Source organism: Carya illinoinensis, chromosome 6 (assembly GCF_018687715.1).
Source record: "Carya illinoinensis cultivar Pawnee chromosome 6, C.illinoinensisPawnee_v1, whole genome shotgun sequence".
NCBI lineage: Eukaryota > Viridiplantae > Streptophyta > Magnoliopsida > Fagales > Juglandaceae > Carya > Carya illinoinensis.
The window spans coordinates 31,765,381-31,887,276 of NC_056757.1; the positions used below are offsets into that span (position 1 = coordinate 31,765,381).

Here is a 121,896-nt window from a genome sequence, read left to right on the forward strand (position 1 = left end):
TGCCCACGACTCTTTAACTTTCACATTCTACTCATGCACGTGGGATGCAATTCAACCCATATATTCTAATATTTTCCATTGATTGGATTGCCAACATTTTTTTTTTTTTTTTGGTTGACATGTAATAAATTGATTCAAATATCTTATGTTGTATATTGATTCTTGTTTGAAACTACTCGAGCAGGTGTGGGGAAGTCCAACTGTTGATTAATCAAGATGAAATTATATGCATAGTATGATCCAATTTACTAGTGACATAAGCTTGGATTAATCCCATGTTGCATGCTTTTATATTTTACTAATTTAGGAAGGTTCTAATTGTTTGTTGCTCGCAAGAGAATCAATGACAATGCATTTTCCAAGTAGCGCATGTATGATAAATATAAATAATTAAATTTATCTATTTCTATCTATTTAAGTCTTTTGAATAAGTTGTAAAGTCACATAATATTAGAGCAAATGTATTGAGTTGAAATCTCGACTTTATATTTTATCTCATATAATTAGATATTTCACGTATCAATCTCATTCATTTAAGTGAAATCTGACTTATACGTGAAATGAATGTTAAAATAAATATAAATAATTACATCTATATCTTTTAATCAATTTAAACTCTTGAAAGAAAAATTAATTGCAATGTTTCAAGATAAAAGAGGCAGGCTCTTGCTTTCATTTGAAGTGGCTTTTGAGAAAAATGTACACATGATGCTCTGATCATCAAGCTAACAAGAAGTATTGTGAGTTTTAGAACCTCTGAACCAGAATGCGCAATTAAAGTGATACCAATTAACCCAAAGTCAAAAGAGCAGTAGGTGGCGGAGAATGACCGGAGAATGACCAAATTATTAATTAGGCCACCCCTAGCTGCTTGTATTTTATTTTCTTGATTATTTAAATACGTGCGTGCGTGCGTGCGTTATGGTGTATATATATATAGTAAACGGATAATAAAAAATTAAAAAATAAAATAAAAAAAGGGAGGATTTGTCACTTTACCTAACAAATGTATTAAATCCATCATAAAAGCGACGTTTCAATCTCTTAGTCTTTGATTGGATGTATTTCTTCATTGTTCAAACCGAAGAGCCGATCGCCCCGGCCTGCAATGAGACTCATCAGCAGCAAAGGTACGTGGTGGGGCCATGCATATACATACATACGCACATATATATATAGGTTTGCAATACTACTCGATCGACATGATCATCGGCATTATTGAGGTCTATCGTGGTCATGTACAGCACGCCAGTAGTTTTTATAGTCGAAGAGAGATATAAATGAATACGTAATCTCGCAACGGTACTGCTGGGTTATTTTTGTTTAACTCATAAAAAAATTAAATAAAAATAATCTTATAAATTAATATAATTTTATGTAATTTATCAAATCTATTTTATAATAAAAATAATTTTATAATTTGATAAATTATATCAATTTATAAAATTAATTTTATGTAATTATTTTATAGGAAGAATATTTTACTATATATTTATAAGTTGACGTGTCACATAAACGTACGATCGACCTAAGATCATAGGTTCTGACTTTTGGCCAATCACAGTCCCAGCAGATGCGTACTATATTTTGGTGGAGGGTCATTTATCAGTACTACAGATTTATAAAGGATGCCACAAATCTAGGCTACGCAAAAAGTTAGTTCATCAGATCAATTTATCCTCTACATTCTTTTAATACATGCAGCAATACTACGTACGTACACTACTACTGGATCCATCTCAATCTTTTAAAATTAAACTCATATATTAATATTAATTTATATTATTTAACATCTAATATGAAATTTCATCTGTTTGTGAATTTGTTTTTTTTGAACGGAACACTTATTTTTCATGTGGTAGGTAAGCTGCACGACATAAATATATATATAGAGTAATATTATATATCACACTATTATTTTATTTATATTATATTATATATAATGTGGGTATTTATCATCATTTAATGATAAAGAACTATGTAATAAATAGTTATTTAATAAAATGCAAATAAAATTATAGTATATATAATATATAGAATTTTCCATATATGAGAAGTGGCCCTTCGATCTTTGAGGCGGTCGGTCTTTGTGACTCTCGTTTAGACATTAATGAACAAGCTTAATTAAGCAGTTAGTTTTAACGATTTAATATTATGGATCAACATTAATTGCCATCTAATGATTTCGTCCTGTCTGATCGGATAGTAACCGGCCAATTAGAAAGAGAGATTTAAAACAATATATACTTTGAAATTTGAATCAAGGAGATCGTAAAGAACAGGCCGGGCTAAATAGCACGGCTCAGTTAAGACCTTCCGTATGTGTTTGTGTCTCTTTAATATTTATCCCGAGAGGAAAATAAGTGACCGTGCGTGCAAAAGTCTTTATTCCGATTCCATGCATGAGACAAAATGAGGCATCTATCTGTTATTCAAGTTTGGACTTTGGACTCGATCAACCCGCTCAATTTCCGGCGTCGACCTTACATCACATTGACCCTTGACCTAATTGGCCACTGACTTGGGACCTACGTTTGAGCTGGCTCGATCTTTGAAAACTGACCAAGCCAATTTTCCAAAGTTTCCCAGCCTCTGAAAAGCTAAAAGAGTCCATTTCTGCATGCAGTTTCACGATGAAGATGATGTATGCCATGATGTATATTTTTATTACTAATCGATCGGTCATGATATCCAATAGCGTCCCAAAATCTGTAGAAAATAATTCAAAAATAACGCAAGGAAAAAGAAGACGAAGATCAAGAAAAGCACAGAGCATGCAACTCAAACCCTTTGTTTTGTTTCTTTAATTTTTTTTTTTTTTCCAAGGCACGTGACTCATGCATCGAGCAATGAAAAAACACGGCAAAGATGCGGATTAAGAAGAATCCGATTTGAAATCAATATTAGCTAGCTAGCCGATGTACGTACATGCATCGATCGCTTTCTTTCAGATGAATATTCATGGTCAAGAATATTATTATCATCATGGAAGATCCGAGGGAGGTGGTATCTTTGAAGTTGTCTGAGGTTCTCAAATTGATCAGGATCATGTCAAGATTCAAACTCACGGGGCAGGTTGACACTTTCGTCATCATTGGGGATCAATATCGAGTCCTTCTAAGTGGCTTAAAAATAAAAATAAAAAAAATATTGAATTCATTATTTTTCAACTGTAATAACTGATATATGATTTGCGTATTCATTCAGGTCTTATAATAAAATGGTCTTAAATTTTTTTCTTGAGCGATATATATAAATATAGATGAAAATACACATGATATGTCCAATTAATAGGGAACATTAATTAGTTCAAGAATTCCAATGGGAGATGTGCGTAAATGAATTTTTTTCTTTTAATACAAAGGGGTAGAGGGTTTCGAACCTAAATTTTTCATTTAAACAACCGAATCTTATGTCATTAGATTCTTGCGTAAATAAAATTGACATGCACTACTATGCATCCTTAATTTGTATGATCGGACTTTTTTTAAGATGCCAGATGATAATTTGAATAAATAGAGGAATTTGACTCATGGTCAGTACTTTTACAAGGAAACTTCGTACGTAACACAGGCGTGCAAGGTAAGATAAGGTAAGGCAAATTAACACATGATATTAAGAATTAGTATTGATTGGGATAGGAACCTTGAAGTCATCATGTTCCGAAAAAGAAGGAAAACAACAAAAAAATGTTGGAATTGTTCTGGGTATGATGTTTCATCGATCTAAGACCACTAGACGAATTTAGACATAATGGAGGCTGTGTACGTGCGACCGTGTTATCTTATTCATGTGGTCTTATGAATTAGGTTAACTTTACATCAAGTTGACCTTTGACTTTTGAACAAGTTGAGGTCCAACTCGAACCCCATTGGCAATTGAAAATTTGAAACTACCTATATTAATTAATTAACAATTCTCGTGTTCTGGCTAAATCTATTCACATTGAAGACATTGTAAGCCTTATTCAATATAAATATTTGTGAAATGAACTCGTTTGGTTATACAAATGATATGAGATAAGTTAAAAGCTGGAAATTGAATAAAATATTATTAGAATAGAAATTTTTAATATTATTTTTATTTTTAAATTTAAAAAAATTGAATTATTTATTTTATTTTGTGAAGGAGTTTAAAAAAATTATAAGGATTAGATAAGATGAATTCTTCTAATTATCTCCATTTTGGACCTCTCTCACAAAATAAAAACTTTTGCTTTTTCGGTTTAAGAAAAACCCTTCATCTTTAACGTAAATCTAAACTCTATTGTATTTACTGTTTACAAAAGTTGGAATTCTATGTTATAAGAATGAAAAATTTTATACACTATGCTACCATCCTAATAAGTAAGATGTGACACATTCATTACCATTAAATGATTATTTATTGAATGTTTTTTTATCATCAAATGGTGATAAATGCGTCATATCATATATAATGAGATCCAAGTGAAATGGTGGTGTGGTGTATAGCATTACTCCAGAGTATATATAAAAAATCAACTTTTTCAAATCTCAAGACAAAAATTATATTCTAATAGTAGTTTGACTTTATAATATTTTTATTCAATTTTTTTCCTCTCTCGCTTTCCAAAATTCTATAAAATCTCATAATTTAAATTATTTTATTACTATTTACAAATCGTTTCATTATTATTCATAGATTTTATTATCATTTAATATTATATTATAAAAAATAATAAATAGATTTTTTCTTCTATTATTGGGTGGTATACTTAGGGATCCGTCGAGTGTTTCCCGATCATTTGAGAACAAGCCCAATTCACCATTACATGTTCCATATTACTGTTTTTCAGCGAACCAACTGAGACCCTATTGGCATTAATGCAGATTGATTTTTTTGTTGATTATTAGATTGCTCACTAATGGGCCTGTTTCGATTATATTTTTCCTGATTGATTTTGATTTTTGTTTTATTGAATGATTAATTAAGAAAATCTACTCGAAGTTGGAAGCCATGTCATTTGGGTATGACTCTTTCAAAATTTTTAGACCTGATTTAGATAGCAAGATATTCTATTTTATTTCATATTCTCATCTCATTCAATTTTATCTCAATATTTAAATATCACAAATGTAACAGCCCGCTAGAAATTCAATTGTGAAATTTCTATTAACTTTAAGAACCTCGTGAAAACCCCATAAGTTTTCGCGAATCCATTAATCATATAGGTTTTTGTCTAATTACATAGTTAGTGTTATTATTTACTATGGTATCATAAGTGTGTTTTTGATTATTGGAGATAGTTAGAAGTGTCAAAATGTATTATGGTTTGTGCCATTAGACTCGGAAGGTTATTTAAAGTCTTATGGCGCAATAACATTTTTTCATATTTTCGGTCAAAACCTCTGTTTAAAACTGTAGATATTATTGGATAAAAAGAAATATCTTGAGGTAATTTTCATGAATATTATTGGGTAAAAATATTTTGAGTTGATTTTTATAGATATTATTAGATAAAATATTATGAGATAATCTTTTATAGATATTTTGGGTAGGAGAAAACTACACTCAACTCTCAACTCCAGCCTCATCTCTTCCATATCTCATCCATAATTATCTCCAGCCACCTCTCCCCACGAAATTATCTAATTACACCTTCCAATAAAAGATTATCAAACACTCTCTCTCGGACAGCTTTTAGGAGGTCTTTTGCACGCCCATTTCGAAGCTGTTGTAAGTGTTTTATCATAAAGTCTCCTTCATATAATTTGTTCCTTTTTGAGTCTAGTTTACATGGATATCTTATTTGCCCCATTTGAAGATCATTTGGTCAGTAAAATATTGTATAAACTATAGAAAGGTCATTCTGGGAGATAAACTGGAGAATATGTTATAGTTTGGAGTTTTTGACCAAGCTAATGGATAGATATTGGTCCGAAATTTTTATGGAGTATTGTTAACATGTATATGTGACTATTGGTTGAGGATTTTTGCATGATTAAAGGTTTTGATGAAAGATTTACTTAGATTTAGAAACTTAGAAACTGGAAGAAGAAAAACAGTTTCTGTTTTGAGAAAGTTTTACTCTTTGGTGGTATAAACCTATTCTAATGACTTTAATAATTTTATTGGAGGATCCTAAGTATCTTATATACATGTTATATTATTATTTTGAAGATATTTGATGTTAGTTTCAAAGATATGAAATTTTATGCAAAGAGATATTCAAACAAGCCAAAGTGTGGATATTCTTGGCTAAATTTATGTTTTGGTTAATTTCTAACCATGTGATCTTGAATTAGAAGCTTATATATGTTTTAGGATATCTTTTTAAACCATGTGATGGTTTGGTTTGAAGATCATATATTTATAAGTCATAGATCAAGATATTTATCAAAACTAGTTGAGGAAAAAGTTTCTGTTTTTGGATTAAGTGTAAAACCAAAAACTCCAAATGTTATTTTGTGATTTTGGTGACTTTGGTTTGATGATTTAAAGCATGGTTAATGTTAGGATGATATTATGAATATGTTAGAAGTAAGATTTGATTTTTTGAAACTCTTGGAGATGTTTTGATTTAATGTCAAAACTTGTGATTCAAGTGCTTGGATCTTTTTACAAAAAAAGTTTGGTGTTGATTATTAGCTTTTTCTAAATGGATGTTTTAAGTATGGTTTTGAACTTAGGATTGGAAGATGTTTGTTGCAAAATTTTGGTTTAAGCATGAGTTTTGAAGTTGGAAGGAATTGCAACAAAAATAAAGGGAAATGGCCTATGGATGTTTCAACCATAGTGTGTTCTTCATAGTTGTGTTTTGTTTTAAATTTTTCTGAGTTGATATTTAAGTTTAGGAACTTTTAGAATTAGTATGCAAAATCCTTAAGTTATGGGTAAAACAGTCATTTTTCCACATGTAGAGAGTAAAATGAAAATTTTACTCTTTAAGTTAGTATTTTTCATATTTCAAATTATTAGTGATTTAGTTCTAACTTTTAGAATTACTAATTACAGTTCCTCGTGATCGCACTTGAAGTTTTATAAGAAACGCGGAGATCGAGGTAAGTTAGCTTTTAACTTACTAGCAGTCTACTGTGTATGTGTGCTAAATAAAGGAACTACAGTGTATGTATGTGTGTTATCATATATGTCATGCCATGCCAAGTTATCACGTAATTGTCTATTATACAGAATTTATTCTGTCATCAATTTTTTATCTGTTACATAATATATTCTGTCATGTATTACTGTACCTTACAAGTACGTCATGCTAAGTATGCCATCTATTACATGTATGTCAAGTCACGTAATATTCACTGTTGCAAGTATGTCATGTTAAATATGTTGTCTATTATATGTTATGCCATGTTACGAAATGTTTCTATCTCAAGTTGGTCATGTATTCTAAGTTATGTTCAAGTCACGTTATGTTACGTCAGGACTTCAGTCCTTTCGTATTCCAATCACATTTCATCTTGAGTACATTATGATGTGTAGAATACATGGGGCCACAACAACTGTGGAGTATGTATTTAACTACAATTGTGATGCGTAAAATACATGGGGCCACAACAACTGTGGAGTATGTATTTTTCATGTTAAGTCAAGTTTGTGTAGAATACATGAGGCCACAACAACTGTGGAGTATGTATTTTTAATGTTAAGTCAAGTTTGTGTAGAATACATGGGGCCACAACAACTGTGGAGTATGTATTTACACGTAAAATACATGGGGCCACAACAACTGTGGAGTATGTATTTTTAATGTTAAGTCAAGTTTGTGTAGAATACATGGGGCCACAACAACTGTGGAGTATGTATTTACACGTAGAATACATGGAGCCACAACAACTGTGGAGTATGTATTTTTAATGTTAAGTCAAGTTTGTGTAGAATACATGGGGCCACAACAACTGTGGAGTATGTATTTACACGTACAATACATGGGGCCACAACAACTGTGGAGTATGTATTTACACGTAGAATACATGGGGCCACAACAACTGTGGAGTATGTATTTTTCATGTTAATTCAAGTTTCAGAGCAAGTTCATGCTAAGTCAAGTTTCAGATCAAATTCATGTCAAGTCAAGTTTAGTTCATGATTCAATTTAAGCTATGTCAATTATGCTATGTTGTACGCTAAGTTATACTTTAATTACTTATGAATTTGATTATGCATTTATGCTTTTACTGTCATACATGCATCATTAGTCTGTATGGAAGTTTTTTGTTAACTTGCTGAGATTTGTAATCAAATCTCACTGTGGTAGTCCCAACTACCATTCCCCCCGAATGGTAGATCTTGTTACAGGACCTGAAGGAAGATCAGGAGCTGACCAACTAGATACAGTCGACTGAACGACGGTGCGTCGTTAAGGTTAATATAGTAGTTAAATTACTACTTGTACGATGGAGTTGCATCTCCAGTACTTTTAGATCATAACTATTTTGGAATAGTTCTGTGATCTTAGTTATTCAATGTATCTTTATATATGAAGTATGTTTTAAGTATTTGGGATATTTTAATTTGGTGTATAGTATTGCTAAAGAAAAAAATTATCCGCTGCGAATATTGCATAATGTTAGATGCATGTTAGGATTATTGCATCTTATATGTCATGAACGGGGGCAGGTAACCTTGTGTTGCATGTCTCGACGCTTCAAATGTCCGTCCAATCCCAAACGGAATTTGGGGGCGTCACAACAAATATAAATACTTTTTAATTTTAAAAGTTTAATTTTTTCATCTAATCATTATTTAATCATTACAACTTTCTCAAACATTTAAACAAAAAATAAAAAATAATTCAACTTTTTTAAATACCAAATAAAAATAATACTAAAAATTACATTATAATAATATTTAAAATTATAATAGTTTAATTCGACTTTTTCTTTCTCATTTTTCAAAACTCCATAAATATTTAAATTCAAATCATTTCACTATTATTTACAAACTACTTTTTTATTATTCATATATTATCTCATCTCACTATTCAAATGAAATCTTACTGTTTGTTGTGTTGTTCAGTAAATATTAAAAAGTACATAAAACTATAAAAAATGTGTGTCCATGTTTTTTTTTTTTTTGTCAGTTCCCTTAAGCTCTTTAAACAATTTATAGCTTATCTTCTGATTAACTGATCATTATCTTGAGATTTCAAAATAAAATTTGACTTAATGATTTGTATTTAGATTAATGAATGAAGGGTTCATCAAGATGGATGGATCGCATTCATCTGCGATTCACCATCAATTTGAATGATTTTTTAGTTCAAAAATTTGATGTTCAATCCATTTTGCGGACAAACTTGCAAACAAACCCCAAGCTAGCATGCTAGCTCAAAAATGAAATGGGGTGTATCAATGGATGGGCGGGAGAGAAAAATATGCGTTACGCAGACGAGAGAGAAGATCGTCTATACAATGCGGTGTGTTTCATGATTCGCCCTATACAATGCAATTCATGATCCCCACATCTCATTTTCTATAATCCTAAGACGATCAAATCCCCATCCCTAACCCTAATTTCTTGTGCAACAACCCCCCTTCTCCTCCTCCATCCCTAACTCTAACCTTAGCATCTCATTCCCCCAATCCATTTCTGAACCCTAAGCTAGACCCCATTTATCCTTCCCATTTGCAAGCCCAGTTTTATTGCACTGATGTTTTCACCACCAGTCTCTCTCTCTCTCTCTCTCTCTCTCTCTCTCTCTCTCTCTCTCTCTCTCTCTCTCTCTCTCTCAATTGTGATTTTCGATAAATATCTATGGATTAAGTTTGCATTCAAATAGACATTTTTATTTTGTTGTTTGTAGCTGGAATGTAAAATTTCTGTAGTTTTGAAAATCTATGGATTAGTTGGTGCTAATCTTGTAGTTTTGAGAATTGCTAAATTTGTAAAAAAAATTTCTTAAAACAAGAATTTGATTTCAAGAAATGGGTTGCTTTTTGGAAAGATTGGGAAAGTTGATATGGCCTGAAAATTTTTTCACAGGATTCCATGGAAGGAGTTTGGTTGTTTTCTAATGTTAGGATTGTCAATATAATGATAGATCAAATTTGCAAAGCTAAAAAATTGGATGAAGCTTGTTCTATATTTGAAGGAATTGATCATAAAGTTTGCATCCCTGATGGAGTCACATTTAGTTCTTTTATTGATGGTTTGGGCAAAGATGGTACAGTGGATGATGCCAACAAGCTATATGAAAAAATGTTAGATTCTACTTAGATTCCAGGTGCTTTTGTATATACCTTTCTTATTAGGAATTTCTTCAAGTGTGGCAGGAAGGAGGATGGTCACAAGATATACAAAGAAATGGTATGACTTGACGTTGCTTAATGCCTATATGGATTGCATTTTTAAAGCTGGTGAGATTCAAGAAGGTAGGGCTTTGGAGGAAAATGACAACAAAGGGCCATCAACCAACTGTAGTTACCTATGGTTCTGTCATCGATGGGCTTGCTAAGATTGACAGGCTTGATGAAGCATACATTCTCTTTGAAGAAGCAAAATTTAAAGGAATAAAGTTAAATGAGGTGATATGTGGTAGTCTTATTAATGGTTTTAGGAAGGTAGAGAGAATTGATTAAGCATACTCTATCACCTAAGAGTTAGTGCATAAAGGTTTGACCCCTAATGTGTACATGTGGAATTGCTTGCTTGATGCACTAGTGAAAGCTGAGGAAATTAATGAAGCCCTTACGTGCTTTCAGTCTAGTTGATGTAGTAGTCTGAGATAATTTGCAACATAAATGGTTATGATTATAGTTTGAAGAAGCATACGATATGAATGTTGAACAAGTACATGAGAAATCGGACGAGTGAATCTTATTGAAAACTTACCTGGAATGTCTTGTACTGTTTTATGTTGTGTAATATATGAAATCTTAGTAAAACTATTGATGCAATACTGTCTGGTCTTGTCATATTAGCTTCTTTAAGAGAGCCTCATACCAGATTAAAGCTGCCAACCTATATGATCAGAATAGACCTGGAAGTTTATTAACTAGAGTTGTTCACCCTATTGTACTAAGTCAACTCTGCTCATCACATGCAGTCAACCATTTCTCAACCTTTTGGAGTAGCTCTTAAATTCTACATTATGTAGACTGAGAATCTAAAACAGAAAGCAAATTTACACCACACACACATAGACACGTATATATTCAAACAAGAAGGAATCTTATAACTTAACCATTGGATGATTGGATCTGGACTTACATATTGAAATCACTGAAGAGGGAGGATACGAGTTTCTCACATGACCATCTTCTCTTCTTCCGGTTTTTTTTTAAACAAGTGCTGACGTGGCATTCTGCCACATAAGATTCGCGTGCAACGTCGTGCGCGAACTTGCCTGTACGCAGAAGAATTATATTTTGTTAAGAGGACAAGATTGATTACATTATGAGAAGTAATCTATCGAGCAGTAATCTATCGAGCGAGGCTATGGGAAAAAAGTACTATAAATTTCACTTAAATCTTACTATAACTCCATGTGGTTGGTGAGTCCGTGACAGATCGTTAATATAATATAATATAATCTGACTTTGATTTTAAACTTTTGATTGGTGAAACAGCCGTGCGTAAAATTTTTGTATATTTTAATACAAAAATATTATATACAATTATTTTTATAAATTTTTTTATACATTTCAGTAATATAATTAATTATATATTAAAAAAATTAATTCACTCAATTATATCAATAAAATATATAAAAAATATGTAAAAATGACTATATATAACATTATTCTATGCAATAAAACTTATAATACGTATAAAATTAGCTTTTATGTTTTTTTTTCTTCCTTCTGTTTGGTGGTTCCTTAGTTTGAAATTGTCAAGGATATGGCAAGTTATTAGTTTATTCCGATAATTTATGGCCAATTCAAACATTCTCGTCTCATCGAAATTCAACTTATAAAATTTATTTACTCGTATTTTCACATGGTTGGAGATGATAAATTCCTCCAATGAAATAAGAAAATACTCATTAGAATATGCCCGATCTCAAAAAATTATGAACATTGTAATTATTAAGTTTATAAATACGCCAAAAGAATAAGTATAAAATTAAGGAAAAGTCTTATTGCAGGCGACTTGCAGATGGAACAGCACACCAATGCTGATGTGGATTAGATGAAACGGAGCATTTCATCTGAAGTGGGAAGAGATGAAATTAGCTTGCCTTATGCATTTTTCCTTCCAATAATGCTACATACCACCGGGGCGTACCCCCGCCGCGTCCCCGTGGCTGCTACGTCAGCCGGAAAAAAAAAAAAAAAAAAAAAAAAAAAAAAAAAAAAAAAAAAAAGAGGCTGAAGAAAGCAGAGAACGCGGGAGGAATATTTTTGAGGTGATTTTGAAGAGAAGCGGGCAAAGGCCAAACCGAAAGCTCCCATTGCCGAACAGGAAGCTCCCATCGCCGACAAGCTGAACCCTTCATTCATCTGTGCAGTCATATGTATTTGTGAATAAGTAAGAGAACGGTGAAGAAAACTGTGCAGGATCTGAAAACCCCAAGCTCGCAGACGTTGCCGAGGAGGTTGAACTGGTTTTTAGCTTGTTGTTTCATCTGCATTTGTGGGTAAGAGAACGGTTTTAATTGGTTTTTAGTTGTTGTTACACATTTTCTGGTTTGTTAATTTGTTCTCCTGTGTTAAACTTTGTTTTTATTTGTTTTTGGGCATTTTCTATTGCTTAGTAGTGGGTTTTTTTGGGTATTTTCAGTAGCTTGGGTTTATTTTTTTGGTACTTGCGTTTGATTCAGGAAGGAGAAAGCTCATTCAGTAAACTGCACTTTAACCGGGGATGTATCTAGCATTATTGTTAGGCTTTTCCTTAGAATTTGTAATGAATTTGAGGGTCACGGAGGTTTGAGGCTCTGTGATTAATTTGTAACGTTTTTGAGGCTCTGTAATGAATTTGACAGTTGTGGCTCATATCAAATGAGAGGTATTTTGGTGAACACCAGTATCTAGACTACTGAATTGGCAAACCAACAATAACCTTTTGTTCTTATCATGAAAACATACATCAAAAGATGAGAAAGGAAAATAATTACCACTTGGATATTTAACAATATGTTCATCAACATCAACACTTGGAAGGTTGAAGCCTGCTCTAGTCAAAAGATTACCTGCATCCCGCACCTAAACAAGAAAACCTGAGAATGTCCAATAGGGCCTGTAATTGACATATATTTCTCATTTTATGTTTCTTACTCTATTATTTTGAAATAGAATTCTCAAAATAAAAATAAAAAATTATCAGCATTTATTTTTAGAGTGGGTTATGATAAATTTTGAGCATTTTTTTTAGAGTGGGTTATGATAAATTGAGCATTTTTTTTAGAGTGTTATGATAAATGTTGAGAATTTTTTTTAGAGTGGGTTATGATAAATTGAGCATTTTTTTTAGAGTGAGTTATGATAAATTTTGAGCATTGGTAAGACTGGTGAGTTAAGACTGGGAGAGCTGGGGTTTGTACTGGTGAGTTAGTACTTAACGCGTATTAATTAGTTAAGAAACTTTTGATTTGGCCCCTAGTAATTATGAAGAATCTAAGCAAGTACAAATCAGCTAAATAGCATTCAAAGTTCATTTGATTAAATGCCTTTAAAAAGCATTCAAAGTTCATATTTATGTTGAATTACTTAATCCTAGTTGTAGTTCTATTATATTTTCCCAGCATGGGAAACGAGAAAGAACAGTCAACTACATGTCCATCATCTAGCTCAAATCCTCCATTGGAGGTATGTATGTTATATAATTGTGCACTTCAATAACATTGGTACTGTTGATATTTCTTGTTTGAAAATATATCAATAACTTTATCTAATAATGTTAGGCCATACCATCAACCACGCAAAACATTCCACCTTACATGGCTGGTTACTTTGGACCAGTGCCTACGTGGTCACCAACTTTTCTACCATATCCGGCTGGTAACCAATATCCAATCAACATACAGGTAGTGATAACTTGTAGCGGATTTTTTCTTAATAAGTTGTCTTTTTTGCAACTATTACAAAAATAAGGTGCCTTAATTGCAGCAGTTTAATTGATGAGCTTTGGTTAATTTGTTGCAGAATTCTGGTTACGGATTTCAAGGAATCATGGAACCTCCGACTCCTATCAGCAATACAAGCTCTGCCACGAGCAAGATATTTGGTTCAGAACCCGATAATAGAGCTGATGGTGTGGAATCTGAAGCGCCTTGTGGATCTCCTATAGTTGAACAGCGTACTGAGGAACAACCAAATCATACGGAATCTAATAGTGGCAGTCCCTTGAAATCTCAAAATGTCGAAGTGGTTGATGATTTATGGGAGTGATCTAAAGTATTAAGATTCCAAGATTTGTACTTTATCATCTAATTCTCAGCTTTGGGTTGCAGCTTTGGTTTCGAGATTATTTATTAATAATATTTCTTTTGCCTCTTAATTTATTGGAGACCAATTTTTGAAACTTTTTATTTCTCACATTCAAGAAGGAAGAATGTGTTCTGGATTATTAACTTTAGGAGATGTAGAATGTGGTGCACAGGTTTTCTGATGTGTTGGTATATTTTATTGTTCACTTTTCCCTCTATCATTTGCACGTAAAAGAGGCAAGAGTGTTGGATATTTTATAGTCAATTTTGAGTAGCACTGGGATGAGCCTATATTCGCGCTGATCTTGATTGGGGTGGGAATGGAGAATTTTGGCTTTATTGGCAGAGGAATGGGGAACGCGAATTGATGAGGAGTGTATTTACGTGCATTTGTTAATTACCTTGTTCATTTACGTGCACTGATTTGGTTCTGCAGCACAAATCAATTCTGACTAACTAACACTAAAATGGGAGTCATTTACGTGCAGCAGTTTTTTAAGGGACAGTGAGGTACACCTGTTGTGGTAAACTTCAAAGAACATCAGAAAATACCTATAATTTCCAATGAAAAATATAAGAAATAATGATCAATATAATGTTGTACAGTTTCCAATATAAATAACCTTTCCCTCCATCAATTTCATTCCAACCAAGCATTTGTACCAAAAAGAACATCTTCTATTCTTAGTGCATAGAAACAAGTACCCAGCAGTCTTAAATTACATTCATCACCTCAGAGTTACATAACTAGGATAATATTCCACCAAAATACAAAACACTAGTTAACAACAATCCCCCATTCACTTATATAACACTAGGTAAAATGCATGTACAAATACAAAACAACAATAAATCCAAAATAGCGTGCACAACCCCCTTCTTTTAGCTTCTTATGCATTAAGCACCAACTCCTTTTGCGTAACCTCGTCGCTTTTATTGGACAGCACTATGCTTACCCTCTCGAGGCGATCCACTATCTTATGTAGTTCAATCTCCCTCTTTTCCAGCATTTGAAGTATGTTCTCTACATCTTTCTCTTTCTTTAACAGTTCATCAATTCTTTCTTGTTGTTGTAGCTCAATCACTTCATTACCATCCAACCACTTGAAGAACTTACAATATGGTAAGCCCTGCTCATTTCATACATATATTAGAAAAGAGGAATTGTACAGTTTATTCATGCTCATTAAGCACCAAAATATTTTAGGCAACTTGTGTTATTGTAGTTACCTGGGTATTATACTTTGCACACCCTAAGAAGGGTCTTCTTGGATTTTTTGTAGTAGTTGACCATTTCAATGTGGCTTCCAACTCGCAGAAGCATAATTCTTTTCCCAAACTACGTTTGGGAAAAGATGATGAAGATATTGATGAAGATGATTTTGACATTCTAAGATGAACCCTCATAAAACAATTGAATAACAGTTGAATAATGATGAAATAATTAATGAAGAACGGGAAGTTTTGATAGATTAATGAAGAGTAGCAAGTTTACAAAGTATTATTGATAATATAATTAGTTTTAAATTTTCAACTTTTTTTAATGAAAGGAAGTTAATGAAAGAGGATTATAGTTCTACATCATAGCGATAAAAAAAGAACCTGCTATGAGCACTAATGTAGACCAATTTTGTATACACATTGTCAAAATTATTGTACATTATTGTACATTTACATAACCAAGAACCTACTTGGTTGTTGAACATAGTTGTTTTTTTTGATAAATTGTTGTACATCTCACCAACAACTGAACAACCATTCAAGTGCACATTTATAATTGAGATTCAATAATCACTAAACAGGAAAACTAAGGATAAACAATCCAATCAACAACCTTGCAGCCTTGAAGTGCAACTAAGGAAAAACCAACAACTGAATTACATTCAAGTGCACATTTACCTAACCTCGAATTGTTAGTAAACGTAATTCGATTCAAGGTAGAGTTATGACACTTTAATATTTGTTAGTAATTGCCTAAAGCCTGAGAATCGAAATGAAGATATAATGATAATAATTTCTCCATAGGTAGAAATGCTTTCGATCTACTAGAATATTAATAGAGACTCTCCGTAAATGGAAGGTGAAACCTCCTACATCCTTAGACTTGATAGCCACTTTGGTATATAAATAGTTTACTTACATTAATAGTTTTATGATTGAAAATGACAGGCTTGAGAGTAGTTTACTTACAATGTTCATTAGTGTATCAAGAGTAGTATTTTATAAATGTAAGTTGATTACGCCCAAAGAATAACGCGGTAGTTGTAGCACAGCTTTGGGGTGTCGATTCCATAGGGAGACAAATTAAAAGAATAGCAAGAGGAACAAAGAAACTAAAGAAAAAAAATATTAAATAAGTAATAGAGAACAAAGATTAATTTTAAATGTAAATTCAAGTGAAGCAAAATGATTAACAGAAAAAGTACTCAAATTTAACAAACAGTAGAGCGTCGGGAATCCCTTGCACAAATCTGGTATTTTAATTATTCTTAATTCATTGGATAACTCAATTAGGAACTCAATTCCCGCAATTCCCAATCGGAAGGTATAGATTTATAAACCAGACTTAAATCAAATGTAACCCTTTAAAAAAAACATTCACCACTTTTAAAAAACGTGAATTACTACCCCTATTGATAGAATCCAATGACGACAATATACTCAGGAAGCGATATTGTAGCAAAAAACTAAATCAATATAGATAAATAATTGATCCAAACATAATCAAAGAACTAATCCATTCAATAGAAAAAGCATGACTGAATCCATAAACACAATAAATTTTATGATTATTCGGAGAAGAAAACATCAACGATGAATTGAGAATGATAAAACAAAAGAGTTTTAGCAATTGAAAATCAAATACATGAATTAAGAATAAATTAGAAATACCATCTAATGTGCAAGTTCATCCCTAACCCTACTTTAGAATTTAGTTACCCATAAATATAATGGACAACAAAAATCTCCAGAGAAAACTGAAGCGAACGGTGGCCATGGAAGTGATTTTCTCCTCTCTTCAGATCTACCTCTTGTACCTCTTCCTCTCCTCCATTTCGTGCTAGTGATATGCTTATATAGGGTAAGAAAGAAACCCTAATGTCCTCTTGATTTCCGCATAAAAAAAGCGCCTAAATTTTAGGACTTATCTTGGCAGCCACGTACAGCCTTCAGGAGTTTGAATTTGGAAATCCTTATTAGAGACAAAGTTATAGCCCTTTAAGATAGCTTTCCAATGCATCAAAAATCATATCAATTCGATATATGAGTAAAAAGATACAGTCAAAAGACTAAAGTATGTCCAGACTGTCTCCTAGCGAATTTCGGACTTGGATTTCTTGTGGTTTCATTTTGTGATTTTTTTCTTTTTCTTTTCTTCCAAATTACTCTCAAACCCCATGAATGTCCTCCTTTGAATTTGGCTTGGCTTGACTTGCTCTTTTATAAACTCTGAAATTAAACATAAAAAAACTGCTTAGGAGTATCCCAACGTAAATAGAAATTCAATTTAAGAATACACATTAATTCCTATGATTTCTATTCACATTTTAGTATTTTAGTCCAATAATAGGGTATATAGAGTGCACTTTCGCACACTCATCATAAGTCAATCGGTTTACCTAATGTTGAAGGCAGTACACCATCGTAAAAGTCACTATGTGGTGCAGCTATGATACTTGATAGCCAAACCGTATCTCTATTAATTGTCTCTATTCTTAGATTATAGAATATTCACTACTCTTAATTCCTTCACTTCTTTATTTTTTTTGGACTAATGTAACGTCATTTTCCCCAAATTTTCTAAGCAGCCTGTAGTACTAAGTATTAAAAGCACTCATCTCAAACAGAACAAATAAACGAGATAATATTCAATAAAATTACTATGAACAAACCATAAAAATACAAACATTAGACTCATCAGCAATCAAACCCAACCGAGCAGAAAATAAATAAATAGAGCTACAATCAACCATTTAAAACTACAGCAGCTTATAAAATCCCAATCCGCCAATAATACCCAAAACTCATCAGCAATCAAACCCAACCGAGCAGAAAATAAATAAATAGAGCTACAACCAACCATTTAAAACTACAGCAGCTTATAAAATCCCAATCCGCCAATAATACCAAAAACTCATCAGCAATCAAACCCAACAGAGCAGAAAATAAATAAATAGAGCTACAACCATCCATTTAAAACTACAGCAGCTTATAAAATCCCAATCCGCCAATAATACCCAAAACTCATCAGCAATCAAACCCAACCGAGCAGAAAATAAATATATAGAAAAACGTTAAAACAAAGCAAAACCATTTGAAAGAAATGCAAAAATTCGTGCCTTATAAGATCTCCAGCCCAGATTCGTGCCTTGAGAGTCGTGGGTTCGTGTCCTGTCACGGCCTCAGGGGTTTGAGTGTCACGGCCTCATCTCTCTGGGAGGACGACGGGGAGAGGGAGGGGGAGTGGGTTTTAGGGTTTGTGTGGGTTAGGGTTCGGTTTGGTTAGGGTTTGTGTGGGTTAGATTGGGACGATGAGAAAGGAGAGATTAGAGGGAGATGAGAGGGTTAGGGTTCGGTTCGGTTAGGGTTTGTGTGGGTTAGATTGGGACGATGAGAAAGGAGAGATTAGAGGGAGATGAGAGGGTTAGGGTTCGGTTCGGTTAGGGTTTGTGTGGGTTAGATTGGGATGATGAGAAAGGAGAGATTAGAGGGAGATGAGAGGGTTAGGGTTCGTGTGAGATGGAGATGAGGGTTAGGGTTCGCATTCGTGGGAGATGAGAGGGACGAGAGAGATGGGTGAGAGGGACGAGAGAGAAGAGAGAGATGAGAGAAAGCAGAGACCACGGGAAGGGAAAGATAGATCTGTGCAGTCAATGTAAACGGCGTCGTTTACATTATGTTGCCACGTAGGCAACGGGGACGCAATGGGGACGCACCCCGGGGACGTTTAGAATTTTCCTTTTCCTTTTTGGTTTTTCCCTCATTTTTCATTTTGAACTTCTCTTAGCTCTCTTCCCTGTATGAACTCCTAATCAAAATCTCTCCCATCAAGTTGCCCCCAAACTCACTCTCGCTGAAGACTGAAGCTCAAAGACTCCGTGATTTTTTCTTCATTTTGATCGCTGTTGTTCATGGACTCTGCAGCGTAGATCTGAGGAGTTTGGGAAACTCTAAATCGAGTTTGGGTATGTGGTATAGTTCTCTTGTTGCTTCTCTATTTTGGGTTCGTGTATTGCAAAGTTTGTCTTGTATTTCTCTGTCATTTGTTCCTCTATTTTCTAGGTTGTATTTGGGTTTAAAGAAATTTTTAGATATTAGGGTTTTAAAATTTGTAGATATTAGGATTTTAAAACTAAGACTCAGTTTTCATATATGCCTCACTGATTTCTTTTCAACCAAACAAGCACTTAATTTGATAACATGAAAAAGAAAGTAATTGGCCGACTGTCGGCGAAAAGGCAGGATCCTATGTTTCCTAAAGGATTTAATTAATGACATGAATCTTCCCACGCAAAGAAAATAGACACTTAAATCTTATCGAAATAATTCAAAATTTTTGCAGGTCAAGAAGATTATAACAGGTTGAGGCCGTTAAGTTACAGAGAAGCTGATGTTTTCATTCTCTGCTTTTCTCTCATAAGTGGGCCTAGCTTTGAGAACATAGCAAAGAAAGTAAGCTTGTTCTTTTTCTTTTTCTCTTTCTCCATTGAATTATTCTTTTGATTCTCTCTCATTGACCTAATGTTCTACCAAATGTATATACTGATCAGATTCTTAAATGTTTTTCTGCCAATTTCTTTTTCTTTGTGCCTCTTATTATGTTGGAGTAGTGGGTTCCGGAGCTGCGACACTATACCCCATTAGTGCCCATTGTTCTTGTGGGGACCAAACTAGGTGATAGATTCTTTGATTTATCGATTTGTTAATTTTGTAAATGCCTGTTGCCATAACTTTTCCCTTGCTTTAATGCTCTAAATAATCGAGTATGCTTGGTGGAAGACAAAAACTAAAGAATCAAGAAAGGTTCTTTTCCTATAGAATTTTCAAGATTTTCTTGTCTGTCACATGGTGCATAAGTTTGGTATACATAGTTTTTCATAGAATAACAATTCATGCCCTTTCTTCCTTGGTTTTTTCATGCTTGTGTCTTATTATTTTCTATTTAATGTGGTTCGATTAATGGCAGATCTAAGAGAGGATGAACAGTTTCAATTGAATTATCCTGGGGCATGTATGATTTCTACAAAACAGGTTGGCTATGCACTTTGTCATTTTTTTAAGCTTTTTCTTTGTTTGTTTATTCTTCTGCTAGCTACACTATTGCATCTCCACATTCAAAACTGTACATGGATCTACTTTTCATCACCAGCAGAAAGCATGGGGGGCACATCGATCATTTTATCAAAGGGTTGTACAACTGCATTGGATTGTATGGTCCTTAGTTTGATGTTTATGTACCCTTGATTTGCTTATGCTGAAACAAACATAGTCAAAAACTAAATGCAGCCAATCAAGAATTTTGTTCCCTTTTTAATAAAAGATTCTATATACCTCCTTCAATGCCAAGGTGAAGAACTAAAAAGGAAAATTGGAGCAATAGCCTACATAGAATGCATCTCAAAGACGCAACAGGTATGAGATTTGAGTTCAAACTTGTTGTAATGACTATTCCCTATTGGGTCACCGTCACATACTCTTTTCTTGATAATTGAATGCCTTTTCAGCTCATAAAAGCATGTTTTTTTTTTTTTAATTGTAAGGCATTCTTCCAAGAACTGTGACATGAAAGTTTACTGATGAAACATGCAGAATCTGAAGGCTATCTTCAATACCTCAATCAAGTTGGTTCTTGATCTTCCAAAGTCCGAAAAGCCAAAGAGAAAGCAGAGGACCTACATTTTTTTGTGATCAATATTCTATTGTTCAGGGTTTTAAGCCAATTAAGGATGATGCTTACTCTCAGTTTTCTCTATTTTGGGTCCGTGTATTGCAAAGTTTGCCTTGGATTTCTCTTTTGTTTGTTCCTCTATTTTCTAGATTGTGTTTGGGTCTAGAGAAATTTGTAGATATTAGGGTTTTAAAAATAAAGATTTTATCTTTATTCAGATTTTAGCTTTGTGGTGAGTTCTATACCCACACCTGCACATGCTACTATTATCTACAACAATGATCAAATCTGGGATGAACATGTCTGAACTTTTTCATGAACTGTCTCTATTGCATATATATTTATCTATATATATTCATTCCAATTTTTTTTTTAAAAAAAAAAATTACTTGTTATTTGGAGTATTGATTGTTAATGCTATGTAATGCAGTCTTGAAAAGGTAGTTTGAAGTTCAGAAAAGGAAGGATGAAGCCTTGAGACATGAGTATTGGCTTCAAAAAAATGAGGATGGGCTGATAAAACCAATGACCACAGGAAGCATTTGATTTTATGGAAACAAATATCTTCTCTAAAAATAGAAGGGGGTCAAGTCTTTAAAAGAGTTTGAAGTTCAGAAAATGGACTGGAGATTGATTACGATAATCGTTTACAACTACTTTGGCAACACTGAGTGGGCTTTCTCAAAAGGCCTTCTGCTATAGTATAGGATTTGTAACCAAGAGTTATGGTGAATAAATGTAAAGGCAATGTATTTTAGAATGCTTGGTTGTAAACATTACTCTCTTGATTGTAAATATTTTGTACTTCAGAATGAATAAGCAGTGGCAATTTTGCATTTTATCTTCATGTGGCAGTTTTGCAAAGTGGTATTTTTATCTTTACCAATTTTGAGGCCTCCACTTATTCTCCTAATAAATTGTACATATGGTGATTCAAACTGACGGATTCAACACATATTAGATTTACAATTGAGATAATAAACAGTTCTTCACCCTGCATACATACAGTTTATACTTTGCTTATCAACTTATACGTTATCAATTTTGCTTACCAAACTTTGCTTATCAGTTTATACATATAGTTTATACTTTGCTTGACAAACTGTGCTTATCAAGATAGATCAATTTAAAATTTTGGAGAATCTTCTTCAAAATTCTCACAATGCCCCATACATGAATGAAAGGAAATCCACCCACTCAATTTCCAAACTAAAACAATAACAAAGTATTGTACTTCTCTAACTTGAGTGTAAACAAATAAAACAACAAAGACAAGACCAACTCCCACAGCAACTATTTGGCTGCAACTATTTCCGTATATCTTTAGTTCTGCAGGTGTCCAGAGTGTTGTTCAATCCCATTTTCCATCTCTATCATTATTTCTACCCAAAAAAAAAAAGAAAAGAGAAACATATATGAGGGATGGATTAAACTTCCATTAAAGGATATTTATCAGAAATGATTAGAAATAACATAGAAAGGAATCAAATACTCCAACTTGAATGGTTTGACCTCAAATCCAACAATCCTTGATAATTTTGTCAATGGATCTTTGTGAAAATTTATAGTAAATGCTAAGTGATTGTAGACAAAATGCTTTTCTTCCTTGCTCTGCAAATAATTAAATTTCAAAAAAGTCAAAATTGCTTATAGAACCACACATTTTGGTTTGATTGTTAAAAAAAAATGGTAATTGCATGAGCACTTACCCCTACATATTGTCCTCTGAGACCCACATGGAAGCCATGCTGATAGACTACTGAATTCTCCTGATCAAGCCTTCTTATAGGTACAACTAGGGGAAGATTATCCAAAATCCTGAAAAATAGAACAAAAACAATCAAAAAAATCATGCGATACAGTTAACAAATTGCTGTCTACATTCGATTATAATTCACATTCAAATCCAATAAACTACTTCCTTACATATTCACTTGATACTCATCATCTATCTTTTCCTTGAACTCCTTTGCAGTTTTTGCATTAAGAGTTTTGACGACATACAATATTGCACCCCTGCAGTTCTCTCATTCGAAACTGAAACAAAACAACAACAATAACCAAAAAAAAAAAAAATTGTTTAGCAGCTTACCAAGCAAACACAAAGAGACTAAACAAGAGGACAAATAAATTTCCCAAAAGACTCATGCCTTTTGTACAGGATCTACCCATGCATCTCATGCCAAGAAACAGGGATAGTTTCATCCAACACAGGGAGATTAGGTACATTAATTGTACATTTATTTTCTACATTTGTTATTTTTGAAAATTCTCATATGATTTTACATCTAACTTTCAAGATCACAAATTCAGACTTTGATCGACTAGATTTAAAATTCATTCGCATGCTGAGTTTTTTTTTTTTTTTTATAGGTGTTATTAGCATGACGCACTAACCAACTAAGCTAATAGGCCACATAAAAGGAAAGGAAAGGCAAGTTGGAATATTTTATCCATCATATTTCTCTATAATTGTTGAAACAAATTTAAATTAAGTTTCTGTATATATCATGAAATTTTAGCATGTCTACCAATTGGCCAACATTCACTCTTCCTCCCGCCAAACATCCATGAAAGAGTGTGATCATGTTTTTAGTATGTTTGACTTAAGGAGTGAGTAAATAACTAACATTTATTTGGTTGGAGGTGGCCATCCTTTCAAAATCCATGCATACTCCCGCATCATAACATCTTCTCACACTAAAATTGCAACATTCACAAATGAAAAAGACATCTAAGAACCAATCATCTGCTTCCAAAAAGCATCAAAATTAACTTTTGCAGCATATCCAAACGCCTAACGTAATTTTCTTGTTATTAATATTCCAACAGGACACAAAATCATTCCCACTCCAAATGCCATTCCTTTCCTTGCTATAATTTCCTCTTCCAACTGTCAATGAGACAAAAATGCTCAAAATCATTCATTGAACTTTGTTATAGAGAGCCATTCCACGTTCAGTTTCTGCCACTCTGCGGGGAAGTCACTCATTTCAGTCCCTATACATTCTAGTTATACCTCAAGCAACAAAACACACATCACTCATTAAGCCAAAATACCCACACAAAATGCACAAGACAAGTCCATAAACAATCACAAGTTTCATTCGATCAATTTACATCACACAATTCAAATGCAAAAGTCAAAAAATTATTGTAAAATCTTTCATACTGTTAGAGATAAAATAAAAAGAATAGAAGAACAAACCTAACCTTTCTGATTATTCTTCTCCTCCTCCCCATCCTCTTCCTTAGCATCAACCATAGCTTGCACGCCACCATTGCTGTCGTCCGGATATCGCACCATGACGATGGGACAGATGTGGTAATCGCTAATGCTGTCGAGCTTACCGTCACTACCACGTCGCATCACACCAAATCCCCTGCTCCCCATGATGACGGCATTGAGGCCCAGCCTCTCGACCTCCAGACACAGCCTCTCTCTCATATCATAGTCCTTCACGATGTGGATCTTGTACGGGATCTGTGCCTCCCGCAACGGCCTTGCTAGATCTGTAGCTTTCAATGCCGTGAACGAGTTGAAATCGTCCTCCAACTTTTGCTCGGACGCTTTGGTGGCGGTGGTAGTAGAGGTAGTGGTGCCGTCCTCATCAACAACTAATCACATGGAGGGGGGTGGTGAGGGGAGGCAAGGTGGTGGATTTTGATGGATGGGAGCTGAAGGTCAAGGTCAAAGGAGGAGTCTTGCTGCTGCTGTTGGGGATGCATTTGGTCAACACATGGAGAGATTGATCTGAGCGGACTTTAGAGAGGAAGAGGTTTCTAGAGTGATTGATACTTCTGCAAGGCACCGAATGAGTGTTTGACGGTGTGCGAGAGTAAGCTAAGTGCGTCAAAGGTGGGCTCTTTACTTAAAGGAAAAGTCTTATTGCAGGTGTGCAGCGGACCAATCGCAGAGACAAATGAGATATGAAAATAGAGAAAGTGAGAAATGAAAATGAAGAAAGTGAGTCAAGATTGGTCGTGACATTGAAAATGGTGGAGGAGATCTGTGAAGTGAACTCGGAGGATGTGATCGAGGAGGACGTGCTCGCAGAGGCTACAGCGGACACACTGGAGAAATGAAACAAATCTTCTAAAGCATGTTTCTTGTTTTCCCTCTTTTTCCTGTTTTGTTTTTTTTTTAATATTTTTTTTTATTTTATTTACTTGCCACGTCATTAATGGTCCGCATTTTCATCCGCGGTATGCTTATATATAGAAGAACTCTAAAATAAAATTAAAGAGAATGTGTGAAGATATTTGACAATTTTAGCTCCTAAAAAAGAATACAAGTTTAATAAAATTCTAATAAATAGGAACTATAAATACTTGCCAAATGAGAAGTTCGCGTCCTTTAATTATCAATATGATTTTTCTTTAAAAAATTATATATAGAAGCTTTACATTACACACTTCCATCTAATTATTATTGATTTATCATTTTTTTCATTCCATTTTAATGTATAAAATAAAAATAAAGTTTGCAAATATTATTCTTTAAAATAATTATATTTTTAAGCCTGTGCGTAGAACACAATTAATTAAATGCTTGCGTGAAATAATTTAATTTAAAATATAAATTTTAAAATTTAAAATTTAAAATTAAATATTATCATTTAAATAATATAGAGAATATGATTTATATAAATAATACTTGAGAATAAAATAATTAATGTCACATCAATATTAATATTAATAGTCAATAATTTAAATTAATTATTTAAAAATAATTTGTACAAATTTTAGATAAATAAGTTCTATATAAGTTCTTATAAAAAAATAAATTTCATCTAAAAAGGTTAAAAAAATATTATTTATTAATAAAATCTATTTTTTTAATAAAATATTTATATAAAATTTATCTAAATTGTATCTAGTATTTTCGTGAAACTGTCGAACTGTCGTGTCAGCCCGCAGACGGGCAACCGCATGCTTTGGAAATTGGGATGGATATGGGAGCCGGTTATAATCTGATCTGGAGCGAATTAACACCCTATTCAAGAACGATAACCCGGCCCACGAACCAACACAATCCCAACCTGAAAGTGTGAATATAAAGATCATTTGTCGCTAATTAGGCTAATTTCAGCTCCTTGCCCTAACTTGCGTTGCAGAAGAGGCGAACGAAAATCTGTATACCCTCGCGTTTTGACCTCGAAATGGTTCTTCAAGCTTAAGGTTTGCTAGGTTTGTGCATCAAGATTCATCAGGTATTCTCATAATATTTATTATTTTTTTATTATTTTTCATTTGCTGACACTCATTATTTTTTATTACTATTTAATATTCTATTAATACTTTTTCACTGTCATTCGCAATTTTTTTTTTTCAACACTTCACACTCCTTAAAGGTAGTTTTTCAAATTCGGAAACCCGACCTGGAAATCCGAATCTCCGTTGGTTGCTGAGGAATGGTGTGAGCCTCGGGCTTAATCGATTTTAAGTGGTAACACTTATCGTTTAATTTCCTCGTAATTCCTGTGACGGTTCTGCGACCAAAAGTGGCATTAAGTAGTTGTAATTAGGGCTTTTGTTCGTAGAAATTGAAAGTGGATTAAAACTGACGTTTGATCAATAAATTAAGGCTTATATTTTATAATGTTAAGGCTTGTAATTTGGATAGAAAACATTAGCTGAAATTTTTTTCTGGTAGATAATATTTCACGTTTAGTTGTGAAGGAACCGGGGATTTTTCTTTTGCCGGGGGCGAGGGGACTTTTGAAGTACTAGCCTTAAATGTTGTTTTTGATTGTCAAGTAATCGCGAGAAATGGTGCCCGTGAAATATTTACTTGGTGATCATTTCAGTTTTTTCGGTTCCGCTGAATGCGAACGTTTTTGGTATCAACGCTCAGAATTGGTATTCTTTTTTGTTTTTACTTATCGTCAGCAACCAAAGGGAGTATTGAGCTTTCGGTATTTACCTTTTTGGTATTGATGATTTTTTTTGGCATCTATGGTTTTTGTGTTTATATATATTTTTTTATTGGATGCAGATATAACCTTGATAAGCTTTATCTGTGTGGTTTGAAGGAAAGAGTCCTGATGGATTTCGATGCCTATGATTATTTGGAGAAAACTGTTGAAAATTTCGAGCCCCAAAAAGACAAAGAAGGTGCTGTCAACGGTGGTGGTGAAACTGAGAAGTATGTAGACAAAGATCATAGTGGAAGTTCGAAACATAGGAATGAGGAGAGGGATGATTATGCGGAACGAAGCTCCAAGCGCTCAAGATCTAGAGATGAGTTGCATGATCTTGATAAACATAGAGAGAGGGGCTCATCTCACCAAAGATTGCGGTCTAGAGATGGGGAAAGAGATCGGCACAGGAGTAGTTGGGAACATAAGGATAAAGAGAGGGACAAGGATAGAGATAGGGATAGGGAGGAGAGGAATGGAAAGGAGAGAAACAAGGATAGAGATAGAGAGCGGGATCGCGATCGAGATAGAGACAGGAGAGAACGTGGCCATGAGAGTGAGTGGGAGAAAGAGCGGTCCCATCGAAGCAAGAGTCGATCGGATAGGCATCCAAGTGAGCGTGATGAAAGAGAGAGGAGTCGTGACAAGGAGTACAAGGAAAGGGAAAGGGAAAGAGAGTTAAGGGAACACGACAGAGAAAGTAGGTATGTTACGTTTCATATTCTTATCATCCTTTGAACTAATTATTTATGGAACTATTGCGCTAAACTACATAATTACTGTTGGTGGGTACATTGTGCAAGTTCCAAAATAAGGGGACTTGTCACTTGACATAGACCCAGTGCTAGTGTAATCATCCTGGTGAGAAATTGATTGAACTCTGTTTTGTAAATGATAAATTTTCATTTGTTACAATTTTATGATGAACAAGAAGTTGGTTGCGTGAGCTTCATGATGATATAATGATGTGTACACCAAATGTAGAATAGCTTGAATGACTTATAAAAAAAAAATGTAGAATAGCTTGAATGGAAAGTCAAGGTTGATTTATTAATTATTCTAAATTTCTGAGGACCATCAAATAAGTAATTCTTGGCCTTCTTAAGTTTATACTGTTCTTTAATACCTATGTTATCTTGATGATTTGTAAAGCTGGAATGGGCTGTGTGTCACTTTTTAGGAAAAGAATCTCGTTAGAATATTTACTCTCTGGGGGTAAAGGTTCTTAGAGACCATTTTTTGTTGGATGAGGAAACCATTGGTAATTCAAGTAAAAAAACTAATCATTTAGTTATTTCTTGCTAATGCATTGCTCACTTTTATTTTCTTTATAAGTATGAAAAATTTATTTATTGTGACAGGTAACTATGAAAAATTTATTAATCCTCATAATTAGGCAAATCCCAAGTAAACAAGTAGTATACAAGATAAATATACCTAATTACAGCGTACTAGCTAAGAAATACAAGTCATTAAGATTAGTCCCCTCTAATACAAGTTGTATAGGTATGTTAATAAGTAAATTCAAGTTAACACTAATTACAAACAAAATTTATTTAGAGTTGCACAATAAAATAGCGATAACTTTTGTCATTCTATGTTCATAAGTAAATAAACAATTGTATAGGTAATTTTGGGCGGTAGGTTTAGTCCTTTTTTATATAGGTAGGCGGTAGGTTAACCTTGTGAGAGCTTTAAACAATGATCTAAGCATATGAGGACATTGATCTTAGTTTTCGGCATTGTGGTAGGTTTTCCTCTGGATCTGAGCTCTAAATAGGGTGGTTGACGTGCTTCCTCCCTTAACTCTCTTTACACCTGTTGATTGCTCTGGTGGTGGTTTGCATACATTTTCTTTGCCTTCTCTATGTTTTTTACTTCTGCGTGGAATTTCCTAAGGTAGTGGAGTCTAGGTGGATAGTACAAATGTGTTCCTTGAGAGTTGGTTTCCACTACTTTCATGTTGAGAATAAATGCTTTGACTAATGCTAGAGGAACAAGTCTTTGTTATATGGATATCTTAAAGGAGCCGGGGGGAAGCGTTGTTCAAGTGGTATATTTGGGCATGATTAGGATTGGTTGGTTGTGGCTACTAGGGAGGCTCTGCTTGAGGTGGAGGGGCTGAAGGAGTTCATGTGCAATTCCAAAGCTGGAAACAAAGTGCACTTGCAAGTTTATGTCGGCTACTTTATTATGTTAAGGGTGAATGTTATGAGAGGTTAGAATGCAATCTAGTCCACATCCTCAAGTTATATGTGGTTCTTAGTTATGATGATGCATGACGTGGAAGATGGTTCTGCATTTGATGTAGATGCCGCTCAGCTTGACTGTAGTTTTGTATATTGTGGCTCCATTCTTCCCTCCAAGTATAATTCTCGCTTGTTTAACGAGTGTTATACTATTATCTAGATGAATTTCTCACTGGTAGTTCTTAAGTGTAATATAGTTACTTATGCTATTTGACAGTGTGAAAAATTCTGTATATTGAATATTAGATTCTGGGAACTCGCAGATATGCTAGAGCATCCAGATGGTCTTTCTGGCAATTGCGCCAGGCAGAGGAACTCAGGTCATGGGGTTTTAATGTTTCTCTTAAACTTTCTGGAATTTCTCCAAAAGCTTGCATATGCAAGATTGGGGGTTTTGGTGTCGGAGGTTTTGACTGTGGTGGTGATGTGATGTTATAATTTTTATTATCCTCCACCTTTGAACTCAGTAGCTTAATTATATTTATTCTGTTGCAGAAATGCTGGTGAGGAAGTGATGGGCTTTGCTTAAGAGAAGCACTTCATCTTCTGATGCCCCTGGGAATTTTATTGTTCTGCATTATTCTTTTGCATAGGTCAATTTATTTTTTATATGTTTGATTGCGTGTCCTTAAGTTTTAGGTTTTAGATGACCGAAGTTTTCCTATTCATGCTTTCTTTTAATGAAATCTTAATTACTTATAATAAAAAGTTTTCCTATTCATGTCTTCAAAGGTTCATTCAACTTTATTGATTCTTTGAGTCGAGTTTTGACTGTACTGTCCAGTTGATTAATGGTTGTTTTCACTAGTAATTGCCTCCGAAGGGTCTCTTTTGAAATTATAGATTTGTTAAGATTAATTTTACAATGAATTTTTTTGTATTTTTGCATTTTTTTTCTCTTCTAGACTTACAAGCACTTGCATTTTCTTACAAGAAACTTTATACTGCTGGAATGTAGTGTCTTATTACTGAAATTTTCCAATTGAGAGAGACTTGAGCCCAACCTCTCTTAGCATTGATGAGATTTGACTGGCTTGCATATTTTGCAAGTCCACTTTTTTGTGTTGAGTATAATGTAATATTATCACTAGTCTAAGATTTAAAAATGAATATGGGACTATGCGCTTTTAAGGCCTAATTTAAGGCCTCAGTTTTGTTCTCTCTGCTCTGTGGAATATGCGCTTTTAACAGGTTCCAAATTAATGCAATTAGGTCCTTGGGTACTGCCATCAATACAACATGGTGATGCTGTTTCCATTTATGATTATGTTGGTCACAATGTTTTCATTACCTTTAATTGCCTCGTCTTTCTCCAGGTTGGTCATTATTGAATTTTAAGATGAAACAGTCTTTAGATTTCACCATCTGCCTGCATCGGTAATTTCATGTTAACATTGTATAGTTCCGTGCAGGACTATTACTTGGATTCGGCCCTTTTACACATAGTGGAGAATAATTTGCTGCCATCTTGGGTCTTTTTTTTTCTTCCCTTCCATTTACAATACAGGGCAATTTTTGCTGTATGAACATACATTTATTTGTTCTAAGAAGTAAAATAACATACATGTCATTTCACTCCCTCAGCCTGTTTTCCCATCGGAGTTCCTTGTTAACAATTTTACCAGTTGTTAAAAAATTTGGGTCTATATTTCACATTTTCATTCTCTCACAGACGATATAAAGAAAAAAAGGAGGAATTGACTGAACCAGAGGCAGATCCCGAACGGGATCAGAGGACTGTATTTGCTTACCAGGTAATCCAATACATATGCATTGGCATTAGACTTGTTCTCATGACAAAACTTTTTGTCTGCTATAATTTCCATGACATGTAACTTTTTTTCGTGGAATTATACTTTGTAGATTTGTTTGAAGGCTAATGAAAGAGATGTGTATGAATTCTTCTCAAGAGCTGGCAAGGTTGGTATTTGTTAAGGCTCTTTTGGTTTGTATTGAAACTTTATCTCCTGTTTTACATAGGACATCAAAAGTTATTTAAGATGATAGAGTTCTAGAAGTATTGATACTGAAGAAATTGATCTTCATCTCATTGATATCACTGTATACTTTGTACATTCTGTTTGGAGGCAAATATCGAGCTCATATGACACTCCTCTTGAAAATGGGATGAAGGGTGAGGCCATGGGTTTAAGACCTACAAGTGCATGGGTAACTGATAAAAAAGAAGAAACAAAAGCAACGTTCTACTTTATAGTAGATAAGGGAGTTGTCAACTTTTAGAGTATTTGACAGAACAAGGCATGCTTTATAGTTACTTTTTTTGTACAGAGCTGCTTCAGGAAGATTCCTATTGTGGATAGTTTAAGAAGAGCATTGTTGTGATGGATTGGTGTGGCATGTATGAGAGGAGTGGGGATCGATATGTCATTGATCATTGCATGTTGAGGTGGCTAGTTTGGAATGGTATTCTTAGTTTAGCGCTGATTGCATTATCCCTCAGTGTGGTTGACCTTTTGGTTTGTTTGAAAGGAGGGTTTTGTTATCCACGGAGTGAAGCGTTGTGAAAGATGATCCTGGGTTGCTTGTGGTGGTTTATATGGAGAGAGATGACTGGAGCTTTGATGATAAGGAAAAGAAGGTGGACAACTTTAAGAATTTTTTCAAAACATTTTGGCCATGTTTAGTTTGTAGAATTTTTTATTATGTCTGATAAGTTTTGAAAAAAAATGAAGATGTGTTTTGTGAAAGTAGGTAGGGAAAATGAGAAATTGTTTGGATAACAATTTTTTGAGGTATGTTTTATTGGGATTTGTGAAAATGGATAGTAGGTTTGAAAATTCTTTTGGATAAAACTTTTGTGAGATATTTTTTTGAGTTTTTGTTAAAAGTTTTTCGGTTTCTTGTTTTCACAGAAACCTACGCAAATGTTTGGATGCAATGTATTTTGGAGAAATATATATGTGTGTGTGTGTGTGTGTGTGTGTGTGTATTTGGATTTATAAGATGTTTGGATTGAAGTTGAATTTTTTTGAAAACATTTTAAAAAAGAGATAAAACCAACCATGGACTTTATCATTGCTGTTTTTCATGTTATTCTTTTGTACTTGGACAACACCTTATTTGACCATTAATAAAGTTGAGCATACTCGAAAAAGAAGGTGCTGACTGTATGATGCAAAGTTTTTTAGTTGTGCATTCAAAGAATATACTTTAAAGGTTGTTGTAGGTCCTCTCTATTATTATCTGCTTCTGTGTACGTTGTCTTTCTTCATGCAAATTGGCCTCAACTCTCTAATTTGATTTCAATGTTTGCATTTACCTCACCGGAATGCACTGAAAATTTTTGAAACAAGTGACTTTGCATGTTGAGAAAGATTTATTCTGGATGGATCGAACATAAAGCAAATTGATGTCTCTAAATGCAGTAGAAACCATTTAATTAAGTGTTGCCATGTTTCTCTTATCTTAGGTGCGAGATGTACGCCTTATAATGGATCGTAATACAAGGCGTTCCAAGGGAGTTGGGTATGTTACATCTACCTATATGACCGAGGCATGAATAAATTGCTTTGCATTTATATACATTGTATTAGATAGATTTTTTTAATTTGTAAACCTAAAAGCCCTTAAAACTGCATTTTTATTGTCAGTTAAATAATTCAAGCTATAAAGGAATGAACAGGAAAAAAGCCTACAGAGATAAATGAATTTTTTTGTTTAATATACCTTTCACCCCTAAACTTCCATTCCAAAATACTAAAATTGACACATTGTATCCACCAACTACAGCCGACTATCAAATAACACCCTCCATTAAAACCCAATGGCTAATATTATGTCATATTGCCCCTTTTTTGGGTCATCATCCGGGTCAAATTGAGATTGATGCTATTTTTTGGTTATCATTATTTTGACGGTTAATGTGTTAGTATGATAGTTTATGGTGCAAAAAAGGCCGGAAGTATAAGGGTGAAAAGTAGATTGAACCTTTTGTTTTTACGATAATTATGAAGAAATGTTAGAGGAGGCAGCCCAAAATCTGGAGAGAAGAGTGCTATGAAATTATTCACTTTTTGATGAAAACCTTATCCTTTTTTTTTTTTTTCACTTTTGATGAAAACATTTTGGAAAAGAAGCGATCTTGGGAAATGTTGGTCCTGTATACCATTATAAAGTGGACTAGTTTGGGGAAAATTATGCCTTAACGTGTCAAGTAATTTTTAAGGTGAAAATTAACTAAATACAATAATACATTTGTAGTTTGCTTTTGGCCTGACTTTGCTTAGTTTTGGTAATTTTTGCTGCTGTTGTTTTTCCAATATGCCCATTTAAAATTAAGAGTTTGTTTTTTCCCTGCATCAAATGCAAATGGTGAAGTAACTATTTCTCAGGTATGAAAGAGGGAAAAAAGGTTTTACTGCAAGTGACTAGATATTTTGCCATACCAAATGTAGATAATATGACAGGAAAGATTATTTTGACGTGTATTTGTATGTTTTTCAATTAATATTAAAAGAAATGCATATTATTTTTATAATTATTTAAATTGAACCCTTTTGATCTCTCTCTCTCTCTCTCTCTCTCTCTCTCTCTCTCTCTCTCTCTCTCTCTCTCTCTCTCTCTTTCTCTCTCTCTCTCGGCAGGTATATTGAGTTCTATGATGCAATGTCTGTCCCTATGGCAATAGCACTCTCTGGTCAGCCTCTTCTTGGCCTACCAGTTATGGTGAAGCCATCGGAAGCTGAAAAGAATCTGGTCCAGTCAACTACATCAGTGGCCAATGCATCAGGGGGGCATATAGGCCCTTATTCAGGAGGTGCTAGAAGGCTTTATGTTGGCAATCTGCATTTCAACATGACCGAAGCTGATCTTCGTCAGGTTAGCATATTTTGTTGGCAGTCATTCTGTAGGATCCGCAGGGGGTTATTAACAGAAGTTATCAAAGTTGATAGATTGGACTAGTCTTAATGGGAGGACACTGGTAGATAGCGGACATGTGTTTTTTTTATATTATATTTAATATGCTTTTGTTGTTTATTTTTACATTTTCTTTACGTTGTCTTTATTCTGTTGATCTGTTGTTTTTGCTCCGAATGTTCAGGTTTTTGAAGCATTTGGTCAAGTAGAGCTGGTGCAGTTGCCTCTTGATGAAACTGGACATTGCAAGGGTTTTGGCTTTGTCCAGGTGAGTTATACTGTTAAAACACTTGATGATTATTGAAGCTGCCTGAAAATGCATCCCTCCCTGTAATTGCCAATCAACTATTCATTTTCATGCTTAAGTGGAAGCAATGGTGTTAGATGATTTAATTAGTCCTATGAAAGATTGATATTAGCTTTCAATATTATGTGCAGCTTATTGTTTCTCAATCAGATGGTATGATACCTGAATATCGTGTTCTTGGCTGCCTCCACTGATGCTCATATGGTCATATTGGATATTAAGTTTCCTCCTGAGTTAATAGGCTAATGGAATCAATTGTTTGTTGCAGTTTGCACGCCTTGAGGACTCTAGGAATGCTTTGAGTCTGAATCAACAATTGGAGATTGCAGGCCGGCTTATCAAGGTATTGCCACTCCATTCTTTTGTCCATACTTACAAGAAAGGGGGCCTGCACAGGGGTAGGAGGGATTTCCACTATTTGGACCAGAGAATCCGCATTGGTCTACATTTGTTTACAAGCATCTGGGACTCGTTTTTTCATTTAGTTCAATGCCAATACAAATATGTATCTGACCCCAATTGGGCGGGATTGAGGCTAGTTGTATAATGTTGAATGTTAGTGCAAAATTGTGTAGTTAAATTATTGTGACCTTTTGTTGACTAGAGCATGTGTATTTTCTAGCCACATATTTGCTGCCTTCTCTCCTCTCCCCTGTTTTTTCCTTTAAACTCTGGAACTACTCATTGTATCTTTTAGGTATGGACTGAATGCATGCATAGAGGTGTTGATCCATATATTTACTATGGCATGGCGAAGTATTTCCATTATTTTAATATCTGCTTCTTGTCATTTCAGTCAATGCCATCACTTTTTTGTTTAAAGTAAAAGAGAAAACTTCCATAACTTAAAAGAACTTTACTTGGTGATCTAGAGTCATAACTAGGATTGATATATTCAAACCTCGATTTTTTTCCTTCACTGGCTCTGGTCTCTAATTACTTAGTACATGGTTCCATAGAAATCTTGATGACATTCAATTTCTTTTGTTTCTGCATGATTGAATGGTTTATGTTGTGCAAAAAATCGATATCATAGGTCCTCCTACTTGGAATATGATTTTTTTTTCCCATTCAGGTTTCAGCTGTTACCGACCAAACTGGACTGCAAGATATTGGAGCCAATTCTGGTGATTTTGATGATGATGAAGGAGGTGGCTTGGTTAGTTAGACCACCATTATCTTATGTATTATTTTATATTATTATTTTTAATCTTTCTCTCTCTCCCTCAAAGTTGATTGGAGGAGTGACGTTTGACTCAAAGTGGGTATTTTATGACCAGTAGTCCACTCGTACAGAATTAAGCATGAAAGTTTAACTATGTTAGCATTCTCTCACGGTCTTCGAAGTCTTGCGCATAATTCTCCTTCCAAATTCTCCACAATAGGCACAATGAAGTCATCCTCCCAACGTCTATGTGTATGTTTCCACTCAATTTACCACCCATGCCACCATTACCTCCACCATTCGGAGCATCATCACCCATTGTCTCACAGTCGGTGGTGACAAAATAAATTTTTGGTTTTTGGTATCTGACAATTTTAGTTTTTGCATCTATTCTTAAATCTTTTATTTGCATGTTGGAATTGTGTTTTACTATACTTTAGATGCTACGCCTTCTTTGTATGTGATTCTTGAATACCTGCTGTATATTTTTGCACACTATTATACATGTCAACTTTTGTTGTGCATCTCTCTTATACAAGTTATCCATTTTTAATCCATTTCTATTTCTCTTGAAAATTCTGGTTGGTCTATTATTCAAATTTTTGTTTGTTAAGTTTTCTTAAATAGATCATTGGCCACCTGAACTAATGTTCTTCTAATTCTCAGTCTCTGAATGCGCGTTCTCGAGCACTTCTCATGCAGAAGTTGGACCGTGGTGGCGCTGCAACTAGGTTTGTCTCTGTCTAGATTGTTTTTGTATTTGAAATTGTCATGCTTGACCTGAAATTTTCTTCGTTTGTTGTGCAGTACTGCTGGTTCAGTTGGCAATCCTGCTGTCAATAGCACTGGCCTTACTTTACCAACAGCTCCTATCCTAGGAGCTGCTCCCGTGGTATCTCCAGTTGTTGCTCCCCTTGCTTCAATGCCTGCTCTTGCTGGACTTGGTGTTGGTCTTCAAGTTCCCACTGCTGCTGTGCCAATAGCTGATACAATTGGTGTTCCAAGCGAATGCTTATTATTGAAAGATATGTTTGATCCGAAAATTGAGGTTGTTGGGCAGATTATTTTGAAGTAACTTTCTTTTTATGCTTGAGTTGCTGGTAATTTTTCGAATGACCTTATGCTTTTGCAGATGGAACCAGATTTCGATCTGGATATCAAAGAAGATGTTCAAGAAGAATGTTCAAAGTTCGGAACTTTGGAACACATATATGTAGAAAAGTAAGTTTAGTCTGCAGTTTTTATTTGGTCTTTCATTTCTCTTTGATACTTGGGGCCTATATATTGAAATGTCCTCTTTTTTTCTTTTTCTTTTCTTTTTTTTTTTTTAAAATTTTATGAACAGGAACAGTGCCGGTTTTGTATACTTGCGATTTGAGAATGTTCAAGCTGCAGTTGCCGCACAGCGTGCTCTCCATGGAAGATGGTTTGCTGGAAAGATGATTACTGCAACATTTATGGTACTTATATTTTATTATGCTTTCTGATACATCTTTCTTAATGGTAAAACTAAAGATTGAAGCTCTACATATGCATACAGGTGCCACAAGCATACGAGGCTAAGTTCCCCGACAGCAGATAGGATTATATGGATTCTCGATGTGTTGCTGGAGTCCTAATGATAAGATGGATCTAAGGTTTAGTTAAGATAGCGTTTTGTTGTCTTCATTTCATTTTGGGGGGGAGGAGAGAAGCTTTGTGTACAAGAAGTAGGAATCCTCAGGCATCGAATATGAAATGCCAGTAGCAGTTACATGGGAATGTATGTAATTGTTACTGCCGTTTACTATCAATACATGAGGAGTTATTATTTGTAGGCCAACTTTATACTTTCTTTTATCTATACATGAGGAGTTTCCTGTGGGTTGTGGTGTGCTTGGTTTTGGCTGCCGTTCCTTGGCTTGCAATGATTCTGTTACTTTTATGTGATTGTGGTGTTTTCGCATACAAATTTCCTTTTGGTTTACAATACTTCGTACTCAGACCTTCTGATTAATAGCAGGAGTGAATTAATTGATGACCAAACCAACCCATCTTTGTAATTTATGTATTGAGTGATTTAAGGTTTAATACTTATTTTCTGTTTACTAGTTATTGGGATTTTCAAATGTTTCAATATTCTGGGGATGGAGATATTTTGTTATTAGAAAAAAAAAATACAGAAAGGTTGTAAATTGCAATTTCAGATGTGACTAGTAATTTTGTTATCGGAACCGGCTCCCGTGAAGAGTGGATTGAAGCCTAAGGCCTAGTTTGGTTATCAAGACTTACATTTGATCTCATATAATTAATAATTATTATAATCTTTTCAAATTTTTACATAAAATTTACCAATCGATTTAAGATAATGTCAAATCTCCAAACTGTCACTCGAGAGCTATAGTGTTATTGCCAGTTTGTGACCAGTCTCCAATCTACATTAGGTGTGCAACTTTTATGTATTTATTTTGAAAAATAAATAGAATTCAACATTAAAAATAATAATATTTTCATGTAAAATTTTGATTGAGTAGTATTAGAACAGTTTTGGAACTTGCAAGTCTCCCATGATCTAGATGATTGCCTATCCAAGGCCCCTTAAATAAAACTCAACTTTTATTTGCATTTTGTGTTTTTTGAGAAAAAAATATAAAAGCTATTAAATAAAACTAAACTTTAAAGAAAGCACCATTCTCAATATTTTGAATGTGGGCAACAGGGCAAGGCCCGTATACAAAATTTTATATCTATATCAATGAATATTTATATTTTTAAATAATGTTCCTAAACTAAAACTTAAGAGAACATTTACAATGAGCCTCATTTTAAATTATTATATTGAATATAAAATTTTAAATTTTAAGTAAAGCCTTATTCTATTTTAAATAATATTTATATTATAAGTAAAAAAAGCCACATTTTAAATTTAACTCTGGCTCCTAATGTGTTGGGCCACCCTTGGTCTTTAATTTAGTCACTTTTTGTTAAAAGTAGTGTACAAGACTTTCATACCATAAGATTGTATTAACCAATTTTTTTTAAAAAATTTATTCACTTTTTCAAAAAGAATACGTAAAATTTGTGTACCTTAAAACTGTAAATATTATTTCTATTAAACTTGGGAACCACCTTTTTATTTTTTTGCTAAAAAGCTTGGAATGTATTTTGTGAGGGGATAATTAAAATGTTCAAACTTTAAAATAGGTGGTATGATAAAATTGTAGGAATTATTGTAAAGATTAATCTTACCAAAATCAAAGAATAGAAATTATTTTAATAATTAATTTAACCACGCACTTCTAAAACTGTCTTTTTTTTTTTAAACGGTTTATATAGTTTTAATCTGGCGTAATTTTTGCACTTATATTTAAAAAATAATGGAACTTAGAGGGAATTTAAATAGAAAATCTCAATTTTTTCATAAATAATAGATTTTATTTTATTTAAAAAATAATTATGTACCCATAGAGGCAGTCTTTTAAGAGCCGTCCTGCTAATTTTTCTTTTTCCTTTTTCAACTCCCCGGCTACTCCCCCCTCCTGAGACTTGCAGTAGCAGGCGAAAACCCTAGATCAAGCCCGGTTCAAGGTTGATTCTTCCGAATACTCATTCTGTTCCAGGATCTTTTTCGATTTTTCAATCCCTAATTTGATTTTTGTGTTTACGATTTAGTCACAGTCCATTCGACATGACCCAAGACGTAGAGATGAAGGAGCTCCCAGCTCCCTCTAATTCCGCCCCTTCGTCTCCTCCCTCGACTCTACACCGTAAGACTGTTCTTTACATACCAGTATATATTTATCTGTATATATATGTAGCCCTTATTTGTTTTTCAAAAAATTTTCGGTCGGTGTTGTTAAACTTCAATTATTGGTTATCCGGATTTTGATTACGTTGGTCATATGTTGGTAATTACGTGTTAATGTTTGGATGTCTGGTTTGATTTTGTGAAATCCGTGTGTCATGGGCATGCTTTAGATTTGAAGGAGATTGCGTCTCTCATTGAGACCGGTGCGTATGCCCGGGAGGTTCGACGCATTGTGCGAGTGGTCCGGCTCACCATGGCGCTGAGGCGGAGACTGAATGCGCCGGTGCTCTCTGCGTTCCTCAGTTTCGCTGTCGCCCCTGGATCTGAGTTGCATGGTCGGTTGTCCTCTTATCTTCCTAAGGTAATGTACGTAAGAGGCGTTGTGAGCTTGGGTCCTCTTGAAGCCCATGTTCGCTCTAAACTGTATGTTTGTTCATGAAATGACATCTATCTTTTTTGAGTGTAAAGGACGAACGAGTATGAAGGTATATGCACAATATTTCACAATGCGTAATCTTGGTAATTAGCTCACATTTTGAGCTTCTCTACCGTGTCATAATGGCCAATTGGTTTCTTTGTTAGAGTAATTATAGATAGGGCTATGCTCCTATTAGGTGTTAGACCAGATACCTCGAAGCACTGATCGCTTTGGGGATTGCCTCCTTTGCTACCCAAAGCCTAAGAAATGTATATTTTTAGGTAGAGGATCTGAGAAAGCTCTTGCTTCGTACACTGAGGTGACAATCCTCACCTTGATCCTTTGACAGTAGCTCGTTACCACTTTTCTATTTCTAGCTATCAGGATTTCTCACACTTTTTTCCTTTTCTAGTTTTATATAGTCCCTGCCACTTGGGTTGCGCCAAAATTAGTAGATTGGTAAAGTTTAATTTACTGATAAAACAAAGTTACACAATTTGCTTATTAGAAAAATTATACACTTAGTTTATATATCGAATGTTCACCATGCTTTCAAGCTTCAACATCAAAGGTTGGTTACAGGAGGATGAACATGAGATGGATGTTGACACTGCAACATCCACAACTCAAATTTCTGGGAAACATTCACCGCCAGAGCTGGAGATTTACTGCTATCTACTTGTCCTGATATTTCTGATTGATCAGAAGAGATACAATGAGGTAATAGAAATAGATTAAGTTCAAAACAACCCCCCCCCAAAAAAAAAAAAAAAAAAAAAACCCTGGGGATTCATGTTTTAGCATGACATTGTTGTCTCTCAGGCTAAAGCTTGTGCCTCAGCAAGTATTGCTCGAGTGAAGAATCTGAATAGGAGAACTGTAGATGTTCTAGCATCCAGGCTCTACTTCTATTATTCTCTTTGCTATGAGCTCACTGGAGATCTTGCTGAAATTAGAGGGTGAGTTTTCTTTTGTCATGACTAATTGATTTTCATTGACTACTGTTCTATCTGTATCGGTGGACGAAGATGTAATGGATTGAATGATCTCTTGCCTCACTTATAGCATCCATTGTATGACTAACTTAGACACACATTTATTCTCAGTAATCTCCTTGCTCTTCACCGAATTGCAACCTTGCGCCATGACGAGTTGGGTCAGGTAAATATTCAATCGAAGAGGCATGGGTCAGGAAACTAGTAACTTACTAAAAAAAACTTGTTTTATTATATGTGGAATGTGTTGTGACTCAGGAAACACTTCTTAACCTGCTTCTTCGCAACTATCTTCATTACAATTTATATGATCAAGCGGAGAAGCTTAGGTCAAAGGCACCTCGATTTGAAGCCCATTCAAATCAGCAGGTAAATCTCAATTGTTTTTCCTACATTATCTTTTAGATTCCCTAAAATTTTAGAATGTGGTTCATTTTTCTGTGGGAGGCTAAGATGCATATCTGCAACTCTAATACTGAGTTTTCAAGATTTAGTTCATTTGACCATTATAATTATTTCAGAGGGTTGAAACAATTAGTCTGGATATGATCAACACGAGATTACATAGCTTATGCTTTTGATAAGTGTGACAAAGCTAATATGAGAACCTCTAATGGAATGCATGTCAATGTTGTGTTCTCCTCATCATGCTTACTTCTTGGTTATCCCTTCACTAGTCTCTACTGAATACTTTTGTAACCTATGTTGGCATCAAAGCTAATCATGGTTCATAAAATTATAAAAAGTTGGATTTTTTTACCTATTAAAAACAAAAAAGGATGGAAGAAGTGTGTAAAGTCTGGGTATTTTTCTTTTTTTTTTTTTTTCTTTTTGAAAAGAAAAATACAGAGATAATAGGGATCCAATTGCGGTAGAACATTTGTGGATGGTATTGAAGGTGCTATTTTTTCTCTCTTTGGTTGGGATTGGAAGGATTGTTTAGTTTCCAATCTCACTGACTTACAAATTTTTATTTTTTTTTCCAATCTCACTGATGCTGTGATCATGCCCATTGACCAGAGGCCTGGCTTCTGTTTTAAAGCTTTCCACTTATAAGCTGCAGATTCTGACACTGACCAATTTTCTCTTCCAGTTCTGCCGCTACCTCTTTTACCTAGGAAAGATCAGGACAATTCAGTTGGAGTATACAGACGCAAAAGAATCCCTCCTGCAAGCTGCTCGGAAAGCCCCTGTTGCAGCACTTGGTTTTCGTGTTCAATGCAACAAATGGGCGGTCATTGTTCGCTTACTGCTTGGGGAAATCCCAGAGAGGACTGTGTTTATGCAGAAAGGCATGGAGAAGGCTTTAAGGCCATACTTTGAATTGACAAATGTAAGTCTACGTTTTATCGAGGCTTTCGTTTCAGTTTTTCCATATCGAATAGGGATACATCAACTTACAAGCTGGCTTTAAATACATCCAAGTTCATATGATATAAACCTGAATCCAGCAACTTATAGGTTAGAACTTGGATGTAATAAAAACTACAAGTTGGCTTAAAGACATCCAAGTTCATAGAACAATATGGTATTTGTCTTTTCTTAGCTATAAAAGCAGAATTTGAAAATATAAATAAAATTGGGTTCCTCAGCTTTTGCTATTGGCATTGAGAAAGACAATGTAATGTGTTTTTTCAGGCTGTACGAATTGGTGATCTGGAGCTTTTCAGAAATGTTGCTGAGAAGTTCTCAAGTACTTTCAATTTAGATCGGACCCATAATTTGATTGTTAGGCTGCGGCACAATGTCATAAGGACTGGGCTGCGCAACATCAGTATATCTTACTCCCGGATCTCTCTGGCTGATGTTGCAAAGAAGTTGAGATTGGATTCTGCAAACCCTGTTGCTGATGCTGAGAGTATTGTATCAAAGGCTATCCGAGATGGTGCAATTGATGCCACAATAGATCATGCAAATGGATGGATGGTTTCGAAGGAGACGGGGGACATCTACTCTACAAACGAACCTCAAATTGCATTTAACTCTAGGATTGCTTTCTGCCTCAATATGCATAATGAGGGAGTGCGTGCTCTTCGATTTCCACCAAATTCTCATAAAGAGAAAGAAAGTGCAGAGAAGAGGAGGGAGAGACAACAGCAGGAGCAAGAGCTTGCAAAGCACATTGCCGAAGAGGATGATGATGAGTTTTGATTACCTAGCACTTTCATGCTTTATGCAATGATTTCCATCAAGTTCTCCATATCCTGAACATCCCCTGGGAAGTCTAGCAGGATGCTCTCTTTTACTGTGTTTTGTTTTTACTATCATCAGCCTTTCCTTTCACTCTATGGTATGTGATAGGTTTATTGCTTCAAATCAGCGACTGCTTTTTGACGATATTGAAGTATACTCTGAAGTTCCATCTGTTTCTCTTGAACACTTTGTTGTTAATGGAAGTGACAAAGTGAATGCTCTCTCTATATTCTCACCGAGCAGGTAATGGATGTTTAGTACTTCACCGTTAGTTTGGTTGTTCAATCCTTACCCTTTTCTGCGTTTTATGTGGTTTGTAAAATGGTAGTTGGCGTATTGCTGTAACATATATGGTATGGTTCTGGCGCACATTAAGGAATTTGTGAGAGCAGCTATTGCTATAGTAAATTGGAGTCTAAAGCCGGATTGGTTATACAAAACCAAAAATTTATCTTTATCTCAATTCATTATTACAACTTTTTCAAATTTTCGTATAAAATATAATAAACAATTTAACTTTTTCAAATCTCAATATAAAATTAATATTAAAAAATTATATTATAATAATATTTTATTCATTACTATTTAAAATATCTTTATCATCTTATCTTATTTCATTGGGGGCTAAGAGACAGCTTGTCCTGGAAAAGGAACTCATTAAATAAAGATGTCATCTCCCAACAACATTACGCTATACAAGTGATTGTGACTAGCAAAACAGCCAGATATCATGAAATCCTCAGGAAATATACATCATTGGAAATTTTGAACTACGGCCTACATTGATGGCAGATGGACATTGATCGGGACTTCTGATTCTATTGGTATCAGAAACCTGAAAATCAGATTTGAAAATTTCCTACCTGGATTTACTGCATTAATTGCCCCCAAATGGTTTCGCTTTCCACAAGGCAAGACTACAAACTCCCTCTCTATATTATTAACTTTCTGTGAAAACAGATTAAGCCAAATATGATAAGAATTTCCAAGTAACAAGAAATAACAAGATCACTTGTTTGTAGCTCCGCTATCACTTAATTTGCAGTTCTGTCGGAAGGTAAGTGTTACAATCTCTGAGATACATGGATGAGCTCACTTAGACCCAGATCCTATGTGAAACAAAAGCAGTGCAACAAAAACGGTGGGAGGGCATACATATTCAACAAGATTCATAAAGGAAAATTCATAAAGGTTTAGCTTCTAGACTAACGGCGATTATTCACCCAGCTGAACTCAACCCAAATGATTTGACTATGGTGCTGACCCTTTCTGCAAAAGTTCTGGAGGTTATTTTTTTCCCTGGCACGTGAAACGGGTTTGAAACCGCATCAACATATGCAGCATGGAACCTCCTGAAAAACTGTACAGCATATTCCACAAAGAGACATAAACTCAGGAAAGATAGAAGGTTTTTTATTCAATGTATGCCGCAGATGAAGACTACAGTAATCAGATGTAGAAGCACCGAATTACTATAAGCGATTAGAAAAGTGGCAACCACTACACAATGAAGCAAGTGTATGATGAGGCAGGATACCAACGGTTGATAAATGCACACAAACGTGTAATAACATGAACCATAAAGGATAATGTTTACATGTAATTATAACATAAACATGTCCAGATATGTATTACCTCGTAGACAACATGATTAAAGCCTGTTAATTTCTATTCAAGAGATGCTTAATCATATGGAAATTGCAAGAACTGATCTTTATAATATTTTATTCGCAATCTTCTCCAGACAAGATGCCAATACCAATTGCATTTAATCAATATCATCTATTTTATGGCTCAAAGATCACAATTGATTTATCTTGCTCAAGGCAGCAAGGACGCCGCAAAATCACTTCAGCCCTCAGTGCCCACACCAACACAAAAGTCACTTCAGCAAAAAGAATTATGTTTCACCAGACTATTACAAAACTAACAGAAAAGTTGAGTAATACATACTATGTACAGTCGTAGAATGCATAAACAGTATGCAGTCACTTTGAAAAAAAGTGAGATCTCCTATTAAAAAATTATTATTTTTTCATGCAGGCCTATATTTTCACTTTTTTCGAAGTGATTATGTGACTTTTGCACAAGTACGACAGCAACTATTATTTCTCATATACATATATGTATGCATGTATAGAGGATCAAATAATTTATAATCACCCACATTGCACTAGCTTTCAAAATCAAAGTCTCATCACTCCGATTTTCCTAAGAAACATTTCCATACAAAGCCAATCCATCAACGACACTCACATTTCGAACATCGGCGTCTCTGACATCTAGACCCGTTGTCACCACGATAAACTTCACCTTTGTATTAGTCAGATACCCGTACCTACACAACAACATAATCTATAAAATTATTCACAAGCACGCCACGATAATGTCGCAAGCAAAAACAATTTTCTTACAAAAATAAAATTGTACAAAATTGTACGCAACTCTTTTATGAATCCGTTACATCGGGAATTGCACTTACACTTTGTAATTTTCGGTCGGATAAAGCAGACCCAGAAATGGCTCGTTTAGCGTCGGCCCATATTTTTTCGGATTGTTCACTGAAACATAAGGAAAAAAAAATTTGATTCAAATCGACCGATCGGTACGAGTATTCGTATAATAAAACACGCTTTGGCTAAGAAAGTCAAATCCTAAAAGTACCTAGAGCTGTACGGTACGGATAATGGACTTGGATCCGGATCCGAGATCGTTAAGAGTAAAGTTTACCTCGCTCGTCGACGACATCGAGGGAGCAGTGGACGATGTGATGGAGCTTGAGGGCATCGTCAGCCTCCGTGAAGCTCTGTATGTACAGCGGGTTGTTCTGTAACAACAAACAAAAAAAAGATCAAATAAAAAAAAAAAAAGTGAAAGGAAAGAGATTTATTAGGAGGCGCTGGTACCTGGTGGCCAACAACGGCGACGCACACGATCATCTTCTCCGTTTTCCGTACAGAGCAGATGTGTTTTCCAAGTGGAGCGAAGTGCAGTACCGTCTCACTCTATTGTGCTAGACCTTCCTTCTTGCTACGGGCCACCTGCATACCCAACAAATTTCGTGGATTTTTTGGTTACTTTTTAGGAGAAATTAACGATCTAATCCTTAAAATGATAAGACATTTTGAGGATGGTCGTTTGTTAGAAGAGTTTAAGGCCCGTTGGTTGCGATAGTTCAATAATTTTAAATTAAATTTAATATATAAATACAAAATTTTTAAATTATTAAACTCATATAAACTCAAAATTTCATTACAAGTGAGGTTTATAATTTTTTTTTAACTCAATACATTTTTATATGTGAGATTCACAATCTTTTTCAATTTTTTATAAATGATACTAAACTCATCTTAACATCTACATCTAAACTTATTTTAGATGATTTTATATAACTCACTTTATTTACTCGACTCACTATTATTTATAAAGAATTTAATTCAGCTTAACATCTAAACGCTGCCTTATAATTTTTTATAGAAGAAAAATGATTAATTTGGTTCTTCAACTCATTTCAACACAAAATATAATAAACAATTCAATTTTTTTTAAATCTAAAATAATAATAATATTCTAACAATATTTTATTCAACTCTTAACTCAACTTAACGTACCATTTATGTGGATCATTGCTATAAATTTAAATTGTGTTAACTTTTATAATTTCTTTATAACAGTTTCTAGTTTCTAAATAAATGTAATTATATGTATATTTAAGCTATCCGTATCTTTATATTAATAAAATATCTTATTATATATTTTTTAATAAAAAAGTAGCGAAAGAAGCAGCAACAATCTTGAATTCTTCCCTTAACGAAAACAGCTACCTTTCCTTGTACCTCTTAAACATCCACCAATCAGCCTCCCACGACTCTAAGAAAAGCAAGGCATATCCCTATTCCTTTGCTTATAGCTAAACGATAGTAAACGTAACCCTTGTAACATAAGGAAAATGAAATTGTGTACATAACCCTTCTAACCTAAGAAAAATGATATTTCTAGAATTTGTACGATATTTAAAAATAAATAATTAAATCTGAAATTTATATAAAAATTTATTTTTTAATGATATATTTGATTTTTCTTAAAAGAATATACTAGAATTATAAAAATCAACTGAATTTTACTTTTTTTTTTAAAGAAATATATATAATTTACACACCTTAAATTTTTATATTGTATTAATTTGTAAAAATTAGAAAGAAAGAAAAAAAAAAAAAAAAAAACCAATTTTAGCTTCCAACCCCATTATTTTACGCAAACAAATTTAAGAAAACCCAAAACGATCACGATATTTCCCATTGGTCAAGTCCCCACATCCAACGGTGGTGATGGATCACCATTACCGTTGGGTCCCCTTACGTTGGGCTGTCATGACTCGTATCGTCCAAAGCCAAGGGCAGTCTTCGTCATTTCGAATCCCAAACTTCCACAGGTAAGCTATGACAATTGTACAATAGTTTAATTACCATCTTGCCCCTACATCTTCTTTCGCAATCCAAGTCCGGCTCTATCCCTCCTTCCCTCCCTTCTCGCACGCTTTATATTCTCCAACAGAAGCTCCTCGTTCAAAAAACGTAACACTTCGTCGTCGTCTTCTTCTTCTCTTCTTCAATCTCTCGGTGCCCAATTTCCTTCGGTTCGAATAGGTAATTTATGTAGAAGATCTTAAATCCAGCTACCACCTTTCGCTTAAAGCTCAAATTTATTGCCGGCCTTTTTCATTTTTCTTTTAAATTTTTGAATTTTGTGGACTTATACATGTTGTTTAGATCAATTTTGCTATAAAGTTGTTCGTTTTTCTAAAATGGATTTTGAGTTTTTACTGGTACCTTGTAGGTTTGATGATCGGTTGGCTTGGTAGAGTTTGAGCTACCCAATGGTTCTTCTAGTATTTCGTTCAAATAATCTTAATTATTTTTCTAATTTTTTTAGTCGTGAATGTATTGTATCGTATCTTTTACAAATATTTGGTGCATGATCAATGGGGATTAGGACATTGAAGAAATATGTGAAGCGTGGCATTTTCGGCAATTTATTGTTCGTGAAGTTGCGTCGTCGTAATTTATGAGTCTGATAAAATTGTAACTTTCATCATACATTGGATGAATGGCTATATTGTTTCGCTGTAGCGGCTTTGGCGTCTCTAGCTCTCGCTTTGTGGTTAGTTTGAATATGGAGATTATTTAGCGATAATTAAATTTAAGGTGATTGGAGATAAGCAATGGACAGGTGTACATACAATTAAAATTCTTTTCTGTGGTCAGCCTTTGAGTTGATGATTGAAAGATAATTTCTTTTTTCTTGTTTAATATTTTCCCATAAGTCATCCGGAAAATTATACCGGTGCTTAGAGTATGTAGGCAAATGGAAGCTGATTGATATCAAGATTCCCAAAATGCCATAATGATTTCTGACATTATATGCCTCTTAGCTGGATGTTTCATTTTCTTAGGGAAGAAGTCTGAAAAATTGTAGTTATTTATTTGCTCTAGATTTATCACTGCAAATAACCTGGTTCTGGTAAAACTCATTTATGGGTAGAGATGGTCATATTGCCTGTGGATGAATTTTTTTGTTACATCATGATTTTCGATTGAACAACAGTAAAAGTTGGAAAAATAGTCTTACCATATTCTTATGATTTTTGTTCAGATGGAAAATGAATCATATGACTCTGTTGGTAAAGTTAATGAGCCTGCCACGCGTGCTCATGATGATAATTCTTCGCACCAAAGTGGTTCTGCCACAAGTGGGCTTTTTTGTGATTCAAGTGTAGATAGTGAAACTAATGAAGTTAGCAAACCTAATAATGCAGACAGTAACAACCAAAATATTCCACATATGTATAGGCAAGATGTTGTAAAAAGCAATAGCAGTGGCATGATTGGGATAGTGACTGAAGTTGCCGGTGACACAGATTCAGATAGCAGCATTAACAATGATGAGGATGAGGATGATGACAGTGATGATGAAGACAACAATGGCGAGAATGAGGAAGAAGATGGTGATGGAAATAGCAATGCCAATGGCGATAGTGATAGTGATGGGGAAGGAGGTGGTGGCGAGAGTGGTCCTCTTCCAGCAGACCAGGTGCGAGTACTTTGGATGGATAAAACTGAGTCAACCATAAGTCTTAATGACGTAGCAGTTGTTGATCGTGGATTCTTACATGGGGATTTTGTTGCCACTGCTTTGGACCCAACTGGGCAAGTGGGTGTTGTGGTAAATCTGAGTACCTCCGTTGATTTGTTATCTTCTGATGGATCTATTATGAAAGATATTTCATCCAAAGACTTGAAACGCATAAGGGATTTCACTGTTGGTGACTATGTGATCTTGGGTCCCTGGCTAGGTAAAATCGAAGATGTTTTAGATAATGTGACTGTGTTGTTTGATGATGGTTCTGTGTGTAAGGTTCCAAAAGTTGAGCCACTGAAGCTAAAACCAATTTCCAAGAATATCCTCGAAGATGGACATTTTCCTTACTATCCTGGCCAGCGTGTAAGGGCCAGTTCTTCATCACTTTTCAAGAATTCCAGGTGGCTGTCTGGCTTGTGGAAACCTAATCGGTTGGAAGGTACTGTTATAAAGGTTACAGTTGGTTCAGTTTTTATTGATTGGATAACATCTGCCAGCTATGGACCAAATTCTTCAACTCCCCCTGCTGAAGAGCAGAGTCCAAAAAACTTAAAACTGTTGTCTTGTTTTTCCCATACAAATTGGCTATTGGGTGACTGGTGTATTCTCCCCAAATTGGCTCTTTCGTCTTCCATTCCCTTAGACAGTGGCTTATCAAAATTAGAACTTCAACATTCGATCAACTGTGAGTTAGATTCTACTCAAATGGGAAGTGGGTGCGATTCAGAAGAGGTTTCATTGGAGGAATCAGATGAAAATAATGAATCCATGGATCTTGATCCCGTTGATGCAGTGGATGGAATTGATAGAAACTTTCAAATCAACGAGCCTGAGTCCAGCTCTTGCTGTAGTTCATTGTCTGTTTCAAAGGAGCCTGTCCATGAATCTTGGCCTCTTCATCGCAAGAAGATCTGTAGAGTAGTTGTTAGGAGGGACAAGAAAGCTCGAAAGAAAGAGGAAAGTTTTGAAAAAGCCCTTTTGATTGTCAATACCAGGACAAAGGTTGATGTGGCATGGCAGGATGGAACAACAGGTTGTGGGCTGGATTCAACAAGTTTGATTCCGATTGATAGTCCTGGTGATCATGAATTTGTTGCGGAGCAGTATGTGGTGGAGAAGGTCTCCGATGATGGGGATGATGTTGGAGAAGTCAGGCGTGTTGGGGTTGTGAAGAGTGTGAATGGCAAGGAACGAACAGCTTGTGTAAGGTGGTTACAGCCAGTTGCCCAGGCAGAAGATCCTCAAGAGTTTGATAAAGAGGAAATTGTAAGTGTGTATGAGTTGGAGGGACATCCAGATTATGATTACTGCTATGGGGACGTAGTTGTTCGATTGTCTCCAGTTTCTGTTTCTTCAGAAACAGCTACTGGCATGGACTCCGTTCCTCAATCAAAGCAGCAGAATAGGCCAAATGAGATTAGACGGGATGTCACAAAACACTCTGGATGTAGAAGTGTAGAAGATTCATCTGGAAATAAATTTTGGGGTGGCTTCTCCGATCTCTCTTGGGTCGGGAATATAACTGGTCTAAGGAACGGTGGTATTGAAGTTACATGGGCTGATGAGATGGTTTCAACGGTACGATTATTGCCTCGTGTCATTGTATTCTTTTTTTTTTGTTTATGAATGGGGAAAACTTTCGTTGTTTGTTTTTTTCTTCGTCTTGTATCTAAAACAATGCTTAATCTGTAACTGGAGTTTGTAAATATATGATATAATTGTTGTGAATGTTGATATTCCTTGGGAATGGACAGTAAAAGGGATAAAGGCTGTTTTATTCCAGATATGAATGGCGTTATTTATGTCAAATAGAGATGTAAAATGGTTTGGTTTGATGCTCATGAGATGGAGGGTGGGAATGGAATTTGAAATCATATATTCAGTCATACAATTACTTAAAAAAGAAAGAGGAGTCATACATTTATTTGAATTTTTTTCCATTCTCATGAAAGAGTTCTCATGGCGTTTGTTTTGATTATTTGAATGCCTTTAGGTTGGACCTCAAGCAATCTATGTTGTTGGTCGAGATGATGATTCAGTTGCGGCTGGGAGTGAAGTTAGTGATGATGCTACTAGTTGGGAAACTGTCAATGACAACGAGATGGATACCCTCGAGAATGTTCAAGAGGTTTGTTTCTGTTCAGCACATTTTTATGTGTGTCATTCCAATTTGTTTACAGTCTGTTAAGCAAATGCTTGCCATAGAAAGCAGTGTGTGCAGTGCTCTTGATGGATAGGGCTTGTAATTGAACGTCCTAAAAAGGATACCTAGATCAGGATTTAGAAAATGAGGTTTGGCAAAATTATACTATGGCTACTCATATCCTAACTTTTATAATGCCACACAATGATTTTCAAGATCTTAACATATTGAAATTAATTTTAAATTAACTCTTGAACTAATAAATTGGTTGGTTGAGTACATGCAAAGGAAAAAAAGTAGGGTTGAGTAGATGTCAGAAACAAATTTGATGTTCTCATTCTAGAGGTGGAACCTCTATGATTGGTTCCTCTAGATGATCACCATAATTCATATTCTATTCTTCTGACCACATGTAATTTGCTTTAACAAGACCACTTAGACCAATATACTCAGTAGTGTATATCATTTTATCTGTTGGATGAGTGAAGGATTTGTAGTCAATGATGTTCAGGAAGATGAGCTGCATAATGCCAACTACGTAGATTCTGAACCAGAAAAATGTGGAGAGAATTCTAGCAAAAATACGGCACTGTCAGTTCCATTAGCTGCATTTCGGTTTGTGTCAAGACTGGCCACTGGAATATTCTCACTGGGACAAAAGAATTTAGATCCATGCAGTTTGGATTCCAAAGTTGAAGGTGAGCTCGAATCCATCCGGACAATACAGATTTCTGAGGGAAAAGACTCTAGTGATGAGTATAGTTCTCAGAAACCAAACATCATTGATAGCTGTGGTACTGAAATTAAAGAAGAGCAGGACATTTCTGAGGCACATGAATTGTTTGAAGTAGCAGAAGCTTCATGTGATTTGAGGGCTGAAGAGTCAAATGCTCCAGCATATTTAGGGGATGACATTTGTTGTTTCAAACACTTTGATATAGCTAAAAATCCTGTGGACCATTATTTTCTTGGTGCATATGGACAGGTAAATGCCTTTTATCCTTTTGAGTATCATCCTTGGACATCACAAATACTTTACATCCTTGTATTATTTAGTCAGATCTTACAGGAATACTCTTCAAATGTATGTGGATCTATTATAACATACTTAAGTTACATGGGCACTCGCTAAGTTTTAAGCACACAACCCACCGCCCATCCCATTCTTATAGGGGAGGAAGTGCTCTTTGAACTTGAAAAAGAATGTATGCTTATTTAACATGTCAGGTTTTATTATTTTGCTTAATGTCACAATGTTTTTCCTTTGATGTTTCATTTAAAAAAAAAAAAAAAAAGAACAATAAAGTCGTTTGGAGTGTCATTGAATTCTGACTGAGCAGTTGATTAAAGCATTTTTGTTGCATAATATCTGTAGTGTATACTTTGGATGTTTCTTAATGCTTCTGCATAGGAGTTCAGTTGACTCTCATACACAAAGGATCTCTTTTTTGTATTTGACCCCTTTTCAAATGAATGTCACTATCAGAATGACAATGGAAGGAGGTGGTTTAAGAAGGTTCAACAAGATTGGAGCATACTTCAGAATAACCTTCCTGGTAGGCAACAGTTTAGTACAATAGATTGTATAATGGATTATGAGATTTTGACCATGTCTTTCTTAGCAACCCTTGGCTTTAACGACGGATATTTTTAATAGATACAATCTATGTGCGAGTTTATGAAGATAGAATGGATCTCTTAAGGGCGGTTATAGTTGGGGCATACGGGACACCTTACCAAGATGGGCTCTTCTTCTTCGATTTTCACCTCCCACCAGAATACCCTGATGCACCACCAGTAAGATATACTGATTTTAATTTCTAGTTCTATCTTTGGTTTAGAAGCTGTACTTCCTGATTATTTGAGCGAATCCCAAAAATTTTTGTGGGCTTCAATGCAGAAAGGGGTGTCTCTTATCTGATCTCTGACTTTGTTTATTGTGTGTAGTTGGTATCCTATCATTCAGGTGGCTGGCGGATAAATCCAAATTTATATGAGGATGGCAAGGTGTGCCTTAGCCTTCTGAATACTTGGACTGGAAAAGGAAATGAAGTTTGGGATCCAAAGTCTTCTAGCATCCTACAAGTTCTAGTTTCACTTCAGGGGTTAGTGCTAAATTCTAAGCCATATTTTAATGAAGCTGGCTATGACAAGCAGATTGGGACAGCTGAGGGAGAGAAAAATTCATTGTCTTGCAATGAGAATACTTTCTTGCTGAACTGCAAGACAATGATGTATCTTATGAGGAGGCCTCCAAAGGTATTATATTATATACCAGTATTCAAATATTAGTTTTCCTCTGTTTGAATCCCTATCCTGTTAATTATCATAGATATACATAATTTGCCCAAAATATTGTAAAAAAAGCTTGATCATTGTCCGTGCTTTATTTTCAAGCTAGAATCCGTTGCCCCGAGTTTTTGAAAACTGCAATATTATTATTAGCAATCAGCTGTATAAACAAAGGCATTGCATGAAGTCACGAGGTATTACACAGTCAACAGTAGGGAAATTGTTAATTCTTTAATCACAAAAGATAGTGGTATTATGTTCGAATGAACTTTGGAAGATTTGATTTGGTTTCTTCTTTAAATGTGTGAAGGCATTGTGCATAGGGTAGAAACCCAACCTTTATTTTATCGGTAAACGTAAAACTTTGGTAATTACTTGTACCGCATATGTATATTGGTATTGGAATAGAATCAAATTTGACTTGATACTCAACATAAGATATGATCTTTTTTAAGATACTCAACGTAAGATAAGAGGAGAAGATACATCCTGAGTATCTTTTATAATCTTTGTAAAATCAAATATATGACCTAGTTATAAATACATTTTTATATCTTGACTAATTAAAGTTTGTAACCATCTTAATGGTTTGTCCAGGACTTCGAAGAGCTTGTTAAAGACCATTTCAGTAAGCGTGGATATTACATACTTAAGGCCTGTGACGCTTATATGAAAGGTTGTTTAGTAGGCTCTCTCACTGAGGACGCCTCTGTGAGTGATAAGAACAATGTCAATTCAACTTCAGTTGGTTTCAAGCTGATGCTAGCGAAGATATTACCGAAGCTTTTCTTGCTACTCAGTGGAGTTGGAGCTGATTGTCATGAATTCAAGCATCTGTTACAGTCTTTTAGTGTAATTGGAGGACCCAATATCGGTCAAGCCAACTAGTTCAACAAGGTCAGTCTTCGAGGATCCATCAACAAGGTCAGTCTTCAACAAGGTCAAGCCAACTAATTGGAGGATCCATCAGTGTACAGGCTTTCCTGCATTGTGAACGATTCATTTATGGTGTGAAAGCCTATTCTATTTTTTTGGAGCAAAATCTCTGGATTCTCCTATATGATTTTCATAAATGAAACTTTTCATCCGCTAACGGAGTGTTTTGGGAATGATTGAATTCTCTTGGATTTTGCTCCAAACTCATTGTTTGGACACTTTCAAGGGGGTCTGGGATTGGAAAGGCAGTTGGGTTTCACATTAACAATTTTTTTTTTGCTCATTTTGATGACAGACGACGATTCACATTCAATTGAAGAAAAATCTTCTGCAAATTTCTGTTTCAATTCTTTAATAGAAAAAAAATAGCATTCATATGAAGGTTTAAACCCTTATTCGATGTAGCGATCTTCAATTGTTTTATTGGACTGTAAAATCGAACCAATTGTCTCTCAAGTATATGGTATTTTGGTTATTTGATTGCAAGCAACTGAGCCTTGGGCTAGCCACCACATCACTTGTTCCAAATTGGCCATTGATCTTCAATTGTCTACCGGGAGTCTGTTGGATTCTCAAGCAAATCAAATGGGACCATATTAATCAACAACTAAACAGAGTTTGATTCATCAAAATGCAGGAGGATGAAGAATTTCCAGGCACATACTCCAATTTCAATTAATACCCAATAATCTCATTACAAAAACAAGAAAAACCATTTATATCTTTTGTTCATTTCTCTGTTTCCCCCTATTGAAATTGCCAAATGAGCACAAAGGGAAATTATTTCAGACCAGGAAAAACCACAAATTTTTCGTAAAAGAAAAAAATAAAATAAAATTATGCACCGTTCTTGCCGATTCCCCTCTTAGCTAAGAACCTCGCAACCGGAGGCGTAAGCGCGATGGTAATCGGAACCCGAATTGGAAACAAAGCCTTGTTACAGAGTACAGCCAGAGCAAGGGCTCCACCAGTCGACGCGGCGAGCTCGGCCGTTCGATTCCGCTTCTTCTCCTCCCACACCACCGTTGATTGGGTCTCAGAAACCGGTCTATCCTCCTCCATCACAAACCCATCCGAAGATGAAGAAGACGTTTCAGGTGGAGAGTGGTCCTTGGTGGAGGATCCGATGCCGCCCATGTGCAATTTCTCGAGGAGGGACTCGACATCGACGTTGTTCTTGATGGCGACATAGAGCCCGGTGATGGAGGCCGCGGAGACCGAGAAATGAACGCCCAAGGCAACCTTTCCGTACTTTTTCAGGAACTCGCGGAATCGCCCACCCGCCATTGTTGTATGAAGGAAAAAGGAATCTAGGGTTTTTCTAGGGTTTTTGAACTTCTGGGCCGAGCTTTGTTCGTTGCGGACTTGCAATTCAAGCCATTTTGCACATTGCCTTGTATATTCAGCGAAGGAAAAAAAAAAAAAAAAGCAGCACATTGACTTCTACTGTGAATACATCATTTCTATTTTCTAATACACTTCATACCTATTTTATAAATACTCTACTAACGAAAACATTACAAATCTAATTTTATAAATTGGCGTAATTCGTCATATTATAAAATTATTAATAATTTTAACGTATCATATGAAATCATGTTAATCTGTATAATTATTTTGTATAGGGTACAGTACTTCTCCTTTTTGTACTTCAACGTCTTAATTTCGATATTGTTTGATGCATAAAAAAATTGCCCTTTCTTTAAGATTATAAGAATACTTTTGCATCTTAGACTCTTTGTGACAAAAATCTTAGACAAATATGCATGAGTAATTATTCTCGCGGATTGCACAAGTTGAAGACCATTAACACATAATTTTTTAAGAATGAACAATCGAGAAAGCAGGTAACGTTAAGATTATTCCCCGATCAACTGCATATGACGCAGGACTAGTACTACTAGTTTGTATATATATATGTATGTATGTATGCATGTATAATCAATACATAGCTTAATTAATTGTAGAAAATGTTCACATAAGGCCATAAAAAGCTTGAAAAATTTTTAAAAAGTATGAAGTGCTTCGCATTTATGTGGAATTAGATTCTAATTATGAATTAAGATGGTGTAGGTGGTGGTGGTGGTGAAAGGAAGCAGCTGCATGGTGATCGTGCAGGTGGTTCTGGTTTTGATGATAATCCATGCCGCCACCATTCTCTGCTTTAGCCATCTCGGGCCACCCTGATCTGGATGGGGTTCGCGTTAGCTCAAGCAGGGAGTCCCTCACATGATCAGCCTCCACCATTTCACTGTCCCTTTTCTACAAGCCCAAGATAATAAAATGCATAAATTAATAAGCAGCAATTAATATTCCCAAATTCTTGTATATTGAAGTTGATCCTTTCAAGTGTTGCAAGCAATTAACTTAATATTACCTCAACTTTGAAAACATTGGACACTAGGCCTCTGAAGCTAGTTACATTTGCATTTGTTACTTCCAGTCCCAGTGAGTTCAATGCCTCCATTAATCTCACAAAACCCCCAGTCTTGTGCTCGCAGAATACCTTCACAAAGAACTCATTCCCATCTATTTGAGCCACCTCCACTTGCACCTATATATAGTTGCCCCCATTAATTCCTTTTTTTCTCATGAAGACTTGATCAAAGAAAGTATATTTCCAAGATCAAAAGAGCATTAAGCTACGTACCTCCATCTGTTGTGTCTTGTCATTAGAGATTTCTGGGTCCTGCTTTTGTTTCGTCAGATTGCCATTAATGCCTGATTCTCCCAGATGAATGCCGTTTGGAGCTTTCTGTTCATGTTCAGTTTTAGGACCAAGAGTGATTGCATTTTGAGTTAGAATTTCTGGCTGGACGTTGTGGGGGTTGCCATTCGTGCCTGTGTTTCTACATCCATCATCTGAATTCTCTTCAAGCTCATCTTGGAGATCTTTCACTTGCTTTTGCAACTCCTCGACAAATTCAATTGCATCCCCCAGGATAGAAGCCCTATCCAACTGAACATGCCACGACTTTTCAACATCAATAGCTAGAAGAAGCTTTGATCATAAACAAGAATGCGGTATATATAAAGAAACTTCAAGATCATACATTGATTTTTCAGTCCTACACATCATTCTTGTCAGCCAAGCAAAAGATTAAAGATGAATATATACCTTAGAAATCTTAGGGACCAACGCTCGAAGAGCATAGAGCCTATCATTAAGCTTCTTTCTTCTTCTCCTTTCAGCAACAAGGTTTTTCGACTGAGGCCCCTTTCCAGTCGTTCGCCTATGCTTTGCATCATCCTCGTCGTCAAACTGATCACTGCAATCCGATATCGAATCAGTTCGTCCTGTTTCGTGCTTTAAGGAATCCTTGTCATTCCCCTGCTGCTCCTTGTGTGAGAATGGCTCCATAAACTGGATATGCATGTTAGATGAATTGGTCATCATGGACTGTTGTAATACATCCATCTCGAATTGGTGCCCATTTTCAGAGGAAGGCTTAAATGGGTTGATGGGTTTGTCAGAAATGAAGGAATTGTGTGATCCGTCATGGTACGTGTCATTTTTGGTTGTGTCTTCTGAAGTATAATTGCATTGCTGAAGGAAGTTCGTTGGAGAATCACATAGGCGAATTCTGTCAACAGAGATGTCGAAAGGCATACTTAGATTTTGTAATGGTGTTGCGGATGAAACTGGTGGCTGGAAATGACTGTTGGGATCCTTGTGATCATTTTCATCTCCTGAAAATGGCAGCTTTGATTGGAACTCACTCATCGCATTGACGTCAACATGAGTGAAGCTTGTGTCCATGTTGCTCGCATTGATGAGGGCCTCCTCCTCCAGTGAAATGTTGCATTGTGCAGTGATAAGATCAATGACATGCTGATCTTCAGCAACCTGTAATAGAAAATAGTTTAGACACACTTTCTCAATGTAAACATTATCATGAAAAGATAAACAAAGGAAAGGCTACACCATGCCATATTGCTCATGCAAAACGTGGGACAACATCATACTTGTTTATTAGCAAACAGTTCAATAACTCCTCCTGCCAATGGAATCAAAACCTTAGTACCAATGCTTTCCTGCAAATGTGAATCGGACCATTATCAACTCGTCATGATCTGGGGTCTAATTTTTTTAGGTAGAAAAATTAGAGAAGGGGAGAGGATGAGGGAGTTGAGTACTCACCTTTAGGACACTTGATTCTGTATTATTTGAGAAGTTTAGCCAACTGGGCTGGCTTGATATCAAGGTTTGTGCATAAACTCTGCTCCAGGTCACACCCATAATGAGATTGAATTTTGACAGTATGAAAGAAAAGGGTTTGAAGAATAATTAGTGCATGTGAGGCTGAATGAATACATATGCATGTACTTTAAAACGTGTATACGTACCCAGGGTCGAGGGGCATGGAAGGAGGCAATTGAGCTAGAAGCTCACAAGATTTCGATCTTGGATGCGGATAAATGGTATCCCTACATGGAAGGACGGGAGAAACAGGAAAAAGTTCTCCGCCAGCATTTGGGGTGTTGTTAGTCCCAGCACAGCAACAATCCATCCATTCAATAAACCTGAAACAAACCAAAAAAATCAGAGAGAGAGAGAGAGAGAGAGAGAGAGAGAGAGAGAGAGAGATTAGGAAGTACTTTTTCTTTACCTTTGGTCTTCACTCAATTTCCACAGAACACAATAATCCCAACCTTTCAAACCAACAAGGGATCTTAGCCTCTCCATTAGGTTGTGCAAGATGATGTTCATGTTTCCTGAAAAATAAAAAATAAAAAATAAACAAAGCAAGTTGGAAATCCGAGATGCTATTAAAATTCTATTATCTAATACAATATGTCAGCAAATAAAGAAGTATGTTTGTTTGCGTGTGAAGTATATAACTGAGTGAACCATTTTGAGAGAGAGAGAGAGAGAGAGAGAGAGAGAGAGAGAGAGAGAGAGAGAGAGAGAGAGAGAGAGAGACCTGGCAGAAAACAGTACCTCCTGTTACTTCCAACTTCCCTTTTGACTGAACAAAGAAAGAAAAGCAAAAGAAGGGAAGAAGCAGCGAAGGAGAAACAGAAAAAGCAAAAACAGATATCCATACAAATTAACTTCAGTTGATAGCAATGATTAACTGCGGCACCATCCAAGCTTATATAACAATTACCACCTGAAACCGATATAGTTATCCAAGATGATGATCAACTAGCCTAGATTATGAAGAAAAACTGAGAAACCTTCATGTCTTTCTTCTCATTTTATGTACCCAGCATCGTTACCTCATCTTCTTCTGAAGCTTTTTATAAGTGAATTAGCAGAAAACAATATTAATAATATTCACTTTGATCCTACAAATGTTTCTTTTTTATATATTTGGATCGAAGCTGTTACATTGGTAGGTGAACAGCAGCCCATGCATGAGAAAGAGATTTTTGTTTTTAATTTTTTGGTATATATGGAAGAATATTATAAGTAGCGATGATGGATGGAGCTGATGAGAGGAAAAGAAGGAAAAGATAATACGTGAGTTGGTAATGATGGGGAGGGGCATATTGCATGACCTAAGATTGTGCACAGAACCCTAACTACCTTACGAAGTTTTTCATCATCCGTTTCGGTAATTAATTCGTATACCCTTTCATGCTTCAACTACTCTACAACTTTGCCGAGACAATCAAAACTGGCCTAACGTACAACTTTGATCACCCAAGAAATTAGAAAGCATACACCAGCATTTATCAATTCTATAAAGACATGTAGGAAAGAAACATGACCACCTAGCTAGATAGGTTATATACAAGCCATCATATCCAATTCTGATACGACATACAGTTAATTTTACGTATTTTTTACATACTTAAGTATTGATGTGATTAGCTACAGCAGTTATTTTATATTATAAAAAAGTGATGCAGCCAATCACATCTATAGAGTATATAAAAAGTATATAAAAGTGACTGCACGTAATATTTTTATTCTACTATTTATGCTTTGTTATCTTGGTTTAAGTAAGTTTCTAACTAACTCATTTTTTTTTTCTTTATATATATATTATAGGTAAGTTTCTAACTAACTATTTAACATTGTATATTGAAAAAATGGTTGCAAAATTTATTAGAAATTCATTCATAAATTATTTTCAAAACCTAAAAGAATGTGGAGTACTTTCATTTCGATAGTTTTGATGAGTTGAAAATTGAAATATATCAATAACTAACTTTTTTATGTTTATTGTATTATTAATTATCTCTGTTAATTCTAAACGGATATAATTTTATTTTTAATATATTTAATATTTTAATAGTAAGTCCTAATATATTTTCACCTAAATCCTTTGGCCCCTCCCCATTTTTGACAAAAGGTAAAAATAATGAAATAAAAAAATTTAAAAATATCCAAAAAATTAAAATCTTGCAATTTTATTTAATTTAAAAAAAATAGTTTTTATTTTTAATATGGTATTTTGTATTTTTGAGACTTTGAAGGATAATTATGTTTTCTTGAAATATAATGGATCAGTATAATATTACAACTTTTTGATAGTTTTAAGAGATAATGTAAAAATTAACAACTTAAAAAGTGATTTAAGTTTTAAAAATGATAAAAATCCTCTATACTTACTTTAATATTTAATACCATTAAGCATTAATGTACAAACAATTATATTAAATATTGTAGAGTTTATATCGGACGTATCTTGTACGTACATCTTTTCATTCGCAGAAAGTACTTTCGGCCAAAAAATTGTATCATCACTAAGCTTTTGAGTATTTCTGGTCTCATTTTATTTATTTATTTTTTTAAATATCATCCAATTATAAATATTTTTTAATTTTAAATTTTTTAATTCATCTAATCGTTATAATTTTTTTAAATTTTTACACAAAACATAAAAAGAATTTAACATTTTCAAATTCTATAATAAATATTATATTAGAAAATTATATTTTAATAATATTTTATTTTATTTTCCTTATTTTTCAAAATATAATAAAATATCTTAACTTAAGGCCCAAGTGTTGTTGGCCCGACCCAATAAACGGGAGCAATATCCACAAAACAGCAATTGATTGCACGAAATCTGGTTCCACGATGATATATATGGATCCTCTTCTATCTATAAAATGATTAACTTGATTTAATAAGTTAATTTATAAAATTATTTTTATTATAAAATAAATTTAATATATCATGTTAATTTATAGATTTGTTTCTTAACATCTCTTCCTGCGCTTCTCTTAACCCCACCTTTGTAATTATCAAAGGTTTCGAAGTCTAACCTTTCTATATATGTGTGTGTGTTTGTCTGTGTGTGAAGTATACGACTGAGTTAACCCCTTGGAGAGAGATGCTAGGGACCTGGCAGAAACAGTACCTACGTACGTACGTACTCTTCCTTCCATGTCCTCTTACTGAACAAAGAAAGAAAAGTAAAAGAAGAATGGAAGAAGCAACAAAAGAGAATTGCAGAAAAGGCAAGATACCAACTTTTTTGTATTTTGGATCTATATACTAAGCTGTTACATTGGTAGGTGAAGAGCAGCCCATGCATGAGATCAGAGAGACTTGGCTTGCTGTTTTTATGTTATTCCGAAAACCAAGTCGAGATCAGGAAAGAAAGGAGTATCCGAGTATATATAGAAAGATAATACGTGAATTGGTAATGATATATATTGCATGCATGACCTAAGATTGTGCACGTACGTACAAAACCCTAATTACCTTACTAGCTTTTTCATCCGTTTTGGTAATTGGTTTACCCTTTCATGCTTCAACTACTCTACAACTTTGCCGATAAAAATAAAAAAATAAAAAAGAATAAAAAAGAAAAAAAGAAGAAGAAGAACGCTGTAGTACATCAGCATTGATCAGCATGCCTGAGTTTCATAAAGACAAGGAAAGAAATTCATGTAATTAGGTTGTCCCATGCAAATGTATATTAATGAAAATCCGACATGTTTTCCTAGTACAAGACTAAAAGGGAGACCTTTTCATCCATTTCTTAATTATTATCAACTGCCCTAGCGGACTTTCATTGTGGATGATCTTAATTATTTGTTTTTGCAATCCTAGTATATCTGTACTATAGCTAATTGCAAGCCTATAAAAGTAAAAGAGGGACATTAATTTTCATCAATCATCATTAATTTTTCTTATCACCAACCCTTTAGATATGACCAGATCGTCACTTCGTTGCTTCGATCAAATTATGCAATTATTATTATTTGATAGGATCTTTCAAAGTGCATGAATGCAAGAATGTTCTTTTGCTGCTTATTACACATCTGCCATCTGCTGCGCTGATTTCTTTACCATGCATTACATCACGCCCAATACATTCATATTTATGGAAAAAAATTAATTATTTAATAATAGAATATATATATATATTTTTTAAATAATTATATTATTCTATTATAAAACCGTCTTTTAGCATCTATTTGACATGATGACCTAAGGGATGATGTCGAAATTAATTTATTTCGTTTTCTTCTCCCAACTGTGATTGCAGTCCTCTTGAATGTCCGGAGACAGTGAGCCGTGGATATTGTTGTTGGCCCCGATGCAATGTCCACACAGAAATTTATTGTACGAAATCTGGTCCCATAATTAATGATATGAATCTCTTCCAGTTGGCACTTGCTACACGTCAGGTTGCCGTCTTTAACCCCACCCCGTAATTATCACAGGTTTTGGAAGTCAAACCTCTTAGAAATATCGTTCTTGAAACTTATCCTTCCTTTGGCCTTGCGTCGGTCCATTAAACATCGTCAATCTTTCATCGGAACGGACAGTAACTTTGTCAAGCGAAACAGCGACGTCAAATACGTCAATAATTCACTTCTGCCATTCCAATTCGATTTAAAGGTTTGTCTCTCGATCATATCCTCTGCTTCTCTGTCTCTCTAGCAAACTGAACAGAAAGCAAACTGGACCTTCTGTTCCATTGCTCTTTTAATTCTTTTTTTTAATATATATAAAATACCTTTTTAGCTTCGGTCTAGCTATATTATTTTTATGGGTATGAATCTCTCTCTCTCTTGGGTTTCATGGGTTGCAAGTGTTCTAAACCTTTACTCTTTTGGCGTTGGAGCTCCATCAACTTTTTTTCTTGGGTATATTTTGTTTGTGAAGGAAATAGTCTCTGCCTTCTGGTAATTGATAAGTGGGTCTGTATTTTACTATTTTGTAGATTCTCCAACAGTCGTACCTTGTTTGTTTGCCGAGAAAAGGTGGATTCAACAACTAGAGTGATTGATTTTCTTTCCAAACAAGTTCCCAACAACCGTACAGAGCTTTAAGAAAATTCTGGGTATGTACGGATGCCGAAACTTCAATCTTCATAACATTTTTTCTGTCAAGTTATTAACATTTTTTATTCTGATCGATGCTTATGAGTCCTTGTACAGTAATTCGAAGTACCTTCGCTTGAGTTGGGGTTTTGTTTGAGCTTTTTTTTAATAGATATTCCGTACGGTTTCCTTCCAACGCGACGTTGTTTTATGTATAATAATATAGGAATATAATTATTTTATACTTAATTTTGTAACCAGTGATAAAATATGATTTCGTACGAATGTCTTCCATTTATATGGGATTGTGGATTTATTATTACTCTAGTTTTTATAAGTTATACCAAGTGAAGTTGGCAATTTTTACATATTTATGACTTGCATTTTTTTTTTTTAACAATTTAGAAGGAATTCACACTGTAAATGAAGATATGAGGAGCAGCTTTCAATTGGCTGTCAAAGGAAATGTACTCCCAGATTGCGTTAACGCATCAAATCCCTTCCATGAATGCACCGAATCTTGTCGCATAAAGATTGCTCAAGGCCAAGCTTTCAAGGATAAGAAGAAATCAGGTAACTGTTTATACCAGATTTGCTGTTAGTTTTTGTAGATGCACTTCTGTAGTTTGGCTACTGCTGCTTTGGCTAGCTTTCCTGATGATACTCATACCTTGGGTTTTAGTTTTCCTTGGGAATTGATTGCATTTTAATACAAAAACGTCTAGTTTTGAATTGCTAATACAAAAATATTGCTTTGATATCATGTTAAATTACGTGACTCAACATGTTAAATATTTTAATTAAATGGGGTGGAAGGTAGAGTACTTAAGAGTTCTAACTCAGGATCTAAGATATATTTGAATACTATGTTAAATCACAACTTGTCGATGACAATACATAATTTTATTAATTCGCCGTGTCATTTTTTTTTTTTTTTGTCTTTTTCTTTTTATTGGAATTGCAGGTTCCATCTTCCTTAATGTTTCCAGAAGTTTTGGTAGGAGAAAGAAGGCAGGTGCCGAGCCAAAGTCCCCACAAGCACATGACAATATACTTTTTCAGAACACAGTTTACCCTTCTGATTTTGATTCTAAGAGAGAGGTGGAATCAGAGGTCACTGAAAATTTTTCTCATCCTCGGGCTCATGCTAAGGAAAGTCGTACCCAGAATCGTTCTCTCAACAAGAGCCCAGGCTCATCCTCTCACTTGGTGCCTAAATCTGGAATTCTGATATCGGTGCATACACTTTCTCTAACCCACACCCACGGACACAAATGTTCTTTCTTAACTTCTTTCCTTTTTCACTTTTTGATGATCAGCACACATGCTATGAATCCTCTGTTTTTCTATCTATTTGACTCCTCTTTCTTTCATTGACAGCCTGATAGCCCCATTGATTCTCCAAAGAAAAATATCACCCACATTTTTGGGGAAACACCAAACAATCAGGAAGAGGATGAAAAGCTCTATGCTTCACCTCATGCTGTCCCTAATCCTGTTGTTGATGATATGGAAGAACATGGTAATGGTTCAGCTGCCGAATCCATGAGCTTTAGTTTCTTTGATATTTCTGATGCTTTAGAAGGCAGCCAGGAAGAAGAAGTCCAATCTGTAATTTCTGATTCCGGTGTGGTGGTTGGAAAATATCATTTAAAAGAAAGCTTGGCTTCCATTCTGCAGTCAATCTTTAACAAGTATGGAGACATAGCTGCAAGCTGTCGATTAGAATCAATGTCGTTGCGCTCTTATTATTTAGAGTGTGTGTGCTTTGTGGTTAAGGAATTACAATCCAGTTCAATTATTCACCTGACCAAAGCCAAACTGAAAGAACTCTTAGCTGTTCTCAAGGATGTGGAATCTTCTCAAATTGATGTCAGTTGGCTGCGACACATAATCGACGAGATCACAGCAGACATTGAACTCATTAGTCGGCATCGATCCATCGAGGGAGCAAAGGCCAACTTGGATCGCGATTTGGAATTGACAAGGAAAGAACTAGCATCTCGAATGGAAGATCTGTCTCTTAAAGAAAAAGAGGTTGACGTTGCCAAGAAACTAGTAACTAAAACCAGAGCTCGCTTGAGCTCGCTTGAGCTTAAATCTTCCCAGTTGAATGAGAACATATTATCTATCAGGACCAAGGTGGAAAATTTTCACGGCAGATCATTGTTAGGTGAACTCTTGTGATGCAACCTCGAAGAATTTAAAGGGTTTCATTTTCTCATGTTGTACGAGGGAATTAAGTAAATATAGAACAGCTAAGGATTGCTCATGTATAAAGTAGTTAAGGTTGGTTTGTTCGTTTTGTTTTTGCACGTACGTTGTGTTAATAGCCTTGTAACTTGTGCTTGGGACCATCATGTGGTTCTATAATTACATTTTCTTTTATTTCAGTTTTCCTAACTGTAAAGATTTTTAGTCTAGTGAATTTATACAACTAGTAATCTATCATTTAGTGAAAATCTGTTCTTTTTGCTAATCCCAGAGGATGATAAGAATTGGTGGGAACCGTGTAATAAAATCCTTCTGAATTCCAAATGAAGTTTTAGATTTGTATAAGTTTCTGTTGAACATTACAAATCAAATGCTAGATTCTAATGAAAGTAAGCATATATTAACCGTGACTCATGTTTGATAAGTGTTGTAGTTATAAAAAGATCTTATAAAAATAAATTCATAAATTAATGTAATTTTATATGATATATTAAATCTAATTTATAATAAAAATTTACAAAAATAAATGTACAAATTATATTATATGTTATATTTTATTTTACAATAAAAATAATTTTATAATTTAACGAATCATATCATATCAATTTACGTTAATCATAAGTTTGTGTAAGCTTATTTGACAAAATCTTTGTGTGATAGAGCATTGGCATTTGTATTATGCAAATACAAAAATATATTTGCATAATATGACACAGCATTGAATTATACGTCTCTATAATTTTACATATTTATAAACACTATTGCTACTAGTTTGGAAATTCATTATTCACTTAAGGTTGGTTTAGATTTAAAGACGAGATAAGATAATTTTATTTAGATTTAAAGACGAGATAAGATAATTTTAAATAAAAGATAAAAATGAAATAATATATTATTATTATATTATTATTATTTTAAAATTTACAAAAATTAAATTATTTATTTTATTTTATATAAAAATTTTAAAAAAATTATAACAACGTTCTTTCCTAATCCAAATGGGCCCCAATCCAATCACTATAAAATGTGATTTTGCAAACGCGCGTATAGACAAACCAATGGTAATGCTGTTCAAAGCATTTGTCTTGCTTAAAAGTTAAAACATTATCCTCGCCTACCCCCTCGTGAAGCTACCCGAAAGGCAACAAGCAAAAGTGGCGCTAAAGTCTAAAGGCAGAGCTGTTAGATTGAATGATGGATAGCGTTTGATCTTTGTTTTGGCAGATATGAGAAAAACGTATTTGAAGTGCAAAAGAAGCGCCCTGATCACAAACAATCTTGAAGCACATCCCTCGTGGACAGTGCCATGTACGGGACCACTGTCAGCCTGAATTTTGACCATTTGACCCTTTGAGGCCCTACTCTACTACAATGCTTTCTCCAGAGTTCAAAGAATGGCCCTTGGATAAAGACTCGAATCTATGTTCTCAAAAAAGAAAAAGTAGAAAATACATAATGAAAAGTCTCTTACTCTCTCTTTTTTAATTTCTTACAGCTCAAAAAAGTAGAGGACCTAGGTACGTACCCTCCACCCACTGGCCGCGTGATGCTCATGCAAGCGATCCTATGGTTCCATGACACGTGGCTACATCGTAGCTGTCTACAACTCCTTTCCGATCCTGTTCTTCAACTTTAATTTCACCTAGCCTTCTTCTTCAAAGGTCTCGCTTCAACTCAAATCACCAAATTTCTTGGCATACCGGTCATCACCGTTTTGTACTTGAGAAAAATGGTCATGTGTCCTCTCCCCTCAAAGTGACCAAAATATATTTTTTAATTTTTTTTTATTAACAAAGTGATTTTTAAGTATATTGATATTTTTTTATATTTTTTAAAAATATTTAAATATATTAAAAAAAACTTGAAAAAAAAAAAAAAACCGTGCGGGCACTCCGGCGGAGTAGCACCGCTCTTTCATTAAAATGACGGCCGAAGTAACAAAATGTGTAGTTTGTTTTCAACTCCTACATATTTTTCTCGGAAAAGATTACAATAATCACTTGAGAATTGAGGATTAGACAGTACAGATTAAAGGGATTGAGCAAGCAGAGCAGTAACACTGTTTTAAACAATCAACAATGATGCTGACGGCAAAGATTTAGTTATAAATAAAACAAGAAAAAGAGAGAGGTCACCGTCATGAACATCCCCTCGCATACACGCAAACAAACAAACAGGAGCGAAAGAGAAATAGAACATTAAAAAATAAAGTTCCTTTTCAAAGGTGGTGGTTTGGTTGCTTTGCCTCTTTAGTTGGTGGGGTTGCTGCGGAAGGACCCCAAAGCTTTGATAGCCGCTGCTCTCAAGATGTACTGGTGGTATGCTGCTGCGGCTAGTGCTCCCACAAACGGACCAACCCAGAAAATCCACTGCATGCCCAAAAACCATCACATACCCACTAGCTTGTTAATAACTCCGACCAAAGGAAAAGAAAAAAAAAAAAAAAAAAGAGGCTATAAAGCAGAACATTGACGTATGCATGAACTAAAAGCAAATTCATGGAGAAGTTCATACGTGCTCATCCCAGACTTTATCGTTGTCGTAGATAACAGCAGCACCAAAGCTCCTAGCTGGGTTAATACCGGTACCAGCGATGGGAATGGAAGCCAAGTGCACAATGAACACAGCGAACCCTATAGGGAGTGGAGCCAACACCTGCACACGACACAGAAAAACATAATCGTAAACTCCTACACGTACAAGCCAAACAATAATCTTCATACCCACCATATATATAGTCTTAAAATAGTAACAAAAATGACACGAAGAAGAAGGGGTTACATACAGGCACGTGTGAGTCACGTGCGCTTCTCTTTGGGTCAGTGGCTGAGAAAACGGTGTAGACCAGCACAAAGGTACCAATGATCTCAGCACCCAAAGCTGTGCCCTTGCTGTACCCTTGAGCCACAGTGTTGGCTCCACCACCAAGTGTGTTGTAGTAGTGCTTCATGAAAGCCTTAACCAAACCAACACCACAGATGGCTCCCAAGCACTGTGCCACCATGTACGCCACAGCCCGGATCAGCGACACCTTCCTGGCCAAGAACAGTCCGAATGTCACAGCCGGGTTGATATGCCCACCTGCACGAACATATTCCAAGAAAACACAACACCCATCAACAAATTACTTCGAAGAAACCAAAAGGGTGGTGACGAAATGAGTGATCTTTCAAGGGAAGTGAGAGAGTAGTACCAGAGACACCGGCGGTGCAGTAGACGAGGACGAAGATCATGCCGCCAAAGGCCCAAGCGATACCCAGAAGACCGACGCCGTCACAGGGTCCGGACTTCTTGTACCCGATGACGGTGGCAACGCCGATATAGAGGAAGAGGAGAGTAGCGATAAACTCGGCGATGAGAGCGCGGTAGAAAGACCAGAGCTTTAGCTCGGCCAAGTCAAGGAGTGGTGCGGGTGGAGGGTCTACGTAGTCCTTGCCATGTTGGTGACTGTGCCCCTCTTCGCTCACTTCCTTCGACATCTTCACGGCCTACACAAAGAGCACTGGTAGTCTTTTCCTCTCTTGCTCTGTGACGTGAGCTAGTCGGTCTCTGTTTCTCAAAACTTTGTTAGTGAGAGAGAAGGAAGAGGTGATGAGAGTGTAGAGACTGGACAGAGCTAAAGATAGTGAAATGGTTCGTTTAAACTGCATTTTATGGATAAGCAAAGGGCATTTGTGGAATAAAATCAAGTTTTAAAAATTGCTGGAAATGGGAAGAACTTTTGACTCTTTGAGAGGCAGAGAGGAGCATAGCCGGGGCCCGGGGGGACTCGGATCAGGGCTTAGAAATGGGACCAGGGTGTACAGCGAGGCCATGTGAAGGGCTAAGTTCCAGCAGTAAATGTGTAAACGTCATCTAATTATTTTAAATTTTAAAAAATATGATTAAATACATCATTATATTAAAAATTAATTAATTTTTTTATTAATAAATCTATTTTTTTAAATAATTATATAATATTTATACACTCCATAGCATTATTAATTTATATGTCTGTTTGAGAAGGTGTGGGTGGCTCATGGATCGGGCTCAGGGTCACTCGTCAGCCTGGCATCCAACCATAGCCACGCCTACAACGGTTATCTGTTGTCTTTATCCTGATACATGTGGCTCATGGGTCATTAATTGTGTTTCTTTACTTTTGGGACCCTAGGTTCCTAACTCGAGCATTTGTTTAGGTTAACTTCTAGGAAGTAGAGCTGCATGTGGGCTTTCTTTTTTAAATCCCTTCCCATTTTTATCCCAATGTTTTAAGCTCTGGATCTAAATGCCCGAGCCTCAATTAATGACCCAAACGGGTTTGAGAATCCTGAGAATCTATGTCCCAGCTCCCTCCCTTCCTCCCTCCCTCCCTCTCTCACTCCTCCCTCTACAATTATTTTTAGACATGGTATGATTTGTACATGATGTTATTAAATAATGTTTTTAACATGTTTTTAGTTGGAAGTACTTTGTAACGTGTCAGTTTTGATTAAAACACTTTATATATATATAAGGATGGAGTTCGAACTTGGTTCTTTGATTTCGAGACCAAAACTTATGTCATCTGATCCAAAGGATGTAGCCAAAACACTTTGTTAAATATATATATATGTTGCTGGTTTGTTTAAGAGACCCAATGACACCATACTTGATAAACTTAAAAGGAATATATTTCTTGAGAGAATATCTAAGTTTTCAAGAGTATACTTCAATTGATAAAATGGATTGATCATGCTGTTGCAGAGAGGCAATATGGAGACACTCCAATAGAATAGAGATAATATTTGTAGTGTTGGAATGTAGTTTTCGTATACTTTTTTTAAAAGAAGTGAATAAATTTGAGATCTATATTTTAAAATAAGTACACGATGACTACACACTCTAAAATTATATATATCATTATCTCTTATAGAATGAGATTTGAAATATCGGCTTAAAAAATGAGATGATATTTACGTGAGTTATTTTATTTTTAAAGGAAAAATCTAATTACAAGCATACTTATATATTAATATGTACATCAATATAATGTGATTGATCAAAAAATAAATTTTATCGAAAACAGTACTAATTTAAATTTTGAATGTGAAAGAATCAGTATTGATACGTAAATTAGGTGCAAGTTTGTTTGTACGTAACAAAACTCATTTTTAAATTAGTGTATAAAATATATCATTTACATCACTTAAATGATAAGATTTAATTTATAAAAATTATTTTTTTAAATAAATTATATCATATAAGCATGCATAATCTGCAGAAAAAATAAAATTTTTCTACTTCATCGTTAAAAGTATAGGAGTTTTAGAAGATACAAGTCAGTGTTAACCGGCCATGATTTTGTAATTGTGTTTAACATCTGTCCACATCCACATCATAATGTCCCTCAAAACGGCAAAGATCTTTCAACCGTTGAGAGAAATGGGATGAGAGAGAACGGACTGGTTGAGCTTTTAAGTTTTGAACGACCAACGGTAATTATTTTCTCCGTGGTTGGTGGCAAATGTGGTCCCCTTGCGGGCACGCTTAAATGCTGGGCCCAAACGGGATTTACGCATTTCTGATAAAATGGGACCCCGCTGTTTTCCAATTTAATGATGCTTTTTATCACCCATGCGTAAGCATAACCTACCAGTCCGTTTCGGGAAAAAAATTTACTCTTTTTTGGCATATATTTTGAGAGAAATGGTTTATGCAAGTATTCAATATATAAAATCTCGGATGGTTCATTTAAAACAATAGATCACACTAGGGTTGTACAACAACTAATGAAACCGGCCAGCACCGACACAGACCGATTGTTAGAGCATGAAACAGGCCATAGCAATAGAGAATCGATCGGTCCTCAATAGAAATTTCTTAAAATTGACGTCGACTAATTTGGTTCTAGTGTATACAAAAAAATATAAATAAAACGACGACATCGTTTTGAATTGAGCTCATCTTCTTCCCCCTACGCTCTTACTCTCTAGTCCGATTTCTCTCACGCACTCTCTCTCCTCTCTCAAACAAAGCTTCACTCCATCGTCGCCGACCTAGAAATTACTAGAATCGATACGGTTGGTATCCCTCCTACCCAACAGCCAATTCGGTTAGGCTTCCTCTCAAAATGATCTTTCTTGTCAGTCGGTTTCATTTTTGACAAAAACCAAACTGCATCAGTCAAATTTCACCCCTCCATCATATCATAAAAAAGTAACAAAAAAATTACTTTTTTTTAAGGAGAGTCCACTTTTTTTTTACAAAAAATCTATGTAAGATTTGCACAACTTAGACTTGTTTCTAATATTGCTCGTATTTTCATCCCCATCGCTGCAAACTTTGTTTGGAAACAGGAAAGGGGAAAATTCCAGCAAAATTATTAATTACGCAATAAAAGAATAGATTTGTTATCTTTTTATTAAAAAAAGAAGCTCTTATAATAAGATAGGGATAAATTCACAAGAAAGATAATGATTAAAAAGAGTGTGTTGAGTTTGTTCGAATTGCAATCTTGTTTATCTCTAAATGGAAGAGACCAGTTCACGAATCACATATGTGTGAGTTTTAATTTTTCCCAATTATGGAACATAAGTTGACAGCTCATATGAGAAGGTTTGTGCATATAAAAACGCAGCATCATCGTGCACCACCATGTTCTTGCTGCATTGGCATGTTTTAGTTCTTAGAGTTCAGTATCTGTCTTGGTACCACAACATACTAATCAGTCTATCACTTATAGGATATATACATATACCATTATGTTCATGAACATACTGATTCAGGTCTGCAACAAGTATTTCCATGGATACCATTTCTGAAGAGATTGGAAAGCCTATTTCATGATTCATCTTACAGGTTCGGTTCTAAATATACAGATTATTATCTTAACCGAATTATGTAGAGGAGGAAAGCAAAACGATTGGATACAAGGAGATTTGATTCATATGATGATTACAGCAGTCTACAGCAAGGTTAGGTTAGCTACAGCAACGAAAGCTCTCTTCTTTCTACCCTCTTTATACCTCTAAGGTTATACAGGTCACACTGGAAACCATCAAAAGGATTTTAGCATCAAGAAATAGTAACACCAAGAATGGAAATTAAGATGGACATCACAATATCTGATCAAGGATGGAGATCCCAAGGGTTAGCCAATAGAGAGGAACTGGCGGATGCCTGTGTGCACAATACGCGATATGATCCAGTGAACCTGCAAACGAAGAAAAATGCAGCAACAAAAGCATGGTATTACTGGTTTTTGGACTTTAATGAGTACAATGGGATTTCAAGTAAGAAGTTGCTGCCTAGTTTAAATACTCACAATATTATTATCAGGAACAGTCCAGTAGAATCCTTGAATTGCAATGATAGCTAAGTTAGAAGCTATGAGGACAAAGATACTCAAAGAATGCCTTCCCATCCACTCCAACACAGATGTCAACCGTCTGTAACCATAAACATCTACCTGCAGAACAGTTTGTAATGTTAGGTTTCTTAGGTTCTTCTAATGAATCCTTAATAGCTTAGGAAGGTAACTCATGGACTGGTTAAATATATACTGACAAGAAACAAATTTATGTTGCAGGAATGATGGAATAATTCAGATTTTGAATATTCAAAAGAGTATTGTTTGAGATAAAATCAGAAGCTGCGAAAGTAAATCACAGTCATTGATCTCTGATCTCTTGGCTTAAGCCTTCTTCATAGAAATTTTCTTGCGGCAAAAGTTTAAACCTTGATTTGGGTGAAATATCCAGGAAGTGGGATGGTCAGTGAAGATCAGGAATGGTTCCAAACCTTAGATGCGGAGTATGTTTACTCTGGCCCATGTCAATATGTCACGCATAACAGAGTACGGTAGATTGAGAAGCATTTAAAGGTATGCCCCACAATATATGCTCATAAAGGACAGATAAATATTTTGATGCGTCTTTCAACATGAACTTTACAGCTAATACCGTCAAATTTCTCTCCCTAGGAAGGAAAATTCAGAAGGGAGTTCAACATTAAAATTCTGTCCACATATGGCCACCCTTCAAAGAGCAATGATCGACCCCAAAACTTACCAACAAATATAAAGCACAAAATGTGATCCCCGCAGATGCAGAAGTAATCAGCATATAACTGACCGTATACAGAGATTTATTTAGAGGGATGCCTGGCACAACAAGAAAAAGAAAAGGATTTTCAGTATCATGGTATATCCAAGAATACCTAAAATTAAAACCCAACATATAGAATTGCTAAAAGAATCATATTCGTTGTCACAATGATTAGGTTGCATGAATTGATCTCAGCCTAGTAACTACATGCAATACTCGCCGGAATTAAAGCTAAGATTATTACACGTTGAAGTGCCTACCTGTGAAGGCAAGGAGCAGTCCAAGGACAAACATAGAAGTTGAAAATAAGGACCAGTTCTTTAGGCGCCCCTTGTGATCCTGAAAAATAATTGTATATTATCATATTTAGTCAACAGCCATAGACCAAAAAAACTCAAACTACTTAGATTTGATCAACATGCAAACAAGAAAGTGAAAAGTTGGTTAACAATACTCTTTTGTGATATGCAAAACGTGAGAAAATAAAGAAGAGTTAAGTGCATTGTATTCCAAGGTTAAAATATATAGGATAATGTTGTAATATTTAACCTCAACAGTTTCATGATCTTTTAGGTTATAATGAGTTCCACCACTAAATATGAGTTCAAGGTCCCACTATTAAATGGCTGTCAAGCCGTGCACAATATATCACCTGTAAGTTAGCAAGAACGTGTCCATATTGAAGTCCAAAAATGCAAGTCACAGCTGCTGTTAAGGAGCTGCAAACATGTAACATTCATGAATTAATATCTAATGAAAGCTGGATGAAGTGAAGAGCAATTATAAATGCAAAATAGAAGCTCGCCATTATAAAAGGCATGCAACTAATTTTGTGCTGTGAACCAAATTTGTTTTCACTTTTCACCGATTCAGATTTACGTTTGTGAATTGGATCGCTAGTTGAAGAAAGTGAGGTTAATATTTTTAAGAATAAGAAAATATAGAGGAATCATAGTTATTACCTATGTTCAATAAGAGCGAGAAATTAAAAATGTGTTGGTCATAGAATGAGCGTAAGTTACATCAAGCAAGGAATGCTGCTAATTTACTTTTGTTTTTTAAAGGGGAAAACTCAGTAGTCATCTGGGATGGCTGGGCCAAAGAATGAATGTGGAAGTAATGACCACGGATGATATTTTATATCATGTAATCTAAGCATGATAAGAAGACCTCTTCTTCCACAGCTCCCTTTCAACTGATTTTATCCACTAGACTATCTTGAGCCAATGGATCACTCAAACAAATTGTTCTTTAAACGAAGCCTTCATCCAGGTCCATTTATTTCATCATATATTCTGAGTGGAGTATTCATTAAGTTTTTGAAATAAGCCCATTGAATTCTTGACTAAAATGCCCAACTCTTCCTTCATTTTATTCCAACTACCTTTTGTACCAATAAAGAACTGAACTTTTGTTAGTTATGATGTGAGACAGCGCAGACTAATGCTGGAAAGAACAATAATCTGCTTAACAGGAACCCATATGAATCGAGATGGTTTTGTATGAACTTGAAGTGAGCCAAACAAATATAGAAGGAACCTCGTGAATGAAGCATGGCAATGAAGAAGAATTAGTAGGCCACCTTAAGATACCTTCAGGATCAAAAGGAGCATGACACCATGGAGGTGAACTCTCTGGAACTTGACCATTGGCAGATATGTTGCACTCCTGTAAATTGAAACTGTTATTCATTGATGTGCTGCATGGTATAGACAAGCACCAAAATGATAAGTAACTTCATCTTACAAATACCTTCAAGTTTCTGTAAACAGGTTTCTTATATAGATGGTCAACCCCTAGAATATAACGGTCAATCATTCCAGCAGAATTACAGGCAGGTCCAAGATCACCTCTCACAGCACATTTTACCTACAACGAACCAGAATGTGTCCATGAATTGGGTAAATCAAGTAACGAACTTTTAACAAGAACTGTACTTATATAATAACTAGGCAGAAATTGAACTACTATTAAGTTATTAACTACTTGGCTTATCGGCTGAACTAAATATAAGAAAACAAGTGCATGCACGCATGTGCACAGATTCCTGACATGAATTGAATCCTAAGCACTAAACCAAACCTTTATACAGGTGTAGCAATATCATAAAGCAGGATAAGGAAATTGAACGTGTACAGGAAGAATGAAAGGAAATGTGCCAACTACTGAGTGTGCCCTCACCACGTAAACATTGCTATCATTTGATGGCGGCAAAGAAGAGGCTGAGGAAGATACTGTGAATTGCCAGTTTGGAACGTATAGACCATATGATAGCAGCAAGTATACTGCTGACAGTGAAAACGCAATACACCTACATTTAAGAAATGTAACTCTCTGCCCATAGATATCAGACGAAATGAGGAAATAATATTTCAGTAACAAGATAAAAATCAAAGGAGTTAAATATGTGATAAATCCAGATATTTTAACACTGGATTACCGAATTGGGTAATTCAGTTTTTTGGAGTAAGGGTTACAGTTAGAATGCTTCTCCCTTTGTACAAGTAATGTAAAGCCATGATGTAAATGGAAACTTGGATTTAATATCATGTTAATGACTCTGATATAGTTTTCTTTGTTTAAACCACTAATGAAGTCAGCTATCTCCTACATGTATATTCATCATTTGTTTTTCCTTCAAATTTTGGGAGCATGATCCAGTGAGCTTATCAACCAATAAAATAATCATTGTCCAGTACTTTAAGTGGATCCTGCAAAGGCTGAAGGGAGACTTGGGTACGATCCTACTCTTCCTGATTTTTGCATGAAGGAATCATTCTCAAGACTCAAAATACCCAGACTTGTGCTTGGCAGGTAGCCCGATACATCTAAAATTTGCACCATACAATGGTCCCTCCATCAACGTATAAAAGAAAGGGCGGAAAAAAAATAATCAAGGCCGGTATCAAGAAATAGAACTGATTGTTGAACACTGAAAACTGGGGATTATCGAATATAATTTGTTAGTAACCCTTGAAACTTGTAATATATAACAAAATTCCCTGAAATTAAGACCTTACCAGTGCCAGTGGTAACCCTTGAAAAAACCTTCTTCCCTCCACGTCCTAAATGTAAGCCAGATCTCACATAAAGCCGCAACAATGTATCCAATAGATATCCTCTGGTGTAAATGGCCACGAGTTTAGAACAAGAGAATGAAATAAAGAGATGCTTTCATGGAACTAATTCTACTGCCCAATCACTCTGCCTAAGCAGCAGCCACTAAGCTAGGGGCTTATGTGGCCTACCCAAGTGATGGGTCACTTTTCCTTGTAAAAAGTCAAAGTAAACATTAGTTGCTAATTTGCTAGTAAAAGCTTTTGAGAATTAACTACTTTCTCTAATTTGGAAAGATCAAATGCTACACATGAAACTGGGCTTCTTCCAAACATTCTGGCACGAAAAGAGCATAAAAAAGATTGAATCGTACTATACCACACCTGCAAAATTCCCATCCACCTTATTTTTTCAACGTCAACGCCAAATGTCAAGGAATTTACTCCATGCAGATAACCACCTGAAATGAAGTGACTCTTACACCCAAAAATAAGGAAATGACAAAAGTAGTTTATGTCTATAATGATATCATAATCAAGGGGTTGCTATTCTGCTCTTCCAAACGTACCATTCAAAGTTACAGTTAGTGCATTTGTATGTGTTTTTTCTTTTAAAAAAAACACACACACAAATTTACTACCATTAACTTTAGAACAAAAGCATGACCCGATTCCAACCATATGCACACCAGCCAAAGGATCATTGAGATAGAGAAGGATATAAACCCGTCATTGCGATTCAATTCGCTAACAATGTTTCAACCCTTGTAGTAGGTCTTTAGGTCTCATTTGGTTACGCAATTCAAATGAGATGAGATATTTTGAATAGTAGTAAGATCTTTGAATTAAGATGATATGAGATTGTTTGTAAAAAAAATATATGTTTGGATAGTGAAATGAGATAAAATGAGATGATTTTAGGTTTTTGGAGATTTGTTAAAGAGGAGGGTCCCACCAATTATTAAAAAAAATAATTATGTGGTGAAAAATATTATCAAAATATTAAAAATAAATAGAACAATGGCATGAGAAGGGGAGGCGTACGATAAAGTTGGAAATTTTATAGAGTTGGCCATAGGATTACTTTTGACAATTTGACTTTCTCAAAAATTTGTAGATGGCATGGGAAGGGGAGGCGTGAAGCAGTGGGCTGTCAAAAGTAGGGGTGGCAATATGTTACACGACCGGTTAACCCAACACGAACATGACACGATAATTGCTGGTTAGGATTTAGTCTTAACGGGTTCGGGTCAAAACGGGTTGATCCGTTAAGACACAATTGCTTAACGGGTTGATAACGGGTCAATCCGTTATAACATGTTAAGAAAGTTAAAATTATAATTATACCCTTATACCTAAAAGTAAAATTGTTAGAATTTCAATTTCGATTATTTTTGTTGTTTGGATTGTAATTTTAGACTTGTAGTTAGCTTTATAAGTTTTATAAATATTGTGATTTTAAAATTTATATAAAATTATGCTAAATTCAATCAGGTCAAATTGGTTAATTTCGAACTTATTTAACCCATTTACATAAACAGTTTGAAACAGGTCATATTGTGTCGTGTTAACCTATTTCATAATATTCACTAATGGGTCAAAATGGGTTGATACGACACCACCCGTTATGTTAATAGGTCGTATTAGGGCTTGAGATTTTGACACAATAAGCTTAACGGGTCGGGTTAGGGTTGAGCTATATAGTATAATATACATACTTTGACACGACACGAACATAACCTGTTAACACGATTTGACACCTCTAGTCAGAAGGGGTCAAAAGTTTGTTTGTAAATCAATGTACAGTATAGATATATACAGATGAGTTAAGAACTTAAATTTGAACATTTGGATGCACAGATAAAACAAACCATACAATTCAGATGAGATGCTTTGTGTTTTATCTGTGTATCCAAACCAGCCCTTAATCTTCGCTTTCCATTACTAGCATGCTCTAAATGGTCTTGGTGCCCAAAAGGGCTTAAATTACACCACTTGGCCCAAGTTGTACAGGCTTTGGGTTTTGGCCTTGATGGTATGCTCCTTCTAGATTGAAGGTTCAAATTCTCTTGAGTGCAAATAATTTTGAGGGACCATCGAACTAGGAGAACTTTCCCTTGAATTATCAGAAGTTTGTGGAAAATTCCTTATAAAGGGCCTCTGCACTCTTTAGTCAGGACTTTGTTTTCAGACACTAGATGTCAAAAAAAAGAAAAAAAAGAATCACAATTTACCGATAAAAAAATCTGTTATTTCAACCCTCCTCCCTCCAAAAAGGTCGTCTTTAGGAGTCAGGACACCCCATTAATATTGCAAGTTTACGCATGCACAATATGTGAGCGAAATTGTATAATCTGGAAATTACAAAGAAACTTTACCTTGAAGAACAACACCCAGAAGAAAAAGCTTCACTGCCCTACCCACTGCCTTCCCTGTAGCCCCTAGTCTGTTGGGTACTTTCTGAAATTGCAAATGGAAACAAACTATTATTAAACAGAATGAATAGAAAAAAAATGTCACTTTATTGGTAGAAAATTCTATCAATACCTTGTACACAAGGGCAGGAGAAACCCCAGCAACGAATAGAAAGAAAGGCATCACAAAATCAGCCAAATGAATCCCATCCCACGGGGAATGAGAAATTATTGGAAAAATCGACCCGGCGTAATCAACTAGCATCATGAGCTGGAAAAAAAGCAAGCAATGTAGCATTCACTAATCACTGAACAAATCACAAATTTAAACATGATTGCTTATGCTGTCCACTCCAAAAAATACATTATTGCTTTGGCTCTATTTCACGTTCTGATCCAATATTTTTTTTTTTTTGATAAGTCGTTCTGATCCAATAAATTAAGAACGTTATAACTTAAATTAGAAGAAGAAATTCCATTTTGTTCACATTTCTAGTTGCTTAAATTACTCAAAAGGCCATAGCTGAGCCCGAGTATATTTCGTTTCTGACTCCCGAGATCCTTGTGAAGCATCCATAATTTAAAATGTATAAAAATAAATAAATAGCTGATTAATTCCTTCCCCAGCATTTTCTCAAGAAGCAAACAGAGGCTTGCTTATTCAGCCAAAATGGCGTTGACTACTAAAGAAAAAACACGTCAACTGAAGCAAAACAGAGAAAGAAACAATTTTACTCTAACGTAAACTTCAAAAATAACGAAGCGAAGTGAGAAAATCAAAGCTTTTTTCAAACAAAAAAAGTTGGCAAAAATTTAAAGAGGGAAAGCTCACGAAGACACAGAGGCCGCGAAAGACATCGAGGGAGGCGATTCGTGTGGTTCTCCTGTCGGTATGGGGTTGCTGTTCGAAGTCCGGTACCGGCTCGTAATCGCCCATTTACCGGGATGGATCGCCGAAAGTTCGGTTGCTCTGACCGACCCGTGAGAAAGGTCGTTACTAGTATCGAGTTGATTTCTTGTTCCGGAGAAAGAAGATGACACACTGCAGACACTCGGTCGAAGGGAGGCTATTTGGCAAGGTGGCAGCAGTTTACTGGCTGCTGCTCATCGACCTACTTTCCATGTGCCCACCAATAACATCGTATTCAAATATTCGAAGAGAACACAATCCTCTCTGCATTTACATTTTTTTGTCTTCGCGAGAATGAAGGACATCAAATAAAATAATTAATTAAAGCATTTCTCTTTCTCTTAATAAGTATATCGTGTCGGGTCGTGGGAAAAAACAAAACAAAAACATATGCTTTCAATTTTTTATAATCTTTATATATTTTAATAATGTGATTAATTACATCATTTTTTATGATAAAAAATAATTATTTTAATCAAATATATCTATAAAGTGTACAAAAGAATATGTAAAAATAATTATATATATCAAAACTCAAAAAAGAGTATGTAAGGGTATAGAACTTGGTACTAATAAGGTGTGTATTGTACAGAGGTAAATCCAAATATATGTTCTGGGCATGCAAGTTCGAGACACGACCTAAGATAAACAAAAAATAATATATATACAACTATTTATAATTTTTACATTATCTTTTCATAAAATATTATTATTTTTTTAATTTATTTGAATTTTGTTTGAATTTTATGGAATTTAAACTTTGAACTCAAAAGTAGTAAAAAATATTTTAATAAAGAGTTATGTAAAAGTTGCAAAATAATTGTCTTTATGATTTTTCCAAAAAAAAAAAAGAAAAAGAAGAAGCTTCATAGCACAAGTTTAGTGCCAAACCCGCTTAAGCTCAGATCAAGAAATGAAGAGGAAAAGAAAAGTTGTTTGGTAAAGTTTCTTAATCGTTCAAGAAAAATATTTACTTAAATGCCATGGGACACCTTCCTAGAAAGAACTTGAAGTAGAAGTTGGAGAAGAATTTATTCTGGTATGCCATATTGTACTCAGATGAATTAAGTCTTATATTAGGCTACTTGTTATAAATCAATTTATATGACCATCTTTAATCATCAATTATAAAGATAATCAATTAGCCGTTAATTATGAATGCATATGACCACCTTTAGCCATAAATTATTATCGTCCTCAACTGTCAATTATGATGTAAGCTATACATAAACCGTCTTTGTACTTCTATATATATAGATATCATTCACTTGTTTAAAAAATAATTATGATTTCAGTATTGAATAATAACGCTTTCTCTTGCAATATCATTTCTCTTTTAGTTTCATAACACGTTATCAGCATGACACTCTGTTAATTATAAAGATATTGATCTTCTATTTCAAATAAATTTTTCAATATATAATTTGCAGTCTCTAAGGTAAATATTAAATATTATATTACTTGATAAAATTTTACGTTTATTCTCATAGTTTATATTTCAATTATATCTATGGTGAATTAATATTTTCATAATTAATTTTTCAGTTATATATGTGGGGAATATTATCTATGATGAATTAAAATTTTCATAATTTACATTTCAGTTATATATGTGGTTAATTTTTATTCACATAGTTTATATACAAGTTCTATTTATTTTTTTTATACTTGTTATGAATTATTGATGATAAAATTCATCTTGAAATAAAAATTGAGTATCCCTGAAGGATCTCTCTAAACCAATAATTTTATTGAATACCTCATAATAAAAGATCTATTGATTCTGTGAGATAGTTTAACAGAGTGAGACGTGTACCAAAAAATCGGGATCCTCCCAAATGCTCATTATGATTAATGAAACTTAAATTGTATAATTGAAATTGTGTAGAGAAAAACCACTAAAGAATATATATTTAAAATGAATGCCTCGAATGTGTTCTTAAAGTAGTAATATTGAGTGCGAAAGTTTACAAGATATTCTAAACTTATATCCTGTCTTCTAGTGGCTGAGTAAAATAATGAGTTTTTGTTAAGAAATCATTACTCACGTCCTATTAGTTCCACATCATTCCTTAAAATGAATGATATTGGATTTATATCATTCCCAGAAGCAAATGGTGCATTTTTTTCAAAGAAACCAAGAGCTTGGACATGGTAATGAATATCTTTATAGTACTTATATGATTTCGAGCCAGAAGCTCGTATTGGAAAAACTATCAGCTTTCTCTTTGAAATGATATTATACAACTATTGAATCAAATATTATGATGGAATCAAAAGTGATATGATTCAAAATATTTATATGTTTTTCATGATTAACTTGATCATTCGAAATACATTACGATAAGTCAAATAATTTTCATATGGACGTCTATAAAAGAACCAGAAGATTCTTTTATTATAAAGTTTTCCCACCATGAGCAGAAAGAAAAATTTGATTGAAACAAATAAAATGAAATAATTCGACATTATCTTGATAATCATAAGTGAACTAGAAGTTCAGATGATAATTAATTTATGGATGCAATAAGATAAAAATGTCTCATATTCTATCTGCTAAAATTCTAGCGATGATTGAAATTTTCGAAAGAGAATTAAGAAATTTAACAGTCTAATGAACATAAGACATGTCTAAAAACGTGAGAGACCTATTGATACAAAAGATAAATCATATCGAAAGAAAAAAACACAAAGAAAAGAAATTGGTAATTTAGAAGAGGTCGTACCTACATAAACAAGCAATAAGATCCATCTAAACTTTATGTACAAAATTCTCTCATAATAAAAACTCCTGAAGAGTATCTCCTAAAGAATAATCCTCTTGAAGAGGAAACTATTGAAGAATACCTCTTGAAGAAGTTTTTCATGAAATGTCTTCGCTTGAAGTGTGACAGGTATATGAAAATAACGAAATCTCAATACATTTCATAAGTATTCGAGAAATTATGGATAGAAATAAAATCATTGTCGACAACATATTTTCATATAAGATGGCACTTGACATTACCAGAAGTAATGAAAAAAATGAGTCAAGAACAGTTGAAAAATACCGACATAAAAGTATTAGCCAAAATAGAAATAAACAATTCCTGCAAAATTGATATCACTAGCAAAATGTGATACATATAGACTTATAGTATAAACACTTAAGAGGTGATGCTTATTGAATATCAGTGAGTATTTGTATAAAGGAAATGAAAATGTGATATATAAATAACGAGTTGGTTTCTTACAGAAATAGTATTGATATGCTTTTAAAGTAGATGAAATTATATTGAGGTTTTTATTAGCCTGATAGTTATCGAGATTTTGGATACGCATGATTAACTGTATTTTATATAAATTACTACATATGAAATGCATGAAGCATATAGTCTCGAAGCACTTATTCTGTCAAGTTTCAAAAATCCTTATATGATCTAAAACAATCCAAATGCACGTGGAACAAGTTATTTTCTATATATTTTCAGTATCTAGATTAGCTTTTATTGTAATTTTATATAAATGATTTAAATGTCATTGAAATTCCAGAAGAACTCATGAAAACTGCACATATATGAAATATAAATAAAAAAACCCTTTCAATTTCGAGGGGGAGGTGAATAAAATTATTAATTCTGAAATATCATCTCTTAAATACAATTAGTATTTCAGATTTATATTACGGTTTTGTAAGAAATGTGCATGATGAAAGGAGAAATAAAATAGAGCACATAAAACATCTACCAGAAGATAGAAACACAACGTGAATATTTGTGAAATATTATTTTATTATCTCGAAATAAATTTACAAAAATTTGAGACTCTTCATCTCATTCTTTAAACAATTTTGCTCTTCATAGATTTACATAGCATCTCTGTCTAAAGGAGTAGACAATCGAAAAGAAAAGTCAAGCAATGATTTTAAATCTTATTCTCTTACTTTATTGCTCCTACATTCATGTTAGACTCCAAAAGAAGTCGCTAAATGATAGAAATTTTCTCGTTGAATTTGTCAATCTCACAAGTTTTTTATTGTAGTCATTGAAAAAATATGACAATGGTTGATGAGTATCGGATACCGAGACTCACAGGCTCGTAGATAGCATCATTATTTGAATTATTAGTCAGATCATTTTTGTATTACATTATAGCACCTATAGTAGAAGCAGAAACAACTAGTGAACGAGGTGTAGAATACCTCATATATTGGTCACGAGAAGATTGCTGGGTTATTGTAGAATAAGAATGCAGAGTAAAAATGGAGACTAATTACAGAAAAGTGAAGAAGATGAGATGCGAATGAAGATGAGCTGAATATTTCTTTTATAGAGAAAATTATGAAATCTAGACAAAATTACATATATTGATAGAGGATACGCTAAATACAGATATCCTACAGTTATTTATTAGATCGTAAAATTAAAAACAGCTTGCCCTTACTCTCTTAGAAGTTGGACTTTTTCAGATATTCGTGGCGAGATTAAATGCAGCTTGTCCTTATTTTCTAAGTTTTTGGACTTCTTCAAATATCTCTTGCTGCTGATCCTGTATTTGAGTTCATTCTCTTTCTAGATCCTCTATACGTGGCTAAAGATCATAAGCATACTATTTTAACGCCTTATTCTCTTCCTTCAGTTTATTGTTCTTATGACTCTTTGCAGAGAGCTTCTAATGCAATTAAGATATTTTATTATTGAGTTGGTTGACCTCATTCACTTTACCTAATAACTTCCGAGACATGGTCGTAACAGAGATAGAATATTGAGCATTAAGAAATCTTGATTCTGAAACGACATCAGAATAACTCATTTTAGAAAAATGAATCGTTGCTCCTATCATAAGAGCAACATTCTTAGGTGAGTAAAAGGAAGGATAAAACATCTATATTGCTTCACAGCGTCTCTCGTGAAGCATCTCTCTACAAGAGATAAGCAATATAATATCATAGCCCTGCGACACCTGACAGCTCCAAAAGAGCTGTAAAATCCTGTGGTACTTGTCTGACCTTTTTTGTTGAATATGGAAATTAGCAGCTTAACTTTGATAACTTATCCACTAACTATGTTATTCATAAGAATTCTAGAAGAGCACAACTTCAAAAAAGTAATGAACTTAATGTTAAAACGATCTTGAATCAATATGGCGAATTTGTTTACCAAAATATTACCAACTATATCATTTAAAGAGTTAGTACACAATATTGAGATGCATCAACACAAAGACCTTTCACTATAAAATTTTGAAGCACTTTTATATAGACAAAACTCATCTCTTGAGTACTCCAATGATTGTTTGATCACTTGATGTGCAGAAAGATCCATTTCATCCTTGTGAAGACGATGAAGAAATTATTGATCCTAAAGTACCTTATTTTAGTGCAATTAGAACCTTGATGTATCTTATAAATTACACTCGGTCTGATATTGCATTTGCAGTTAATTTACTTGCAAGATATAATTCCATACCAACTCGAAAACATTGGAATGGTATTAAACATGTCATTCGTTACCTCCGAGGTACGATTGATATGAGATTATTTTATCAACACAGATCAAGTCTATGATTAGTTAGATATGCGAATGCATGTTATCTTTTAAATCTACACAAATGTAGATTTCAAACTGGATATATATTTACTTATGAAAATTCTGCTATATAATGAAGATCTGTCAAGCAAACACTATCTGCTATTTCTTCAAATCATTAAGAGATCATTGCAATGCATGAGGAGAAATGTGAAATTAATGTCAAATAGATACGGTCAAGTGATAATTTAGTAAATTTATTCACTAAGACATTACCAACTGTAACATTTAAGAAGATTGTGCAGGATATTAGAATGCGAAAACTTCAAAACCTATCATAATGCACTTTTCATGAGGAGTAAATGTTTTGAAGATTAGTGCTAATTGTACTCTTTTTCCTTCGCTAATATTTTTTTTCATCGGGTTTTTCTTTACAAAGTTTTAAGGAGGCAATTGTAAAGCGTTTGGCGATACACATAAATATTATATTTTTTTTCTCTTCACCATTGATTTTTTTCCCACGGGGTTTTTTTTTTTTTTTTGCAAGATTTTAACAAGGCATATTCTTTATGTATGATTATCCAAAAAGGGAGTGTTATAAACCGACTTGTATGATTACCTTTAATTATCAATTATGACCGCCCTTAACCGTCAATTATAACTTAAGTTATATATAAACCGCTTTTGTACTTCTATATATATGGATATCATTCATTTGTATAAAAAAAATAATGATTTCAGTATTGAATAACAACGTTTTCTTTTACAATATTATTTCTCTTTTATTTTCATAACACTACTTCTTTTCTCTCAAAAATAATACCACATACTGCATTCGAAAAATCAATGCATGTCGTGATAAAATGAGGGAGGAGCTTGAGGCCGATTGGGTGTCAAACCATTTTTTACGTCAACAAATGAGGTGTTTTCATGTATGAGTTTCAACAAAGTAGAGAATAGTCATGTATTTACCTGATAACATTTTTTTGTATTCTCATTTCTTCTCTCTCTCCTCCTCCCCCCACCCCTATCGGCCTCCTCTCTCTCTCTCTCTCTCTCTCTCTCTCTGTGTAAAATAAAGCACTCTCTTCTCCACCCGCCACCCCCGTCGACCTGCTCCCCCCGTCAATTTGCAGTATTATCTCCACTTCCTTCCCTTCGAAAACCCACTTTCTCCCTCCCTCTCCTCCGATTGTTGGCCCCTCAACCATATATGAGATTTATTTTTCCCCTTCTTCTTAGTTGGATAATGTATTTTCCTTGCATAAATAGTCTCAATAATTTTATGAGTTAATTTCTTTGTGATGTATATTTTAATTTGAAATTCAAACATTTTGAACAGACCCACGTCTGTTTCATATTGGCAGATGAAAATGGTGAATCTCAAACATGGGCCATTATTTATAGCATCTAAATTGGTATATCCAAGGGATTGGAAAATCTCCATACAAGATTTGAGAAGCCCGTAATCCATGGAAACCTCAAGTCAAAAAACATACTTTTGGATAGCAATTACTCCTTACATCTCTGACTTCGGCCTTCATCTTCTGTTGGATGCTATTGCTAGCCAATAGATGCTTGAAGCTTCAACAGTTCAGGGTTCGGGGAGGGAGCCTATCAATGAGAACCCAATTCCTGATGAGGATTTTTATCAGCCCAACTTCATGAGGAATGACGTCCATGGACATAGGATTGGAGAGTTATTTTTTCTTGAAGTGCTTCTCAATGAATAAAGCTGGAACTAATTTACCGCATGATTTTCTATGTGGATCTTTTCGGGAGGTGTGCTGGGGTAAGAAGATAAAAGGGAAAAATGGTATAGGAAAAGAGGAGGGGAGATGGCTCGTGGGTAGAGCAGAGAGAACTCAGAGAAGATAAGGGAATAAATTGATTCTATACACTAGTACCTACAGTAAGATAAATAAATCTCATATCTGTTGAGATTCTATTAGCCACTGTAAATACGTGAATGACACCCGACCGGTTGTTAGCTTTTCTCCATGATAAAAGCTTCATTGGTGACTACCTCAACCATCTGCAGGGAGAAAAGAAGCCCATCTCCCAGTTTTAGGAGTGGGATATGGTTTTTGGATTTGCTTTGTTAAACTGGTACATAAAAGATTGTACATGAGATTGCATAAAAAGAGTGTCATCCTCAAAATAGACTGTCAGCAAAGCCTCAGGAGTAAGGGCCTCAAAATTTAACCAACTAATGCCCATTCATAAAGGCAAATAGATGTGAAGGCTTTATGGGCAATCCGTTGCGTTGGCATAATTGTAAAGCTAGCAATCTAAGATTGTAAAGTAGATATACATTATCAATAGCCCATGCTCCAACATTCAAGAACTAGACAATTTGCACCAGAAGACCCTTTTGGGATCAGCTTCCATACTCATAGCTATGAAACAGGCAAACCTGCAATACAAAAAGGGGGAAAAAAAGAGAGATAAAAAAAGACCTTTAGAATAAGACTTGAGAGATTTGCGAGTCACAACTATGATTTTAGCAGCACTTTAAAGACAACATTACCTAAAGCTTTAGAATTAACAAAGCTTGGAGATGCAGCTGGAGGATGAACTTTCTTGTTTAGGAATGGCTCTACCCTATTTGGATCAGACCAAATTGGATATCCCTTGATCTTTTCCTATAAGCTGGGAAGGTGAATGTCAGTTTCTTTAGGAAGTCATGCCAGAGCCTTGTTAATATGGAACTTGATCAATTCTGTCAATATTTTTTGTTATTTTAAAGTTTCAACTTTCCATGTTCGTACCAGTACATTGAGAGCAGCCAGTGTTGCCATTCCTTCACGAGTCCACTACATAAATCACAAGGGAACATTGTTAGTTTTGTTGTAGTAACTTAAGTATCTCAATGGAACTAGGCTGATAGGTGATCTATTCATACGTTTCCCACATTTTGTCAACATTAAGAATTCATCAATATTACCTTGGAAGCAGAAGTAATGTGAGGTACCACAATTGCATTCTTCATGCATTCTTCATGTCAGCAAGCCCTGGTTTCAGGTAGGACTCATCCTAATACAACAAAATTGATAGACGAATCACATACTAACTTGAAAAAATTTTCTCATCTCTGTGAATCTAATTTTAAGATGCAGGTGTGGAGGTTACCTCAAAGACATTGAGACCAACTTGAAACATAGGATTCTGCTTCAAATGTTCCACAAGAGCTACTTCATCAAAAACTGGCCCCCTACTGCAGTTCACAAGATTGCTTCCTAAAAATATAGACTCCATGTTATTAGAAAGGTGCAGATGAGTCTGATAAATCACATCATTGAAAACAAGAAAATGATATTACCTTCTTCATCATTGATAGTCTTTCTTTGTTAACCAGATGATAAGTGGTTTTGTCCAAGATTGGGTGAAGACTCATCTGGAGAGTTCCAATAACATATGATTTTACTGAGACCTAAACACCATCTTTAGATAATGAAGGCACATTGAACTCTCCTCATGAAGTCCTACCACATCTGCCTCTCGAAGCACCTCATCCATGGTGGCTGCTCTTTTCCAAGTCACAGGCTTTTCACCATTGGCTTTTAGGAACTTAGCATAACCTGCAATTCAGGAACATTTTATATTAAGCCTTAAGAAAGTACAAAGATTTGTTTTTTTCCATGTTATCTTTCCTTTTCTTCTGAGGAAATTAAGTGCACCACTTTTTTGTTTTTTATATAAAGTATAGAGCTTGTTAACATCATTTGTCCACTGATACATGCCCGCAACAAACTTTTCTAGGCGTGTGGCCTGGCAAAGATCATAGTAAATTAGGTTCATCTTGAATCCTTCAATTTGTTGCGATAGAACAAATGCACTCCCGTCAACATAGTAAACTACATTCAAATACAAAGTTTATCAGTGGTTGTAGTAATCAACTCACTTCATTTGTATAGAGTGGGGAAGAAAAATCTTACAAAATCAACCTTTGGAGAAATAAGGAGCAAAAAGATTTGAAGAATTGGGAAAACTTTTAAATGCTATGATTTCCAAATGATAAAGTTTTTATTCCCTACGCTTAAATTCACAACATTCTTGTCCAAATGTTGTGTCATACAACTGATTGCAACAAGTCAGATATCACGGATACTAGGCATTTTTTTGCTGACAGATGAAAATAGCATGATATACTTTCTCAATTATAAACATCTCAAAGCAATCAATTCCAATAGTCGTCTGGTAATTTCTAGTGGATGACTTATTGCTCTAGCTAGACGCCAAATCAGCTTCGTCAATAGTCATCATCCAAAAAACTAAACTTGATCATGTCAATTTGCCTAGTTTTTAAGAAATTCAGGTATAATCATGCGACTGAAATTACCATCATTTTGGCATAAGCAGATCCAATACGTCCAGCTCCAATCACCCCAACAGTCTGTCCTTTAAGCAATTTTCCCACAAACCTATTGGAAAAAGAAAGCCAAATTGTGCGTTCTTCTTCATCATCTGAATCTTAGTCACCCTTTCACTCATTCATCTGAAAGGTGTAGTGTATAATGGGGATCATACAGATTAGGAAGCCACCCATCATATAGGCCAGCCCTCATGAACTCATCTGCTTCAACCATTCTTCTAGCAGCTGCTAAAGAAAGTGAAGCTGCCAGCTCTGCCGTACTCTCTGTAAGTAATCCCTAACCACATGAGCAATGAATTAATCTTCTTTCTACCAGCACACTAAATAAAAAATTTCGACCTTCTGTGAACAGAACAAACTAAGTACCTGTACATAGTATTGAGGTGTCTATACATAATGAATTAAAGATGTTATGAATCGTAATACTTGCAAATGCATGATCGAATCTTAGTTAACATCAAACTACACTGCTAATATATATGACCAAACGTGCATGATGAATCAAGTAATATCACAAATCTCCAGGGCTGTGAACACATGCACCAAGTATACATGTAGAGCATTCTTACAAAAAAGCAAGCATGACATAGACACAAAACATAAAAGCAAACAAGAACAAAACTTACAGGAGTGTTTCCAACAGAAACACCATACTTGTCAGCCGCATTGACATCAACGTTGTTATAACCAACAGCCATGTTACTGAAAGCGGTCCCTCCTCTCTCAATGCCGAAACTAGTGCCTCTCCCCAATCTTCTGTCAACTGAAACACATACCCAAGCACCCCTCAACAACCCAAAACCAAAGAAAAGAAACATAATCATTTCTAAGTAGTTCAAAAATGATTTCTTCGGTCAATATTAAATTACCTGTCCAATCACTCCGTCGCAATTGTCGCCAATTAAAGCAATGATATCTTCCACAGACAATATAGTTTTTTTTTTTTTTTTTGTACATATCTGAAAAAACATGACCAAAACTCCATCAATAAAGACGAGTAACTATGAAAAGAAGAAAGACTCATTGGAGAGAAGAATAAGAAAATGAAATTACTTTGACCCGACAATCTTGTTCAATTAAGAGATTGATCCAGCGAGTTCCGGGCATGGGCTTTGTGCTAACAATTCTGTATTTACCATTTGGGTTCCTAACATCAATCGAAACAGGTTTGGCCATGAAAGCTAATTGCCGGAGACGCTGCCAAGTAAGACACACAGCTCTCAAATTGCACCAACTCTGTTTCTAAATAAACTTTGGATGTTATGGTGCAAATGCAGTGCAAGCTGCACCGTAACATATAGTCTTCAACAGTGGGATCAGCTTGTTTGCCTGTAAAAATATTACAACTGACCAATCTTTTACAAAAGATAAATTATACTCCCACTAGAAAAATCTTGCTTCAATAAAAAGTTAATTTATTTATTTATTTTTTATTTTAAAAAAGAGTGCTAGGCATAAGATTCTTGTACTTAAGCTCTATATATTCGATAGTTGGATTTTTCACGTGAGTTTTGTATTCATTTAAAAAAGAATGTAGGAGACTTGTAAATCTTAAACTGAATAAATTATTTTTTAATTACAAAATTAATTATTTCAATAATAAGTGAAATTATTTTTGTAAAATGACCTGGCCCACTGACGTAAGGAGCCTTTTTGCCCTTTTCTCCCAAAAATGACAAAAAGTGGGTAAGGTAACTCTGGTGGGCTGATGGCCCAACCCAATCTATCAAACTAAAATGTCTACATCATCGTTTTCGTCCAAAATAAGCCCAACAAAAGAAAGCGGCGTGGCCCACATTGGTTTGCTCAGGCCCAACTGCATGGGGATTCCATTTGGCATTTGTAACCACCCAATAGCAACTTGAGAGGCCAGTTTTGGTGTATTCATTACTTTCGTCCATATGTGCGTGTGCTGCGCACACCCAAGCGCGAGGACCGTCTGCGCTGTGCGACGGAAAGCGCGAGCTGGGTACGTGTTGTGGGTTTCACGTGTTCTGAGGCAGAGAGTAATGAAGCCAAACTCCCGAGTTACCTCCTAGCCGGACTGCCTCGTGAATGAGGAGGACACCTAATCTTTAGCCTCGCATTCCTTTCTTGACGCAAACTCCCTTAGGAAGAAGAACCGAAGAAATGGGGGTGTTTGACATCCAATTCAGATCATTGACCTTTGAATAATATATAAATTATAATGCACCCCACCAAGTAGGTGGTAGCAAATTGATGAAGTAAAGAAGATTTCAGACTTTTTAAGGCATTATTTTGTTTTGTTTTCAATGGGCTAATTCAATGGCTAATGTGGACACAAGGAGGCCTGTAGTTCCTTACTGGTCAAATAATTATGATGATGGCCGACACAAAGTTGTTGATCAATGGACATGGATAATGATTTAAAAAAAGAAGAATAATAAAATATGATTTGGATAATGAGATAAAATTAGATAGATAATTTTAAATAAAATTTAAAAGTTTAATAAAATATTATTAGAATATTATTTTTAATATTATTATATTTAAAAATTAAAAAATATTCAATTATTTATTATATTTTATATAAAAATTTTAAAAAATTATAATAATAAAATAAGATAAAATATTTACTCTAAAAAGAGCTGACATTATGATATCATGGAGTATCTTCAAAGCAACAAACTTTGTAGTTTGTCCAAGTCAATAAGTTGGTTTATTGTAATTTGTAACTCAACAATATTCAATTATTTGGATTAATTTTCTTGGAAACCAGTACAAATTAACACAATTATCCGAGGTTAATGTTTTAGAAATAATAGTGTCGTAGGTTTGATAGTCAATTTTTTTTTTTTTTTTTTTTTCATTTTGCGGATAAATTAATTTTATTTATAAGTGGTAGGAAGTACATTTTAAATAATAAATTGACATTTTTAACTTTTGAACAGTTTTTTTGAAGTATGAGAAATTTTTTTTAGCTGTTTCCTTATAAAGACAGGGTTAGATTAATGAAAAAACCAAAAATTACCATAAAACACTATTATAATTTATAATCCTTAGTGTTCAATTTTCAGTTGAACTCTGAGCCACTTTATCCGCAACTACCCTCGTCGCATTCTCCCTCTCTCGCTCACTGTTCTCTGCTAATTCTCTCCCCAGACGGACTGAGAGAGACACCAGAGGCCATGGAAAGGCTTCTATACTCATCTTCTCCAACCCCTTTTAAGCTTCGCCCGAAAAACTCTCCCTTTGTCCATCATCGGCTCTGCGGATTTGATTCGGCCAAACTCGGTTTTCTCCGCCCAACTCGCCCCGAGTCTAAACGGTTCGGCTCATTCTCTTGCAAAAGGAAAAACCCATCTTCCTCCTCCTCTTCTTGCTCGTCGTCTGCATCGAGTAATTCACTAGCTCTACCTTCTTCCCTGGTCGGCTCGCCAGCTGGGTCGTTGCCCAAATCCCATTTTCTCAAACGGGTCTCAGTCGGGACTTCTGATCAACAAAAGGTATGATCTCTGTGAAATTATTTTGTAAAAATTGTCTTGTTTATTTTTCCTTTGTGGGGTCTTCTATTACGATTGCAAATGCTCATTTGCTATAATGATTGTTCGGTTCTCTTAATGAGGAAAGGGAAGCCATAATACCAAAATTCACTAACTTACTCGAGCGTTTTTAGGCATTATGTTCTGCTATCCATCTTTTTTTCCCCGTTCTAGGAGGGTTTTTATATGTCCCAGCTAAATCGAGAACTTGGTCGCAATTCATGAAGGATTAGGGCACATGTTTAGGCAGCTAAATGTGAAATTGTGTAGTCGTCACCAAAAAATATTTTTTTTAAAAAAAGAAAGAAAGAAAGAAAGAAAGAAAATCAAACGGCTATCTCTTTTGTCTTTCTATTACAGTTGTCTTGCTTCCATTTTTCTTGTTGCTCTTCTTTTTCTGGAATGCAAACCCAACGAATTAAAGGACACCGTTCTCTTTTTAATTTTCCAAATTCGTTTCAAGAAGTTTTAAAAGGTTATATAATTACTAATAAAAATGGTTATTTAATTACCCTTTCCCGGTGAAAATATAGTCATAACCCAAAGGGTATAAATTAATATCAATAAGTGGGGATGGGTAAGCGTGTATAGATAAATTTTAGCCATTGGGTGTCTCTAAGGTGAAGAATATTCGGGTAGTTTTACATGACCTCCTAGATACTTAAATTGAAACATAAAAAGTAATAAGCATGCTTGTATCTGTGTGCACCCTGTGGAGGAGAGATTAGTGAAAAGGGTGCAGACATATTTTTTATAATAAGATGAGGAACTGTAAATCTAAATATTAGACTTTTTATCACTGGGACACCACAGATTGCAGCTGTTTGGAAAATGGCCCCTATTTGTATTCTTTGGTGTATTTGGAGTGAACGTAATGAGAGACTTTTTGAGGATCATGAACGTTCCTTAGAAGAGTTTAGGAGTTTTTTTTTTTTTTTTGGAAGACTTTGTTTTTGTGGGCTATTGCGTTGGATTTAAATGGGCTTAGCTTTCATGATTTCCTTGTAACGGTTTCTAGTTCATAAAAAGGTGTATGCTTTTGTATACCTCTAGTGTACTTGGGCTATGCCTATCTTTTTATCAATGAAATATCATATTACTTATCAAAAAAAAAAATATTAGACTTTTTATGCCACTTGCTGAATGAGGCCAGGTTCTTTCTTTTGAATATCATGAAAAATTCTTGATGTTTAAATGAAACATGCATCCAGATGCTAGTATCAAAAAGATTTTTGTTGTTGTTGTGTTTACCTTTTGCAATGTATTATTGGTTGAATTTGGAGAATAGTGGGTGATTTGTTCACTAGCAGGAAAGAAGTGGAGTTTACAAACATGGTGCCCAGTGCCATAGACCAGTCTCTTAATGTTTCAAAACATTGAGCTTAGCAATTTGGTTTATATCCTTTAATATTCTTTCAGTAGACATAAAGAGGGTTATGCCAGAATGATGTTTTCAGTTAATATGTATATGAATAAGATTTTCACTTACCTATTACCACTGCATGGCTTCCAACTCATTTTCTTATATAACCCTCCATCATTTTTATTTCGTTTTGCACCTCATCCTCGTCGTATTTGGTGCTTAGGGTTTCAACTTATCTACATGGCGACCCCATTATTTCAGAACCTACCTAATTGGTAACTTTTAATCAATGCCAATTAATCTTTTTAGTCCTTATCCAAAAAACAAAACTGATATGTTTAGTAAAATGGATGTTTGGAAGCACCTGTTGGATCCTTGCTGTTTGAAATTGGATTAAAATTTAAGTTTGTGTGTTCTTATCTGTGTTAAGGTGCTGTTTTGTTTTAAAAGTTCTTATTAAATCCATGATTTGGTTATAGTTTACACAAACTGAACATGTCAACTTCGTAATCAGTGCCTGTACTGTAATCATTAGTATCTGTACTGTACAAGAATTCATGCATCATGATTTTGAGGATCTGCACTGGGTGCCAGTCGGCGAGTTCTGTTGCGTTTGAACTGTTTTAAGTTATTGTAGAACTAGGTTTTTTTTATATAATAACCTCTTTGGTTGTTACAATTATTGTCTTACTAATACTATGGTTTTAACTTCAAATGTTCGATCACCCAATATTCTTTACAGGTAATCAATGTGGGGAAATGTATGGTACTCTCTGCTCTCATTATGACCTTACTTCAACCAGTTTTTGCACCGGCGGCTTTTGCAACATTTCAAAGTGCAGCTAAGGCAGGGGGTCCTGCTGCTGCTGCTGCAGTTGGGGGAAGGCTTATTCAGACTGAATTACTTAGTAGTGCTTGGACTGGTTTCTTTGCTGGTTGCTTACACACACTATCAGGACCTGACCACCTTGCTGCTTTAGCTCCACTCTCAATCGGTCGTAGCCGCATGGAAAGTGCTGTTGTTGGAGCACTTTGGGGGTGTGGCCATGATGCTGGTCAGGTTATTTTTGGCTTACTGTTTCTGCTGTTAAAAGACCGGCTCCACATTGAAGTAATCCGAACATGGGGCACCAGAGTAGTGGGGGTTACCCTTCTTGCTATTGGTGCTATGGGCATAAGGGAAGCTTCAGAAATCCCCACCCCATGTGTTGCCTTGGAAAATGGTGAGTGTGATGTTAGCATTTACGAATCACTCGAAAACCCAGCAGTTGGGAAGAAGAAAATTGGTTTTGCCACTTTTGCCACTGGGATAGTCCACGGGCTTCAACCAGATGCATTGATGATGGTCTTGCCAGCACTTGCCTTGCCTTCTCGCACAGCTGGCGCTGCATTTCTTATTATGTTCTTGCTTGGGACTGTGGTTGCAATGGGAAGCTATACGGTGTTTATAGGCTCATGTAGCCAGGCATTAAAGGATAGGGTACCAAGAATAACTGAGAAACTTACATGGGCTTCTTCCTTTGTAGCAATTGCTCTTGGATTTGCCATCATCATTAGCCAGTTTTTTGGGTATAGCCTATATTAATACCTCCTCCCAACTTTCGAGATCAACATTTTGTAGGCGTCCTTGTTAGTCTTAGAAAAAGAGTTCAGAAGGATCATCCAATTTATTTACCGCAAAAGTTAAAGCATCTTGTCTTGATAAGAATCATCATCCTCTTTAATCTGTCTCCTTTGGCTTGTGAAAGTTGTAATTTTTAAGTACAAACGAACCTAGTGAATTTTATTTTTTTATGATTCTTTTGTATCGGATTTCAGATCGTTTAGCAACGTGGTTATGGTTATATGGTTTATGAATTTATGCCCATCATATTCACAAATGGCATATATCAGCTCCATTTTGCACAATTTCTTGACACATTCACTGGATACCGAAGCAAAACATAGTAGCTAACCATAAACATTGCATTACCTTGATTGAATTTGCGAACACACCAGCAGTGGTCTTTTTGGCCATTGAAAGCTTCCCTCTGCAAACTTACAATTGCATCAAATGCATTGTAATAGCCCCCACGACAAAAGTTTTCACGTGACAAGATCTGGATTGAGTAAACAAGGTAAAAGTTCAAAAACAAATTGGACCAAAAGCATAGAGAGGAAAGGAACCTGAGAATATAGCTTCATAGCAGTATGGTGAACTGCATGATTTTGGGCCCCCAACTCAGAAAGATAAGAATGTCTTTGGGCCAGTTTGGTTGGACCCCGGAAAATGACATCTTGCGCTTTTTTATTGGATTGCAATTGCATCGCAAGGCTCAATGAATTAATAATTCCGCAAGTTGGATTATGTCATTTGGAGATAAAAATATCAAACATGTAGATTGATTGAGTTACTTCTCCTATTGGATTATGACATTGGTGACGAAAGAAGATGAGCATAAGTTATTACTTTCTTCGTTTACATTTTGGTGTCATCTTCAGGAATAATGCCACCCATCCAACCATTTTAGTGGCTCTTCCAACTTAAAATGATGAGATTAGTGATGTTAACAGCAAAGCTAAGTACGTCCTAGTTCTAGACGAGCAGGTTCTGGGTTCAGTTTTTATTAAATTTTTTGAGTACGAGCTAATATAATATTTTTTTATTTTTTATTTTAAAAACAATACATATATCGTGTCCAACAAATCAAACCATATCCATCTTGAACTTGGACTTATGATCTGATGTTAACGTTCTTGTCAGCATCAAGAAGATCAGACCAAGGAAGGAATTTAATTTTAGAGAGATCCGGATCATCGGAATCAAATTTTTGGTCGAGATTATCTTTAATAAAAGCAGTCGAAAATATCATAATTTTTTTTTAAAAAATCTTTTACCCCCAAATTGAGAAAAACCGAATCGTTTCTTTTTTCTTTTTTCATGTCCTGTAGATTCTTTCGTGTCTCCCTCTGGCAGTAAGCAGTAAAATCCTCCAACTCCAAGATTCTCTCTCTCTCTCTCTGAGCATAAACATGACAGCAAGAAGACGCGAAACAAAGTTAGTCAGTCGTCCCCGCTAGCTAGCTTTCCTTTCTTTTTCTCACTCAAAATCTTGAGGGCCAGAGGGGGAGAGGGGACCCCACACGTTTGCATGTCAAAGAAACATCAAGGAAATATCATTCCATTCAAACATATACACGCAGTGCAGAGCGCAGAGGCACGTTAGAATCGGAGAGCGACCAAATTAATTGAAGACCCACCACCAGAATCAATCCCTCCACAGTCTAAAAGCTGTGCTTGTAGTGGAAAGTAATGCAGGAGCTGAAAGATCAGGACAACCCTGCACTGGAAAAAGCAAAAAATCCCCTCTCAACTTTGTTGTTTTTTTTTTAATGTATTATATTATATATATATATATATATATCAGTCCCCATCCATGCCAGGCCCTACAGAAATTACTTCACCCCCACTATCTTTTTTTTTCCTGCTCATCTTTCCCATTTTTTCTTTGTTTTCATCTTACCTGTCAAGTCGGTTTGCTTATTGTCATGATTTGCATTCATATATGTCTAGTGGAATTGGCTTGTTTCACATATTTTACTTGTGATTGAAACCCACTCATGGGTGCCATGCCAATGCATTAGTAGTTGAAACTACTTTCAAGTCATGTAAATGGACCTTATACAGTCCTGATGATGGCAAAGATGACTCGTAAGGATTGAGGTTGAAAATTCACGAAAAATTATTCATCATCTCCTTCTAATTAGACTGCAAGACAGCATGCATGTGGGTGCAGCGCATATAACCAAAACTAGGAAATTTCAGAGCAAGCATAGCAGACCAAGCTAAGCTTCGTATCAGATGGGAGACGTACGTGACTGATACTTGATTAATTTCCTCATAATTCAACACAATTTTCTACACAAAACTCTTTCCTTTCTTGTGTTTGACATTTCCCGGTGACTAATAAATTGTACATTTTGGTACGTTTTCTTAACCGTTGGACAAAAAACTGGAAGAAAAACAAACCAGAGAAGCAAACATTCAAACAAATAAAAAGGAGCATGACAATAGAGAGCACCTTTTTCATAGCTGTTTCAACGTTCTTCAGCTAATCCTAGCTTGGCAGCATACTTTTGATCATATATATATATCCTTTTCAGAAATCAGAATTATTTTTGTGCATTAAAACACCTGCAAGTGTGGACACTGAAGGGTTAGTCTGACATTGCTTGCAATCCCTACTGTAACTGCAGATTGAGCACTGTCAAATGCAGCTATAATTGCTAAAATCTGATATGAATAATCAAATCAAATCAACCTACCCCGACAAAAATCGGAATGGGAAAAAAATCTATAAAGGGGAAAGAAGTAAATTTGCATTTAGAAATGGAAAAAAGATGCTCTGTACTTTTTCTGCAGTTGATTTTTGGTTGTTTAAGGTTGAAATTAAATCTAAAATTCGGGTGTACGGTTTCCTTATGCTGAAAAAGAAAACAAATTTCTAAAAATAGATACCCTCGAAAAGTAAATTTGTAAAGATTAAAAATTTAAAGAACTGAGATCAGTGCGTCTGTGCATGTATCTAAACTGGTTCTGTTCATTCATCATCACCAAAACCAAGCATATTTTTCGAGTTTGCCTTTCTTTACTTTTCCTGGAAAGTTTGCCTAGGAAATTAAAGCCTCTATGCTAGCCTTCTTGGCGATTCCACAGACGGGGCAAGAATCGAGAAGAGCCTCACAAGCTTTGCATGAACAAAGGTGCCTACAAGGAAGGAACAGCACACACGAACCCCGAATATTACAGCTTTTACACAACATATACAACCCTTCTCTGTTTTGCTTTTCTTCTTCTTCTTCTTCATATTGTTCCGGGTTTCTATCTACATCACAGCAAGACTCTGCATCTTCGGCTCCATTGTTGATGCCACAAGGGGACCTTTCTAAAACCTGTTCTAAAGTGTTGTTCAGAGATGCAACCATGGCTTCGTTTTCTTGAGCCACTCTCTGCCATGCTTGGTTCTCTGCCTCCAATCTTCTCAAGAAAACTTCGAGCTCCATTGTTCTGTTAACCGCTTTTGCAATTTCCTCATCCTTCTGTCTCAGCAAAACCGATGTTTTTGATTCGATTTTCTTCAACAGTCCTGCAACATGTTGCTTTCTCTGCTCTTGCAATACTAATCTCAATCTCTCATTCTGCTTCCAAAAGAAGAAAAATAAATCAGAACTTAAGAACTGTTCAATATTTGATCAAATAAGACGAAACCCAATGACGCAATTCCCCATATATAATTCGATAATCACATGGGCAAAACAATAGAATTCCAATTTTGATGTTCGGAAAACGCCTATCTTTGTGAAAATGCTCGTATGATATCTTACCTGTATTCTAATATACTGATCGATCTCTTGCCTCTGACTCTCAAACTGAGAAGCTATGCTTTGAGAATGCTGCATAATTGGTAGATGACAATTGAAAGTGACGGCATTGGTATTGTTTTTCATAGCAGAAGCAAGATAACCGTTCTCAAAAGACAGGTTTTGATTCCTCTGCTGCTGATTTTGTAGTTGCTGCAAGTGTTGTTGCGGTAATTGCTGTTTCTGTTGGGGATTATAACCGAAGTGATTGAGCCCACCGACACCACCGCAACCATTGTCCATGATCCAATCCTGTGAGCCGCACAATTGAAACCCAAGATTCTCCGAATACATCTGCGCTTGAATGGCCATATTTGTGAAAAGAAAACCAACCCTCCAACACCCACAAATTCCAGAACAAGAACGACAAGGCACCAACTATCGAACCACACCAAACCAAAACCAAATGAAAACAAAACCTTCTTTCCTCAGATCTTAAAGCCTTTCTCTGACAAAGGACCAAATGGGTTTGCCTGAAGCCTGACTTGTTCTTAAATCAAAAGGGCTCTCTCTCTCTCTCTCTCTCTCTCTCTCTCTCTCTCTGTGCGTGTCTGTGTCTGCGTGATGATTCTTTGGTATAATGCAATGGTTTCACGAAAGATATAAAGAACAAAAGGTGGTGACGGTGAGAGCGTGGATATTGAAGATGTGGTTAATTTATAGTAGTAGATAATTCTGACTGAAGTAACTGAAAGCTTTGAAAGGAAAAAAGAGACGGCCTAGGATGCTGCTCTCTCTCTCTCTCTCTATCTTTTAACTTTTCTTCCTCTTTTTTCTCGTTCGACCAAGACTCTAAGCATTAAAGAGAGAGATGTATGGGACGCGGTAAGCAACGACGTACACATGCAGATTTTGTGACTAAACAATCGGGTCAGAGATTTCAGAGGGATTGTTTTTCTTTTCAATAAAGAGAAATTCAATTCAAAATACCAGGTGGCCGTTTGGTTGATAGACCCTCCAGAGCCCTGTTTATGAATAATATTTATTAAAATTGTATATATGAGGCCTGAGGGAGAGAAAACCAGAAATTCCATTAATTTGTCGGTTTGGTCTTTGGAAATTAGGCAAACTGGTTTGATTAATTTTTTTTTTTATATTAATTTCTAATTCAGTGTTCACATATCAAACATTTAAGAATTTTGAGAAAAACGTTAAGTACTTGTTTGGATTTAAGAAAAGTTTCATCTTATCTCATCTCATTATTATAATTTTTTTAAATTTTCACATAAATATAATAAACAATTCAATTTTTTCAAATATCAAAATAATAATAATATAAAAAATAATATTTTAATAATATTTATTTAATTTTTAATATTTATCTAAAACTATCTTATTTTGTCTCTAAATTTTAACGAGCGAGAGAGAGCAGTGAAGTATATCGAAATTTTTGTTAGAAAAGATTGAGATTTTTTCCTTTTGTGTTTACAAAAATGGCAGGTTCATTTAAAATTTCTTTTGAGATTTTGATGAAATTATTTTATAAAGATGAAAAAGTATTTTTAGTTCATAACATCATGGCCGTTTTGAAAACATGCATGAGAACATTTCTATGCTCTATTTTGGGAAGAAAAAACAAATATTTCTTTCTGTTTTGCTACGACAATAAATGTACGTGTTAATTTATAGCATTAATAATTATAATGCAACTGCTAAATATGAGGTCATGTACTTCTAGAATAAAAAGAATTTGTAAGAAGATAAATGATAATTATTGTCGTAAGTGTGTAATCATTTAAAAAAATGAATAAATATGATATTTATATGAAAATAAATTATTTTTTTAATAATAGACGTTACATTTTTTTAAAATAACTATACAACACTTATACATTTCACGACTGTATGTAACATTATTTTTTAGGAACTAGAAGTTGATGATAAGGATTATTGAAGGATTTATTCTGATCACTATAATACATATAATTGGTATTTGACTGCAATAACGACTAACCCCATACACTCCTTTCCCTTGTCAAAACCTTCTCGAAATCGTTTCTCAATGGATAAACTCCTATCCTTCTTTCATTTTCTAAGGAAATCCGAGAGAGAAATATTAGATACAAATCTCAAAATATATAAATTATATGCATACTTTTGTTCTATTAAAAAATAAAAAAGTTTTTTTTTTTATATTTTTTTTATAAAGAAATTGTATAAGATCCAAGAGAAAATAATAGTCATATTTAAATGTTAATAATCGTCTCCGTCAAAAAATAAGCTTAGAAAACACAGTAGCTAGGATCGATCTTTATTTTTGAAAATTTAAATGACCTCTAGCTATGTTTTTCAAGGAGAGTGTGAACATATGATCAGATCATAAATCAACAATGCATGGCACCGGCCGGCCTGAATAATATATAGGAACTGTTACATTAACATCATGATCTCAAGCAAGTTAACGATCGAGGCCACTGCAATCCATGATATCGTGATCATGAGTACTTATCATGAATATATATATGGACAACTACTCATCGATTCCATTAATTGATATTCTTTGATTTTTTCCACACGAAATCGAAATTACTATATATATATATATATAAACATACAAGGAAAAGAAAAATCACGAAATATTATAACGACGACGTTCATTGTCGGCCTGCATGCAATATGCATGCCTCTAGGAAAATTATGACCCATATATATATATATATATACATACCCATATATATATATATGTATGTATGTATGTATGTATGTGTGTATATCATGGCCATATATACGCACGGCCACATGCATGCATCAACATGCAGATATTTTTTCCTTGAATATATATCGCCAATATCGATCGAACCCAATGCTTTATCCACAAATGGGAAATGATCTGTCTGCAGGAAACTTGGTTATCCTTTTTGTCAAAAGGAAGTATCCATTAACATTGTGATCATTGGCTTTTTTTCGGAAGTTGTGATTACTCTTTACATATAATATTTTGTGGGTAGCTGGTATATTAATTCGTGGGTGACTAAGTTTGCTATTTCTTGTAGGTGGTTGAAACATGAAATCAACGAAAGATCATCGATAAATCATGCTGATGATCATTCTTTTGACAAAAGATAGGGTTATATATTCAATATATCATTCATTTTCACATACAGAAATTGATTTCCACCGCTCAATATAAAACAGCCTAATTTCCGTCAACTTAATTAATTAATTAATTAATTGCAAGTAGCCTAAGTACCAATTACTCTAGACATGCTTTTATTTATTGGAATCATGCAATACTCGGGTTTTCAAAACCCCATCAAGAACATGATCAGTTATTCATGAAGGGGAGCCTAGCTATAGTCTTATACCATGAGTTGTACTTCAGAATCTGGAAGATCGATCCTCTCAAGACTTCTTATTTCTTGTGGATATATAGCAGCCTGATTTCTGATTTCCAGCCTACTATATATATATATATATATATATATGTGTGTGTGTGTGTGTGTCATATTTCTTCATATGCGTTGATTTAAAAAAAAAAATTTGTGATACTTAACTCATGATTTCAAAATGCATGTGTGGGTGTCGGCCTTCAAATAGAATTACTCATTTCCTTGTAGGTACACTTGGAGGTCCAATTAATTAACTCTTAATGAGGAGAAATGCTTTATTTACAAAAAGATGCCATAAAAATAAATTTATAAATTGACATGCACAATTTCTATGTTTGATTGTAAAGCTACTTTTATTATAAATTAGATCTAATGTATCATATGAATGTGAAATCATGAGTCAATTTGTAAATTTACTTTTTTAGGATCTCTTTGTGAATACATAATATTCTTGTAGATTATGGCCAATACCAAGTATATAGCAGTGATTTCAAATCTAAAAGTTAAGTGTACTCTGACAACTTTACGGAAGGCAAAGTTTGGTTTTTTGGGGATGATGGTGGAAAAGTCGACAAACTCATACTGCCACTCTAGTAAATGAGATTTTCACCTTATACAGCTTCTCGTTCAATTCTTTCGAAATCTTTGGATCATTTTCCTCGTAGCATTTCTAAAAAAATAATTATAATATGGCATTGATATATATGTATATATTGAGGAATGGTATTCGTTGTAATTCTTTTAACCACAATCTTTTAATTATCTTTTGATGTATGTATTAGTCAATAATTGAAAAAATCTAGTTAGTAATCAAAATTTAATCATCCCCAATCATATTTCTTGTTGGAAAACATAACCTAAATGATAATAACTTAAAATATGTGCAATTAAGGATCATTATTCGAATTGAAAATGAAACAGAACATCCCTCGCTAAAGAGTAATGAGATATTAAAATAAAATTGACCTTATAAATTAATCCACAAAGCCATATGGGAGAAGATCAATACAGAAAATTGAATATGAATATATAATTGAATGATATATAATCCATTGGTGAATGACAAGGCTCTCATTCTCTTTGGGGAACAGTACTAAGTAGTAACACTTTGGTTTTTAATCTCTTGAATTTTGAGCTCTTTGATGATCGTTGTTTTTATTTGATCATGATTATTCTATTGGCGTGATTGATTAAAATAATTATTTTATATTAAAAAATAATACAACTAATTATAATATTAGTGTAGTATATAAAAATTATATAAAATTGAATGGACGTATAATTTTCAATTTTATATAATTTTTGAACAATATATAATTATAGATGGTATACGTTGCTCAACAGGCAACACACGACCCCTCCCCTGGCCCAGGCCACGTAGGACGGCACCATGCATGCATGTCATGATCAGGATCTCAAGGTCCACAGCCCAGAAAACAAGTCATTGGGAAAACTCCCCTCATGCTACATTTCCCCAAGTCTTTTGAAAACGGCCTTCATCAATGTTTTTTGAAAGCATATGCATGCATGGTAATTTCTTCCGTTTGCATGCGAGAGAGAGAGAGATCGAGCTAGCGCATATGGTGGTGGTGGTGGACCCACGTGCAGCCCACCAACCCTGACCAAACGAACCCCCTTTCACTGCTCTCTGCCACCAAGTGTGCAATCCATGTGAACCCAACCCCCCCCCCCCCCCCCCCCCCCCCCCTCTCTCTCTCTCTCTCTCTCTGACCCTTTGTCTCTCTCACTTCATTGACTAGGTGTTTTTTTGTAATGAAAGACTAGGGTTTTATTACTATTGTTAAAAGATGCCTGCCGAGGTGAGAAAAAAGCCAAAAACCCATGTCTCGTATTTGATGAAAAGTCTTTTCTGTAACTCCCCAACTACTTTCTTTGCTTTTGGCAAAGTGATATGATGCACTCCGTGAGTCTCACTTCCCTGAACAGGCCAACCCCACCAAACTGTTTTGAATTTGTACTGGGTTTCAAGGATAACTTCCGAAGAATCGGGGTGAAAATTTCAATGATATTGAAGATTTTACAGTTTTTTAAAAGACATAATAATTGCCTGAATCTGGGGTACTAATTATGGACTATTTTACCCGAAGGAACAGTAATTTGGACATGCTATGCGCCACCATTTAGGGCTATATATGGACTATAAATGTGAACGGATCAGTACATGCAAGCTAAACATTAATTAATTAAATTGCCCACCTTGGTATAATTTCTGTGAACTTGCATATATAGGAATTAGGAGGCACGTATTTTGAAAAAAGGGTGCTGGTTTATGCTGAAAGTCTTTGGAGAGAATTAATATTGAGGGACAGAAATCTTGTGCAATTTGGAAAGTCATGCTTTTTTCGTTGAAGTTTCTTCCGAGTCCTTTCAAAATCCCATTCAATGAAACCATTCTCTTATATATTGACAGCACCAAAAGGAAAAAAGAAAGAAAAAATCATGAAGACCAGTCACTTCACGGCCACCACCTGCCGTTCAAACTTCAAACTCAATCAACTAACAGCTTAGGCCTTTGAAAAAACTGCCATCTTGGGGACATGACAATCCAAAGATTGCTGATTATAATCACACTTTATTCAGAACCATACCGTAATCCATTACGCGTAAGCCTTTTTCACTGCGTTTAATGTTGATCATGTCGTGAGGTTACAGAGGTACCAAATTAGCTACGCGGTCTTATATAGATAAATACAGTAGGAAAAATATGCTCACAACTCGGTTTTGATCTTTCCAAAGTTTTGGATGTCGTACCGGAGTCCGTATCGGTTAAAACACTTGAATGAAATATTTTGATATTGGTATCGTTTCGTATACTGTTTCGAAATAGTCGATATATGAATAAATTATATATAAAAATTATATTATAAAATAATAGTCTATATATAAATAATGAATTAGGGATAAAAAAATGAACTCACAATATGAAAAAATGAAAATAAAATAAAATAAATACTGAAATATTAACTGGTACGAGAGGAAATATAGGTCGGTACAAGCTTAAATATTAGCCGGTATGACCAATATTTGAGGTGGCATGAAACATGTGTAATATTTATACTAAACCAATAGTCGATACAGAATATACCAGCCAATATGATATGGTATTTAAAATAATGGATCATCCACGACGACCACAAGAAATAAATAAAATAGAAAGGAAAGCTCATTCCACCTTATCACCCTGTGATAGTATATAGGACTTTCCACAATGTGCGACTTCATATACGTTGACTCGTTGAGGGGTATGTGGAATACTAAAGTGGGTTTATGATATATATACATATAAATACTAGCCAATAGCATGTACAAAACACGTTTATCTAGTTAGGTTAAACATATTTTTTACAAAAAATAATATGGTTTTTTTTAAAAAAAAAGCTTGATTAATGAATAATTTAATATATAGAGACAAAAAAAGTAAACTTTAGTAAATATATTTGGATAATGATAGATTGGTAAGTATAATAATTACATATTTAGATATATTAGAAAACAAAAAAATTAGTTCAAAATTAAAATCAATATATATTAGAATAACATAGATAAATAAAAATATTATCATTGTCATCACAATAAATACTATCACCACACTCAATGAATGTATAAGATATGAATTTTTTTTAGGATGTTGGATGATAAATTCAAATCATGTGTTTTAATATAATTTTTTTAATCTCAACATATTTGAATAGATCTTGTTTAGATCTGAGTGTTTTTTTTTAATATTTTTTTTTCATTTTGTACTTGTTCTTTATTATCCTTTTTTTCCTACAGATCTCATGAATATTTATACTCATATTAATATTTGAATGTTTTACAGAAACGTATGAGATGGTGAGTTTGAAGGGGTAGGTAGAGAGGTAGATATCGGAGAGTGGGAGAGAGATTCGAGATAAGAGGAGAGAGAAAATCATGAATGAGAGAGAGGTAAAAAAAGACAATTGTATTTCTAAAATAAGAAAGTAACGGATTTGATAGACTAATTAATTAATAGAAAAATTAAAAAAAAAAGTTACTTTAATAATTAGATAACCATTTATTATAATATAATAAATATATATATATGTGTGAATGTGTTGAATGTTGTTAATGAATTGTTAAGGGTCATTAATCGGAAATTCTGCTTTTCTTTTATTTTCTGTTCCCCAGTTTGTCTCTGTTAATGCAGCAGCCATCATGCACATATAGATTATAATATAAATATTTGTTTGTTTTAATATTTTTAAATATTCATATAATTAGTCAATTCGGAGATATGCCAAACGCGCAATATATCATGGTACTGAGATTGGATCTAGAAATCATGATTAATAATGTAATGCATTGATGCTCTTATTCAAGTATTATATATGATCTTTAGCACGTACTAATGTTGTATATTTTATATAATATTCATGGTTTGAGAAAACATTAATATAAAAAGAGGAAAAATCAAGGGGGAAAAAATTACATAAATATTTCATGTATTCTTAATTTGTATTTGTTAGTTTTGAGAGAGTACTTTATGAAAGGTTGGTTTTGGATGAATATATATACCTAGCTATTGGCAATTGCTTAGTAGCTTACGACATGCATGCATTAGGAGTTAATGGGCTACTACTTTTAATTATATCGTGTCTGGTAAAATTAAGGTTAATATATAAAGAGAAATAATATTTACAGTTGTGATTATGTAAATGCCACGTAGTTTTTTTAAAAAAAGTGAATTAATACGGAATCTACATGAAAAAAAATTAACTTTTTAATTGTGAATCTTACTCTTTTTTAAAATAATTACGTAACATTTACACTCTATAACTATACGTAACATTACTGATGCAAATAAATCTTCGTTAGACTTGTCAAAAGCTTATTAGATTCTAAGAAGGAAATGAAAACCTCTTGACGTTTTCATCCATGAATCACTTTAATTTATTGCTTTTCTTTTTTCTCGATCCTCTATCTTTATTAACTACGTACGTACCTTTTTGAGCCATACATGATGCGTCTCTCACGAGCACATGCATGCAAGTACTAGTAAAATATAAATAAACTAAAAGGGCTCCCCGGCCATTTTCTTCCATGTTGGAGCTCGTTTATATATGTATAGCTCCCTCATAATTAAAGAAGAGGATCAGATCAGAGTTAATGGTTAATGCATGCATGCGATCGGTCAGCAGGTTGATTTCACGATATTTTTCTACATTATTGGAGACCGATCGACACGGAAGTCATGTGAATTGTCTTTGGGGGTGAGGCCCAGATATCTGGTACCTTTCTTTTTCTAGGATTGAAAAACTCAAAAGAAAGGTAGCAAATTGAAGAAAAGGGACGCTTTGGAGTGCTTCTCGTGCAAATTTGACTGCTTGTTCATTGTTTTTTATATTCGATCTAGCTGCTGGGTGATCAGTCCGCGGTGGGATGTGGATGACTCTCCGTGTGGGGTATTGAATTATCTATACGACCGTTCGTCTCATGTGCATGCAACGTACATATTCGCTTTTTCTAAAGCGTATTCATTATTCTGCCTTTTAATTTCAAATCTTGACTTATTCTCAAAAAACAAAAAAATTCAAATCTTGACTTGTTCAGCTAGCTTGTAATTTCCAAGAAGCTCATGACATCTGTGCGCGCTTGATCTAACACCATGATTTATTTTCTGGCAAATTGTACATACATATCTTCAATATTATCTTCATTTACGGGGATCAGAGCAGAGAGAGAGAGAGAGAGAGAAGATCTTCATGCATGAGGAACCTCTGGTTTCTGGTCTTTGAAAGTGTAACGTCTCATGTACGTGTTGCCCGTCATGATCAGGATCTCAATTCGATCTGATAATTGCATGTACAGGCCACTTCTATTTTCTTTTTTCCGATTTAAATATATGGACTGAACGGATCAGAACTTATATATATATATATCATGTGATGATGGTTCTATGTAAATTACTAGCTAGACATAATAAAAAAATTATACTGAGAAATAAATAAATAAATAAATCCACCAACAAGCTTGTAATTAAATAAGACCATGATCAAATGAAGTAATATATATATAGACCTCTTTTAAAATTCGAGAAAAATCCAAAAACCAAAACATGAGTATTACAATAGAGTAAGATCATTTTTTTTTTTTTTTTTTTTACCTAAGATTGATTCTCTCTCCATCTCATGATCATATGATATTAATTATAAGCTATTGAAAATTATTTGTTATGCATATTTCACATGTTTACCAATCATTTGACGTTATGTCGTAAGTTTTGGGGACGATAAATATAACTTTTCATTATAAACGCACGCATCAATGAAAATCGTCTTTGGTGTGCACTGCAATTTACATAATTTTGTTTCCCAACATGTTGATCATGAAATCCATAAATTGACCTTCTCTGTTGAGGATTTTAGTAAATCAGTTATTGATTTATACAATCCTCGTTAATCTTATCCTCCTTGATTGTAGGAGATGCGGTTTACCTCTTATAATTATCTTTCCTATTTTATCTCATTGTATTCAAATTATACTCTGTTTTGTATACATCTATATAAATGGAAAACTCCACCCCAAAGAAGTCTGGTGGTTTTTACAAACTTTGTTATGGTATCAGCCTCTTTTTTGGATTAACATCCTTGATCCACTCATGGTCGATTCTTCTTCTCTTTCAAAACCAAGATTCACATGATTACTATCAAACTTTCATCCACAAATTATCTTCTCTGGCGGAATCAACGCATCCCTCTTCTTCAATGTCAGAATCTCCTTAGCGATATTGATGGTTCCATTGCAGCTCCTCCAACCACTATCACCTCTTATTCTTCTTCTTCTCCACCGAATCCTAAATATGCGAAATGGCAACTTCAAGATCAACGCCTTCTCAGTTTCCTCTTCTCTTCCTTGACTGAAGAAGCCATGGCTGAAGTCTTTGGTCTTACCATCGCTCGCAATGTCTAGCTTGCCTTAGAAAATTCCTTCAGCCATATTTCCACGATTTGTAAACTTCACATCAAGGATGACTTGCAGCTCATAAAACGTGGCACTTGAAGTGTCACTAAATATTCTCATTCATTTAAAGTTTTATGTAATCAACTCACTGCAATGGGTCGTCGATTGATGGCACAGACAATGTTCATTGGTATCTCAGAGGATTGGGCACTGAATGTGCTAATTTTTCTACTCCCCATATGTCTCTCACCCCATTACCAACTTTCAAAGATTTAGTTCCCAAAGCTGAAAGTTTTGAGATTTTCCAAAAGTCACTCAGGTCCTCCCTTGTTTCCTCTAATGCTTTTACTGCTAGCAAAGGGCATTTTCCTCCATCTTGGGGTGGTGGTAACCCCAAATCACATGACACTTGACCCTTCTTAGTTGGAAAAGGTTGAGCATTATCATGGTACGGACTGCATAATAGTGGGAAATGATGTTTTTCTCCCTATTACTCACATTGGCACGCTCTCTCCCTCTTCTAATGTTAAACTTTTAGATGTTCTTGTTGTCCCTCGTCTTACCAAAAACTTGTTGTCCACTAGCAAACTGACCTTTGGTTTTCCTCTCTCTGTCACTTTTTCTCATGATAATTTTGTTGTACAAAATCGAGTCACAAGAACAACGGTGGCAACCGGTAAATGAGAATGTGGTCTTTATGTGCTGGAATGTCGCAACTCTGCATTTGTTTCTGTCCTTAGAAATACAAATTTACATGCTTCATTTGAATTATGGCATGCTCGCCTTGGTCATGTAAATAACTACGTTCCATCTCTCTTGAATAAAAAAGGACAATTATTTCTCACTTCTTTATTGCCTAATTCATCTCCTTGCTTTACTTGTCAACTTGCTAAGATTCATCGCTTGCCTTTTTCCCTGAATACTACTCGATCTAATGTTGTTTTAGGTCTCATCCATTACGATATCTGGAGTCCTACTTCCGTCAAATCTAATTTGGGATTTATCTATTATGTGTTATTTATCGATGATCACTCTCGTTTTACTTGGCTTTATCCCATGAAATTGAGATCCCATTTTTTGGATATTTTCCTTCAATTTCAAAATTTGGTTAAAAATCAACACTCCACCAAAATCAATATTTTTCAAAGCGATGGTAGTGCCGAATTTATAAGCAATCGGTTTCAATCTCATTTTCGACAATTTGGCATCCACCACCAAATGTCTTGTCCATATACTCCTTTGCAAAATGGAAGAGCTGAGTGCAAACATCGTCATGTGACGGAAACTGGCCTTACCCTTCTCTTTCACTCCCACGTTCCTCCTTGGCATTGGGTTGACGCTTTCAGCACATCGACCTACATTATCAACCGGTTGCCTATGCCTATTCTTGGTGGTCTTTCACCTTTTGAAGTTCGATCTAGTAAGTCTCCAAATTATGATAATTTCCACCCCTATGGTTGTCAAGTCTACAGTCTACCCTTGCTTACGCAGTTACGCACCTCACAAATTTTCTCTCCACAGCTTACCGTGTATTTTTCTTGGCCCACGTAAAGGCTTTTGTTGTTTTGACACTGCAACTTCTCGCACATATATTACACGACATGCTCGGTTTGATGAGAATTTTTTTCCATTTTCAAATACTTCCCATTCCACTTCTATTGCTAACATTGGTTTTTCCAATTTTTTCAGGTCCTGCTCCCTTGAAACATCTCCCAGCACATCTTTTCCCACTGCTACGTAGGTCCCTACCACTGCTCCTTGTCATTTTTGTGCCGATGACTCTATTGTTGAGCCTTTGCAGGTTTCTTCTTCTGCTACGGAGTCAACACTTTCTTCGGCTGCAGTTTCACCAGCACCTGCATATGCTATGGACTTGGTTCCTTTTGCAGATCCCATGGCCCCGTCCCATGCCACTACTTCATCTGTTTCTTCTGCCTCTCATCCCATGGTTACTCGTGCCAAATTTGAAATTTTCAAGACACGACACCTAGCCCATCTCAACTTCTTGCAGTCTTCACCATTTGCTTTATGCTCAGCTTGTCACCTCTGAGCCTAAGGGGTTTAAATCAGCTGCCAAAAATCTTTCTTGGCTTGTTGCCATGGATGAAGAGATGAAGGCTCTTCAAACAAGTCATACTTGGGATCTTTTTCCCCAGTCCTCCAACACTAATATATCGTCAGTTCCAAATGGGTTTTTTGAACTAAATTTCTTTCCGATGGATCCATTGATCGCTTCAAAGCATGTCTCGTTGTAAAGGGCTACACTCAACTTCCCGATCTTGATTACACGGACACTTTCAACCTTGTGGTGAAAGACTTCTCAATTCGTGTTGTTCTCTCTCTCGTTGTGTTTCACAAGTGGTCCTTACATCAACTTGACGTCAAAAATACTTTTGTCAATGACATTCTTCATGAAACTATCTACATGGAGTAGCCCTCAGGCTATGTTGATCCTTGCCAACCTCTCCATATTTGCAAATTAAAGAAGGCCCTCTACGGCTTGAAACAAGCAGCCCATACTTGGTTTCAATGTTTTAGTTCATTTCTAGTAAAACTTAGTTTATTTTACAGCCTCACAGGCCCTTCTTTATTTGTCTTTAATCGGCAAAATGATCTTATTTATCTCCTCCTCTACGTTGATGACATCATACTCACTGGTAATAATTCTGCTCTCACCAACCAATTTATTACCTAGCTGCACTCTGAGTTTGCTATCAAGGGTTTAGGCCCACTGAATTATTTTCTTGGCCTCGAGGCGTCTTACATCCCAGACGGCATTTTCCTCAGCTAAGTAAAATACGCTACTAATGTCTTGCCCGTGCTCAACTACTAGACAGCAAACCAGTTCCTACCCCTATGATTGTCTCTCAACGACTCTCCTCCGAAGGTGCCCCATTTGCAAATCCCACTCTCTATCACTCCTTAGTTGGTGCCTTGTAGTACTTAACAATTACACGCCCTGGTCTTGCCCATTCAGTCAACTTTGTAAGCCAGTTTCTTCATGCGCCTACTGATGTTCATTTTCAGGCAATCAAGTGAATTCTTCACTATTTAAAAGGCACACTTCACTCTGGTCTCAAGGTCACTTCATCCTCTTCTATGGGTTTAGTTGCATACTTGGATGTTGATTGAGCTGGATGCTCAGACACTAGATCCTCCACCTCTAGCTACTTGATCTATCTCGACAATAATCTTATCTCTTGAAGTGCCAAGAAACAGCCCATGGTTTCTCGTTCAAGCTACGAATCCGAGTATCGTGCTCTCGCCCTTACTGCTGCTTAAGTTTTATGGCTCACTCATCTCCTATAAGATCTTCGGGTCACTTTAACTCACCGGCCTCTCCTTCTTTGTGACAACAAAAATGTTTTTTTTTTTTTTCCAACTCCAATCCCTAGTCCCACAAGCGTGCCAAGCGCATTGACCTTGATTATCATTTTCTACAAGAGCTCATTGTTGTTGGAACTCTTTGTCTTCAGCTTGTTCCGTCCCACTTACAACTGGCTGACGTCTTCACCAAGAGTGTTTCATGGGATCTTTATGTCTTTTTTTGATCCAAACTTCGAGTTTGTGTTAATCCCACTCTTAGCTTGCGGGCGACTATAGAGAATTCCGGTAAATCAATTATTGATTTAAGGAATCCTCCTTAATCTTATCCTACTTGATTGTAGGAGTTGTTATTTACCTCTTGCAATTATCTGTCTTATTTTATCTCCTTGTATTCAAATTATACTCTATTTTGTATACATCTATATGAATGGAAAACTCCACCCCAAAGAAGTGTGGTGGTTTTTATCAACATTGTTATTCTCTCGTACGTCAGCGTGGATAGAATGACCTAGCTAGATCTCGCTTCTTAATTGGTCGCTCAAATAACATAACCATGCATGCAGGACATCAACAAAAATCTCATAAGCTGTGAAATCTGACCCTATATTTGAGATTGGGCATTCGAAATTAAGATGCCCTAAAGACGTCGGATGCCTGATCCTCAGATGCATGCACCGGCCAGCTTCTTGATTCCGAAATTAAGGATAAATAGATTTTATATATAAAAAAAGGGACAAAAAATTGGCATGTCAAACCTATTTATAATAACTAACAATCTTTGTTTATTACACTTTGCAAATATAATAATAGCCTTTATATATTGTTTGAAAACTGCAAACAGCTTCAGACTAAAAAAGACCTAAAAAAGTTAATATACCATGCAGAATGGTACCACGTTGCGCGTTATGCACTTCCATATGGCAACATTTTATAGCCGTTGAAGGGAAAAAGACAAGAAGAAGAGTATGCGTTATGGTATATATACACGACGTATTTAATTAATTAATTGTTGAACATTGACCCCCCCCCCCCCAAAAAAAAAAAAAAAAAAAATCCAGGCGAGGACAAGGCAACATTTTGTCTCTAGTACTATGGTCGATGTAGTCATAAAATAAACTAGAACGTCCGTCCATCTTCATGTGAATACATAATCACTAAACAATACCATTTTTTTTTTTTTTAATATATAGAGTCAAAATTAAACCGTATTTTTCGAAACTTCCAAAAGGAAACTTGGCCATTTTGCCGTGATCAAAGGAACATAAACAAATATTTGGTACTGTGCAATATCAATCCATCCATGTGATGATCTGTACGTATTCATGTATTATATATATATATATATATGTATCCAACTGAATAGTTAAGTTTTATTCATAGAATCAAACAACGTGGAGACAGGCATATGGATTGATCCTAGGACAAAAACGCTGATCTACGTACCTAGAAATTAAAATATATGAACATGAAGTTACAGATCACCAACAATATAAATATAATACGTGACGTGTGTGCGCATGCGCATACGCATGCAAATTATATATGTACAGCCAAATTAATATGCTAAGTATATATTCACGATTTTGACTAATACGTAATCAAAAAAATAATAATTTATCTTTTGTCTCACCACAGTGCAATATTTTGGGAACTAACAAACAAACAGCGGACCTGCTCTAGTGCTCTGTAACACGTCTAACTACGGCATGATGACTCGGAGGGTGTTGAATTGAGTGGGCTGGAATTATGGAGCCCATCTTCTAAGGCCACAAACAGTAGGCCTAAATTAATGAGGTAGAGGCCCATGTCCAGAACTTGGGTTAAATTCAGAACTGAACGTGCATGAATGATATGGGAAAGTGAGAGCTGAACTCGTAATTAATTGCTCCGCCTTGGTGGTTTAATCAAAACTAAAAATTTTATTTTATTTTATTTTAATTTATTATTATAATTTTTTTAAATTTAAATATAAAATATAATAAATAATCTAATTTTTTTAAATCCAATACAAAATTAATATTTAAAAATTATATCATAACAATATTTTATTAATTACTATTTAAAATATTTCACCTTATCTTATCTCATCTGTGTAATCAAACTGGGCTATTAGGTTTTCTAATTCAACCTACACTCGAGTATCTAAAGAAAACACCAATTATAGCCATTAACAGTAGTGATTTGTGTTTCTCACCGCATTAATTAGATATTTTTTGTTATATATATATTAATTTGAACTTGAACTGATTGTTTTGTGAGATTTCAAGATTTAATTAATAGCATTATATTTCATTTTTAAAAGCAAAATTAAATTAGATTATTCTTGCTTTGTAAACCGATAATTAATCAAGATATCGTGGTACGTAACCAAGAGAGCTATGAACGTATCGTCATCAAGCAGCTTTGCAAGCTATATATATATATATATTTATCAACACTGTCACAATCCTTAACGATCTAGTTAATACGCAAAAAAAGCTTGATCAAACTCCGAATTTCATCACGCAGTTGACATTCATGATCATTAAGAGGAGTATGATTAAATAAGTATTTTTTAATAATATTATGATTTTTTTAAAAATAATATATTTAAAAATATTAAAAAAACACATTTAAAAAAATTTAAATAAAAAACACATCATTTAACTAACCGTAACTCTCTTAAAAAAAAAACAAAAAAAAACTAACTGTAACTCTCAACTAGAACTTCCAGCTGTAGATGTATTCCTGCCCTTTGGAGATATACTCAGATAAACGGATGAATCGACCATCCCCCAACCCATACGCCCTTATCCAAAGAATAAATCTTCCCAACCCCCCAACACCCTACCTCTTTTTTATTTTTTAATATTTTTTTAATATTTTTTTTTGAATTTATTTTTTTAAATTAATTTAATTATTTTATTTATTATTTATATATTAAATAATAAATAATAAATAAAATAATAAAAATTAAAAAATAAGTGGAGTGTTGGATCGAGTTAAAAGTGGGTCCACCATTCCGGTAACACACCCCCATCACGTGGGACCCATTTTATAAGCTCCGGTTCCACCCCACCCTAAAGCAAAGCTACGGAGGACGGCGATTGGCCGTCATTTCAGTTTCGAAAGCGCGTGGAAGTAACCTCTCTCATCTCGCGCCAAAACATTTAGGGTGCAACTTGTAACGTCGGGGGTCCACTCCCTGTCAGTCAGTGATTGGATTTCCCTACACAGCTCAGTTACCGATTATTCTTAGCTCGACTGTTACCATGGTGGACGGCTAATCAGGACACGCGGCAAAATACCAGTGAGCCACGTTCCCTTTTTTAATTACCATTCTTAAATGGCGGACGATCCAGATTTGAAGTGGGAACGCATGGATGAGATCACACTCCGTGAGGTTGCTTATAAAGGCAGATGACCTCTCCCCTTCCAAACATCCGAAGTCAAGCGTACTATCATTGTCACTCCAGATATTCATTTCTCTCGTTAATGCTTAAAGATTCCATTCCATTCCTACATAAACCACTGCTCGGTTGCACAGAAAAGTAGTGGAAAAAAATGGGTGCTTTGGATCATTTTTCTAACCTCTTTGATTGCTCTTATTATACTCGTCGCTCCAAGTACAAGAAACGCAAGCAATTGCAGGTAAAATCTCTTATTCCACCCTTCTATCTCCTTCAAATTTCCTGTCTTTTTTAAAGGGCCACAAGAGACGAGTTTATTATTTGTGTTTTCTTACTTGTCTGTCGGCTCATCTTCGTACTGGGCATGGAATCTGTAACGGTAGCTTCTTCCCTGAAGTGTGCCGTTCCAAGTACACCCAGTATAGTCTTTTGCAAAGTAGGTCCCGCCTAAACTAGGATACGAACCTATATTGCCGGACTTGGCCGGCAGGGTTCCAGTGTGATTACTAGAAAATTCGTATTCTGAACGAGGCCAGTAGACTTTTGCCACGTATGGACTTTGTCTTGTATTTGGGATCTGAAATAGTTGTTTTTTGGGTGATTGATTCAATCAGACGGTGGAGATCAAGGTGAAAATGGACTGCGAGGGATGCGAGCGGAAGGTGAAGAAGGCGGTGGGGGGAATGAAGGGAGTGCAGCAGGTGGCCGTGGAGAGGAAGGCCAGCAAGGTGACGGTCGTCGGATACGTGAATCCGGCAAAGGTAGTGTCCCGAATCGCTCTTAGGACGGGCAAGAGGGCCGAACTCTGGCCCTACGTCCCATACGATGTCGTCGAACACCCATACGCTGCTGGGGTTTACGACCGGAAGGCCCCCGCGGGATACGTCCGAAACGCGCAAGACCCGCAGATTTCACAGCTGGCACGTGCCAGCTCCACCGAGATTCGCTACACGACCGCTTTCAGCGACGAGAACACCGGCGCATGTGCCATAATGTGATCTTATAAATTGCCAACTTTATTAGTACTATTATTAGTATTAAGGATTAAGAATCTCAGATCCTTAAATTTGTGTACTTTTGGTTGTTTAATTTTGTCGGATATATTGGAAGAATTTTAGTAATTTGCCTGTAAATTAAGCTCTTTTTGTACTTCGTTATCTACGCAAGTAATAAATAGTCACGCATTATATTATTAATAAATTTTTATTTATAAGTATTTTAATTAAATTATATATATAATAATAGACGAGATATTTAAGACGCCTCATGTCTCGGGATTCGTTATAAACGTATGTATTGAATCCGGTCGTTGTCTGTAGACAGTTCGTGTTGGGGTCTCTAGACAAACTTCATTGGATGCGTTTCGGTGGTTAGTAAGTTAGTGCCGTGTGTAAATGAATGATGCATTTGTCTGTCTGCTCGCTATTGGTTGATTAAACATAGGGAACAAGGTGCAATGCCATAATGGCTCCAATTGGCCATCACCCTCCACATCTCTCATGCCATGCTGATGCGCAGATGGTGAGAGCATGATGACATGGCGGCTAAAAGAAAGAGATTGGTAAAGCAGCTGCGAAATATTATAGCGAGCCGGTTCTCGAATCTAGGCTTTAAATACGGCCCACAACTTTTGTGTGTCAGACATCGTGTATCTGGGAATTAAAGTACAAATATTTTAGCCGCAAGTTACATTGGAATTTTACACGTCTGCGACGATTTGTTAGATCGTAAAAGAGTAGCCAGATAAAATTACGGACAATTTGTAAAACTTCCTTCTGTATAAGTTATTTGTGTGGAAATGGAGATCCTCCACATCGATATATAATGTTCTTCTCGTTGAGCAGAATCCAACCAACACCTTCCTTCCGACTCTAGGAATTTTTCCCAGAGCATACTTTTGTCATGGGAATTGCCAAGGGAAGAAGTAAACCTTCCTTTTTTTTTTTTTTTGAAGTAAGAAGTAAACCTTCTTGAGTAACAGAGTTGAACCAAAACAACAATTATTGGAAACAATGCAAGCAGCAAACCTTATTATGTCCTCTTCACACAAATCAGAGTTTGGATGGGATCACACAAAGTGAGATTTGTTCCCCACTGTTCACAGAGACTCGGCCCAAAAAAGTGAAGCTGTAACTCAGCAGTCAAGAATTTGAGTCACTTAAATATGAAGAACATTGCAAAAACATCCCCACTGAAAAGATAAAAAGGAAAAGAGAATCTTTCCCGCATAGCTTTTCTTCTCTAAAAAATGGCATCTAATAAGAATGTGCCATATAGATACTATTTTTTTTCCTTGTGACTGCATTGTAGAGAAACTTTTCATTTTCCTTCTCTCTCTGTCTCTCTCTCTCTCTCTCTGGGGAACTAATCCCTCCCTCGAGCCCAAGCCCCTCCCACTCTATCCAAACACTAAAAATGCAACAAATTGAATCATATACAAAAAAGAAAAATAACAAACACTTCGGCAATTTATTCTTCATTTTGTTGCATGTTCTTAGAATCTTTTCTTCACTCTTTTGATGATTCAGGGAAATCAAGAAGTCATCTTCAAAGCTGCTTCTGAGTTTCTACCCATGATCATTGAGGGGTTTTTTTTTTTTTTTTTTCCAATTTTAATTGTAGTAAAATTTAAACCAAATATCGGAAAGATGTATGTACGATGTGTTAGATGATAAAAGATAGAAAACTACAAGTCGTTTATATTTCTGTTTTTACTTCACATTGTAGTTTAAGAGTTTATATTTATTTATTCTTAATTCTTTCTTTTACACAGCTGTAAATAGGAAATTGGTTTTATTTGTCTGTTAGTTTGTTACAGAGTAGAGTTGTATATAGGCTACGACCTCCTTTCATTTTCAATACACAGAGAAAATATACAGAGCAACTTTTGCCTCCATTACTACTCTCTGCTTCCCTTTCCTCTATTTTTCTTTCACTTACATGGTATCTCAGAGCCAGTGAGAGCCACAATGGAGAACTGGGACTCGCACACCCCACCCAATTCACCTACCCACTCAGAACTTCATCCAAATCCTCCCTCCCGATATCTCAACCTTATCGATCCCACCAACCCTTACCGTTTAGTTCATGGTGATAGTCTTTCCATCGCTCTTTTTGTTGATCTACTCACCACCGAAAATTACATAACCTGGTCTCGTGCAATGAAATGTGCTCTTCGAACTAAAAACAAGCTCGGTTTCATCGACGGCACCCTCCCCAAACCCACTCTTCTTGCTGACCCATTAATCGACCTCTGGGATCGTTGCAATGACATGGTAGTGTCATGGATCCAAAATTCCATGACTCCCTCTCTTAAATCCAGTGTTGCTTTGTCGACGATGCACACGAACTCTGGCTGGATTTTCATGAGCGACTGTCTCACCAAAATGGGCCTCGAATCTACTAGTTGAAGAACGCTTTGGCTTCTCTTTCCCAAGAACATGACTCGATAAGCATCTATTATAGCAATCTTAAGACTCTTTGGGACGAACTGGCCATTTACGATTCCCTCCCAACTCGTACCTGTGGTACTGTGAAGGCCCTTTCGGACATATCTCAACGAGATTGTGTTCTTCAATTTTTGATTGGCTTGAATGATTCTTATTCACCCATACGTGACCAGATCATGCTTTTAGACTCTTCCCCCTGTTTCTAAAGTTTTTTCCCTTATACAGCAACAAGAGCCCTCGCAACCCCAACCTTCTGAAACTTTAGCTCTTGCTGTCAAGAAACCTTATAATTTTTTCAAACCATCTCCCAAAAATCAAACCATTCCCAGAAAGGACCATCCCTATTGCACTCACTGTAAAATTTCAGGCCACACTGTTGACAATTGTTTCAAACTTGGCAATGCTGAACCTCCTCTTTGTACCCATTGAAAGACTGGCCACACTATCAAAAGATGCTATAAACTGAATGGGTATCCACCGGGTCACAAATTCCATAACAAATAGCACCCTGGTTCTCATGCTAATCTTTTCATTACTCCTGAATCTGATGGTGTTGGTGAGGACAAGGTGGGCTTGACAAAGCTTCAATATCAACAATTGTTAACTCTACTCCAACCTTAGGATTCTATCTCGGCTACTATTCTGCACTTCGATTCCTCCAATAACCTAGGCTCACACTCCAAGATGTCTGGTATATCCAATTGTTTTTCAACACACACACATGCTTCTTTGCCTAGCATCACTTGGATTATTGATACTG

At 35.1% G+C, this 121,896-nt stretch overlaps 12 protein-coding genes, 1 long non-coding RNA gene and 1 pseudogene across 26 annotated transcripts; 6 read left to right on the forward strand and 8 right to left on the reverse strand.

The window, feature by feature from the left end:
- Positions 1 to 15,148: 15,148 nt before the first annotated feature.
- Positions 15,149 to 15,733, reverse strand: LOC122312770. The gene is made up of 2 exons (XM_043127425.1): positions 15,575 to 15,733; positions 15,149 to 15,474 (listed from the first exon to the last, which is right to left on the reverse strand). The coding sequence occupies exons 1-2, from the start codon at positions 15,731 to 15,733 to the stop codon at positions 15,235 to 15,237; spliced, it is 399 nt and encodes a 132-aa protein (XP_042983359.1). The 3' UTR covers positions 15,149 to 15,234.
- Positions 15,734 to 26,199: 10,466 nt separating this feature from the next.
- On the forward strand, positions 26,200 to 37,616 carry LOC122314329 (RNA-binding protein 39-like). Of its 8 annotated transcripts, none has more exons than XM_043129841.1 (15): positions 27,711 to 27,854; positions 29,667 to 29,723; positions 29,899 to 29,996; positions 31,076 to 31,157; positions 31,267 to 31,323; positions 32,834 to 32,889; positions 34,008 to 34,242; positions 34,466 to 34,549; positions 34,857 to 34,931; positions 35,664 to 35,747; positions 36,420 to 36,484; positions 36,561 to 36,801; positions 36,886 to 36,974; positions 37,099 to 37,213; positions 37,294 to 37,616. In XM_043129841.1, the coding sequence occupies exons 3-15, from the start codon at positions 29,953 to 29,955 to the stop codon at positions 37,333 to 37,335; spliced, it is 1,269 nt and encodes a 422-aa protein (XP_042985775.1). In that variant the 5' UTR covers positions 27,711 to 27,854; positions 29,667 to 29,723; positions 29,899 to 29,952; the 3' UTR covers positions 37,336 to 37,616. The 8 variants fall into 8 exon arrangements, with proteins under 8 accessions (XP_042985770.1, XP_042985768.1, XP_042985769.1 ...); XM_043129839.1 differs by having other exon boundaries at positions 27,720 to 27,858; XM_043129836.1 differs by lacking the exons at positions 29,667 to 29,723; positions 29,899 to 29,996 and adding an exon at positions 26,200 to 26,446 and having other exon boundaries at positions 27,269 to 27,858.
- A 1,558-nt stretch (positions 37,617 to 39,174) lies between these two features.
- On the forward strand, positions 39,175 to 43,373 carry LOC122313835 (probable 26S proteasome non-ATPase regulatory subunit 3). The gene is made up of 9 exons (XM_043129104.1): positions 39,175 to 39,320; positions 39,405 to 39,499; positions 39,711 to 39,901; positions 40,541 to 40,678; positions 40,781 to 40,917; positions 41,065 to 41,119; positions 41,212 to 41,322; positions 42,047 to 42,286; positions 42,592 to 43,373. The coding sequence occupies exons 2-9, from the start codon at positions 39,421 to 39,423 to the stop codon at positions 43,102 to 43,104; spliced, it is 1,464 nt and encodes a 487-aa protein (XP_042985038.1). The 5' UTR covers positions 39,175 to 39,320; positions 39,405 to 39,420; the 3' UTR covers positions 43,105 to 43,373.
- A 734-nt stretch (positions 43,374 to 44,107) lies between these two features.
- Positions 44,108 to 46,267, reverse strand: LOC122312530 (trafficking protein particle complex subunit 2-like protein). Its single transcript, XM_043127172.1, has 5 exons — positions 46,053 to 46,267; positions 45,877 to 45,973; positions 45,629 to 45,707; positions 45,403 to 45,484; positions 44,108 to 44,506 (listed from the first exon to the last, which is right to left on the reverse strand). The coding sequence occupies exons 1-5, from the start codon at positions 46,083 to 46,085 to the stop codon at positions 44,366 to 44,368; spliced, it is 432 nt and encodes a 143-aa protein (XP_042983106.1). The 5' UTR covers positions 46,086 to 46,267; the 3' UTR covers positions 44,108 to 44,365.
- A 1,367-nt stretch (positions 46,268 to 47,634) lies between these two features.
- LOC122313535 (probable ubiquitin-conjugating enzyme E2 23) lies at positions 47,635 to 54,990 on the forward strand. Of its 3 annotated transcripts, none has more exons than XM_043128626.1 (9): positions 47,666 to 47,792; positions 47,983 to 48,034; positions 48,799 to 50,862; positions 51,278 to 51,412; positions 51,939 to 52,412; positions 52,914 to 52,983; positions 53,085 to 53,224; positions 53,375 to 53,686; positions 54,317 to 54,990. In XM_043128626.1, exons 2-9 carry the CDS (start codon positions 48,023 to 48,025, stop codon positions 54,605 to 54,607), a joined length of 3,498 nt encoding a protein of 1,165 aa, XP_042984560.1. In that variant the 5' UTR covers positions 47,666 to 47,792; positions 47,983 to 48,022; the 3' UTR covers positions 54,608 to 54,990. The 3 variants fall into 3 exon arrangements, with proteins under 3 accessions (XP_042984562.1, XP_042984560.1, XP_042984561.1); XM_043128627.1 differs by having other exon boundaries at positions 47,667 to 47,792; positions 47,983 to 48,025; XM_043128628.1 differs by lacking the exon at positions 47,983 to 48,034 and having other exon boundaries at positions 47,635 to 47,792.
- A 314-nt stretch (positions 54,991 to 55,304) lies between these two features.
- LOC122313538 lies at positions 55,305 to 56,062 on the reverse strand. The gene has a single exon (XM_043128634.1). It carries the CDS (start codon positions 55,940 to 55,942, stop codon positions 55,493 to 55,495), a length of 450 nt encoding a protein of 149 aa, XP_042984568.1. The 5' UTR covers positions 55,943 to 56,062; the 3' UTR covers positions 55,305 to 55,492.
- A 529-nt stretch (positions 56,063 to 56,591) lies between these two features.
- LOC122313536 (transcription factor ABORTED MICROSPORES-like) lies at positions 56,592 to 60,034 on the reverse strand. Its single transcript, XM_043128629.1, has 9 exons — positions 59,581 to 60,034; positions 59,266 to 59,371; positions 59,003 to 59,179; positions 58,797 to 58,875; positions 58,622 to 58,690; positions 57,774 to 58,502; positions 57,306 to 57,614; positions 57,033 to 57,209; positions 56,592 to 56,917 (listed from the first exon to the last, which is right to left on the reverse strand). The coding sequence occupies exons 1-9, from the start codon at positions 59,699 to 59,701 to the stop codon at positions 56,708 to 56,710; spliced, it is 1,977 nt and encodes a 658-aa protein (XP_042984563.1). The 5' UTR covers positions 59,702 to 60,034; the 3' UTR covers positions 56,592 to 56,707.
- Positions 60,035 to 63,310: 3,276 nt separating this feature from the next.
- On the forward strand, positions 63,311 to 66,285 carry LOC122313537. Of its 4 annotated transcripts, none has more exons than XM_043128631.1 (5): positions 63,311 to 63,467; positions 63,793 to 63,912; positions 64,298 to 64,465; positions 64,857 to 65,128; positions 65,273 to 66,285. In XM_043128631.1, the coding sequence occupies exons 3-5, from the start codon at positions 64,324 to 64,326 to the stop codon at positions 66,077 to 66,079; spliced, it is 1,221 nt and encodes a 406-aa protein (XP_042984565.1). In that variant the 5' UTR covers positions 63,311 to 63,467; positions 63,793 to 63,912; positions 64,298 to 64,323; the 3' UTR covers positions 66,080 to 66,285. The 4 variants fall into 4 exon arrangements, with proteins under 4 accessions (XP_042984565.1, XP_042984567.1, XP_042984564.1 ...); XM_043128630.1 differs by lacking the exon at positions 63,311 to 63,467 and adding an exon at positions 63,474 to 63,621; XM_043128632.1 differs by lacking the exon at positions 63,311 to 63,467 and adding an exon at positions 63,486 to 63,715.
- A 1,858-nt stretch (positions 66,286 to 68,143) lies between these two features.
- LOC122313539 lies at positions 68,144 to 80,822 on the reverse strand (annotated as a pseudogene). Its single transcript, XR_006243427.1, has 17 exons — positions 80,475 to 80,822; positions 79,776 to 79,913; positions 79,607 to 79,688; positions 77,613 to 77,689; positions 77,193 to 77,293; positions 76,354 to 76,483; positions 75,925 to 76,041; positions 75,755 to 75,840; positions 74,825 to 74,891; positions 74,433 to 74,511; positions 74,137 to 74,228; positions 73,392 to 73,535; positions 73,262 to 73,280; positions 69,300 to 69,608; positions 68,892 to 69,187; positions 68,621 to 68,761; positions 68,144 to 68,475 (listed from the first exon to the last, which is right to left on the reverse strand). The product of XR_006243427.1 is annotated as an uncharacterized LOC122313539 (transcript).
- Positions 80,823 to 87,340: 6,518 nt separating this feature from the next.
- Positions 87,341 to 90,552, reverse strand: LOC122313980. Its single transcript, XR_006243568.1, has 6 exons — positions 90,402 to 90,552; positions 89,549 to 89,916; positions 89,382 to 89,456; positions 89,007 to 89,298; positions 88,590 to 88,875; positions 87,341 to 88,475 (listed from the first exon to the last, which is right to left on the reverse strand). It is a non-coding gene; the product is annotated as an uncharacterized LOC122313980 (long non-coding RNA).
- Positions 90,553 to 90,570: 18 nt separating this feature from the next.
- Positions 90,571 to 91,741, reverse strand: LOC122313979 (glycerate dehydrogenase-like). The gene is made up of 4 exons (XM_043129338.1): positions 91,488 to 91,741; positions 91,304 to 91,393; positions 91,061 to 91,197; positions 90,571 to 90,711 (listed from the first exon to the last, which is right to left on the reverse strand). The coding sequence occupies exons 1-4, from the start codon at positions 91,608 to 91,610 to the stop codon at positions 90,663 to 90,665; spliced, it is 399 nt and encodes a 132-aa protein (XP_042985272.1). The 5' UTR covers positions 91,611 to 91,741; the 3' UTR covers positions 90,571 to 90,662.
- Positions 91,742 to 93,456: 1,715 nt separating this feature from the next.
- Positions 93,457 to 97,094, forward strand: LOC122313386. Its single transcript, XM_043128336.1, has 2 exons — positions 93,457 to 93,901; positions 96,043 to 97,094. The coding sequence occupies exons 1-2, from the start codon at positions 93,584 to 93,586 to the stop codon at positions 96,883 to 96,885; spliced, it is 1,161 nt and encodes a 386-aa protein (XP_042984270.1). The 5' UTR covers positions 93,457 to 93,583; the 3' UTR covers positions 96,886 to 97,094.
- A 2,768-nt stretch (positions 97,095 to 99,862) lies between these two features.
- Positions 99,863 to 101,439, reverse strand: LOC122313387 (probable BOI-related E3 ubiquitin-protein ligase 3). The gene is made up of 2 exons (XM_043128338.1): positions 100,665 to 101,439; positions 99,863 to 100,478 (listed from the first exon to the last, which is right to left on the reverse strand). Exons 1-2 carry the CDS (start codon positions 101,010 to 101,012, stop codon positions 99,951 to 99,953), a joined length of 876 nt encoding a protein of 291 aa, XP_042984272.1. The 5' UTR covers positions 101,013 to 101,439; the 3' UTR covers positions 99,863 to 99,950.
- Positions 101,440 to 117,706: 16,267 nt separating this feature from the next.
- Positions 117,707 to 118,820, forward strand: LOC122312351 (heavy metal-associated isoprenylated plant protein 26-like). The gene is made up of 2 exons (XM_043126926.1): positions 117,707 to 117,928; positions 118,302 to 118,820. Exons 1-2 carry the CDS (start codon positions 117,842 to 117,844, stop codon positions 118,683 to 118,685), a joined length of 471 nt encoding a protein of 156 aa, XP_042982860.1. The 5' UTR covers positions 117,707 to 117,841; the 3' UTR covers positions 118,686 to 118,820.
- The last annotated feature ends 3,076 nt before the right edge of the window (positions 118,821 to 121,896 follow it).

Excerpts from the sequence above, each read along its gene's own strand:
- LOC122312770 (XM_043127425.1), bottom strand. The coding sequence starts at position 15,733 with ATGTCAAAATCATCTTCATCAATATCTTCATCATCTTTTCCCAAACGT. Across the intron at positions 15,475-15,574 it reads GTGCAAAGTATAATACCCAG|GGCTTACCATATTGTAAGTT; the intron begins GTAACTACAATA and ends TGAAATGAGCAG.
- LOC122314329 (XM_043129836.1), top strand. The coding sequence starts at position 27,281 with ATGGATTTCGATGCCTATGATTATTTGGAGAAAACTGTTGAAAATTTC. Across the intron at positions 31,158-31,266 it reads GGACTGTATTTGCTTACCAG|ATTTGTTTGAAGGCTAATGA; the intron begins GTAATCCAATAC and ends TATACTTTGTAG. Across the intron at positions 32,890-34,007 it reads AGGCGTTCCAAGGGAGTTGG|GTATATTGAGTTCTATGATG; the intron begins GTATGTTACATC and ends CTCTCTCGGCAG.
- LOC122313835 (XM_043129104.1), top strand. The coding sequence starts at position 39,421 with ATGACCCAAGACGTAGAGATGAAGGAGCTCCCAGCTCCCTCTAATTCC. Across the intron at positions 41,120-41,211 it reads GCCATGACGAGTTGGGTCAG|GAAACACTTCTTAACCTGCT; the intron begins GTAAATATTCAA and ends GTTGTGACTCAG. Across the intron at positions 42,287-42,591 it reads CATACTTTGAATTGACAAAT|GCTGTACGAATTGGTGATCT; the intron begins GTAAGTCTACGT and ends GTGTTTTTTCAG.
- LOC122312530 (XM_043127172.1), bottom strand. The coding sequence starts at position 46,085 with ATGATCGTGTGCGTCGCCGTTGTTGGCCACCAG. Across the intron at positions 45,708-45,876 it reads CGATGTCGTCGACGAGCGAG|TGAACAATCCGAAAAAATAT; the intron begins GTAAACTTTACT and ends CTTATGTTTCAG. Across the intron at positions 45,485-45,628 it reads CCGACCGAAAATTACAAAGT|GTACGGGTATCTGACTAATA; the intron begins GTAAGTGCAATT and ends GTTGTTGTGTAG.
- LOC122313535 (XM_043128626.1), top strand. Across the intron at positions 53,225-53,374 it reads AATACCCTGATGCACCACCA|TTGGTATCCTATCATTCAGG; the intron begins GTAAGATATACT and ends TATTGTGTGTAG. Across the intron at positions 53,687-54,316 it reads TTATGAGGAGGCCTCCAAAG|GACTTCGAAGAGCTTGTTAA; the intron begins GTATTATATTAT and ends TGGTTTGTCCAG.
- LOC122313538 (XM_043128634.1), bottom strand. The coding sequence starts at position 55,942 with ATGGCGGGTGGGCGATTCCGCGAGTTCCTGAAAAAGTACGGAAAGGTT.
- LOC122313536 (XM_043128629.1), bottom strand. The coding sequence starts at position 59,701 with ATGGATATCTGTTTTTGCTTTTTCTGTTTCTCCTTCGCTGCTTCTTCC. Across the intron at positions 58,876-59,002 it reads TCCATGCCCCTCGACCCTGG|AGTTTATGCACAAACCTTGA; the intron begins GTACGTATACAC and ends GACCTGGAGCAG. Across the intron at positions 56,918-57,032 it reads CCAATGTTTTCAAAGTTGAG|AAAAGGGACAGTGAAATGGT; the intron begins GTAATATTAAGT and ends TTGGGCTTGTAG.
- LOC122313537 (XM_043128631.1), top strand. The coding sequence starts at position 64,324 with ATGAGGAGCAGCTTTCAATTGGCTGTCAAAGGAAATGTACTCCCAGAT. Across the intron at positions 64,466-64,856 it reads CAAGGATAAGAAGAAATCAG|GTTCCATCTTCCTTAATGTT; the intron begins GTAACTGTTTAT and ends TTGGAATTGCAG. Across the intron at positions 65,129-65,272 it reads AATCTGGAATTCTGATATCG|CCTGATAGCCCCATTGATTC; the intron begins GTGCATACACTT and ends TTTCATTGACAG.
- LOC122313979 (XM_043129338.1), bottom strand. The coding sequence starts at position 91,610 with ATGGCCAAACCTGTTTCGATTGATGTTAGGAACCCAAATGGTAAATAC. Across the intron at positions 91,394-91,487 it reads AACAAGATTGTCGGGTCAAA|ATATGTACAAAAAAAAAAAA; the intron begins GTAATTTCATTT and ends ATGTTTTTTCAG. Across the intron at positions 90,712-91,060 it reads TTTCTGTTGGAAACACTCCT|GGATTACTTACAGAGAGTAC; the intron begins GTAAGTTTTGTT and ends TCATGTGGTTAG.
- LOC122313386 (XM_043128336.1), top strand. The coding sequence starts at position 93,584 with ATGGAAAGGCTTCTATACTCATCTTCTCCAACCCCTTTTAAGCTTCGC. Across the intron at positions 93,902-96,042 it reads GGACTTCTGATCAACAAAAG|GTAATCAATGTGGGGAAATG; the intron begins GTATGATCTCTG and ends TATTCTTTACAG.
- LOC122313387 (XM_043128338.1), bottom strand. The coding sequence starts at position 101,012 with ATGGCCATTCAAGCGCAGATGTATTCGGAGAATCTTGGGTTTCAATTG. Across the intron at positions 100,479-100,664 it reads ATCAGTATATTAGAATACAG|AATGAGAGATTGAGATTAGT; the intron begins GTAAGATATCAT and ends TTTTGGAAGCAG.
- LOC122312351 (XM_043126926.1), top strand. The coding sequence starts at position 117,842 with ATGGGTGCTTTGGATCATTTTTCTAACCTCTTTGATTGCTCTTATTAT. Across the intron at positions 117,929-118,301 it reads AGAAACGCAAGCAATTGCAG|ACGGTGGAGATCAAGGTGAA; the intron begins GTAAAATCTCTT and ends TGATTCAATCAG.